At 33.1% G+C, this 144,179-nt stretch overlaps 1 protein-coding gene across 2 annotated transcripts; it reads left to right on the forward strand.

The window, feature by feature from the left end:
• The first annotated feature begins 12,586 nt into the window (after positions 1-12,586).
• On the forward strand, positions 12,587-93,873 carry LOC143238097 (neuronal acetylcholine receptor subunit alpha-7-like). Of its 2 annotated transcripts, XM_076478045.1 has the most exons (9): positions 12,587-13,048; positions 54,378-54,517; positions 56,523-56,567; positions 60,703-60,812; positions 60,900-61,153; positions 79,920-80,114; positions 81,410-81,496; positions 83,413-83,522; positions 91,825-93,873. In XM_076478045.1, exons 1-9 carry the CDS (start codon positions 12,967-12,969, stop codon positions 92,275-92,277), a joined length of 1,476 nt encoding a protein of 491 aa, XP_076334160.1. In that variant the 5' UTR covers positions 12,587-12,966; the 3' UTR covers positions 92,278-93,873. The 2 variants fall into 2 exon arrangements, with proteins under 2 accessions (XP_076334160.1, XP_076334170.1); XM_076478055.1 differs by lacking the exons at positions 12,587-13,048; positions 54,378-54,517 and adding an exon at positions 55,412-56,238.
• The last annotated feature ends 50,306 nt before the right edge of the window (positions 93,874-144,179 follow it).

Raw genomic sequence — 144,179 nt, forward strand, 5'->3', positions numbered from 1 at the left:
TAAGTTCGTGGACTTATGACACGGTTCGAATCACCGTGGTAGATAACTCGAACAAACCAAAGAAAATCTAACATATTTACGGATGTGCGATACAAGTTCTGGACCTTAATGAAGCAAAACAAAATATATTTTAGAAAATTTCTCGATTTCACTTTTCTTTTTAAAGTTCAATATTTAGAAGCTATGACAATAGTTTTCTTACTCCATCAAGAATAGTAATTCTTGCTAAGCCTAAAGTAAACAATATTTTTCAGTCACGTTAACTTTAAACAACAGTGAGTGTTTGTTTAAATACGTTAACTTCATTGCTGTGGACACAACATTTACGTTATATCAGTGGGGAGTTCAAATTCTTGTCATGAAAGTTCATAGATTTGATATCATTTAATGAGAAAATATGTTATTTAACTTACTAAAGCGTGAATTCATACACAGTTCTTGGGTTATAAACCACAATTTAACTATTATACGTTTTGTTGTTAACAACTTATCTTGCCATTGCTAAATTATTTAAGAGTTCATATATCCTGTTTAAGTTGTGATGTTTCCTCGCATATATATTTATATTTGTTTTTTTTATAATTATCTAACGAGAAATTCTTAATTGTAGCTACGTTCATTAAAATATTTCACAAATAAAAACTGTTGAACAAATTATTGTAAAAATATGCAAGTGGTTTAGCTAGTCTAATCGTGTTTCGATATTGGTTATCTTTGATTGGATATCGGATAATCTACATTTCTTCATCTGTTGGATAATCGGTTTTTGTTCAGATGTTGTATAGACTATCTTTTTGGTATATCATAATTTATGCTCTTTAGATATTGAATAGACAATGTTTGTTTGGATGTTGAAAACGTAATACTTTTAAATCTATGATTGTTGAGATATTAGATATTTTTCGTTTGGTTAAAATAGACTTTTTGGATGTTAGCTAAACTACAATTCTTTAAAAATTAGGTAATATATGATTGTTTGGACATTATACCATGTTTTTAATTGGTTTTGTTTATATGAGATAAGCTATTTTTGTTGAGACATTAAATTACAATTGTCATTACGTAATAACACACAGTAGGTTTTTTATGGTACTTACGTCAGAGGTACACCTTCATTCAGTTTAATCTCGCATTCGCTGACCTTGTAGACGAAGATGGCAAAATGATCCAATAACAAAGTTAAACTAAACTCTACCAGTTTAACAATATTATGAAAAGCTTAAAACATAACAAGTTTTGTATATAAATTTAACATGCAGGAATCTTCTTACAAACATACGTACACTAACGTATATATCTGTGTGATGAATCAGAGTTGTGGCAAAACAGTGAATTTAAATGAGTATAAGACAAAGTTTGGTAATTATATGAGCTTTGAATTTTATTGTTTTTAATAGTTTAATTTGGTGACTAACCAATAGTCCCTTTGCTGTCCCTCAACGTTATGTCATGTTATAAATGTGTGTTTGTAGGCTAATATATATATATATATATATGAGAAATCAAATAATTTCTTTCAAATGAAGCTAAATGAATAAACAAAATCAGGAGAAAGGACTGCGTTAAAAGCAGCAAATCCCAACCTCTCATTAAATCATATTCTAACCATAAAATATTCATGCTATAAAACAAAAACATATTAACTTGAAATAAAATACGCGAGATATTTTTAAAAAGGATTCTATGGTATAGGCTACAACGTGGGATTATAAGATGTATTCTCGGTTTTAGAGGTGACTGCGGAAGTAGGACCCACATTGCGGTGGGGATACACCGTCAACTAATCTTAACCACCAATTCGCTAGTCTCCTATAAGAAAATTAACAATTAGGGGAGCAAGATGTAGGTGTTCAAGCCCACAACGTCCCACATCTATATCACCCTCCACTACCTGCAGACAGTTGAGGGAAGGTGGCTGTTCTTCCAAGTTAAAATAAAAATATAATAAATATAAAAAGAAGAAAAATTAATAAATAATGGGGTATGTGAGATAAAAGTTACCTCTTGAAGTTAGCATTGCTGTCCCCAGTATTGTAGAGGCACTAATTAACCCGACAAAGTAAAGCGACTCCACAGGGGCACGTCTACGGACTTACAACACTAGAAACTACGTTTCGATACACGTGGTGGGCAGAGCACAGACAGCCCATTGTGTACCTTTATGTTTAATCAAAAACAGCAACAAATAAAAGCAGCAAAGTGATAATTTCTTGTGCCTGTCGTACTTTTATAAGCAGTTTAAGGTGTCCATCCGCATAAAGTAGTGCAAAGATCTAAAATAACCTTATTTTTAACTAAAAATAATTTTAATAGAATTTATCTAATTTTACTTTCCTTCTATTTATTTAATATATCTTTCGTATTTATTCCAGAATTATTTATAATTTTATCTGACATTTTTTATGAGATCCATTAACTATTAATTTCTGTGTCAGTAATCAATATTATTAATAAAATATTGTAATTTATTACAAATTTACAATATCTTAATAACTATATAGTTATACTGTTTATAATAGATGGATATGGAGCATTACTGTGAAAGAAAGGTAAACAATATCTGAATAAATGTGAAGTTATAATGTTTAGAGTAAATGGGTATAGAACGTTACGATGTAAAGAGGGTAAATAAAACCTGAATAGCTGTGAAGTCATAATGTTTATTGTAGATGGCTATGGTAAATTACTGTGTAAGGAGGGTAAATAAAACCTGAATAACTGTGAAGTCATAATGTTTATTGTAGATGGCTATGGTAAATTACTGTGTAAGGAGGGTAAATAAAACCTGAATAACTGTGAAGTCATAATGTTTATTGTAGATGGCTATGGTAAATTACTGTGTAAGGAGGGTAAATAAAACCTGAATAACTGTGAAGTCATAATGTTTATTGTAGATGGCTATGGTAAATTACTGTATAAGGAGGGTAAATAAAACTTGAATAACTGTGAAGTCATAATGTTTATTGTAGATGGCTATGGTAAATTACTGTGTAAGGAGGGTAAATAAAACTTGAATAACTGTGAAGTCATAATGTTTATTGTAGATGGCTATGGTAAATTACTGTGTAAGGAGGGTAAGTAAAACTTGAATAACTGTGAAGATATAATGTTTTTAATAAATGGGCTGGAGTATTACTGTGTAAGGAGGGTAAACAATATCTGAATATATTCTGTTGATAAATGGTGTCAATAATATTATATGTTTCAGAATTATTTATTCTAATTAAATCATCAATATACATGTAAAAACGGCTCGTTTGGGTTGAGAAAATGTTTATGTAGAAGAGCGAACAACGTTTCGACCTTCTTCGGTCATTGTTAGATTCACAAAGAAAGAAAGTGTTAACTGACCGGTAGCTGACCACATGTTTGAAGGGGGCTGGGTAATTGAGTGTAGGAATGTAGAGGGCGTGCTTAGATGTTCGATTACATATTAATATCGGTATAAAGGTGTTCCTTTGTATTGGTTTATTTTGGGCTTGAGTTGTTGTATAAGTAAGGCTTCTTTAATTTTGCGTTTGTTTATGTTTGTTTCTTTATTTAGTATTTGGGTGTTTTCTATGGTTATGTTGTGTTTATTTGACTTGCAGTGTTCGAAAACGTACAAAGGTGACTTTTTGTGTTCTTTGAATCTGGTTTCCATTTTCCTACTTGTTTCTTCAATATAGAAGTCGTAGCAGTTATCACATTGTATTTTATAAATAATGTTGGTGTGGTGTTTGTCAGTGTAGTTTTTACATAGTATAGACCTCAGTTTTGTGTTTGGTATTTGAATAAATTTGATATTAACTGTAATGTCATATTTTATTACTAGTTTTTCCAAATGTTGGTTATTTTTCTGCTGATGTCGGGAATATATGGTACGCAGCAGTATATGGTTTCATAATTTTTTAAATCGTGGGGTATATTTACTTTTGTTGTTTGATTTTGCTTTCTGTCTAGGTGTGTGCGTATGTTTTCTCCGCTCCTCTACATAAAAGTTTTCTCAACCCAAATCAATCGTTTTTACATTTTTCTCTACAAGTGGGTTTTCTCGTCATCACTGTTTATTAAATCATTAATATATCTGCAAGTTAAAGTAAAACTATCAGGAGTTGTAATGTCATCAATTAATATATTTTCATAGTAATATAAATACAAATTTGCTACACAAGTTTGAACTGTTAGCTCCTTTTGGAACTCCGATCACTTGTTTAACAACCTGGTTGTTTAAAAATACAAAATGAATATGAATACAGAAACTTAATCTTTTATGTTTTTATGTTTTCTTTTTTCCAGTTCTCTAAAAGGATAACAATATTGTTCTATTAATGAATTTGAAACAAAGATAAAATATTTTAATGGTATTATGGTATATAATGTTGTAAAATCAAATGTCTGAATACTGTTTACCTTCTCACACTTTCTTGCACATTCTACAATAGGTTGGTTATTTGTTATTGTCCAATGCGTATCTTTTATTGTTAATACTTATATGTTCTATTTTATCAAGTAAAATATTAAGTAATTTATTTAATAATATAGCCGTTTGTTTAATAATTGTTTTTATCGAATTGGAAATAAATCTAAATTTAATTGGAGATTTATAATTTAGAAACTGTAAATTTACATAAGAATTATGTTTAGAATAAGGTTTATGAAAAACTTCAACGAAATTATAAGTTACTGTATCTTTGGATTAATTGACAAATTTAATTTCTTTTATTATAATTAATGCACAGTTTTGTGGTAATGTTACAGTTAGCTTTATCAGTAGGAGCTATAAACATATTTGTTACTGTTATTTAATCATATTTTTAGCTGATTAAATGATAAACATGGTAATTTTTTTAATTTATGTGGAATAATTTTATTTTTATTTTTAAGTGTATATAATTTTCATCCTAAAAACCACCTAGGTGGATAAACTGTAATATAATTAAGTTTTAAAATATATTCATCAGTATTTTATTCAAGATATTTTAGAATATTATTTTTATAACATTTTGTTGCTATTATGTATTTAGTTCATTTTTTGTTTATTTCACGTGATATTTTGTCTTTTATAATATCTAAATAACCAGTAATAACATGTTCATGAAAGGTATCAACAAATAAACTATATTCACATTCACAAAGTAAATTGTTAACATCATCTACATTTAGATGTATAATTATATATTAATGCACCAATCTCAGAACTTGGCACTACTTTATACAGATGTACACTTTTAAGCTACATATAAAAGCACGACAGTCACAGTAAATTATCACTCTATAATATTAAGAACAGCAATGCTAACTTCAAGAGGTAACTTTTATCTTACTTACCCCCAAATGGTATTAGCTTATTTTCATTTTTATTTATTTTTCTTTTTATGCTTATCTTTTTATTATTTTAACTTGGGAAAGCAGTCACCTTCCCACAACTGTCTTCAGGCAGTGAAAGGTGATATAGATGTGGGACGTTGTGGGCTTGAGTTCCCACATTTTGCTTTCCTAATTTTCTTATGTGAGACAAGGGAATTGAAGGTAGAGACTGATAGACTGTGTATCCTCGCCGCAATTTAGGTCCTACCTTCTCATTCACCTCCAAAACCGAGGATACATTTTATAATCCCACGTTGTAGCTTGTACCATAGAATCCTTTTAAAAAATATGCAGCGTATTTTATTTCACGTTAATGTCTTTTTGTTTTATGGCTTGAATATTTATGGTTGTATATATGTTTGTATATACTGTTATATATGAATGTATACATATATACGTGTACGTACTCATTCATACGTGTTTATACTGATATACGTGTTCCTGTGTGTGTTTATAATTGTGTATACTGATATTGTGTGTGTTTATAATTGTGTATACTGATATTGTGTGTGTTTACTGATATTGTGTGTGTTTATAATTGTGTGTACTGATATTGTGTGTGTTTATAATTGTGTATACTGATATTGTGTGTGTTTATAATTGTGTATACTGATATTGTGTGTTTGTGTACATATATTTCTACTTTCTTTTCTTTTCATCTTCTTCTGGCCACGAATTGATATCAAAATTTCTAACACAGACATCAAGTTTTAGTTTAAAACATGTCTCTAAACATCGACTGTTATGTCCGCCTGTCACGAGATATCATTTACTGTAAATATGACCGAGAGCTTCTAACTCGAAACAAATGTGACTTTAATAGAATATTTATTTGAAACGTTTTTGGTGACCAAAGTTGTCTGAGGTATTAAATAACTTTACAAGCTACACAGAACAACAATAACATAGCATCTTACGAAGTGTAACAAGCATGTTTCTTGTAAGAGTATTAATAAACTTACCCAGCTTGCTTACCCTAGATTCTAAGCCTACTAGACTATACAACTATAATACTAGGTCAGCGTGTCATATTGATTATTATTAGCGAAGTATAAAAACAAAACATTGGAGAAAACAGTGCCCTAATCTTAGCAACAGCTGACAGCGTATTGTTTAAGCTAAACGTAAAAGTTATTTTTAAACATTCTTATCGGAATTCGATAAGATGTGTACGTTCTGCCTTTTAATATTCTGTTGTTTTGTGTTTTATAAATAACACACACTAATATTTCAGTTTGAGACTAGTCCTACCAAATTTTCAAGTGATAAATTTGAAAATAGGTAATTAGCAAACACTACTTACCGCCAACTCTTGGGCTACTCTTTAACTAACGAATAATGGGATTGAATCATTATATCATCATCTCAGCTCAAAGAGCAAAAATGTTCAACGAAGGTTTTCGGTCTCGAGGCGTACAAAATGCGAATCGACCATATCTTATTTATGTGGTAGAAATACGCATCCATATATATGGCGAGTTTGACATCTACTTTCATCCAGGACAATTCTTTCGATAACAAACTAGTAGACGTGTCCTTCCAACGCAGGAAGAAACCATGGTGGGATCAGATTCTAAGATCGATCCCCAAGGTCATTCACTATCAGACAAAATAACTCACCTTGTTTAACGACAGTCGTTCCACATAGTTCACCAGTCAAAAACGTAGAACACACACATACACAGTATTTTAATTTAGGAAGTCTAAGCAATGTCCACATACTTATGACTTAGCCATTTGGAAGTTATTGTAGTTTACACAGAGTAAATTACAAGTTTGCTTTTGAAACTTACTAAAGTTTACACGAAGTAAATGACAGGTTTGCGTGTGAAACTCAAGTAAAGTGAACAGTAGATTAGGTTTATATTCATATACCTCTACAGAAGATCAGATTTTATATTCATACACCTCTACAGAAGATCAGATTTTATATTCGTACTCCTCTATAGAAGATCAGATTTTATATTCGTACTCCTCTATAGAAGATCAGATTTTATATTCATACACCTCTATAGAAGATCAGATTTTATATTCGTACTCCTCTATAGAAGATCAGATTTTATATTCGTACTCCTCTATAGAAGATCAGATTTTATATTCATACACCTCTATAGAAGATCAGATTTTATATTCATACACCTCTACAGACGTATAAGACCCAATGATTACTTTCATAAGATCTTTAGGCTTAGTGTTAAATGTACTGATGTTGCCAGACGATATAAGATTGATATAAGTAGGTTTGTTGACATTCACTAACTGCTGCCCTAATCGCTGTAATTTGTATTTTCCTTCTTCAAATAGTGCTCGGTATTTCGTTTAATGTTCCGCAGTTTGCAGTTTTAACAGGTTTTCAAAACAAGGAATCAAATTATATTCACCATTACTGAAAAATAAGAATGTCCATTACAGACGACTTGAAATCTAATATAAAGATGTGAAGATAAAATTAGCTTGTTGCTAGAAGGAGGATTACATTTTTCTGTTTCGTCTCTCTTTCTCTCTCATTTTTTTTTCTTTGTTGGTAGCTGCCGAGACGAATAAGACAATAACTAAACATATTGTCATTCGTTCACAAACCAATCTAAATACTTAAAAAAAAACATTTATATCAAGGAAGTCTTCTGATTTGTATAGGGTGAAACGAGACAAATGACAAAAATGCTAAGCCTTATGAAAACCCACAAGAAACATTCTGGAATGCTACCTTACAGTTCTACTCATCGTCTTACCAACATTTGTTACTCATTGATTCTTGAAATTTAGTAAACGAACGACAGCTGGAATTGTCGACAATTTTAAAATGAGTTTTCTGCTATTAAGGCGTGTTTAATAATCGAGCTATGGAAAGAAACTAGATTATTGTAACATTTAAAATAACAAAAATGTTAGCCTAATATTAGATAGCTTTTTATTAACCACATAAAATAATAGTCATAATTCTTTTTGTGATAATATGAAACTAAACATAATTATTTTGAAGTCTTGCCGTATCTTTGATTAAATCAGTCATACAATGACAAAATCAAATAGATGCCAGTTCGCTTCTTTTTTTAACCTCTACAATCAAGGTAAATGAATTTGCATGTTCTGGTTTAAAATGAAATGTTTCTTCGCCTGTAAGCAGGTATGATTTTTAACTGTTAGGCAGCTGCATATGTACAAATCGTGTTATATCTGTGGTTATAAATATCTGTTTCTACATGGTTGAAAGCCGTTCTATTTACTAGCTGGCTATCCAAAGCCATTAATAACTATTTTTTAACTTTTTACGTCAACGTTTCTTTGCTTCCCAGCCTCTAAAAATTAAAATTCCTTTTTATCTCTCCCCGATTTGTATCTTTAATTTCTAGCCTATAAAACGTATTTTCTTTTTTATAACACCCCTCTCAATGTTTATCCCTGATTCGAAATATATTTCTGTAATTTATGTTCTTAATTTAGCCCATTGTTAGACCAAGAGACAAAATTAAACAAACATGTCGTCTATGTTTAATCAAAATAAACGATTTTTTGTAGTCCTCGCCTAAAGTGAACGATTTTATCGTATTTATTTTTACCTTAGATCAATATAACATTTAACACTCCTACGAAAAGACGTTTCTAGTCCTGATTTCTCCAAGCCCGTTCCCCTGGCTGTGGTTTCGCTAGATAGTAGATAGGGACAGTGGGAATCTCGTTAATCCATTCATTAATGGATTTAAATGGCAATTTCATTTAAATACAAAATTATTAGCCTAATATTAATAACCTTTCAAGTTGCTCTGGGGCCTATTAGGCCCCACGTTTCGTAGGAGTGTTAACTAAAGTTGGTTTTAAGCCCCAAATTAACTGTTTCTGTGTTCTGCAATTTTACCAATACAAAATTATAATTCAGAATATTATTGAAACAATACTAAAATGTAGTCAGATATATTATTGAACCGAAACAAAAACACAGATCGGATATATTATTGAAACAATACTAAAATGTAGTCAGATATATTATTGAACCGAAACAAAAACATGGATCGGATATATTATTGAAACAAACCTAGAATATAGTTCAGATATATTATTCAAGCAATTCTAAAATATAGTTCAAATGTATTACTGAAAGAATACAAAAATGCACTACGGAGTATTATCGAAACAATTGAACAATTGTATCTTTTGTGTAGTTCATTATTAGATTTCGGTTCTTTGGTAAGGATATCATATAATTTAAACTTTGAAATACCTGTTTTGTCGTCTTTATTTTGACAAACATCATTCTTAATCTAGAAATACCCGTTTCAAACATGTGACAAACCCAGTCCTTAATCTGATAAACACCCTTTTTAATCATCTGATAAACGACCTTTTCGGTCTGACTACGTCAAAACATTACTTTATCATTGTACATTGTAATATTTTCGTTGAAGACTACTTAGTTTAAAGTGAATGGATGTGTATGTCGATTATCCCAAACTGCCTTTTCTTATATAAGTATAAACAATGTTTTTAGGCCTTCCAAGCAACCTGCGGAAGGCTTAGCGATATTTACTTAAGTCTGCCTTTTAATTATTTCAAACAAACTTCAAACTGAGAATAATAGTTGAATTAGCATTCAATAACTCACCATTTGTGGTAAAGCTAAATAATCTTAGAAAATACAATGAATGGAATTATTTAAAATCCCATTTTTAAACAATCCCTAGTAAATAAAATGAGGAATTAATTAAAATCTCTTTTTAAAAAAATCCCTATTAAATATATAGAATAGAATTAAAAAACTCCCTTTTCTAAACAATCTCCAGTAAATACAATGAATGGAATTAATTAAAATCCCTTTGTTAAACAATCTCTAGTAAACACAGTGAATGAAAGAAATTGAAGTCCCTTTGTTAAACAATCCCTACTAAATATAATGAATAGAAGTTATTAACGTCTCTTTGTTAAACAATCCCTACTAAATATAATGAATAGAAGTTATTAACGTCTCTTTGTTAAACAATCCCTACTAAATATAATGAATAGAAGTTATTAACGTCTCTTTGTTAAACAATCCCTACTAAGTACAATGAATGAAAGTATTTAAAGTCCCATTGTTAAACAAACCCTGGTAAATACAATCAATGAAAGTAATTAAAATCCCTCTGTTAAACAATCCCTAGTAAATACAATTAATGGAATTAATTATATCCCTTTGTAAAACATTCCCTAATATGTACAATGAAGAGAAGTTATTAAAACCCCTTTTTTAAACCATCCCTACTAAATAGAATGAATGGAATTAATTAAAATCCCCTTGTTAAACAATCCCTCGTAAATACAAAGAATAGAAGTTATTAACGTTCCTTTGTTGAACAATATCTAGTAAATATAATAAATTGAAGTCATTAAAATCCCTTTCCAAAACAATCCCTAGTAAATATAATATATGGAAGTAATTAAAGTCCCTTTGTTAAACAATCCGAACTAAATACAATGAATGGAAATGATTAAAATCCATTTGCTAAACAATCCCTAGTAAACACAATGAATAGAAGTAATTAAAGACCCATTCTTAAACAATCCCTAGTATGTAAAATGAATGGAAGTAATTTAAGTCCCTTTGTTAAACAATCCCTGGTAAATACAATCAATGAAAGTAATTAAAATCCCTCTGTTAAACAATCCCTAGTAAATACAATGAATGGAATTAATTATATCCCTTTGTAAAACATTCCCTAATATGTACAATGAATGGAAGTAATTTAAGTCCATTTGTTAAACAATCCCTGGTAAATACAATCAATGAAAGTAATTAAAATCCCTCTGTTAAACAATCCCTAGTAAATACAATGAATGGAATTAATTATATCCCTTTGTAAAACATTCCCTAATATGTACAATGAATGGAAGTAATTTAAGTCCATTTGTTAAACAATCCCTGGTAAATACAATCAATGAAAGTAATTAAAATCCCTCTGTTAAACAATCCCTAGTAAATACAATGAATGGAATTAATTATATCCCTTTGTAAAACATTCCCTAATATGTACAATGAATGGAAGTAATTTAAGTCCATTTGTTAAACAATCCCTGGTAAATACAATCAATGAAAGTAATTAAAATCCTCTGTTAAACAATCCCTAGTAAATACAATGAATGGAATTAATTATATCCCTTTGTAAAACATTCCCTAATATGTACAATGAATGGAAGTAATTTAAGTCCATTTGTTAAACAATCCCTGGTAAATACAATCAATGAAAGTAATTAAAATCCCTCTGTTAAACAATCCCTAGTAAATATGATTTTCACATGTTCTTTTTGTCTTTACAAGACCACATGTTATTTAGTGTCCCTGATGTAATCATAATACTGATTTTACATCTTTATGTGTATATTCCTCACCTCCTGGTGAGGCAGCGGTAAATTTACAAACTTACATAGCTAATTTTTTGATATGTAATGCCTACGGTACACAGAGTACAGATAGTTCTCTGTGTTGTACGACATATCGACATTTTTATACCATATCGAGAAACAGATAGTATTTATTTTTACAGTGTGATAAGGGACAGCACATCGACATTTGTATACCTTATCGATGGACAGATAGTGTTTATTTTTAAGGCCTGGCATGGCCAAGCGCGTAAGGCGTGCGACTCGTAATCGGAGGGTCGCGGGTTCGCTCCCGCGCCGCGCTAAACATTCTCGCCCTCCCAGTCGTGGGGGCGTATAATGTGACGGTCAATCCCACTATTCATTGGTATAAGAGTAGCCCCAGAGTTGGCGGTGGGTGGTGATGACTAGCTGCCTTCCCTCTAGTCTTACACTGCTAAATTAGGGACGGCTAGCACAGATAGCCCTCGAGTAGCTTTGTGCGAAATTCCAAACAACAAGTTTATTTTTATAGTATTATAAAGGAAAAAACACATTTTTTTCAACAGTCAAATATTTTACTGTTCCACTGTACCAGTCTACTTTTAAATATTTTCTCTTTTTTTTATAATACTGTATTCGTAGTCCAGTCATGTCTCTTGTTTGTCATGTTTACGAAAGTAAAAATGTTTAATTTTAATGTTGCCAGTCACACAAGAGTCACTTTTCGATTTTTATCTTCTGTTTATGTAATTATATGGAAACCAGAATCTCTAAGTCAGAAAGCCCTAATCAAATATGGGTCTTCACCTTCTCTCACCACTACGACTCAGATTTACCTAGCGGGCCTTTTATGCTCGAACATCACTGAGCATGCGCTGTTACAGCATTCGAAGTAGAATTATAACAGCGCTGGAGCTCGTGAAGTGACGTCTGTGAAGACGGAATCAATTTTAGAACAAATTAGTATAATGCAAGAGTGAAAAGGAACCCACAACAAAGAGGTGGGCTAAAAAATGGCTCCCTAGATCTAACCATTGATCACTGAGACAGCTGCTCCGTACATTAGATTATCGTGCGATGTTCCATTCTGTCTGCAGATTTAATGGTGCATCAGGTCGAATGGTCGTTTCCACAGTACTTCGTGTCTGGAGATGTAAGGACTCTTTTGAAGATCCAGTATTTGGACTTGCCATGATTCTAGGTGAAGATGTCGTCCACTAGCGAACAATTCGGACTTAAAACTCGCCTATTGTTCGAGCGGTTTCTAACTTTTATAATATAGCGATGAATGAAGTGAGGCTTCCTTCGACACGAAGAATTCCTTGTCACTGGCTTCTGATATTTGTGTTTTCGTTGTACCCAAATGGTGAGTACCAAAACATTTACAGTTCAACGGATGAAACAATAGACGGTTAACCTGCTTTAAGAAGTCACTAACTTTAAATTATATAAAAATTACATCAAAAAATAATCGTCTTACATAAAATGTTCAATAAAATGAACCATTTTCTCACAAAAGTTAGAGGAACATATATCATCTCTGGAAAGATTACCATTAATCATCAAACCTAGTAATGGAGAAATTTGGCCAGAAAAACTCTGAACAGACAAATCAATGTGTTAAGTAGTCAAGTGATAATTCTCGAAAACCACCTTTAACATAAATTTAGAAATAAAACTAAATAAACAGATAATTACAAATTTTTATTCTACATAGATTTACACTGGAAACAAAGGTACAGTATTTCTTACTAATTTGTTCTCGCGTGTATAAAACAAAAGGATTACAAATTTATTTTCATAAATCTGATAGGCCAGCTGTTTGAATATAATGTTCTGTTACCAATAATTCTGGACTCAGCCGTTTACTGAACTCAAGAGAAAATGATTCTTTATTTATAGTCCTTACATACTTTTAAAGAATATTTGTTAATTTCGTGGTTAAAGTAATTAATTACACACTTCATAATCTGACAAAACAAAACAGTTAATAAACACTGGTAGACACACGTTTTTATAGCAAAAAGCATTTTTTTTCCAGTGTCTTTATATATTTTTGAACAAAATTAACTTGTATAATGTACCGTGAGGCTTCTGATTTACCATAATTAATTCCAATGATCGTTTAATGCATCTATCACGTGACACATTTCCACAAATTAGAGACTTAATATGGTGACAGTTACAGGCTGAATGTAGAACGTGACTCCATGTTGTCTTACTAAAATTTTCTGAACAATTAAAGAGTCAAAATTGAAAATTTCATTTTGCTTTTATAAAAAAAATAAAATATAGAAATGGTTTCGTGTATCTAGATTTGTTTATTTCGTGTATCTAGATTAGTTTATTCTGGCCAAAAGACCTGTTTTTCTAGTAATACATTCGAGCGAGATAAAAAAATAATATCAAGTAATTAGTACCCATGTTATGTTAATGATATATAAAAACGATTTACTTCCAATAGACTGTATTACCAGCGAGTGTCAGTGTATTACGGTATTACTTTATGTTGTGATTAATATCTTCAATAGACTGTATTACCAGCGAGTGTCAGTGTATTACGGTATTACTTTATGTTGTGATTAATATCTTCAACAGACTGTATTACCAGCGAGTGTCAGTGTATTACGGTATTACTTTATGTTGTGATTAATATCTTCAATAGACTGTATTACCAGCGAGTGTCAGTGTATTACGGTATTACTTTATGTTGTGATTAATATCTTCAACAGACTGTATTACCAGCGAGTGTCAGTGTATTACGGTATTACTTTATGTTGTGATTAATATCTTCAATAGACTGTATTACCAGCGAGTGTCAGTGTATTACGGTATTACTTTATGTTGTGATTAATATCTGTTGAAAATGGAATAGAAACATAGCAAGATGCTAGATAATTCTAAGATTATCTCATGTATTAGGTTAATCTGAATCACATGTTACTTTAAGAGATAATCCTAAGATTATATATTTATTATGTTAATCTAAACCACGTGGTAATCCTAAGATTATCTCGGGTAATAGGTTAATCTGAATCACGTGTTACTTTAAGAGATAATCCTAAGATTATATATTTATTATGTTAATCTAAACCACGTGGTAATCCTAAGATTATCTCGTAATAGTTAATCTGAATCACGTGTTACTTTAAGAGATAATCCTAAGATTATGTATTTATTATGTTTATCTAAACCACGTGGTCATCCTAATATTATCTCGGGTAATAGGTTAATCTGAATCACGTGTTACTTTAAGAGATAATCCTAAGATTATATATTTATTATGTTAATCTAAACCACGTGGTAATCCTAAGATTATCTCGGGTAATAGGTTAATCTGAATCACGTGTTACTTTAAGAGATAATCCTAAGATTATGTATTTATTATGTTTATCTAAACCACGTGGTAATCCTAAGAGCACCCACTGTTTTTTCTTATTTTAAACATGTGAGGCCTACAAAGTTAAAGTTGAACAAGATGAATGTAGTATCCCACGCAAATTTGGTTTTACTTCAGCTAATAACACAAATTTCATCACATACTTTGTGGTTCGTGTTGGATGATTGTTTTGAGCGTACTTTTTACGTGTCCATTTTTCTCTTCTCCAGAAAATTAAATTTAACCACATTTCATTTACAGTTTAGATATATTGTGTAACAAATCGTTTTTATGATGTAATTTGTTACCCAGAATTTGTAGTTTACACACTGATATGTGAAAACATTATTTCAACAGTTAAATAATTATTAACATCAAAAGGAAAGATAAAAAGAGCTGGACAAAAGTTGTGATGAAGAAACACTCACACCTTGCAAGTTTTGTATCATCAGTGAAACGTAACACTCGCGTCTTGCATCATCAGTTCCTAAGACGACGATTAATTAACACCACAGTATTAAACTATGGATTACAGCCATGTTGTTGTTGGATTCATCAACAAACTAATAACTTAATGGTGTTAAAATGAGTCTGTATATTATAATCTTAGTAATATAATACCAGCAGTAGATAATAAATGGCTGACAGTTTACTAACAGTTTAATAAAATTAGATAATAAACAACAACCTGGTATATCACACTTAAATAACAAATTAGTATTAGGGTTAAAGAATGAAACAGGCCCGGCATGACCAGGTGGGATAAAGCGTTCTACACCCCCTTGCACCAAACATACTCGCCCTTTAAGCCGTGGGGACGTTATAATGTGATGGTCAATCCAACTATTCGTTGCTAAAAGAGTAGCCCAAGAGTTAGTGGTGGGTGGTGATGACTAGCTGCCTTCCCTCTAGTCTTACAATAAAAGAATAGCGAGACAGTGTGAGGACTGTTACATTTGTTGTTATTTCAGATTTATTTCCTTCTGTAGCTACAATTCTTTACGAACGTAAATATGTTTTATTTTAATTCTTACTTAGAAATTTGTTGTATCTTTTCCAGTTCCTTTAATGTTGACCAAAGAGAGACCACGCTACTTGTGTCACAAGTTTGTTTGTTTTGAAACAAAAACATTCAATGTAATAAAAATCGTTCAACGAACCAGAGTAAAGTCGGTGACGTAAGATATAAACGAACCAGATTAAAGCTGCTACAAGGTAAATATTAGGAGAGGCTTAGCTACTGGAAAAAAAATCAAATGGTTTATCCGTGATAGGAGGACAAAAGAAAATATTGTGTTGCTATTTATAAATTCAACTCACATCGAACTTAAACTTGTATACAATAAACCTCTGTAAACATTTTTTATGATTTTATATTAGTAACTGAGTGTTCGATACCACCAACGAGGCACCACGAGTTAGTACAGTACAGTGTATAAACAATGTTCCTAAAATACACTTTCTTTTTCTTCATTGTTCTGTATCAAATGTTCTCTATACTGTATAAACAATGTTTCGTGGCGTGAGTTACATCACCATAATGTATAAACAATGTTTTGTGGCGTGAGTCACATCACCATAGTGTATAAACGACGCTCTAAGAAGAAACACGAATCGCACCTCTACTCCGTGAGGAATACGAACGTAACCGGTGTTAAACTACACCAGTCATGTTAGGAACATGAACCTTACCGGTATTAAACTATACTACTAATGTCAGAAACACGAACCTAACCGGTATTAAACTAGTCCTCTAGCGGTAGAAACACGAACCTATCCCGTATTAAACTATTCCCTAGCGGTAGAAACACGAACCTATCCGGTATTAAACCATACCACTAATATTATATGCATTATTAAACTCGACAGTGATAAATAAGTGTCAGAAAAAAAACAATAACCAATGTTCTGAGTTACATATATAGCTGGCGATTTGAACAATTATATAAGAAAAGAAATTAGCTTGGACAATTTCTCACCACCTGTTGTTCTTACACAGTTACTCGCTGGAGGTATGGAAGATGTTTTTATTATGTGTTGCCACCTAACTTGCTGAAATGAAACGTAAGTCCTCACCAGGACGTGATAAATCAATGGTTTAAATCAACGTAGATAAACAAAATAATTATACATGCAATTCACCCGTTAATACATCATAATGCAGCAAAATTTTCTTTCACCTGTTACTTCATTATAAAACAGCGATAAATTTCATTGGATTGTTATTTTCTGTAGCGTTATAAAAGTGGAAATTAAACGTTTTGGTTATTTCTAGTTTTGTTCATAAATATAGAACATTATCAGGTTTTTTATCGCTGTTTTATAAATAAAATATGTGTTTCTTGGCCAGGCGGAAGAGCTCAGTTGTAATGTAACATCTATCGTCCTATTTCCCGTAGTGTACAGATAAGACGTAATGGTTGAACATCAGATATCCAGTAGGTGTTGAAGATGTAATATTAGCCACTTAAAGCTGAGACAAATGTCTTGATTAAAATTTAATTACAATTAATCTGTCTATCCATCTGACCGTAATTCGGATAGCTTTAAGGTATCTAATCCCTGGTATAACCAACAAGTTTCGTGTCGGACGATTGCAGGAAGGGCTGACATTAATTTGTTTCGTCGCGCCCTTTCCCCCCGTCCAGTGGTTCAAGTTTCGATACCTGTGATGGACACAGCACAGATAACCCCTGTGCAGCGTTGTTTATTCGTTATTTTATAGAGTCATTCGGGCATTGTTTATTCGTTATTTTATAGAATCATTCTGGCATTGTTTATTCGTTGTTTTATAGCGTCATCCAGATATTGTTTATTTGTTATCCTACAGAGTCATCCGGGCATTGGTTATTTGTTGTTTTATAGCGTCATCGGGGCTTTGCTTATTTGCTGTTTTATAGCGTCATCCGGGCATTGTTTATTCGTTATTTTATAGCGTCATCAAGCAATGTTTATTCGTTGTTTTATAGCGTCATTCGGGCAATGTTTATTCGTTGTTTTATAGCGTTATCCTAGCATTGTTTATTCGTTGTTTTATAGCGTCGTCCGGGCAATGTTTATTCGTTGTTTTATAGCGTCGTCCGGGCAATGTTTATTCGTTGTTTTATAGCGTCATTCGGGCAATGTTTATTCGTTGTTTTATAGCGTTATCCTAGCATTGTTTATTCGTTGTTTTATAGCGTTATCCTAGCATTGTTTATTCGTTGTTTTATAGCGTCGTCCGGGCATTGTTTATTCGTTGTTTTATAGCGTCGTCCGGGCATTGCTTTTTTACATATATCATGTAACACTTGGTATGTGCAGTTCGAACATATGTCACGTTCTAATAACCCATCATTTTAAACATTCTAGTCACGTTACTTCTATGTATTCCTTCTACAACAGTAATAAACATCCCACACAAAGCAGGCAACTAAACACTTAAATATCTGTTGTAAACAGAAGCGTACAAGTAAAATATAAATATTAAAGTTCGAGACAATTTTCTTCGTATGTATTAACATCTTCATTTTTGATCATTCGCCTAAATCACGTAGAAACTAATCTTCCACACAACAAAGATTGTTTAACGTTTTGGAAATTTTTATGTGTTGGAACCGGCACGTATCAAACGGTGTGTAGTCATTTTGATATCCCTAACGTGTACTAAATACTGATAACCAGTTATTACAATAGAAACACAAATTTCGCCACGGTTTCTAAACCTTTTCAATTCTGCTGTTATTACTAACCCTAAACTAACTCGTGTTATAGCGTCATGTGCACTCTCTATCGAAGTAATTTCTTCCAGAGAAATACGTTTTTCTTTGTTTTTTCTGGGGAATACGTGAAGGTAGATTGTAGTAATTGCTGTTATTGTTAATGTCCAGTGTCTGTTACTGTAAATAAGTGTTGTGTAACTTTTTAATTTAACTTATTCACGTCACATGAGTCACCGCTCTTTCGTTCGAAACCCAGAGCCATCACTTGAACTTGACTGTGAAACAGTGTTATAAAAGTTGGTTTGAAATGCTGTTTACACCTAAAATAGCGTTTTTGCACACTTCTGATTTCAACTCCGAATTGGAAAATTTAAATAAATGCGAAGATAAATCTATAGCCTTAACGGGTTTTTTATCATAAGTATTAAGCCTACTAATTTTGCTAACGTTTAGTGTTAAAAATTGTGATTTTATATGTATTAACTATATATGCGTATGTACTACCTCGAGTTTTATTTCCTGGCGGTAATTTGTGAACCTGTTTAACGCAATATGTAAATTCGAATTTTCCTACGTCACGCAGCGACTGGGAATTATGTAAGTGTGGTCGAGTGATAAGTCTAGCACAAAGAATTTGTTAAAATCAGAGATTTACAGACCAATGAATCAGGAATGTTATAGAAATCGTACAGACTTTCTGAAACAGTTACTTAGCTCCGATCTGTAGATGTTGTCTGTCAAATTGCGACAGATAAGAACACTCATCTTTTCTCTGTGTCTGAAACAGGTGTAACTGTTTTATTCTCACAACAAAGTGTTAGAGATAAGGTAGAATGTTTTAATCTCTACAAGCAGATATGTTTTAAATCACTCATTACTCAGCCACCTGATTTTAATGCTATTTTAAACCGTGCGCTTGACTCACAATCTGCACGTCGAAGGTTTGAATCTCGTCTTACCAGACATCTTCACCCTTTCAGCCGTGAAGGAGTTGTATTGTAACTGTTAATTCCACTATTCATTGGTAAAAGAGTAGCCCAAGAGTTGGCGGTGGGTAATGGTGATTAACCACCTTCCTTTTAGTCTTTCACTGCTATCATAGATAGCTCTCGTGCAGATTTGCGCGAAATTCCAAAACATACTAATATTTTAAACGACCTTTCTCTTTATAAATATAGATAAACATTTCTCAAACTATGACATTGCGAAATTGAACCAGTATTAGAATGTTAGAATTTATTATATTATTTCCAAGTTTCTGAACCTCGTTTCTCAATATTTGTTTGTTTTTAGATAACTTGCTCAGTATCTAGCTGTTAGACCTTACTTAGAATTAACATTATAGTTGGAAACCATACTAGAAGAAATACATTTACAATTCAAAAGTTTAAACTAACTAGGTAAAAATGTGTTGATTTTGGAAAGGCTTTTAGAAAATGAATTTATAATAACCTTATTTTTTTTATCAAACTCACATTAATTGGAGATGGATATATATTTAGAAACGCCTGGTATAGGTTGAGAACATTTTTATGCAGAGGAGCGAACAACGTTTCGACATTCTTCTGTCATCTTTAGGTTCACAAAGAAAGAAAGAGGTAACTGATCGATAGCTGACCACATGTTTGAAGTGGATTGTGTAATTGAGTGTAGGAATGTAGAGGGCGTCCTTAGATGTTTGATAATATTTATTAACATAGATATAAAGTTGTTCCTTTGTATTGGTTTATTTTGGGTTTGAGTTGTTGTATAAGTAAGGCTTCTTTAATTTTGCGTTTGTTTATGTTTGTTTCTTTATTTAGTATTTGAGTGTTTTCTATAGTTATGTTGTGTTTATTTAATTTGCTGTGTTTGAAAACGTGAGGTAACTATTTGTGTTCTTTGAATCTGATCTCCATTTTTCTACTTGTTTCTCGGCCCGGCATGGCCTAGCGCGTAAGGCGTGCGACTCGTAATCCGAGGGTCGCGGGTTCGCGCCCGCGTCGCGCTAAACATGCTCGCCCTCCCAGCCGTGGGGGTGTATAATGTGACGGTCAATCCCACTATTCGTTGGTAAAGAGTAGCCCAAGAGTTGGCGGTGGGTGGTGATGACTAGCTGCCTCCCTCTAGTCTTACACTGCTAAATTAGGGACGGCTAGCACAGATAGCCCTCGAGTAGCTTTGTGCGAAATTTCCAAACAAACAAACTACTTGTTTCTCCAATACAGAAGTCGTGGCAGTTATCACATTGTATTTTATAAATAATGTTGGTGTGGTGTTTGTCAGCGTAGTTTTTACATAGTGTAAACATCAGTTTTGTGCCTGGTTTTTGAATAAATTTGGTATTAACTGGAATGTCATATTTTGTTACTAGTGTTTGCCAAATGTTGGTTATTTTTCTGCTGATGTCGGGAATATATGGTATGCAGCAGTACATGGTTTCGTGATTATTTAATTCGTGAGATATATTTACTTTTGTTGTTTGATTTTGCTTTCTGTCTAGGTGTGTGCGTATAATGTTTTCTAAGCTTGTGGAGGAAACTTATTGATGCTGATGAAGTATTGTTTTATTTTGTCTAATTCGTCATTAATTTTATCTAGTGAGCATAGTTCTATGGATGTGCTGAGTCCCAAGAAATGTATAGTCCAGCATGGGTTATTTTTCGGTGGATTTATGTTTTAAATTGTGTATCTGTTCTTGTAATTTTGAGATTAAGAAATGATATTTGATTGCTTTCTTCTTGTCCACATGTGAAGTTAATGTTGGGATGTATAGAGTTAATGTGATTGAAAAAATTAAGTGTGTGTTCTGTAGATCTGAATCCCGCAATCGTGTCATCTACATATCTGTGCCAGTACACTGCTGGCCAAAATTTTAACGCCAATGAACATAAAGAAAAAATATGCATTTTGCGTTGTTAGACTAAACCACTTATTTGAGTAGAACTTCGAAAGATGACAATAAGAAAATGAAAAATAAAAAAACTTTTTACCATTTAAAGTGAACACTATGAAATTAGCCTTGATTATATTGATTAACATTAGACTTGAAATTAAAAGAGTATTTGATGAATGAATGAGATGAATATAATCAAACATCTAAGCACGCCCTCTACATTCTTACACTCAATTACAGAACCGCCTTCAAACATATGGTCAGCTATCGGTCAGGTACTTTTTCTTTCTTTGTGAACCTGACGATGACCGAAGAAGGTCGAAACTTTGTTCGTTCCTCTACATAAAACTTTTCTCAACCAAAATACCAGCCGTTTTTAAACAAGTGGGTTTTGTCGTTATCACGGATTATTAACCGGAGATGGTTTTACGTCTTAGTCTGTGTCTCGTGTATTTAAAATCAGGGTCGTGTAAATATAACATTTCAGGTTTACACACCTCTGATCATGAATTAGCAATGACCAAAGAAACAGGAATGTGGGGAAAATACGTATAGTTAACGTGATTTTGATAATAAGTCTTAAGTCTATTGAATTGTAATTATTCATTGGTTTTCAGCTTTAACTATCAATTTTAAGTAGGTTTATATTTTCTTTGATATGTTGTTTAGGCAGAATATTTATTAGGTTTATGTTTTGTTTTATCGCCTGTAAAGCATTTTTTGTTTGTTTTCGGGTATTCACACAATGTTACACAAGCGCCACCTGTCAACAGAAAACCACCATTAAACCGTCAACCTTATTACATTTCCATAAGAGTTGCGAGCTCTGACCGCACGTCTAAAGCACTCGCTATTATTTAAAAGACCAAACGTCCTTTTATAACTTCTATTAGTCACTCACTTAGTATTCCGTGAGATGGCGACACACAGTTTCTTATGTCACCCGATTAAGTCAACTTAATTGGAGGACAGGATAGATCACCGGCAAATGTCTGGACGTTATTTCAACCAAAGAGAACGTTAGTTAAGTTTTCAATAGTTAACCCAATCTAAACGAATCGTTTTTTAATAAAGTTTTCCATCTCTCTCTTGAGTGGTAAAAGTTCTAACCATAAATAAAACTTGAAGTAAGGTTTCACTTGGCAAACTTAGCTGAGCTATCGACCACCAGTGGCTCAGCGGTAAATCTGTAAGTTTACAAACTTAAATTTGGGTTTTGACATCTTTGAGCAGAGCACATGTATTTTGTTGTGCAGATAAAAAGTTGCTTCTCTTCATAAGTTTAAGAACAACCAGGACAATGATAAATAAACATGATGGGCTCGGCATGGACGGGTGGTAAGGGCGCTCGGACTGCATCTGAGAGTCGCGGGCTCGAATCTCCGTCACATACTCGCCCTTTCAGCCGTGAGAACGTTGTAATGTGATGGTCAATCCCACTTTCGTTGGTAAAAGAGTAGCCCATGAATTGGCGGCGGGTGGTGACGACTATCCGCCTTCCCTCTGGTCCTACACTAGAAGGCTAGCACAGATAACCCTCGTGTAGCTTTGGCCGAAGTTCAAAGAAAGAAAACAAACACAATGAGTGGTACTTCCAAAAGAACGTGTGATCTTCAGGAGGAAGGTCTGGTATGAGCGACTACTCAAAACAAACAAGGTCGTATGAATAAAAACAGCAAACAAAAGATATTAGTTGTGTAGCTAAATAACGAAAAAAATGTTTACTGAGAAAATGGAGTAAATACGTTGACGCCCCCTGGTCGAAATTCTCTTGGAAAAGTTTAACTCCTGCACAGCTGTTACCTTAAAAAAGTAATTAAAAGAACTTCGCTCCCCATCCTTCTACTGATCAAATTATATTGGAATTTGGCAAAGGAGTCTAAATGAAAATTACCATCATCTCATAGATGTAAATGAGAGAATCGCTTCGCCCCCACAGTAATCGGTTACTGTTGTCAACAGTACAAGAAGACTTGGTTAACAAAGACGAAATAACGAGCTGTACACGTGCCAGTCTCGCAGATACATACATTCATGTGCTGTGAAGAAGGCGGGAGTCGTTTCGTATCACAGCGTGTAAAATATAACACGTTGTTTCACTCGTGTGGCTAAAGGGGTCAACGGTGAGTATGCTGATTTAGAAGGCTAAATTGTGGGCTCCTATTCCCCACGGTAGATAAAACGTAGATGGTCTATTGTGTCGTTTTGTGATAAGAGATTTAAATGTGTCGTCTATTCTTTAATACCTCTTTTTATAATTTTATGGTATGCCATTGGTAATAAAGTTTTAATAATGTGTAATAAATAATTAAACTTAAATATTACTTATGCATTCACACTGTCTTTCAACGTCTATTATCTGGAACCTCTTCCTTGACTTCCTCAAGTCACGTGACGTCTATTTCCGTTTGTTCTTTACGGTTTTAACGTCTATTATCTGAAACCCTTCCTTGACTTCCTCAAGTCACGTGACGTCTATTTCCGGTTGTTCTTTACGGCACGGAAGACTTAATTTCCTTTCTTCCTGTTAGTTTTCTTAGTGTAACAAAACTTCTCCATTCAGATAAAGTTAAAAAGCGACAGTGCATTTAATAATAAGAAAAGAAATTAAACTGTTAGTCAAACCGCAAAACACGCTTTAACGGTTCTTAACGCTTTAATAGAGCTTAATAATGTGACGTTACTTGAGAGGAACTAATCTCTACAGTTTAGAACTAAATAGTCCTATGCATATATATCCTCACACTCTTACCTAATATTCGAATACCCACGTGTAACCAACCTAAGTTCTTGTATAATGTAGACAGTCATTTCAGAAGTATCCAACACGTGCCTAATCGTTAATACTGAAAATCGTGATTTGTTTAAGAACAAAGCCACAGTGGGCTATCTGCTGTGTCCATTACAGAGAATCGAACCACAAATTTTAGCTTTGTAATTCTGTAAGTTTTCCGCTGATACCAGAACAAGAATCAGGTTTTAAAATTTCAAATAAAACATGAGATGGAATTGTTGCTTCACCGCATAAACTTAAAATCTTCGGCAACTTCTAATAAAATATCTTAGTTTTAATAAGTATACAAAATTATATTTTTCTGTTCTTGTTTTCTAATGCACCATTCTTTCGATATCTTAATCAAACAAAAAATCAGAACTCGATATTAAGAAACACCTTCAATTTAATTATGTCTGTTTCCAGGAATTTAACGTGTAGCACGCCCATCACGGGATCAAACCCCAAATTTTGGCGTCGTAATCCGGCAGAATTACTGTTGAGTCAATGGGATACTATGGTAAAAGAAACCTGAGAGTGAAGAAATATTGTTTATAAAACACAATAACGAGCATAAATCAGAATAATGTTAGGATTATGTTTGTACTTATGAACGTACCATAACTCACCAAATCATAAACATTCCTTGAACTGCTCTAAGTATTTCTTCTCGCTATTTAGTGTTAAGTAGTTATTGAAAAAGGTGTTCATTACCTCTTTGACACCATAACGACGTTCCGTTTGTCCGCATCCTCTAATACACTCCATTAGATTCTTTAATATACTCCATTAGATTCAATTCGTCCCTACCTTTTATATTTAGCATTATAGCTTTATGTACTCTAATCAATTCTATTCTTTATGTTTTAGCACTATAGTGTAATGTACTCCTTTCGATTCATTCTTTGACTTATGTTTTAGCACTATAGCTTTATGTACTCTATTCGATTCTGGGATCTATGTTCTATCTTACCAACGGTTCGAATTAATGTTTTTTGTTAGATTCAGCAGCGAGTGGAATTTCCAATATCAAAAATTGATAAATACGCATGCGTGAGAAAGAAATGAATATACGGCCCAATTCATTTACAATGAGTATTAGGAATTGTTCTGTTACAAGTACATGGATATGAAACATACGTGCTGGCTTTTTCGTAGACGAAGTTGTGTGAAATTCAACATGTAAATTATACACAACGAAATTATTCACTATTAGCAGTAAACACGTCTCTCTATCTAGATGCTGTGTGGAGCTGAAATTATGCACTATTAGCAGTAAACACGTTTCTCTATCTAGATGCTATGTGGAGCTAAAATTATGCACTATTAGCAGTAAATACGTTTTTCTATCTAGATGCTGTGTGGAGCTGAAACTATTCACTATTAGCAGTAAACACGTTTTTCTATTTAGATGCTTTGTGGAGCTGGAGCCATGCATTATTAGCAGTAAACACGTTTCTCTATCTAGCTTTAGCAGTAAACACGTTTCTGGTGGAGCTGGAACTATGCACTATTAGCAGTAAACACGTTTTTCTATTTAGATGCTTTGTGGAGCTGGAACCATGCATTATTAGCAGTAAACACGTTTCTCTATTTAGACGCTGTGAGAAGCTGGAACCATGCACTATTAGCAATAAACACGTTTCTCTATCTAGATGCTGTGTGGAACTAGAACCATGCACTATTAGCAGTAAACACGTTTCTCTATCTAGATGCCGTGTGGAGCTGGAACGATGCACTATTAGCAGTAAACACGTTTCTCTATCTAGATGCTGTGTAGAGCTAGAACCATGCACTATTTGCAGTAAACACGTTTCTCTATCTAGACGCCGTGTGGGGCTGGAACCTTGCACTATTAGCAGTAAACACGTTTCTCTATCTAGATGCTGTGTGAAGAAGGAACCATGCACTATTAGCAGTAAACACATTTTTCTATCTAGACGCCGTGTGGAGCTGGAACCTTGCACTATTAGCAGTAAACACATTTTTCTATCTAGAACCGTGTGGAGCTGGATCCATGCTCTATTAGCAGTAAACACGTTTCTCTATCTAGATGCTGTGTAGAGCTAGAACCATGCACTATTTGCAGTAAACACGTTTCTCTATCTAGATGCTGTGTGGAACTAGAACCATGCACTATTAGCAGTAAACACGTTTCTCTATCTAGATGCTGTGTGGAACTAGAACCATGCACTATTAGCAATAAACACGTTTCTCTATCTAGATGCTGTGTGGAACTAGAACCATGCACTATTAGCAGTAAACACGTTTCTCTATCTAGACGCCGCATGGAACTAAAACTTATAATTCTTAGTCGACAATAAAACATTATTCTTAAAATTTCATGTTTTCCTTTGTTTTCATTCTATAAAATATTAAACATAATTCCGTTGTAGTCATTTTATTGTGCAGATGGTGGATTAAAAACAGAAGAAGTTATATACGTAATTTATCTATCCAACAACAAAAAAACAATTCAATTGTAACTTAATTGTAAAAAAACAAATGTAATCCCTCACCTCATTGATGTAGAGAACATTTTAAATTTATTGAAAGGTGTCATCGACGAACTAAAGTTTGGGCTGTTGATGAAGGACGTCATTTACAAACTAAGGTTTAGGATGTAGGTAGAAGATGTCATCTATAAACCAAGGTTTAGAATGTAGGTAGAAGATGTCATCTACAAACCAAAGCTGTTGATGTAGGATGTCATCCATAAACTAAGGTTTAGGATGTAGGTAGAAGATGTCATCTACAAACTAAGGGATGGGCTGTTGATGGAGGATGTCATTTGTAAACTAATGTTTAGAATGTAGGTAGAAGATGTCATCTACAAACTAAGGTTTAGGATGTAGGTAGAAGATGTCATCAATAAACTAAGGTTTAGAATGTAGGTAGAAGATGTCATCTACAAACCAAAGCTGTTGATGTAGGATGTCATCCATAAACTAATGTTTAGGATGTAGGTAGAAGATGTAATCTACAAACTAAGGGATGGGCTGTTGATGGAGGATGTCATCTGTAAACTAATGTTTAGAATGTAGGTAGAAGATGTCATCTACAAACTAAGATTTAGGATGTAGGTAGAAGATATCATCTACAAACCAAAGCTGTTGATGGAGGATGTCATCCATAAACTAAGGTTTAGGATGTAGGTAGAAGATGTCATCTACAAACTAAGGAGTGGGCTGTTGATGGAAGATGTCATCTATAAACTAAGGTTTAGAATGTAGGTAGAAGATGTCATCTACAAACTAAGGTTTAGGATGTAGGTAGAAGATGTCATCTACAAACCAAAGCTGTTGATGGAGGATGTCATCCATAAACTAAGGTTTAGGATGTAGGTAGAAGATGTCATCTACAAACTAAGGAGTGGGCTGTTGATGGAAGATGTCATCTATAAACTAAGGTTTAGAATGTAGGTAGAAGATGTCATATACAAACTAAGGTTTGAGCTGTTGATGGAAGATTTCATCCACAAACAAAAGAGTGAGTTGTAGATAGAAGATATGATCTATAAACTAAGGTTAAGGATATCTGTGAAAGAGATCATCTACAACTAAGGTTTAGGATGTAGGTAGAAGATGTCTTCTAGAAACTAAGGTTTAGGATGTAGGTAGAAGATGTCTTCTAGAAACTAAGGTTTAGGATGTAGGTGAAAGATGTCTTCTAGAAACTAAGGTTTAGGATGTAGGTGAAAGATGTCTTCTATAAACTAAGGTTTAGGATGTAGGTGAAAGATGTCTTCTATAAACTAAGGTTTAGAATGTAGGTGAAAGATGTCATCTATAAACTAAGGTTTAGAATGTAGGTGAAAGATGTCATCTATAAACTAAGGTTTAGAATGTAGGTGAAAGATGTCTTCTATAAACTAAGGTTTAGGATGTAGGTGAAAGATGTCATCTATAAGCTAAGGTTTAGAATGTAGTTGAAAGATGTCTTCTATAAACTAAGGTTTAGGATGATTACACCCTTGAATAATTTCTTTCTTCTGTTCTGATGGTTTCATTTTTTAGTCTTAGTTATTCCTTCGTGAATATAATTAACAGAACTAATGAGTTATGTACACTTGACGCTTTTACAAGACAGAGATGACAGGAAAACCATTTAATGAATTATGCCCTTCTTGGAGTTTAAACTGTGATCAATATATAATTTTCTCTAGTGACTGTAATGAAGCCTTCAGCTAAACCAAGTACCAAGATTTTAGTGGTTTTCATAAACGATAAGGAAAGTTATTTTGAAGTAAATATTACTTAATTAATAACATGGGAAGTCGATATATACAAATTATTTGGGGTTATTTATGTTAAATATTTGAGTTTCTCTCAGTGTTGTGATAACTGTAAGCAACAAACTTACACGTCTCTACTACACCCTCTTCCATAGTGACTCAGCAGCAATTCTGCAGGCTTAGAGCGCTAAAGATCAGGATTCGATACCCATAATGGGCAGAGCACAGATAGCCTATTCTGTGGCTTTGCGCTTAGCAACAAACAAACCAGTCCTATTACGGAAATAAAGTGGATGCCTTAACATCAACTCAACTACGCGAAAAATATTATCACACCGTATTACTACTCCATATTACTACACCGTATTACAACTCCATATTACCACACCGTATTGCTACTCCATATTACCACACCTTATTACTACTCCATATTACCACACCGTTTTATTACTCCATATTACTACACCGTATTAAGTTTTTTTAAATTAAAATTACATCATGACAGTTCTTGTACATCTTTGAATTCAATATGACGAACAGGATAACTTTGTTTGTCTTAAACTGCGAACAGGATAACTTTGTCTTAAACACAAAACTGCACAATGGGCTGTTTGCACTGTTTTCTCTACTGGGTTAGAGCCCCAAATTTTAGTAATAGAAGTCCCCAAGCTTTCCTCTGAGCCACTCATTGTGTCAATAGTTAATGTTTTCCATCACTTTGAAGCCAGCAATATCTGTTTGTGTCATATCATGTTGATTTTACAAATTCAAAATAATATTTTAAAGACGAATAAATTAGAATTGTATATTCTAAGATAAGTCTGTACTATCTCTAATTCACGAGCAAGTATTGGAATAGGTCAAATAGATAAACATTTGCCAGTTGTCTTTCCTCTAGTCTATTAGGTCGTTCAGAATCAAATGGTGGATGTTGTTGACCATTTGTCCTCTCTTTGTATTGGGTCGTTCAGGACTTAACATAACCAGCCCTCTGACATTGTGTAGTTTTATAAATAAGTATAATATGGAGGTCGTTCAGGACTTAACATAACCAACCCTCTGACTTTGTGTAGTTTTATGAATAAGTATAATATGGAGGTCGTTCAGGACTTAACATAACCAACCCTCTGACATTGTGTAGTTTTATGAATAAGTATAATATGGAGGTCGTTCAGGACTTAACATAACCAGCCCTCTGACTTTGTGTAGTTTTATAAATAAGTATAATATGGAGGTCGTTCAGGACTTAACATAACCAACCCTCTGACTTTGTGTAGTTTTATGAATAAGTATAATATGGAGATCGTTCAGGACTTAACATAACCAACCCTCTGACATTGTGTAGTTTTATGAATAAGTATAATATGGAGGTCGTTCAGGACTTAACATAACCAACCCTCTGACATTGTGTAGTTTTATGAATAAGTATAATATGGAGGTCGTTCAGGAATTAATATAACCAACCCTCTGACATTGTGTAGTTTTATAAATAAGTATAATATGGAGGTCGTTCAGGAATTAACATAACCAACCCTCTGACATTGTGTAGTTTTATAAATAAGTATAATATGGAGGTCGTTCAGGAATTAATATAACCAGCCCTCTGACTTTGTGTAGTTTTATAAATAAGTATAATATGGAGGTCGTTCAGGAATTGGCATAACCAGCCCTCTGACTTTGTGTAGTTTTATAAATAAGTATAATATGGAGGTCGTTCAGGAATTAATATAACCAGCCCTCTGACTTTGTGTAGTTTTATAAATAAGTATAATATGGAGGTCGTTCAGGAATTAATATAACCAGCCCTCTGACTTTGTGTAGTTTTATAAATAAGTATAATATGGAAATCGTTCAGGAATTAACATAACCAACCCTCTGACTTTGTGTAGTTTTATAAATAATTATAATATGGAGGTCGTTCAGGACTTAACATAACCAACCCTCTGACTTTGTGTAGTTTTATGAATAAGTATAATATGGAGATCGTTCAGGACTTAACATAACCAACCCTCTGACCTTGTGTAGTTTTATAAATAAGTATAATATGGAAATCGTTCAGGAATTAACATAACAAGCCCTCTGACCTTGTGTAGTTTTATAAATAATTATAATATGGAGGTCGTTCAGGAATTAACATAACCAGCCCTCTGACCTTGTGTAGTTTTATAAATAAGTATAATATGGAGGTCGTTCAGGAATTAACATAACCAGCCCTCTGACCTTGTGTAGTTTTATAAATAATTATAATATGGAAATCGTTCAGGAATTAACATAACCAGCCCTCTGACCTTGTGTAGTTTTATAAATAATTATAATATGGAAATCGTTCAGGACTTAACATAACCAACCCTCTGACCTTGTGTAGTTTTATAAATAATTATAATATGGAGGTCGTTCAGGAATTAACATAACCAGCCCTCTGACCTTGTGTAGTTTTATAAATAATTATAATATGGAGGTCGTTCAGGAATTAACATAACCAACCCTCTGACTTTGTGTAGTTTTATAAATAATTATAATATGGAGGTCGTTCAGGACTTAACATAACCAACCCTCTGACTTTGTGTAGTTTTATAAATAATTATAATATGCTCAGCTTTACTGCAAACAAAATCAATACATAATGCAAAGAAAGAGAAACACAACTTTTTTGTCTGGTTTATAAGATCAACTAAAAGAATAGAGAAAGAACGAAAATTTTGTACTATAGTTTGTAAGATCACATAAAATGACAGAGAGAGAAACAAAACTTTGTGGTCTGGTTTGTCAGATCAAATAACAGTGCAGAGAGAGAAACAAAACTTTGTGGTCTAGTTTGTCAGATCAAATAACAGTGCAGAGAGAGAAACAAAACTTTGTGATCTGGTTTGTCAGATCAAATAACAGTGCAGAGAGAGAAACAAAACTTTGTGATCTGGTTTGTCAGATCAAATAACAGTGCAGAGAGAAAACAAAACTTTGTGATCTGGTTTGTCAGATCAAATAACAGTGCAGAGAGAGAAACAAAACTTTGTGATCTGGTTTGTCAGATCAAATAACAGTGCAGAGAGAGAAACAAAACTTTGTGATCTGGTTTGTCAGATCAAATAACAGTGCAGAGAGAGAAACAAAACTTTGTGATCTGGTTTGTCAGATCAAATAACAGTGCAGAGAGAGAAACAAAACTTTGTGATCTGGTTTGTCAGATCAAATAACAGAGCAGAAAGAGAAACAAAACTTTGTGATCTGGTTTGTCAGATCAAATAACAGTGCAGAGAGAGAAACAAAACTTTGTGGTCTGGTTTGTCAGATCAAATAACAGAGCAGAAAGAAACAAAACTTTGTGGTCACAGTCTTAAGTGAGAGAAATTTATTTCATTAATTAATATCACCTAGTTTTTCTTAAAGATGAATATCTTCAAAATACTGTTTAAAATGTTAAACATTTTCAACAAGTAGCTTCAGACAAAGAAAAATACTACAAGAATCTTGATAAAAAATGTTGAACATTTTCAACAAGTGGCTTCAGGCAAAAAAAATACTACAAGAATCTCGATAAAAAATGTTGAACATTTTCAACAAGTAGCTTCAGGCAAAGAAAAATATAACAAAAATCTCGATAAAAAATGTTGAACATTTTCAACAAGTAGCTTCAGGCAAACAAAAATACTACAAGAATCTTGATAAAAATGTTGGACATTTTCAACAAGTAGCTTCAGGCAAACAAAAATACTACAAGAATCTCGATAAAAAATGTTGAACATTTTCAACAAGTGGCTTCAGGCAAAAAACAATACTACAAGAATCTCGATAAAAAATGTTGAACATTTTCAACAAGTAGCTTCAGGCAAAGAAAAATATAACAAAAATATCGATAAAAAATGTTGAACATTTTCAACAAGTAGCTTCAGGCAAAGAAAAATACTACAAGAATCTTGATAAAAAAATGTTGAACATTTTCAACAAGTAGCTTCAGACAGAGAAAAATACTACAAGAATCTTGATAAAAAAATGTTGAACATTTTCAACAAGTAGCTTCAGACAGAGAAAAATACTACAAGAATCTTGATAAAAAATGTTGAACATTTTCAACAAGTAGCTTCAGACAGAGAAAAATACTACAAGAATCTTGATAAAAAAATGTTGAACATTTTCAACAAGTAGCTTCAGACAGAGAAAAATACTACAAGAATCTTGATAAAAAATGTTGAACATTTTCAACAAGTAGCTTCAGACAGAGAAAAATACTACAAGAATCTTGATAAAAAAATGTTGAACATTTTCAACAAGTAGCTTCAGACAGAGAAAAATACTACAAGAATCTTGATAAAAAAATGTTGAACATTTTCAACAAGTAGCTTCAGACAGAGAAAAATACAACAAGAATCTTGATAAAAAAATAGAAGTTTTCGATAAGAAACTCTATAGTCTGTTGTTTTTGTAAACAGGTTCTACTTTACTGTATAAGAAACTCTATAGTCTGTTGTTTTTGTAAACAGGTTCTACTTTACTGTATAAGAAACTCTATAGTCTGTTGTTTTTGTAAACAGGTTCTACTTTACTGTATAAGAAACTCTATAGTCTGTTGTTTTTGTAAATAGGTTCTACTTTACTGTCTCATCACACGTAAAACTCAAAGGAGTTTATTACTTGTGATGTTTTAACATAAAAATAGTGATTTAGAAAGCTTTATTTAGATAGTTATTGATCAAACGTTGTCTACATTCAACTGTGAAGTCAGGTGTATCGTATGACTGCTGAGATCACAAGCACCATATTCATAGCTCGTCACGTCAACGTTTGTATATAGTGCATATCTCAGTGTCAAATACTATTAGTTCTCATCAATCTGCTGACAAAGCTCTTCATTGTGATAAGTGACCAAAGCTATCTAGACGGGTAATGAATGCTTACGGTTATGTCGACTTCAATGGAGAATTGGCCAACATGAAACAATCACAACTAAAACCATACATGAAAGTGACACAAATAAAAGTACACATGAAATACACACATTTAAAAATGTTGAAATTCATCTAATTTCGGGTCTCTGTTTGGCTGTTAATAGAGTCGTTGTTTGAGTAAAGTTATTCACGTTCGTTACGTGAGTATTGTTGTAGTTGGTTGAAATAACAATCTAAATAAATTTTAATCAAAAATTTTAGAAAGAATTATACACAGAAAACTAAACCGACAACACAATGGTCAGCCAACCAGTGATCTGAAATTAAGTGAAACAAACAAACAACACAACTGTATACTCCCTAGACATCAGCAACAATCTAAATATAATATGTCTAAGTTTATAGCGTGGAAGATTGTTGTGAAATTGGAAAACAAATCTTTAAATTTATAATGTGGGTCACGTTTCTGCTATCAAACCGTGGATTCAAAATTCGTATAATCACCACAAAAAACTTAATTTTTGTACAAATCTAATGAAGCCGACAAATGATTCGTAAGTAGACAAATGTCCAAAGAAAATAACTGTCTTGGTATGTAACAAATCTGGAAAATACTTGAACTAAAAGAACTGGTTGTTATCACAATATTGGTCAAAATATTATAAACACACTTCTATTGTAACATCGCTAATTGTTGTCCATTGTTCACTATAATATATATATTTATTCTTGTCCATTGTTAGATGTAACATAATACTGATTCTTGTCCATTGTTAGCGGTAATATGCACACTGATTCTTGTCCATTGTTAGCTGTACTATACATGCTGATTCTTGTCTATTATTAGCGGTAATATACATATTGGTTATTGTCCATTGTTAGCGGTAATATACATACTGATTCTTGTCCGTTTTTAGCGGTAATATACATGCTGATTCTTGTCTATTGTTAGCGGTAATATACATATTGATTTTTGTCCGTTGTTAGTTGTAATATATCTACTAATTCTTGTCCATTGTCAGCTGTAATATACATATTGATTATTGTCCATTGTTAGCAGTAATATACATATTGATTCTTGTCCATTATCAGCTGTAATATACATATTGATTCTTGTCTATTGTTAACACTATATATATATATATATATAGCGGTATGTCTACGAACGTTCAACACCAGACACCTAGTTTCGATACCCGTGAGGGGGAGAACTTATTTCGTATCTTTGTGTTTAATTTCAAAGAAACTAGTATACACCATTGTTATTTCATTTAGCTATTATTATATTATATTATATTATATTATATTATATTATATTATATTATATTATATTATATTATATTATATTATATTATATTATATTATATTATATTATATTATATTATATTATATTATATTATATTATATTATATTATATTATATTATATTATATTATATTATATTATATTATATTATATTATATTATGTATTGTATTACTATATGCCTTCCTACAGTGAACTCGCTCCATTATTACTTATAATGTTTATGTTGGATTCTCGGAATGTTATCTTTCTGTTTAAATAATTCAATGACCTTCAGTGTTTATATCATTAGCTGTGTTTTCTCTTGTCCTCTTACTAGAGCTCTTCACCTTAACCGATTCAAGATGTGGTACGTAAGAGACAAAATCATTTATAAAATGTATTGTTCTCTCTTCAGGAAAAACTCCTGCTAGTCATAGAGCTGGAATGTATTTATTGTTTAAAGTGACAAGAAAGTAGAAAATATTTATACGAGAACTTTTAAACATCTCTCCCAACAAGATTTTGTGATCGTCGCTTACATGAACCAGGTGTAACACCTTGTGAAACAAACCAGGTGTACCACCTTGTGAAACAAACCAGGTGTACCACTTTGTGAAACAAACCAGGTGTACTACCTTGTGAAACAAACCAGGTGTACTACCTCGTGAAACAAACCAGGTGTACCACCTTGTGAAACAAACCAAGTGTACTACCTTGTGTACTACCTTGTGAAACAAACCAGGTGTACTACCTTGTGAAACAAACCAGGTGTACCACTTTGTGAAACAAACCAGGTGTACTACCTTGTGAAACAAACCAGGTGTACTACCTTGTGAAACAAACCAGGTGTACCACCATGTGAAACAAACCAGGTGTACTACCTTTTGAAACAAACCAGGTGTACCACCTTGTGAAACAAACCAGGTGTACTACCTTGTGAAACAAACCAGGCGTACTACCTTTTGAAACAAACCAGGTGTACCACCTTGTGAAACAAACCGTGTATGAAGGTGCACACCCTTACTGTGTATGAAGGTACACTCTGACCCTGGCTGGTAACGTTCTCGTCATTAGATTCCCGACCCCCTGATCTCTGCTTTCTTGTGCCTGCAGTGGCATCTTTCTTTGTGGTGAAATTAAACTTTTAAAACTCTTCATTTTATTGGCTGAAGGAACAGAGTGTACTGCGTACAAAATGTTTTACATAATCTCACATTATGTACAACAGCATGGATCGGTAAGTTATGACTGGTTTAAATACTGACATGTGATCACGATGATTAGAATAATCTGAACTATTGAATTGTTTTCAGAGAATTCTCAGGATTAAAACCCAGACATGTTTGCACCGTTATTGCTGAACTTGTATGAAACAAATCATTTTATTACCAGTGTGAGTTTTCAATGTGCTCGGTATTAAAAGTATTTATTACCGGAATTATGCATTTGAAGTTTTTACATAAAATATAAATCAAGTGTAAATTTAAAAACTAGTACATTAATCTTTTTAATTAGTTATTACATTTCCTCTAAACTATAATTAACTCTGGTATTCATATTTTACTCAGTTTCTAGTTGTTTTTTTTATTTTAAACCTTTTGAAAATTAAACAAAATTATCAATGAATATAAGGTCCTTCACTCGGGTCTTTTTTTAATTAACCAGAAGTAAATGTATAATGTAATGGACAAGTTTATTAATTTACTGAAATACCCAGTAGTAAATCTATAATCTAATAGACGGGTTTATAAACTTACTTCTGGTTATTTCAGTAAATTGACAATGTAATGGATAAGATTATTAATTTATTAAGTATTTATTTGTTTGTTTGTTTTTGAATTTCGCACAAAGCTACTCGAGGGCTATCTGTGCTAGCCGTCCCTAATTTAGCAGTGTAAGACTTTTAAGGCAGCTAGTCATCACCACCCAACTCTTGGGCTACTGGAAAAGTTTTTTTTAACGAATAAGTGGGATTGACCGTAACATTATAACGCCCCCACGGCTGTGAGGGCGAGCATGTTTGGTGCGACCATGATTCGAACCTGCGACCCTCAGATTACGAGTCTAACGCCTTAACACACTAAGCCATGCTTTTCAGGCCAATTTACTAAGTAACCAGTAGTAAATCTATAATGTAATGGATAAGTTTTTTAATTTACTAAGTAACCAGTAGTAAATCTATAATCTAATGGATAAGTTTTTTTTAATTTACTAAGTAACCAGTAGTAAATCTATAATCTAATGGATAAGTTTTTTTTTAATTTACTAAGTAACCAGTAGTAAATCTATAATGTAATGGATAAGTTTTTTACTTTACTAAGTAACCAGTAGTAAATCTATAATGTAATGGAAAAGTTTTTTTAATTTACTAAGTAACCAGTAGTAAATCTATAATGTAATGGATAAGTTTTTTAATTTACTAAGTAACCAGTAGTAAATCTATAACGTAATGGATAAGTTGTTAATTTACTAAGTAACCAGTAGTAAATCTATAATGTAATGGAAAAGTTTTTTTTATTTACTAATTAACCAGTAATAAATCTATAATGTAATGGAAAAGTTTTTTTAATTTACTAAGTAACCAGTAGAAAATCTATAATGTAATGGAAAAGTTTTTTAATTTACTAAGTAACCAGTAGTAAATCTATAATGTAATGGATAAGTTTTTAATTTACTAAGTAACCAGTAGTAAATCTATAATCTAATGGATAAGTTTTTTTTAATTTACTAAGTAACCAGTAGTAAATCTATAATCTAATGGATAAGTTTTTTTTTTTAATTTACTAAGTAACCAGTAGTAAATCTATAATGTAATGGATAAGTTTTTAATTTACTAAGTAACCAGTAGAAAATCTATAATGTAATGGATAAGTTTTTTAATTTACTAAGTAACCAGTAGTAAATCTATAATGTAATGGATAAGTTTTTTAATTTACTAAGTAACCAGTAGTAAATCTATAATGTAATGGAAAAGTTTTTTTGATTTACTAAGTAACCAGTAGTAAATCTATAATGTAATGGATAAGTTTTTTGATTTACTAAGTAACCAGTAGTAAATCTATAATGTAATGGATAAGTTTTTTTGATTTACTAAGTAACCAGTAGTAAATCTATAATGTAATGGAAAAGTTTTTTTGATTTACTAAGTAACCAGTAGTAAATCTATAATGCAATGGAAAAGTTTTTTTTAATTTACTAAGTAACCAGTAGTAAATCTATAATGTAATGGAAAAGTTTTTTTGACTTACTAAGTAACCAGTAGTAAATCTATAATGTAATGGAAAAGTTTTTTAATTTACTAAGCAACCAGTAGAAAATCTATAATGTAATGGATAAGTTTTTTAATTTACTAAGTAACCAGTGGTAAATCTATAATGTAATGGAAAAGTTTTTTTGATTTACTAAGTAACCAGTAGTAAATCTATAATGTAATGGAAAAGTTTTTTTAATTTACTAAGCAACCAGTAGAAAATCTATAATGTAATGGATAAGTTTTTTAATTTACTAAGTAACCAGTGGTAAATCTATAATGTAATGGATAAGTTTTTTAATTTACTAAGTAACCAGTAGTAAATCTATAATGTAATGGATAAGTTTTTAATTTACTAAGTAACCAGTAGTAAATCTATAATGTAATGGATAAGTTTTTAATTTACTAAGTAACCAGTAGTAAATCTATAATGTAATGGATAAGTTTTTAATTTACTAAGTAACCAGTAGTAAATGTATAATGTAATGGATAAATTTTTTAATTTACTAAGTAACCAGTAGTAAATTTATAATGTAATGGAAAAGTTTTTTTTAATTTACTAAGTAACCAGTAGTAAATCTATAATGTAATGGATAAATTTTTTTAATTTACTAAGTAACCAGTAGTAAATCTATAATGTAATGGATAAGTTTTTTTTAATTTACTAAGTAACCAGTAGTAAATCTATAATGTAATGGATAAGTTCACTAATTTATTGTATTGTTACAAATGCCTTATCTATTTATTAAAGTATTAATTAGTCGCAGGTTGGATTCCTCCTTTCTCCTTGTCATAATAAATAAATATTTCACATTTATGTTGCACATGACTCCAGTCATCATAACGTCCAAGTAATCGATAACTAAAGTCGATTTTCAAAGACACAGGCACTTCAGTGTGATAATTCTTACGCTGTTGGTTCGCCGTCCAAGTAGTAGTTAAACTGTCGTTGTTGAGATAAGTTATAGACACGGTGATGTATAGCTTCATATGTATCGTTGTGACTCAGGGGTAAGTGCCATTTGAAAGTTCTGAGTGCACGTTACTAACCCACAATTAACATTAATGTTTCTGCTGTGTTGACTTTCTTCGTAAATTACTGGTGCTATACACAGCAGCATACGATATACATACATGCCAATGTATAGTGAAAAGTGATTTATTAAAAAATAATTCAGTGTAAACCATAGAAAGATTGAACGGAAAAAAACCAATAATATCTTTATCTCCTGCTTTTGTGCTATAATTTATTTCACTGTTGGAACATGTCCGAATAAAAGAGTTATAGTTTAAATAGATCTTAACTTTTCGGTTCCAAAAACTAACAATTACTTAACCTCTTAACCTCATCAAACACTAGCAATGACTTAACCGCTTAACTTTCGTCAAAAACTAACAATTACTTAACTTCTTAACTTTCGTCAAACTAACAATTACTTAACCGCTTAACTTTCGTCAAAAACTAACAATTACTTAATCTCATAACTTTCGTCGAAAACTAACAATTACTTAACCTCTTAACCTCATCAAAACTGGCAATTACTTGAACTCTTAACCTCATCAAAAACAGTGACTTAACCGCTTAACTTTTGTCAAAAAACTCAAAATTACTTAACCTCATCAAAAACTATCAATGACTTAACCACTTAACTTTCGTCAAAATCTAACAATTACTTAACTTCTTAACTTTCGTCAAAAACTAACAATTATTTAACCTCTTAACTTTCATGAAGACTAACAATTACTAAACCTCATCAAAAACTTACAATTACTTAACTTCTTAAATTTTCCATTAGTCCTCCGGTTAGTATGACAAATAACAACGGTGGTCTTAGACAAAGTGTTTTCATTTTTAAAAAAACTTGATGAAATTTGGCTTGTCTCTAAGGCTCCATATGGTGAACTTGCAGAATTTAACTGCATTACGAAAATTATAAACTCTGTCACTCTCCTAGTTAGCTGAATCATACCATTCTAACTTAAATAAGAAATGTTTATGATACAAATATACCATTACACATGGATCCCGAAAGTGTTCTGTTTCTACAGTAAATAAAACCAAAATTAAGTTCATTTGTTACACGTTTTGTAGGTTAAAGAGTGTATAACTCTGCTTGTGATTCATGACATGCGCACGTTTTACTGACGTCCCGAAATTACAAATTGCAATGTTAAGCGTTTCTTATGTTATGTCACTGTAGTGTCTTCTAACTGAGTGACAGACATCACACTACTGTTTGGAGATGTGAGTGATTAAAACAAGTGATCCCTTCCAAACATACTTCGCCCCCTTTAAGTAAACTGTTGTTGAAATATAACAAAAAATAAAGAAAACCAATTGTGTTTTAGGGAACATTCACTTTTTTTCCAACTGTATTTGTGGTTATTCAAAAATCGTATAACTTTGTGTGCACGTGAGCCTATTTCAAATATTTATATCAATTCTCGTTTGCATGCTAATCTGTTTTCAATATACAGAATGAAATTGGTGGAACAGTTTTTATCCAATAGTTAATGGACAGACTGATTCTACGGGTTATACAGTTCTTATTTAATGTAGGTAATGAACATGCTGCGTCTATTGAACCTCATGATGTTGGGTTCTTTATCGTCACCTGACCTCTAAACGTAACCAGTGACAGAATTTAGAATACGATAAATTTAATAGTATTATACGAATAATTATTCCACGTTTGGTTGAACGAAGGGGAGGTAGTGAACTTAATGTTTTGAAGAAATCCGTTTCTAATGTAATATGCGCACAACGAAATTCAAATAAGTTTATACAGAAGCTCTCAGTACATGTGTAGATTGATTGCAGTAATATGTCAGGCACTTGGTCACGTCCATTTTGTGTATCTGTGAAGTCAAACATAACTCAGACCTTACTTTTTAAAAACTTTAGCCACTGTTCTTTGTTTGTAAAAACTGTGTAATACCTGATAATTAGTATATGATGACGTACTAACACTTATTATATGATAACTGATAATTAGTATATGGTGAGGTGCTAACACTTATTATATGATAGGTGATAATTAGTATATGATGACGTGCTAACACTTATTATATGATAGCTGATAATTAGTATATGATGACGTGCTAACACTTATTATATGATAGCTGATAATTAGTATATGATGACGTGCTAACACTTATTATATGATAGTTGATAATTAGTATATGATGACGTGCTAACACTTATTATATGATAACTGATAATTAGTATATGGTGATGTGCTAACACTTATTACATGATAACTGATAATTAGTATATGATGGCGTGCTAACACTTATTATATGATAACTGATAATTAGTATATGGTGATGTGCTAACACTTATTATATGATAACTGATACTTAGTATATGATGACGTGCTAACACTTATTATGTGATAACTCATAATTAGTATATGATGACGTGCTAACACTTATTATATGATAACTGATAATTAACACTTATTATATGATAACTGATAATTAGTATATGATGACGTGCTAACACTTATTATGTGATAACTCATAATTAGTATATGATGACGTGCTAACACTTATTATATCATAACTCATAATTAGTATATGATGACGTGCTAACATTTATTATATGATAGCTGATAATTAGTATATGGTGATGTGCTAACACTTATTACATGATAACTGATAATTAGTATATGATGGCGTGCTAACACTTATTATATGATAGCTGATAACTAAGAAATGGTGACGTCTAACACTTATTATATGATAGCTGATAACAAAGAAATGGTGACGTGCTAACACTTATTATATGATAGCTGATAACAAAGAAATGATGACGTGCTAACGCTTATTATATGTTGGCTGATAACAAAGAAATGGTGACGTGCTAACACTTGTTATATGATAACTGATAACTAAGAAATGGTGACGTGCTAAAACGTATTATGTGATAGTTGATAACTAAGAAAGGGTGTCGTGCTAATACTTATTATATGATAGCTGATAACTAAGAAGGGGTGTCGTGCTAATACTTATTATATGATAGCTGATAACTAAGAAATGGTGACGTAATAAACCTTATTATATGAGAACTGGTAACTAAGCAATGGTGACGTGCTAACACTTATTATATGATAACTGATAATTAGTATATGATGACGTGCTAACACTTATTATATGATAACTGATAATTAGTATATGATGACGTGCTAACACTTATTATATGATAAATGATAATTAGTATATGATGACGTGCTAACACTTATTATATGATAACTGATAATTTGTATATGATGGCGTGCTAACACTTATTATATGATAACTGATAATTAGTATATGATGACGTGCTAACACTTATTATATGCTAGCTGATAATTAGTATATGATGACGTGCTAACACTTATTATATGATAACTGATAATTAGTATATGATGACGTGCTAAGACTCTTTATATGATAGCTGATAATTAGTATATGATGACGTGCTAACACTCTTTATATGATAGCTGATAATTAGTATATGATGACGTGCTAACACTTATTATATGATAGCTGATAACAAAGAAATTGTGACGTGCTAACACTTGTTATATGATAACTGATAATTAGTATATGGTGATGTGCTAACACTTATTACATGATAACTGATAATTAGTATATGATGACGTGCTAACACTTATTATATGATAGCTGATAACAAAGAAATGGTGACGTGCTAACACTTATTATATGATAACTGATAAATAAGAAATTGTGGCCTGCTAAAACGTATTATGTGATAACTGATAACTAAGTACGGTGACGTGCTAACACTTATTATATGACAACTGATAACTAAGAAATGGTGACGTGCTAAAACATGTTATATGATAAATGATAACTAAAAATGGTGACGTGCTAAAACTTGGTATATAATAACTGATAACTAAGAAATGGTGACGTGTTAACACTTATTATATGATAACTGATAACAAAGAAATGGTGACGTGCGAAAACTTATTATATGATAACTGATAACTAAGAAATGGTGACGTGCGAAAACTTATTACAGGAAAACTGATAACTAAGAAATGGTGAAGTGTTAACACTTATTATATGATAACTGATAACTAAGAAATGGTGACGTGGGAAAACATATTATAGGAAAACTGATAACTAAGAAATGGTGACGTGCGAAAACATATTAGTGGAAAACTGATAACTAAGAAATGGTGACGTGCGAAAACATATTACTGGAAAACTGATAACTAAGAAATGGTGACGTGCGAAAACATATTACTGGAAAACTGATAACTAAGAAATGGTGACGTGCGAAAACATATTACTGGAAAACTGATAACTAAGAAATGGTGACGTGCGAAAACATATTACTGGAAAACTGATAACTAAGAAATGGTGACGTGCGAAAACATATTACTGGAAAACTGATAACTAAGAAATGGTGACGTGCGAAAACTTATTATAGGAAAACTGATAACTAAGAAATGGTGACGTGCGAAAACTTATTACAGGAAAACTGATAACTAAGAAATGGTGACGTGCAAAAACATATTACTGGAAAACTGATAACTAAGAAATGGTGACGTGCGAAAACATATTACTGGAAAACTGATAACTAAGAAATGGTGACGTGCAAAAACTTATTATATGATAGTTGATAACTAAGAAGTGGTTGACAAACAATAAAATATAGTGACAAACAGGTGTGTCAGCTACAGATCTAGTCTACAGATAAAATATAGTGACAAGCAGGTCTGTCAGCTACAGATCTAGTCTACAGATAAAATATAGTGACAAGCAGATCTGTCAGCTACAGATCTAGTCTACAAATAAAATATAGTGACAAACAGGTCTGTCAGCTACAGATCTAGTCTACAGATAAAATATAGTGACAAGCAGGTCTGTCAGCTACAGATCTAGTCTACAGATAAAATATAGTGACAAGCAGATCTGTCAGCTACAGATCTAGTCTACAAATAAAATATAGTGACAAACAGGTCTGTCAGCTACAGATCTAGTCTACAAATAAAATATAGTGACAAACAAGTCTGTCAGCTACAGATCTAGTCTACAGATAAAATATAGTGACAAGCAGGTCTGTCAGCTACAGATCTAGTCTACAAATAAAATATAGTGACAAGCAGGTCTGTCAGCTACAGCTCTAGTCTACAAATAAAATATAGTGACAAGCAGGTCTGTCAGCTACAGATCTAGTCTACAAATAAAATATAGTGACAAACAGGTCTGTCAGCTACAGATCTAGTCTACAGATAAAATACAGTGACAAGCAGGTCTGTAAGCTACAGATCTAGTCTACAGATAAAATATAGTGACAAGCAGGTCTGTCAGCTACAGACCTAGTCTACAGATAAAATATAGTGACAAGCAGGTCTGTCAGCTACAGATCTAGTCTACAAATAAAATATAGTGACAAGCAGGTCTGTCAGCTACAGCTCTAGTCTACAAATAAAATATAGTGACAAGCAGGTCTGTCAGCTACAGATCTAGTCTACAAATAAAATATAGTGACAAGCAGGTCTGTCAGCTACAGATCTAGTCTACAGATAAAATACAGTGACAAGCAGGTCTGTCAGCTACAGATCTAGTCTACAGATAAAATATAGTGACAAGCAGGTCTGTCAGCTACAGACCTAGTCTACAAATAAAATATAGTGACAAGCAGGTCTGTCAGCTACAGATCTAGTCTACAAATAAAATATAGTGACAAGCAGGTCTGTCAGCTTCTCTCATGGTAAAAATAACACGAGTAGAACATATCAAACCGATCATTATTTTTGTTCTATAATCAACAGAAAGTAGCTCTTTGTTGTCTCAAATATAACTTACTTTTATGATTATTCTGACCTCTGACCATTTACTCCATAAAAAGAGTCCACTCCGAGTTTCCTGCTTCCGATACAAACACTTTTTACTTTGACAAAAGTCCAGTAACTGTTACTTCGCAGTTTCTTTAGAATATAGAAATATCAGAAACTACATGGAAAATAAAAGAGAGAGACATTCGTACTTCTGTCATTAGGTTTTATCGTAAAATAAAACACACTTTCGAGCACAGTAATCGACGGGAAGAGCAGACGTCAATATGAGGAACACTTACTTTGAAGATCTTGTGAAACGGAAAATTCGATATTCCGTGAAAACAAATAATACATTGTTTAATTTAATTCAAACCGGATGAGATCAGAAAAGTATGATACAACATGAATTATTTGTTGTTGGAAAGATAAATTAAAACTTTAAAACAATTCGAGTATTTTTAAACCGTTCTACGTCAGCGTGCTACATCAAGCTGATTTTCAGTTCTCTTCTTGCTTTACGACTGTTTTGTTTATGTCTCCAGTATTGATAACATTATTTATTGTCCAAGCCTTCATTCTTAATGAAATCATAAAGTATCAAACTTAACCACTAAACCAAAATGAAATAGTCAACAATGTTTCTTTCCACATTTAACTTCAAATTGCAAAGATTAAAATCAGTCCTGAAAGAAATCAATTCACGGACTGTTTTCACAAATGATCCTAATTCCTGTCAAATATGTTCGTACACGTCATGGGCAAAGTTATACTTACATAGCTAATAGTTTCATCTGGTATACCAACACAATCGAGGTTATACTTACATAGCTAATGGTTTCATCTTATATCTGGTATACCAACACAGTCGAGGTTATACTTACATAGCTAATGGTTTCATCTTATATCTGGTATACCAACACAGTCGAGGTTATACTTACATAGCTAATGGTTTCATCTTATATCTGGTATACCAACACTGTTGAGGTTATACTTATATAGCTAATGGTTTCATCTTATATCTGGTATAACAACACTGTTGAGGTTATACTTACATAACTAATAGTTTCATCTGGTATACCAACACTGTTGAGGTTATACTTACATAGCTAATGGTTTCATCTTATATCTGGTATACCAACACAGTCGAGGTTATACTTACATAGCTAATGGTTTCATCTTATATCTGGTATACCAACACTGTTGAGATTATACTTATATAGCTAATGGTTTCATATTATATCTGGTATACCAATACTGTCGAGGTCATACTTACATAGCGAATAGTTTCATCTTATATCTGGTATACCAACACAGTCGAGGTTATACTTATATAGCTAATGGTTTCATCTTATATCTGGTATACCAACACTGTTGAGGTTATACTTACATAACTAATAGTTTCATCTGGTATACCAACACTGTTGAGGTTATACTTACATAACTAATAGTTTCATCTGGTATACCAACACTGTTGAGGTTATACTTATATAGCTAATGGTTTCATCTTATATCTGGTATACCAACACAATCGAGGTTATACTTATATAGCTAATGGTTTCATCTTATATCTGGTATACCAACACTGTTGAGGTTATACTTATATAGCTAATGGTTTCATCTTATATCTGGTATAACAACACTGTTGAGGTTATACTTACATAACTAATAGTTTCATCTGGTATACCAACACTGTTGAGGTTATACTTATATAGCTAATGGTTTCATCTTATATCTGGTATACCAACACAGTCGAGGTTATACTTATATAGCTAATGGTTTCATCTTATATCTGGTATACCAACACTATCGAGATCATACTTACATAGCGAATAGTTTCATCTTATATCTGGTATACCAACACTATCGAGATTATACTTACATTGCTAATGGTTTCATCTTATATCTGGTATACCAACACAGTCGAGGTTATACTTATATAGCTAATGGTTTCATCTTATATCTGGTATACCAACACTGTTGAGGTTATACTTACATAGCGAATAGTTTCATCTTATATCTGGTATACCAACACAGTCGAGGTCATACTTACATAGCTAATAGTTTCATCCTATATCTGGTATACCAACACTGTCCAGGTTATACTTACATAGCTAATAGTTTCATCCTATATCTGGTATACCAACACTGTCCAGGTTGTACTTGCACAGGTATCATTTCCAATGAGTATTGGCTATGACTTAGATGAAGTGTTTTAGAATCTCCAATAATTATTGTCTTCAGTGATGACGAGAAAACCACTCGTATCACAAATTGTGTTTGACTTTAAAAATGTAAACCTAGTTTATTATAGAAATTATAATTAAATCCATAGCTTATTAATAATTTTATATTTTTAGGACAGTGGATAAATATGAAGGGGTGATTAACATAACAGATCGAATATGTGTGTTAGGAGGTGGGGCTGAACCCTTACTGTAAACCAGTTTATTTTAATATGTATAGTACTGCTGGGCCACTAAAGTACATGGTTGTATTTTAATATATATAGTACTGTGGAGCCACCAAATAGATGGTTTTATTTTAGTATTTATAGAACTATGGGGCCATTATATACATGGTTGTATATCTGTATTTATAGTACCGTTGGTCCACGAAATACATGGTTGTATATAAGTTAATATAATATGATAATTTTATATAAAATAAGCGTTGATTCACAAATACCTGTATCGGGTTTTATGATGCTTAAACTTGTATATTTGTCCATACTGTGTGATAAAATACACTACAGACGTTTAGTGTATATCTCACCCTTTATTACGTAATACGGTGCGAATGTTTTGTGTATAATACACTGTGTAATACATTACTGAATAGTTGAAACGTCTTTCGTCATGCCAATACATCCATGTCTCTCCACCTATCAAACATTCATTTTCTTATCTAGACACAGCAGCCTAGAGCAGCCATTTTTCATATTCCGAGTACAATATCGTATTTTGTAAGTGAAACCAAAGCTTGAAGCATGCGCATGAGATACATGTCTTGTGAATAGTATTCACAATAAATTTATATTCACTATCAGAATTGGTTCGAACCTTTAGTTTCATTATAAAAGAGATCATAGACAGTTCTTAACTTCCTCCATTTGATACTCACAACGATCGACCAGTGAACAGTAATAACGTTAAGTGTGTTGGAACAGCCGTGTACTAAGAAAATATTCAGCCACTATTTGTACCTATCTGTCTCAAAACTCCATTGTAGCTTTCTTATGGCCTTATAACTACGGATACAACAGACAGATATAAAAACCTGATGCATTTATTTGAAATTAAGCGGAAATGAAAACAAAGTACCTGGTGTTAAATAAACACAGAGAATGTTAATATAAACCTGTTCAAAGTATAATAAGTAATACACATAGAGATTGTTAATATAAAACCTGTTTAAAATATAATAAGTAAGAAACACATAGAATGTTAATATAAACCTTTTTAAAATATAATAAGTAAGAAACACAGAGAATGTTAATATAAACCTGTTTAAAATATAATAAGTAATACACATAGAGAATGTTAATATAAAACCTGTTTAAAATATAATAAGTAAAGAAAATAGAATGTTAATATAAACCTTTTTAAAATATAATAAGTAAGAAACATATAGAATATTAATATAAACCTGTTTAAAGTATAATAAGTAAGAAACATATAGAATGTTAGTATAAACCTGTTTAAAGTATAATAAGTAAGAAACACAGAGAATGTTAATATAAACCTGTTTAAAGTATAATAAGTAAGAAACATAGAGAATGTTAGTATAAACCTGTTTAAAGTAAATAAGTAAGAAACATAGAGAATGTTAGTATAAACCTGTTTAAAGTATAATAAGTAAGAAACATAGAGAATGTTAGTATAAACCTGTTTAAAATATAATAAGTAATAAACATAGAGAATGTTAATATAAACCTGTTTAAAATATAATAAGTAAGAAACATAGAGAATGTTAATATAAAACCTGTTTAAAATATAATAAGTAAGAGAAACTAGAATGTTAATATAAACCTTTTTAAAATATAATAAGTAAGAAACACAGAGAATGTTAGTATAAACCTGTTTAAAGTATAATAAGTAAGAAACATAGAGAATGTTAGTATAAACCTGTTTAAAGTGTAATAAGTAATAAACATAGAGAATGTTAGTATAAACCTGTTTAAAGTAAATAAGTAAGAAACATAGAGAATGTTAATATAAACCTGTTTAGAGTATAATAAGTAAGAAACTTAGAGAATGTTAATATAAACTTGTTTAAAGTATAATAAGTAAGAAACACAGAGAATGTTAGTATAAACCTGTTTAAAGTATAATAAGTAAGAAACATAGAGAATGTTAGTATAAACCTGTTTAAAGTATAATAAGTAAGAAACATAGAGAATGTTAGTATAAACCTGTTTAAAGTAAATAAGTAAGAAACATAGAGAATGTTAGTATAAACCTGTTTAAAGTATAATAAGTAAGAAACATAGAGAATGTTAGTATAAACCTGTTTAAAGTGTAATAAGTAAGAAACACAGAGAATGTTAATATAAACCTGTTTAAAGTATAATAAGTAAGAAACATAGAGAATGTTAGTATAAACCTGTTTAAAGTAAATAAATAAGAAACATAGAGAATGTTAGTATAAACCTGTTTAAAGTATAATAAGTAAGAAACATAGAGAATGTTAGTATAAACCTGTTTAAAGTATAATAAGTAAGAAACATAGAGAATGTTAGTATAAACCTGTTTAAAGTAAATAAGTAAGAAACATAGAGAATGTTAGTATAAACCTGTTTAAAGTATAATAAGTAAGAAACATAGAGAATGTTAGTATAAACCTGTTTAAAGTATAATAAGTAAGAAACATAGAGAATGTTAATATAAACCTGTTTAAAGTATAATAAGTAAGAAACATAGAGAATGTTAGTATAAACCTGTTTAAAGTATAATAAGTAAGAAACATAGAGAATGTTAGTATAAACCTGTTTAAAGTATAATAAGTAAGAAACATAGAGAATGTTAGTATAAACCTGTTTAAAGTATAATAAGTAAGAAACATAGAGAATGTTAATATAAACCTGTTTAAAGTATAATAAGTAAGAAACTTAGAGAATGTTAATATAAACTTGTTTAAAGTATAATAAGTAAGAAACACAGAGAATGTTAGTATAAACCTGTTTAAAGTATAATAAGTAAGAAACATAGAGAATGTTAGTATAAACCTGTTTAAAGTATAATAAGTAAGAAACATAGAGAATGTTAGTATAAACCTGTTTAAAGTATAAGTAAGAAACATAGAGAATGTTAGTATAAACCTGTTTAAAGTATAATAAGTAAGAAACTTAGAGAATGTTAATATAAACTTGTTTAAAGTATAATAAGTAAGAAACACAGAGAATGTTATTTTGAACTTGTTTAAAGTATAATAAGTAAGAAACATAGAGAATGTTAGTATAAACCTGTTTAAAGTATAATAAGTAAGAAACATAGAGAATGTTAATATAAACCTGTTTAAAGTATAATAAGTAAGAAACATAGAGAATGTTAATATAAACCTGTTTAAAGTATAATAAGTAAGAAACATAGAGAATGTTAATATAAACCTGTTTAGAGTATAATAAGTAAGAAACTTAGAGAATGTTAATATAAACTTGTTTAAAGTATAATAAGTAAGAAACACAGAGAATGTTATTTTGAACTTGTTTAAAGTATAATAAGTAAGAAACATAGAGAATGTTAGTATAAACCTGTTTAAAGTATAATAAGTAAGAAACATAGAGAATGTTAATATAAACCTGTTTAAAGTATAATAAGTAAGAAACATAGAGAATGTTAATATAAACCTGTTTAAAGTATAATAAGTAAGAAACTTAGAGAATGTTAATATAAACTTGTTTAAAGTATAATAAGTAAGAAACACAGAGAATGTTATTTTGAACTTGTTTAAAGTATAATAAGTAAGAAACATAGAGAATGTTAGTATAAACCTGTTTAAAGTATAATAAGTAAGAAACATAGAGAATGTTAATATAAACCTGTTTAAAGTATAATAAGTAAGAAACATAGAGAATGTTAATATAAACCTGTTTAAAGTATAATAAGTAAGAAACTTAGAGAATGTTAATATAAACTTGTTTAAAGTATAATAAGTAAGAAACACAGAGAATGTTATTTTGAACTTGTTTAAAGAATTATAGCTAAGATACACACTGAATAATTGTACAGAAGAATTAATAAAATGTAAATAGATAGATCTCAGGTCTATCACTCATTAGGGACCATACTTTGTTTTACAAAGGTATTATTAACAGAATACAAGCAGCAGTTTCTTCTCCACGAATGGTTTCCGGGATATCTTTAAAGCTCGTTTGTATTCAAGATGTTTTGTCGGTTCCCAGATAAACATTTGTAAGTGATTCTCAGGGGGGGGGGTAGAAGGGTTTGAAACACAGTGCATGTTTTAACTATCAGTCGTTGGAGCTAGAGAGTTCATCTCTCTACTGAGAATGCTTTTCTAGGTCCCAGTCTGTGTTCTGAGTTGATGGAAAACGGAAACTTTCGAAGAGAGGAAAGTAATACATTCTGGTTTTGCACACTGTGTTCTTTCATCTCGAGGGTTTTATAATCAAACATTGAATTGGGTTAGGACTATTTGGTTCAGAAAAACTTCACTCTAAGTAGTCCATGAAAATCAATAGAATGTTTTCTACAATTTTCTCTTGAAAACGACTCATTTTCTAACAAAATTCAAATGAGTTCACTACGACTAATAAGTAAAGATGTTTAAAGTGAAATGTAAATAAATGTTTCGGTAATAAAGTAAAAACAAGTTGTGTATGAACCCTAACTTTATATCCTTTAACCCTCATTCAGTGTGCATGTGTAATGAACATGTCCACATGAATAGTTTGATGTGATCCTGTACACGTGTGATGAACATGTTCTCATGAATTGTTTAATGTGATCCTGTACACGTGTGATAAACATGTCCACATGAATCATGTGATGTGATCCTGTACACGTGTGATGAACATGTTCACATGAATCGTTTGATTTTCCTCTCTTGTTATGATTCTAGTTTTTAAAAATATTGTATTTATTTGTGTGTTTTATGCGCACGCTCACACGTGCTATCCTACACGTGAGGGAGGATAAGCAATAAATCTACTAAACCGTTTAAATCATTAATAAAGAAAGCCTAACATAAACAAACACATGTACACGAAACGTTACGTATTTCTCACTACACCAAAAGGTTCCTGACATCTCTAAGTTCCGATAGGTGGTACACGTAGATAAATCACTGCTACATAAAAACACTGAAGGGGTCGTTAGTAAATGTGAAAACAACCATAATCAATTAATAATACAATCTATTCAGTTATCGTAAACTGTACCTCATACAATATTCAGCGATTGAAAATAATCTCTATGGAGGAACCTCCTATCGACAAATCAAATGTAAATATTTTCTCAAACAAAGGTGAAGCATTTAGATACATATAAGTTTCAGATCTTATTAATGATATTGTTTGGTCCGTCTTCTCACTGCAGGTATTTAGAATAAGTATTTAGATACATATAAGTTTCAGATCTTATTTATAATATTGTTTGGTCCGTCTTCTCACTGCAGGTATTTAGAATAAGTATTTAGATACATATAAGTTTCAGATCTTATTTATAATATTGTTTGGTCCGTCTTCTCACTGTAGGTATTTAGAATAAGTATTTAGATACATATAAATTTTAGTTATTATTTATAATATTGCTTGGTCCATCTTCTCACTGCAGGTATTTAGAATAAGTATTTAGATACATATAAATTTCAGATCTTATTTATAATATTTTTTGTCCATCTATTTCAACACTTGCAGGTATTTCTCTTATTCTCTTACATTTACATTAACTTCTTTACCACTAAATTGCAACCCCTGACAACCATCTCTTTATAATGCAGAGCTCAGCCGACAACGATCAATATTCTCTCTATATGTTTCCATTTAGTTTCTGTATTACAGATCTAGACATTCTTGTATGAAAGGATTCGTGCACAATACAATCTTTTATTTTGTCGTTTACAAATAACGAATGAAAGAGGAGATGGTAGACTTTCATATTTATTACGTTTTTAATATAGATTGTTGTTATTCTTGTGTCTTGTAACCTCGCGACGTAAAATAAAATACGTTTTATTGTCTTATAATAATAGTTTCTTTCCTAATCTAACATTTAAGTAGTATAAAACTGAGGCATGTAAAAGTTATGTGGTTAAAGTGTGATTTTGTGCTGTAGGCTTTTCTCTGTAATACGTGGTTGTTCGTCTGAACTATGTGGTTAAACCGTTCTTATTTTGTGCTGTAGGCTTATCTCTGTAATACGTGGTTGTTCGTCTGAACTATGTGGTTAAACCGTTTTTATTTTGTGCTGTAGGCTTATCTCTGTAATACGTGGTTGTTCGTCTGAACTATGTGGTTAAACTGTTGTGATTTTGTGCTGTAGGCTTATCTATGTAATACGTGGTTGTTCGTCTGAACTATGTGGTTAAACTGTTGTGATTTTGTGCTGTAGGCTTTTCTCTGTAATACGTGGTTGTTCGTCTGAACTATGTGGTTAAACCGTTTTTATTTTGTGCTGTAGGCTTTTCTCTGTAATACGTGGTTGTTAGTCTGAACTATGTGGTTAAACTGTTTTTATTTTGTGCTGTAAGCTTATCTCTGTAATACGTTGTTGTTCGTCTGAACTATGTGGTTAAAGTGTGAGTTTGTGCTGTAGGCTTTTCTCTGTAATACGTGGTTGTTCGTCTGAACTATGTGGTTAAACCGTTGTTATTTTGTGCTGTAGGCTTATCTCTGTAATACGTGGTTGTTCGTCTGAACTATGTGGTTAAAGTGTGAGTTTGTGCTGTAGGCTTTTCTCTGTAATACGTGGTTGTTCGTCTGAACTATGTGGTTAAACCGTTGTTATTTTGTGCTGTAGGCTTATCTCTGTAATACGTGGTTGTTCGTCTGAGCTATGTGGTTAAACCGTTGTTATTTTGTGCTGTAGGCTTATCTCTGTAATACGTGGTTGTTCGTCTGAACTATGTGGTTAAACCGTTGTTATTTTGTGCTGTAGGCTTATATCTGTAATACGTGGTTGTTTGTCTGAACTATGTGGTTAAACTGTTGTGATTTTGTGCTGTAGGCTTTTCTCTGTAATACGTGGTTGTATTTTCTTTTTCAGTTTAACTGCAACCACAAACAACAGTCTATAAACTTAACTATATATCTATCTTTAAAAAAAAAATCCGTATGCTAAGTTCGAGAAATCATAACGTTCAAATTCAGGGCTCAATTGCTGCGGTGAAGTCAACACAGATAGGTGTTAATTGAATAGCTTTGTGTTTAACGACACAATATACTGATAAAACACACCAGCTATTACACTCTTGGTTTCAGGAGTAAAAAATGTTTGAGATGACAAAAGAACAATGTACTATCCTCCAGTTTTAGAGCCCGTGTTATTTAATCTTTTCTAGATTCGTTACAAGGATCCTATGAACGAAAACTGATAAACCACTTAATGCGAGATTATAACGTCATGGAAAGACCAGTGGCTAACGAGTCAGAACCATTGGTGCTCAGTTTTGGGCTAACGTTACAACAACTCATCGACATGGTAAGATTATAGATAAATATATTCAACCAGCTTAAATGTTAGGTTTGAAATATCCGTGAAAAACAAATATAAATTATTTTAATTCACAATAACAGTAACTTTCACAGCAGGTAAGTTCTGGTTTTAATTAGTATAATGTTTCAACCCAAATACACCCACCATCAGGTGAAAATAACAACACAGAAAATAAATGAATTTAAAAGACAGTTTACTATGAAGACGGATGATAATCAAAATGATAAGACAGCTAAAGATGAATATTAGTTAATGCAAGAGATGAAAGAAATACCAGTTATAAAAGTTATATAACAGGGCTTTAATACGTTGTCTTCTAATCGCTAGACACTTGTATAAAGGAGTTCCTGATGAGGGTAATATTACCTGAACCTCTTCCAAGTCGAAGGATCAAACAAAAAGAAAGAAACAAACCTTTGTCGTTTGTTTTCTTCTTCTTTCCAAAACAAATCTCTCCATATAGCTCAGTCGTATGTCCACGGACTTATAACACTTTGAAATCGCGTTTCAATATCCATGGTAGGCAGAGCATAGATAGCCTATTGTGTAGCTTTGTGCTTAATTACAAATAAACAGGGACTCAGCAATAAGCTTAGGGCTTATCACGCTAGAAATTGAGGTTTAATTCTGACTTGCGATAAATTATTATAGAAAAAAAAGTAATTGTAATCTAAGTTTTACTAAATATTCTATAGGAGATTCACTTACAAAGTAGCTTGAGTCATCATTGAAAAGATACAGAGCTAACCCTAAATGATGGTATTAAACAATGAAAAGTTGGGCTCACACACACACCTGCATGTCTCTGAAAGAATTATAGTTTATAACAAAATAACCAACTAAATATTTTTATATCGGGTAGTTTTCTTAACGAAGGCGCTGATTAACCTGATTTAAGGTCATATTTTTTGTGTGAATGGATTATTTCTTTAATTACGTGCGTTGAACTCGTCAGTTAGTGAATACAGACAAAACAGGAAAACTGCTTCGATCGTTTCTGGTTCAGTTGTATTTCAATCCCATATTTTGTTGAGAAGTTATTGTTAGGTGTCGCCACACGTTTAGCCTATATCAGCATACAGAAGCTACGACGTGTAATGGAAGGTACCGTTTTCTTCTAAATACTCTACTCAGTAATAATACGTCATCCTACAAACAAGGAATTTGTCAATCTTCCTTTTAACGTTTTTCTGAACAAAATACAAAATAATTATCCACTTTGATTCTGTTTTCTCTTTCTAACAAACCGGTAAATTTCTTTAGGCTTAACTTGGAACTTAGCGTACTACAGGTTATCGATCAAAAGGTCGTTTAGGCTTAACTTGTAATTGAAGGCTACTACACGTTATCAATCAAAAGATGAGGGTTAACAAACCCTATGTATTTTATTTCTTTCTTATTTACCTGTCCGAATTATAAAACTGATTTTTAAAACTTTATTTTGTCAGCTTTGCGATGAATTTCAGTTCCCATGACTTGTCTCATCATCACTGAATCTGAAAAACTGGCCACAAACAATAGTCAATGTAGAGCCTTCTGGATCATCAATAAACACTTTACAGTCTTTATTCTGGTATTATTAATCGATTTTTTTTACTTGTTTTTCTAACTGGAGGTTTTTGATTGGCGGTTTTCATGCTTTACTTTTTTCCTTTTCTTAGGACGAAAAAAATCAAATACTAGTGGCAAACATATGGTTAAACATGGTAAGTAATGGAGAATTCTCTACTGAATTCAAACATAAAGTTAAGCCTGGTAAGTAAGAGACGAATTTCCCGCTGACTTCAAATGTTTGGTTTACTGTCATAAGAAATGGAGAATTCTGTATTGACTTCAAACCTAAGGTTAAACCTGGTAAGTAAAAGTGATTTACCTCTGGCCTGAAATGTAAGGTTAAACATGGTAAGTAGTGAAGTATTTCACCAGTAATACGTTGAAACTTTCAAATTCTGTTTCTGTTAACCCTCTCGTCTCTTCTTTTTTTTTGTAGGATGAAAAGAATCAACTCTTAATTGCAAATATCTGGTTAACCTTGGTAAGTTAACCTTAAACTTGTGCTTAAATCCACTTCTAACCCCATCAGACACGATAACCTTCACTAGTCTAAACCGAAACTAAATTTTTCCTTAACACTTCTAAACCCTTTGCATCTTTCCCACAATAGTGACAATTTCGTGCACGAAAATGTTATATTTTATGACTTGTTTCCCGTGAAATCTGATTTATATATTTATATCTGCACGTTTGTCTACAGGAATGTACTGCATGTGTATATAAACCTGACTCGTTTTTACTTTATTCTATTAATCGAATATTTAAAAAATGAAGCCCGGTATGACTAGGTAATTAGAATTGCGGGTTCGAATTCGCGTTACACCAAACATGCTCGCCCTTTCTGCGGTGGGCGTTATAATGTGACGGTCAATCCTACTATTCGTTGGCAAAAGAGAAGTTCTAAGAGTTGGCGGTGGGTGGTGATGAGTAACTGCCCTTCCCTCTAGTCTTACACTGCTGAATTTTGGACGGCTATCGCAGATAGCCCCATGTAGCTTTGCGCGAAATTCAAATCAAACCAAATGTAGACTGCTAAATTAAAAAAAAACACACCTAAAACATCAATATATACTCTCTCACATAACTCTGTCACTTCAGTTTGACTAGCTTGAGAAAATAATGTTTTTTTTTTAAGTTCCGAAATCTGACGAGTAATTTTAAAACACGTTACCTTAGTTGAAAAAGTAATCTCAGATAAAGGTAGTAATTCTGAAACATTACCGAAACACATTATTTGAGCTGTATCTGAGACAATCAGTGAATCCTTCAGTAACAAGTGAGTAAGTCCTGATAAAACCGCCGCTACGTCACGTTCCACAACAATAATTATAACAATATCTGGTCCCCAGCGGTAAGTCTTCGGATTTACAACGCTAAAATCAGGGGTTCGTTTCTCCTCGTTGGACGAAGCAGATAGTTCATAGGGTCTTTGCTATAAAAAAACAACGTCTGAATGGCATTTGGTTGTGTATCAAACCTGGATACTCGACAACACAAATTGTAGTAACGTCCCTGCTGTTTAACATATACGTAATTATCTTCATTTCAGAAACTAATTTCCCTCATAGAATGAAATAAAAATTAACAACATAGCGCGAACGCTCTTGTCGTAAACAACTCATTGTGTTTTCAATCACATCTGATACCATTCAAATAATGTAGCTTTCCCCCAATATAGTCTCTTACCTACGATTTATTTGTTTACTTAAATACGTTAAGATATTGTGAATGAATACAATATGTCTGTGACGAAACTGGTATGAACTTCCGATAAACAATACCTTTATTTCCATCACTTCTGGTCTTGGGGTTTTCTTGATCGTGTCATCATAAATGATAACACTTGATGTAAAAAAAAACATCTTCGGGTATTTTCAAAGGCATACCGTTTTTGAAGGAAAAGAAATATGAATAAACTGCTTGGAATATACCAACGATTAACTAACTCCATCTTCTTGAATAACCTGCCAACAATAAACTGACTCCATCTCCTTGAATAACCTGTACAATAAACTAATTTCACCTCCCTGAATAATTTGCTAACAATAAACTAATTCCATTTCCTTGAATAACCTGCCAACAATAAAATAATTTTATCATCCTGAATAACCTGCCAACAATAAACTAATTCCATCTCCTTGAATAACCTGCCACCAATAAACTAATTTCACCTCCTTGAATAACTTGCTAACAAAAAACTAATTCCATTTCCTTGAATAACCTGCCAACAATAAAATAATTTCATCATCCTGAATAACCTGCCAACAATAAACTAATTCCATCTCCTTGAATAACCCGCCAAAAATAAACTAACTTCATCTCCTTGAATAACATGCCACCAATAAACTAATTTCACCTCCCTGAATAATTTGCTAACAATAAACTAATTCCATTTCCTTGAATAACCTGCTAACAATAAACTAATCCCATTTCCTTGAATAACCTGCCAACAATAAAATAATTTTATCATCCTGAATAACCTGCCAACAATAAACTAATTCCATCTCCTTAAATAACATGCCAACAATAAACTAATTCCATCTCCTTGAAAAACCTGCCACCAATAAACTAATTTCACCTCCTTGAATAACTTGCTAACAATAAACTAATTCCATCTCCTTGAATAACCCGCCAAAAATAAACTAACTTCACCTCCTTGAATAACATGCCACCAATAAACTAATTTCACATTCTTGAGTACTCTGAATAAACACAAAAATAAAAGTAGGTTATGTATGGAATTGAATGACTATTTTAATACATAGCCCTAACCTTCCTTACCAGCATGTTCCGTGTTGTTTTGTTATTATTCCTGGTTGTTAAATGTTTCTATGTAGTTGTTTTAATGCTATATAGAACCATTATAACGTTCTAAATATTTTGCTATTTTAACGTAAAGTAATTAACGTTTTGTATTGCACATAAAATAGGATTCTATATTGTTTTATTATTAGTCCTACTGTTAACTACATCATTTTCTAAAGCTGTTCTAGCACCGAATGAAACTGTTATAAAATTATTGATGTTACTCAAATTCTAAACATTGTTACACTAATGACTAACCGAAAGTAATCTAATGGCATAAAAATGTATAATATATTTATATTCAGACAACCAAATAATTTCGTGTAGAAACAACAATGCTGTTTCACGAAATAATAAATGAGAAACATAGCCAATAAGCTTTGCCCAACTTTAAGGGGCTCTTATATCATTTATCCTGATGTCTGTTGAACGTTTAGTTTCTGTTTCTAGCCTGGATCTAGATGTTCTTTATTAACGATAGCCACATGACTCTTATGGATTAGTGATAAGTCTAGCAGGATTTAGACCCTAAAATTTAGGTTTTGATACCTGTCATGAGCATTGTGCTTAACACCAACCAAAGCAATGGTCATGTCATTAAATCGATGTTCAACACTTTCTTTGAGTAATCCAGAACTAGCTAGACTGTAGTTGCGTTGCGTGTCATAACCACTGCCAATCTGTTTGTTCACAATGACCTGGCATGGCCTACGCGTAAGGCGTGCGACTCGTAATCAGAGGGTCGCGGGTTCGCGCCCGTGTCGCGCCAAACATGCTCGCCCTCCCAGCCGTGGGGGCGTTATAATGTGACGGTCAATCCCACTATTCGTTGGTAGAAGAGTAGCCCAAGAGTTGGCGGTGGGTGGTGATGACTAGCTGCCTTCCCTCTAGTCTTACACTGCTAAATTAGGGACGGCTAGCACAGGTAGCCCTCGAGTAGCTTTGTGCGAAATTCCAAAAACAAACAAACTGTTTGTTCACTAATTTACAATGTAATTCTGCCCAGTCAGAGTTGATTGAATCAATGCAGTAAACAAGTGAAACTGGTCAGTGTTTCTGGGGTTTGAGTATTTCACGTGCTCTGATAGCTCGATAATTATTTTAACTAAAAGGTCGCAATATCTGAGGCAAACATTAAATGTAGTTTGAATAATCCATTCAGATGTTAGGACAGAATAGCATTTAATGTGAAATCAAATCGATCATATTGATTCAATTATCTATATCATCGCGTAAGAAATGTAGAGGAAGTAAATCAGTGAACTTCACCTCACACAATAATCATATAAAAGTACTTAACCTCAAACTATAAACAGATCAATCTACTTTACCTCACACAATAAACACATCAATTTACTTCACTTCACACAATAAACAAGTCAGAGTACATAACCTCAAACAATATACAGGTCAGTTTACTTCACCTCACACAATAAACAGATCAGCAAAACGCTCTTGAGAAAGCTGTGAAGAGAAACATCATCTGTCGAATTAAAGAAAAATAATAAAATCTGTGTCATAAGGTTGTTTATTAATGGTATTAAAACATTTATTTTATAAATTCTGTTTTAATTTTTATATAGAGTAAACAGAGTTTCTGTGGACAGACCATCTGATTTGTTTTGTGTTTATAATTTCAAACAACTGTCACGCTCTGAATGTTAGTTTAATTGTAATAAAGATTTGGTAAAATTGATTTTTTTTCCTTCTATGTCACTGAGTAATGGAGAAACGTTTTATTTGTGTAGTAGATCGAAATTAATAAAACAAATTCTAATTCAACTGGGTACTAAAACTGATCTGAAATCCAGGAATGGACAGATTCAAATCTCCAGTGGAATCCAGCGGATTACAACAACATCAAAGACATCCGTTTATCTCCAAACAATGTCTGGAGGCCTGATATTCTAATGTATAACAGGTAGGTGACGTATATCCTAATGATCCTTTGTTGCTCAGTGTGTTCCCAAATCACAAAACCTTTCGACATCTTTCCTTTTTCCTGCAGCGCAGATGAACAAATTGACACAACCTACAAGACCAACGTGGTAGTCCGTCACGATGGTAGTTCTACCTACATTCCTCCAGGCATCTTCAAAAGCACGTGCAAGATCGACATAACATGGTTTCCTTTTGACGACCAAAAATGTGAGATGAAATTTGGCTCTTGGACCTACGACGGTGGGGCTCTCGATCTCCGGTTGTCAAGCAACGAGGGTGATCTGTCCAACTACATCAGTAATGGAGAATGGGATATGATTGGTTAGTAAGACCATTGTTATACAAGTCTTAGCTGTTACACACAGACACAGCATTTAGGTATGTTCAGTGATGTCAGTGTTTTAGCAATGTTAAATGTTACACACACAGTATTCTAATATCTTCAGTGTTATACCAGTGTTAAAAGTTACATACACACAGTGCTTTCTAACTATTCAGAAAGAAACTGTCTTCTGTATTGTTATTATTATGTTTGTTAACTATTTAGAAATAAACTGTCTTCTGTATTGTCATTACTATATTTGTTAACTACCCAGAAAAGAACTGTCTTCTATATTGTTATTACTATGTTTTTAACTATTCAGAAAGGAACTGTCCTCATTACTGTTGTTACTATATTTGTCAACTAGTCAGAAAGGAACTATTTTCCATATTGTTCTTACTATATTCAACTCTTCAGAAAGGAACTCTATTGAATATTGTTATTATATTTGTTAACTATTCAGTAAAAAACTGTCTTCTAAATCGTTGTTACTATGTTTCTTAAATATTCAGAAAGGAACTGTCTTACTATTGTTGTTACTATATTTGTTAACTATACAGAAAGGAACTGTCTTAATATTGTTGTTACTATATTTGTTAATTAGTCAGAAAGGAACTGTCTTACTATTGTTGTTACTATATTTGTTAATTAGTCAGAAAGGAACTGTCTTACTATTGTTTTTACTATATTTGTTAACTATACAGAAAAGAACTGTCTTAATATTGTTGTTACTATATTTGCTAACTATTCGGAAAGGAACTGTCTTCATTATTGTTGTTACTATATTTGTTAATTAGTCAGAAAAGAACTGTCTTCCATATTATTATTACTATGCTCGTTGACTATTCAGAAAGGAACTGTTTTCATTATTGTTGCTATTATATTTGTTAACTATTCAGAAAGGAAATGTATTCTATATTGTTGTTACAATGTTTGTTAACTATTGAGAAAAGAACCATCTTCTATATTGTTGTTATTATGTTTTTTAACTTTTCAGAAAATAACTATCTTCTATGTACTTGTTACTATATTTCTTAACTATTCAGAAAGGAACTGTCTTACTATTGTTGTTACTATATTTCTTAACTATACGGAAAGGAACTGTCTTTATTATTGTTGTTACAATGTTTGTTAACTTTGCAGAAAAGAACTGTATTCTGTATTGTTATTACTATGTTTTTAACTGTTCAGAAAGCAGCTTTCTTCATTATTGTTGTTATTATATTTGTTAACTATTCAGAAAGTAACTGTCTTCTGCATTGTTGTTACTATGTTTGTTAACTACTCAGAAACTCGTTAATCGAACCCTCGATAAGAAACAAAAGACAGAAAAGAGAATTATTTTGAGATCGAATGTTTATTCTGGTTCTTCGTGAGTTTCGTTTTTGATAAGTTTTATTGTGATTTGATATTACACGAGTCAGTTGTTATTAATGTGATCTGTAGTGTTTGACTTTCGTTAGGTACATCGAGAACAAAAGCTATTGTTCTCCACGGAACTTAAAAGCTCATAAATTTTCGTTACTCAATGTGTTCAGTATGTGGATTGTGTGTCATGTTGTTTGTTCTGTCACACTCCATCCAAATTAAACAGATCAACAGGAAGCATCTATCTTGATTTCGTCGAATAAATGCGTGGTTTGAGTTCAATTGTCAAAGACGCTTTCGCAGCAAAAATGTTTGGACCATTTCACATCAAGGCCACCTTTAAATTATTCGTTATGCGACATAAATTTATGTCATTACAAATTGTTTGATATATTTTTCTTTGATAAACTTTCAACTTACTTCGAATTAATATCCAGAATAATTTGTTACGTTAGGTATTCCAGACTCTCTTCAGTATATCTTTATTCATACAGTAAAACACTCCACTATCTACCTTCATAATGTCACAAGAAATTATTTTCATATTTTTTATTGTTGTTTAGAATTAAGCACAAAGCTACGCAATGATCTACCTGTGCTCTACTCACCATGGGTGTCGAAATGTTTTTAACGTAAAAAGCCCGCTGAAATACCGCTGTGCCACTAGAGGGCAATTTGTTAATACACCTCTCAAATATCTTTATCTGTTTTCTGGTTTTATTTATTTAATAGCGATAGATACAAGCTTTAAAGAAAATAATGGAAACACCTCTTTATGTCCGCATTACTGATAGGGTGTTCATTAACCACGAGCAGACAATAATCCATTATCACTATGTCGGATTGAAGAAACGTTGTGTTAACCAACATACAATGGTATCCTGATCATTGGATCAAACCTTTTAGTTCTTCAAGTGGCTTTATGGGAAGACTGTTTAAATATTGTAGCAGTAATAATCAACTGTGTGCCTGCATTTCACTTCACATTGTTTGAATATTAGATGTAAAATAGTGAATGTCTTTATGAAACTAAGCAGTTTCACTCATAATCGTTGTCTTATTGTTGTTCTCATTTAAATAATCTGTATACTATCTAACATAACTTTATCTTTCAGTAGTATATTAATTAATTGGGTATTGTTATGAAATATAGGGCTCGGCATGGCCAGGCTGTTAAGGCTATTGGCTCGTAATCCGAGGGTCGCGGTTTCGAATCATCGTCACACCAAACATACTCGCCTTTAAGCCTTGGGAGCGTTATAATGCCTCACTCAACCTTGGTAAAAGAGTACCGCAAGAGTTGGCGGTGGGTGGTGATAACTAGCTGCTTCCCATCTAGTCTTACGCTGTTAAATTAGGGACGGCTAGCGCAGATAGGTCTCGTGTAGGTTTTAGCGAAATTCAAATCAAAGAAGAAATTAAAGCTCTCTTTGATCCAGTAAGAAAATGAAAATAAAAAATATATGATCATTATTTGAAAACTAATACTTTGGTATGTATAGCAGCCAGTCATAATTAATACTTTTGTATGTATAACAGCCAGTCATAATTAATACTTTGGTATGTATAACAGCCAGTCATAATTAATAATTTGGTATATATAGCAGCCAGTCATTATTAATACTTTGGTATGTATAGCAGCCAGTCATAATTAATACTTTGGTATGTATAACAGCCAGTCATTATTAATACTTTGGTATGTATAGCAGCCAGTCATTATTAATACTTTGGTATGTATAGCAGCCAGTCATAATTAATACTTTGGTATGTATAACAGCCAGTCATTATTAATACTTTGGTATGTATAACAGCCAGTCATTATTAATACTTTGGTATGTATAACAGCCAGTCATAATTAATACTTTGGTATGTATAACAGCCAGTCATAATTAATACTTTGGTATGTATAACAGCCAGTCATAATTAATACTTTGGTATGTATAACAGCCAGTCATAATTAATACTTTGGTATGTATAACAGCCAGTCATTATTAATACTTTGGTATGTATAACAGCCAGTCATTATTAATACTTTGGTATGTATAACAGCCAGTCATAATTAATACTTTGGTATGTATAACAGCCAGTCATAATTAATACTTTGGTATGTATAACAGCCAGTCATTATTAATACTTTGGTATGTATAACAGCCAGTCATTATTAATACTTTGGTATGTATAACAGCCAGTCATTATTAATACTTTGGTATGTATAACAGCCAGTCATTATTAATACTTTGGTATGTATAACAGCCAGTCATAATTAATACTTTGGTATGTATAACAGCCAGTCATAATTAATACTTTGGTATGTATAACAGCCAGTCATAATTAATACTTTGGTATGTATAGCAGCCAGTCATAATTAATACTTTGGTATGTATAACAGCCAGTCATTATTAATACTTTGGTATGTATAACAGCCAGTCATTATTAATACTTTGGTATGTGTAACAGCCAGTCATTATTAATACTTTGGTATGTATAACAGCCAGTCATAATTAATACTTTGGTATGTATAACAGCCAGTCATAATTAATACTTTGGTATGTATAACAGCCAGTCATTATTAATACTTTGGTATGTATAACAGCCAGTCATTATTAATACTTTGGTATGTATAACAGCCAGTCATTATTAATAATTTGGTATGTATAACAGCCAGTCATTATTAATACTTTGGTATGTGTAACAGCCAGTCATTATTAATACTTTGGTATGTATAGCAGCCAGTCATTATTAATACTTTGGTATGTATAGCAGTCAGTCATAATTAATACTTTGGTATGTGTAACAGCCAGTCATTATTAATACTTTGGTATGAAAAACAGCCAGTCATAATTAATACTTTGGTATGTATAGCAGCCAGTCATAATTAATACTTTGGTATGTATAACAGCCAGTCATAATTAATACTTTGGTATGTATAACAGCCAGTCATTATTAATACTTTGGTATGTATAGCAGCCAGTCATTATTAATACTTTGGTATGTGTAACAGCCAGTCATTATTAATACTTTGGTATGTATAACAGCCAGTCATAATTAATACTTTGGTATGTATAACAGCTAGTCATAATTAATACTTTGGTATGTATAGCAGCCAGTCATTATTAATACTTTGGTATGTGTAACAGCCAGTCATTATTAATACTTTGGTATGTATAACAGCCAGTCATTATTAATACTTTGGTATGTATAGCAGCCGGTCATAATTAATACTTTGGTATGTATAACAGCCAGTCATTATTAATACTTTGGTATGTATAACAGCCAGTCATTATTAATACTTTGGTATGTATAACAGCCAGTCATAATTAATACTTTGGTATGTATAACAGCTAGTCATTATTAATACTTTGGTATGTGTAACAGCCAGTCATTATTAATACTTTGGTATGTATAACAGCCAGTCATAATTAATACTTTGGTATGTATAACAGCCAGTCATTATTAATACTTTGGTATGTATAACAGCCAGTCATTATTAATACTTTGGTATGTATAACAGCCAGTCATAATTAATACTTTGGTATGTATAACAGCCAGTCATAATTAATACTTTGGTATGTATAACAGCCAGTCATTATTAATACTTTGGTATGTATAACAGCCAGTCATTATTAATACTTTGGTATGTATAAGAGCCAGTCATAATTAATACTTTGGTATGTATAACAGCTAGTCATTATTAATACTTTGGTATGTGTAACAGCCAGTCATTATTAATACTTTGGTATGTGTAACAGCCAGTCATTATTAATACTTTGGTATGTATAACAGCCAGTCATTATTAATACTTTGGTATGTATAGCAGCCGGTCATAATTAATACTTTGGTATGTATAACAGCCAGTCATTATTAATACTTTGGTATGTATAACAGCCAGTCATTATTAATACTTTGGTATGTATAACAGCCAGTCATTATTAATACTTTGGTATGTATAACAGCCAGTCATTATTAATACTTTGGTATGTATAACAGCCAGTCATTATTAATACTTTGGTATGTATAACAGCCAGTCATTATTAATACTTTGGTATGTATAACAGCCAGTCATTATTAATACTTTGGTATGTATAACAGCCAGTCAGCCAGTCATTATTAATACTTTGGTATGTATAACAGTCCAGTCATAATTAATACTTTGGTATGTATAACAGCCAGTCATTATTAATACTTTGGTATGTATAGCAGCCAGTCATTATTAATACTTTGGTATGTGTAACAGCCAGTCATTATTAATACTTTGGTATGTATAACAGCCAGTCATTATTAATACTTTGGTATGTATAGCAGTCAGTCATAATTAATACTTTGGTATGTGTAACAGCCAGTCATTATTAATACTTTGGTATGAAAAACAGCCAGTCATAATTAATACTTTGGTATGTATAGCAGCCAGTCATAATTAATACTTTGGTATGTATAACAGCCAGTCATAATTAATACTTTGGTATGTATAACAGCCAGTCATTATTAATACTTTGGTATGTATAGCAGCCAGTCATTATTAATACTTTGGTATGTGTAACAGCCAGTCATTATTAATACTTTGGTATGTATAACAGCCAGTCATAATTAATACTTTGGTATGTATAGCAGCCAGTCATTATTAATACTTTGGTATGTGTAACAGCCAGTCATTATTAATACTTTGGTATGTATAACAGCCAGTCATTATTAATACTTTGGTATGTATAGCAGCCAGTCATAATTAATACTTTGGTATGTATAACAGCCAGTCATTATTAATACTTTGGTATGTATAACAGCCAGTCATTATTAATACTTTGGTATGTATAACAGCCAGTCATAATTAATACTTTGGTATGTATAACAGCCAGTCATTATTAATACTTTGGTATGTATAACAGCCAGTCATTATTAATACTTTGGTATGTATAACAGCCAGTCATAATTAATACTTTGGTATGTATAACAGCCAGTCATTATTAATACTTTGGTATGTATAACAGCCAGTCATTATTAATACTTTGGTATGTATAACAGCCAGTCATAATTAATACTTTGGTATGTATAACAGCCAGTCATAATTAATACTTTGGTATGTATAACAGCCAGTCATTATTAATACTTTGGTATGTATAACAGCCAGTCATTATTAATACTTTGGTATGTATAACAGCCAGTCATAATTAATACTTTGGTATGTATAACAGCCAGTCATTATTAATACTTTGGTATGTATAACAGCCAGTCATTATTAATACTTTGGTATGTATAACAGCCAGTCATTATTAATACTTTGGTATGTATAACAGCCAGTCATAATTAATACTTTGGTATGTATAACAGCCAGTCATTATTAATACTTTGGTATGTATAACAGCCAGTCATTATTAATACTTTGGTATGTATAACAGCCAGTCATTATTAATACTTTGGTATGTATAACAGCCAGTCATTATTAATACTTTGGTATGTATAACAGCCAGTCATTATTAATACTTTGGTATGTATAACAGCCAGTCATTATTAATACTTTGGTATGTATAACAGCCAGTCATTATTAATACTTTGGTATGTATAACAGCCAGTCATTATTAATACTTTGGTATGTATAACAGCCAGTCATTATTAATACTTTGGTATATATAACACCAGTCATTATTAATACTTTGGTATGTATAAGCCAGTCATTATTAATACTTTGGTATGTATAAGCCAGTCATTATTAATACTTTGGTATGTATAACAGCAGTCATCATTCATTATTAATACTTTGGTATGTATAACAGCCAGTCATTATTAATACTTTGGTATGTATAACAGCCAGTCATTATTAATACTTTGGTATGTATAACAGCCAGTCATTATTAATACTTTGGTATGTATAACAGCCAGTCATTATTAATACTTTGGTATGTATAACAGCCAGTCATTATTAATACTTTGGTATGTATAACAGCCAGTCATTATTAATACTTTGGTATGTATAACAGCCAGTCATTATTAATACTTTGGTATGTATAACAGCCAGTCATTATTAATACTTTGGTATGTATAACAGCCAGTCATTATTAATACTTTGGTATGTATAACAGCCAGTCATTATTAATACTTTGGTATGTATAACAGCCAGTCATTATTAATACTTTGGTATGTATAACAGCCAGTCATTATTAATACTTTGGTATGTATAACAGCCAGTCATTATTAATACTTTGGTATGTATAACAGCCAGTCATTATTAATACTTTGGTATGTATAACAGCCAGTCATTATTAATACTTTGGTATGTATAAGCAGCATTATTAATACTTTGGTATGTCATCATATTAATACTTTGGTATGTATAACAGCCAGTCATTATTAATACTTTGGTATGTATAACAGCCAGTCATTATTAATACTTTGGTATGTATAACAGCCAGTCATTATTAATACTTTGGTATGTATAACAGCCAGTCATTATTAATACTTTGGTATGTATAACAGCCAGTCATTATTAATACTTTGGTATGTATAACAGCCAGTCATTATTAATACTTTGGTATGTATAACAGCCAGTCATTATTAATACTTTGGTATATAACAGCCAGTCATTTAATACTTTGGTATGTATAACAGCCAGTCATTATTAATACTTTGGTATGTATAACAGCCAGTCATTATTAATACTTTGGTATGTATTAATAATACTTTGGTATGTATAACAGCCAGTCATTATTAATACTTTGGTATGTATAACAGCCAGTCATTATTAATACTTTGGTATGTATAACAGCCAGTCATTATTAATACTTTGGTATGTATAACAGCCAGTCATAATTAATACTTTGGTATGTATAACAGCCAGTCATTATTAATACTTTGGTATGTATAACAGCCAGTCATTATTAATACTTTGGTATGTATAACAGCCAGTCATTATTAATACTTTGGTATGTATAACAGCCAGTCATTATTAATACTTTGGTATGTATAACAGCCAGTCATTATTAATACTTTGGTATGTATAACAGCCAGTCATTATTAATACTTTGGTATGTATAACAGCCAGTCATTATTAATACTTTGGTATGTATAACAGCCAGTCATTATTAATACTTTGGTATGTATAACAGCCAGTCATTATTAATACTTTGGTATGTATAACAGCCAGTCATTATTAATACTTTGGTATGTATAACAGCCAGTCATTATTAATACTTTGGTATGTATAACAGCCAGTCATTATTAATACTTTGGTATGTATAACAGCCAGTCATTATTAATACTTTGGTATGTATAACAGCCAGTCATTATTAATACTTTGGTATGTATAACAGCCAGTCATAATTAATACTTTGGTATGTATAACAGCCAGTCATTATTAATACTTTGGTATGTATAACAGCCAGTCATTATTAATACTTTGGTATGTATAACAGCCAGTCATTATTAATAATTTGGTATGTATAACAGCCAGTCATTATTAATACTTTGGTATGTATAACAGCCAGTCATTATTAATACTTTGGTATGTATAGCAGCCAGTCATTATTAATACTTTGGTATGTATAACAGCCAGTCATTATTAATACTTTGGTATGTAAAACAGCCAGTCATTATTAATACTTTGGTATGTATAACAGCCAGTCATAATTAATACTTTGGTATGTATAACAGCCAGTCATAATTAATACTTTGGTATGTATAACAGCCAGTCATTATTAATACTTTGGTATGTATAACAGCCAGTCATTATTAATACTTTGGTATGTATAACAGCCAGTCATTATTAATACTTTGGTATGTATAACAGCCAGTCATTATTAATACTTTGGTATGTATAACAGCCAGTCATAATTAATACTTTGGTATGTATAACAGCATTATTAATACTTTGGTAGTCATAATTAATACTTTGGTATGTATAGCAGCCAGTCATTATTAATACTTTGGTATGTATAACAGCCAGTCATTATTAATACTTTGGTATGTATAACAGCCAGTCATTATTAATACTTTGGTATGTATAGCAGCCAGTCATAATTAATACTTTGGTATGTATAACAGCCAGTCATTATTAATACTTTGGTATGTATAACAGCCAGTCATTATTAATACTTTGGTATGTATAACAGCCAGTCATAATTAATACTTTGGTATGTATAACAGCCAGTCATTATTAATACTTTGGTATGTGTAACAGCCAGTCATTATTAATACTTTGGTATGTATAACAGCCAGTCATAATTAATACTTTGGTATGTATAACAGCCAGTCATTATTAATACTTTGGTATGTATAACAGCCAGTCATTATTAATACTTTGGTATGTATAGCAGCCGGTCATAATTAATACTTTGGTATGTATAGCAGCCAGGTCATAATTAATTAATACTTTGGTATGTATAACAGCCAGTCATTATTAATACTTTGGTATGTATAACAGCCAGTCATTATTAATACTTTGGTATGTATAAGAGCCAGTCATAATTAATACTTTGGTATGTATAACAGCTAGTCATTATTAATACTTTGGTATGTATAACAGCCAGTCATTATTAATACTTTGGTATGTATAACAGCCAGTCATTATTAATACTTTGGTATGTATAACAGCCAGTCATTATTAATACTTTGGTATGTATAGCAGCCGGTCATAATTAATACTTTGGTATGTATAACAGCCAGTCATTATTAATACTTTGGTATGTATAACAGCCAGTCATTATTAATACTTTGGTATGTATAACAGCCAGTCATAATTAATACTTTGGTATGTATAACAGCTAGTCATTATTAATACTTTGGTATGTGTAACAGCCAGTCATTATTAATACTTTGGTATGTATAACAGCCAGTCATTATTAATACTTTGGTATGTATAACAGCCAGTCATTATTAATACTTTGGTATGTATAATAGCCAGTCATTATTAATACTTTGGTATATATAACACCAGTCATAATTAATACTTTGGTATGTATAACAGCCAGTCATTATTAATACTTTGGTATGTATAGCAGCCAGTCATTATTAATACTTTGGTATGTGTAACAGCCAGTCATTATTAATACTTTGGTATGTATAACAGCCAGTCATTATTAATACTTTGGTATGTATAGCAGTCAGTCATAATTAATACTTTGGTATGTGTAACAGCCAGTCATTATTAATACTTTGGTATGAAAAACAGCCAGTCATAATTAATACTTTGGTATGTATAGCAGCCAGTCATAATTAATACTTTGGTATGTATAACAGCCAGTCATAATTAATACTTTGGTATGTATAACAGCCAGTCATTATTAATACTTTGGTATGTATAGCAGCCAGTCATTATTAATACTTTGGTATGTGTAACAGCCAGTCATTATTAATACTTTGGTATGTATAACAGCCAGTCATAATTAATACTTTGGTATGTATAGCAGCCAGTCATTATTAATACTTTGGTATGTGTAACAGCCAGTCATTATTAATACTTTGGTATGTATAACAGCCAGTCATTATTAATACTTTGGTATGTATAGCAGCCGGTCATAATTAATACTTTGGTATGTATAACAGCCAGTCATTATTAATACTTTGGTATGTATAACAGCCAGTCATTATTAATACTTTGGTATGTATAACAGCCAGTCATAATTAATACTTTGGTATGTATAACAGCTAGTCATTATTAATACTTTGGTATGTGTAACAGCCAGTCATTATTAATACTTTGGTATGTATAACAGCCAGTCATAATTAATACTTTGGTATGTATAACAGCCAGTCATTATTAATACTTTGGTATGTATAACAGCCAGTCATTATTAATACTTTGGTATGTATAGCAGCCGGTCATAATTAATACTTTGGTATGTATAGCAGCCGGTCATAATTAATACTTTGGTATGTATAACAGCCAGTCATTATTAATACTTTGGTATGTATAACAGCCAGTCATTATTAATACTTTGGTATGTATAACAGCCAGTCATTATTAATACTTTGGTATGTATAACAGCCAGTCATTATTAATACTTTGGTATGTATAACAGCCAGTCATTATTAATACTTTGGTATGTATAACAGCCAGTCATTATTAATACTTTGGTATGTATAATAGCCAGTCATAATTAATACTTTGGTATGTATAACAGCTAGTCATTATTAATACTTTGGTATGTATAACAGCCAGTCATTATTAATACTTTGGTATGTATAACAGCCAGTCATTATTAATACTTTGGTATGTATAACAGCCAGTCATTATTAATACTTTGGTATGTATAATAGCCAGTCATTATTAATACTTTGGTATATATAACACCCAGTCATAATTAATACTTTGGTATGTATAACAGCCAGTCATTATTAATACTTTGGTATGTATAGCAGCCAGTCATTATTAATACTTTGGTATGTGTAACAGCCAGTCATTATTAATACTTTGGTATGTATAACAGCTAGTCATAATTAATACTTTGGTATGTATAGCAGCCAGTCATTATTAATACTTTGGTATGTGTAACAGCCAGTCATTATTAATACTTTGGTATGTATAACAGCCAGTCATTATTAATACTTTGGTATGTATAGCAGCCGGTCATAATTAATACTTTGGTATGTATAACAGCCAGTCATTATTAATACTTTGGTATGTATAACAGCCAGTCATTATTAATACTTTGGTATGTATAACAGCCAGTCATAATTAATACTTTGGTATGTATAACAGCTAGTCATTATTAATACTTTGGTATGTATAATAGCCAGTCATTATTAATACTTTGGTATATATAACACCCAGTCATTATTAATACTTTGGTATGTATAGCAGCCAGTCATTATTAATACTTTGGTATGTATAGCAGCTAGTCATAATTAATACTTTGGTATGTATAGCAGCCAGTCATAATTAATACTTTGATATGTATAACAGCCAGTCATTATTAATACTTTGGTATGTATAACAGCCAGTCATTATTAATACTTTGGTATGTATAACAGCCAGTCATTATTAATACTTTGGTATGTATAACAGCCAGTCATTGTTAATAATTTGGTATGTATAACAGCCAGTCATTATTAATACTTTGGTATGTATAACAGCCAGTCATTGTTAATAATTTGGTATGTATAACAGCCAGTCATTATTAATAATTTGGTATGTATAACAGCCAGTCATTATTAATACTTTGGTATGTGTAACAGCCAGTCAGTCAAAATGTCAATGATCAACTCCTATATTGTACACACCTTTTTCTAAGTGTCTTTCATTTTACGACGTTATGGAATGTAGTTTTCTGTAATTTTACAATCTATTAACGTTTCAAATGATTGCACGTGAGTAGCTATATTGTTTTTGTTGGAAAACGTTTGTCACACATTTGAAAGCTCGTACTGTAAATCTCTTGTGAAAAACATCAGGTCGAATGACTTTAGTTTTCATAATTGTCATTCCAAATTACGGGTGTCAAGTGGCACGTGCAGGAAATTGTCCATTTAAACTATCGGATAAAGCAAATACTCCAATGGTATATATATATATATAATCTATGAGATCGAAGCACGGTTTGCGCGAGCTCATAAAGTGTGATAAAAGACATGTTTAGAACTAACTTAGAAACTTAATGTTTTAATAAAACAGGATAAGAGAGAGTTTTCATCTCATGGAAGTTGCTTTAAAACATTTGCTCGCTAATAAGGGCATTGGTTTTGTAAGTAATGCGTTTTTAGGTTACCGAGTAAACGAAACCGACGCCTAATTTTTCAACGTACTAAAAAAAAACTTAAATTCCCTGCGCTAAATAAAATATATTCCACAGCAGCCTGTGGGCTCTGAAAAAACAGTTTAACTAACTGTTTAGCTAATGAATACAACTTTTTCATTTTTTAGGCCTCATTTGAACAGTAAATATAAATAATTAATTTACTAACTACTTTCCCTCACAATAGAACAGTGGAATAAATACACGTTGCTTCCCTTCTAATGTTCCACCCACTCTTGCTGAGTGGTAATTCTGGGGTTTTACAACACTAAAAACTATCAGAAGCACGTTCTGAAACCTTGGGGTTAACAATAGCCAAACCATGTAAATTAACTATTCGTGATGACGAGAAACCCACTTGAAATAAAGATGTATCTCAGAATGGGTGGCATGGGTATTAATACTTTTATTGATTCTCAGGTACATAAATTAACTGTTTGTTGGTGGGTGCTCAGCTGCAGACTGGATTATTCGTCCTCAATCCACATAAATCCCGTTTTAACGTTGAGTCACTGGCAGTTTAGAAACAGATAAATTAGTTACATATAATAATAACGGGAATACCTAAATTAACAACAACATTGTTTATACAAAAATAACTTACAATCAGTTCATGTTCGTATCTTTAGGTCCTGTCCGATGAGGTATGTTTGAATGTCAATACTGATACCTTAACTCACATATGGTAGTTTAATTAAAGTGTTGGCCCGGCATGGCCAAGCGTGTTGAGGCGGCGACTCGTAATCCGAGGGTTGCGGGTTCGCATCCCCGTTGCGCCAAACATGCTCGCCCTTTCAGCCGTGGGGGCGTTATAACGTGACGGTCAATCCCACTATTCGTTGGTAAAAGAGTAGCCCAAGAGTTGGCGGTGGGTGGTGATGACTAGCTGCCTTCCCTCTAGTCTTGCACTGCTAAATTAAGGATGGCTAGCACAGATAGCCCTCGAGTAGCTTTGTGTGAACTTCAAAAACACACAAACACATTAAAATGTTTGGGTTCAGGTTATTTTACGTTAACTAAGAAATGTGGATTTAGTTAAAATGTTTATGTTCTGTTATTTTACGTTAAATAAGGAATGATGTTGTAGTTAAAATGTTTAGGTTTTGATTATTTAAGTTAGATGACATATGATGGTTTAGTTAAAATGTTTATGTTTTCATTACAGTGTTCTTGCTTATTTTAAGTTGGTCTCTTTCCCTATGAGTCACAGTGGTCTTGTGTTTTGAGCTTGGTCTGTATTTAAACAGTATTCTTGCTTGTTTCTAGCTTCGTCTCTTTCCCTATGTGTCACAGTGGTCTCATGTTTTGAGCTTGGTCTTTTTCTCTATGTTTCACAGTGTTCTTGCTTGTTTCTAGCTTCGTCTCTTTCCCTATGTGTCACAGTGGTCTCATGTTTTGAGCTTGGTCTTTTTCTCTATGTTTCACAGTGTTCTTGCTTGTTTCTAGCTTCGTCTCTTTCCCTATGTGTCACAGTGGTCTCATGTTTTGAGCTTGGTCTTTTTCTCTATGTTTCACAGTGTTCTTGCTTGTTTCTAGCTTCGTCTCTTTCCCTATGTGTCACAGTGATCTCATGTTTTGAGCTTGGTCTCTTTCTCTATGTTTCACAGTGTTCTTGCTTGTTTCTAGCTTCGTCTCTTTCCCTATGTGTCACAGTGGTCTCATGTTTTGAGCTTGGTCTTTTTCTCTATGTTTAACAGTATTCTTGCTTGTTTTCAACTTCGTCTCTTTCCCTTTGTTCTCGTTATTTTACGTTAACTAACAAAATGGTGATTGATGTAGTTAAAATGTTTATATTCTGATTATTTTACATTAACTAAGACATGATGGTGTAGTTAAAATGTTTAGTTTCTGGTTGTTTAGGTTAAATGAAAAATGATGGTGTAGTTAAAATGTTTAGTTTCTGGTTGTTTAAGTTAAATGAAAAATGATGGTTTAGTTAAAATGTTTAGTTTCTGGTTGTTTAAGTTAAATGAAAAATGATGGTTTAGTTAAAATATTTAGGTTCTGGTTATTTAAGTTAAATATGAAGAATCAACCTTTCGTTAAAAGTTGTTTAGAAAGTGGTTTTGTTGGAGCAAAGTATCCCAACTGAACTGTCTATATTCCATTAGTCTTAAGAAAACAAAAGTAACTTTATCTTAAAATTACTTACTCTATGTACATTTATAATGGATTGTTTATTTTGTAAAGAAATTTTTGGTTTAATCTCTAGCTGGATAAAAGTTCTGCACAAAGTGGAAAAAAAATACTTGCCTAGTTTCTGAATCACGAAAATATCAATGTATTTTGAGTACAATAGGTAATATTTTCCACTAAAGGATTCAGTCAGGTTTTATATAAGTCATATTATTTACAGTAGGTGTCTGTGACTTGTTGGCAATAAATTTAAACAATAAACAAACAACACACAGTTTACTTATTTTAAAATAATAGATTAAAAGAAGCCAAAGGTATACATAAATATTCGTTGTACAGTTAATTACCACAACTCTATCCAGAACTTTAAATAATTGTCGCTTTCTCGTTAAAAGCAACACAAAAATGGTTCAGTTGCTTTAAAACAATTGACAAAACGAATTATTCTTCTCTACTCTGTTTTACAACACAACTTGTGATCATTTCATTTTAAAAATCGCCACTACATGCTATATAATTAAACTCACAAACTAGCATTCGAATTCGAACAACATTTTAAGCGTATTTATACCTCGACAGAAGTGTAAAACATTCCATGCATTAGTAGATATTATGATACAATAATATAACAATCGCCAGTTGATAACTACAGAACTACACAATGTATGATTCGTAAACAGTTACGTAAACAAACATGTGATAAACTATCGTTTATATAACTAATTAAATTTAACACTGGCACTTTATACATTACCTAAATCGTAATAATCACGTTAATCTTAAATCGAAACAGTTGTACAGGTTAATAAAATCAGCTAATTTTTAAAGATTACTATATTTAACAACATTAGATAACTTTTAAAGATTACTATATTTAACAACATTAGATAACTTTTAAAGATTACTATATTTAACAACATTAGATAACTTTTAAAGATTACTATATTTAACAACATTAGATAACTTTTAAAGATTACTTTATTTAACAACATTAGATAACTTTTAAAGATTACTATATTTAACAACATTAGATAACTTTTAAAGATTACTATATTTAACAACATTAGATAACTTTTAAAGATTACTATATTCAAGATTTTAGGGTGAACAATATTTATTAATGGATTTTTTGACTTTTCAAATAGAGAATCAAACTTCATCAGTTGAAGTGTCGTATAACCCTGTGTTCGCCTTCAGAACTACATTACTAAATGTAGTAATTAAACAGAAAAAAAATGAAATAAATCGGTGAAAAGAAAAACGTTAAGTTGTTAATGGTTTTGTTAGATAACTTCGCCGGAAGCATTTCTAAATGCTAGGCGACAGTTTGTGATAATTAAAACATAGAATTACTCCACGTCTGAATACAAATACATCTTACGTTTTTTAATTGTGGTTGATATAATATTTCTATCTTTCTTCATGCCTCCAGAAAGAATTACTTCTAACATTTCTATAAGCTGATAAGGACATATTACCGAATTGTATAAGATTCGACAGTACCTGTTCTATAATGCTAATACATTCATAATTCATTACTTTTCCATAAGGTGAAAAGACTGTTATTTGCTTGTTTCCAGCTTCGTATCTTTCACTTTGTTTCACAGTATTCTCGCTTGTTTCTAGCCTGGTCTTTTTCCCTTTGTTTCACTGTTCTTGCTTATTTGTAGGTTGGTCTCTTTCCCTCTGTGTCACAGTTGTCTCATGTTTTGAGCTTTCTCTCTTTCTCTATGTTTAACAGTGTTCTTGCTTGTTTCTAGCTTCGTCTCTTTCCCTATGTGTCACAGTGGTCTCATGTTTTGAGCTTGGTCTCTTTCTCTATGTTTAACAGCATTCTTGCTTGTTTCTAGCTTCGTCTCTTTCCCTATGTGTCACAGTGGTCTCGTGTTTTGAGCTTTCTCTCTTTCTCTATGTTTCACAGTGTTCTTGCTTGTTTCTAGCTTCGTCTCTTTCCCTATGTGTCACAGTGGTCTCGTGTTTTGAGCTTTCTCTCTTTCTCTATGTTTAACAGTATTCTTGCTTGTTTCTAGCTTCGTCTCTTTCCCTATATGTCACAGTGGTCTCGTGTTTTGAGCTTGGTCTCTTTCTCTATGTTTAACAGTGTTCTTGCTTGTTTCTAGCTTGGTCTTTACGTATGTTTCACAGTGTTCTTGCTTGTTTCTAGCTTGGTCTCTTTCCTCATGTTTCACAGTGTTCTCGCTTGTTTCTAGCTTGGTCTCTTTCCTCATGTTTCACAGTGTTCTCACTTGTTTCTACGTTGGTCTTTACGTATGTTTCACAGTGTTCTTGCTTGTTTCTAGCTTGGTCTCTTTCTCTTTGTTTCATAGCATTCTCACTTGTTTCTACGTTGGTCTTTACGTATGTTTCACAGTGTTCTTGCTTGTTTCTAGCTTGGTCTCTTTCCTCATGTTTCACAGTGTTCTCGCTTGTTTCTACGTTGGTCTTTACGTATGTTTCACAGTGTTCTTGCTTGTTTCTAGCTTGGTCTCTTTCCTCATGTTTCACAGTGTTCTCACTTGTTTCTACGTTGGTCTTTACGTATGTTTCACAGTGTTCTTGCTTGTTTCTAGCTTGGTCTCTTTCCTCATGTTTCACAGTGTTCTCACTTGTTTCTACGTTGGTCTTTACGTATGTTTCACAGTGTTCTTGCTTGTTTCTAGCTTGGTCTCTTTCTCTTTGTTTCATAGCATTCTCACTTGTTTCTACGTTGGTCTTTACGTATGTTTCACAGTGTTCTTGCTTGTTCTTAGCTTGGTCTCTTTATCTTTGTTTCACAGCATTCTCGCTTGTTTCTAGCTTGGTCTCTTTCCTCATGTTTCACAGTGTTCTCGCTTGTTTCTACGTTGGTCTTTACGTATGTTTCACAGTGTTATTGCTTGTTTCTAGCTTGGTCTCTTTCCTCATGTTTCACAGTGTTCTTGCTTGTTTCTAGCTTGGTCTCTTTCCTCATGTTTCACAGTGTTCTCGCTTGTTTCTACGTTGGTCTTTACATATGTTTCACAGTGTTCTTGCTTGTTTCTAGCTTGGATTTTACGTATGTTTCACAGTGTTCTTGCTTGTTTCTAACTTGGTCTCTTTCCTCATGTTTCACAGTGTTCTCGCTTGTTTCTACGTTGGTCTTTACATATGTTTCACAGTGTTCTCGCTTGTTTCTACGTTGGTCTTTACATATGTTTCACAGTGTTCTTGCTTGTTTCTAGCTTGGATTTTACGTATGTTTCACAGTGTTCTTGCTTGTTTCTAGCTTGGATTTTACGTATGTTTCACAGTGTTCTTGCTTGTTTCTAGCTTGGTCTCTTTCCTCATGTTTCACAGTATTCTCGTTTGTTTTTACGTTGGTCTTTACATATGTTTCACAGTGTTCTCGTTTGTTTTTACGTTGGTCTTTACATATGTTTCACAGTGTTCTTGCTTGTTTCAAGGCTGGTCTTTTCGTATGTTTCACAGTGTTCTTGCTTGTTTCTGAGTTTCCCTGAGGTGTTTCTTCATTAAGCTGAAATGTAATTTTAGAAATAAATTTATTCTTTATTTTATTTAACGGTAGGCGTGACTGGAAAAAGGAATGTTATATATTACGCTTGCTGCCCAGAGCCATACGTTGACATTACATTTTTCATCCACATTCGTCGCCGAACTCTTTACTACGGGTTCAACCTAATTATTCCATGTGTGCTCATTTCGTCAATGGCTCTTCTAGGGTTCACTCTTCCTCCCGACTCTGGAGAAAAGCTCACATTAGGTAGGTCTCTCGCAAGAAACCTGTTCTCTAAACATCACCTATTATAACGTCGGTTTCAGGATAGTACGTTTGATGGTATGTATTGATGTTTTTTGCACTGACAACTAAAGAATTTGATTTTTAAGTATAAAATGCACTGAAATTATAATAAGTCTAAATATTGTCTCTCTGTCTCTATGAATTTCTGGTATTTAATATTTTAAGTCATGTGTAAGAAACACAAAATATGTCATCTTTCACGTGCGATATTCATGTAAAAACCATTGGCAAAGCTCTAAGTCTGAAAAATTATAACGATAAAATCCTGGTTTAGATACCTGTGGTAATCCTAGAAGAGATATTCATTGTGCAGTAAATAAAATAAGTAAATAAACTAACTATGTTTTATACGTTTGTGTTGTAACATTAAATAATACATTACCCTAAAATAAGAATTACTTTTAATAATTGACGTATAAAGAAATATTTAAATAATAATAAAATGAACGTTAAACAAATTTCTTAACTCTGCTAGCTCATATTTTCCCATTACTTAGTTTTTTATTAGACACATTTCCAACATAAACAACATCGGTCCTGTGTGAGAACGTCAGTTAACGACCGGTTTTACCTAACGGTTTCTCCTTTTTGCAACATTCCAAAGCACTTGTTATTGTAAACTTAGAATTAATGGCAGAAAACTATTACGTCTTATTCTGATTCTCAGACTTTTTGTAAAATATTGTGAACATTGTAGTCGTTTATCGTGTTTTATCGATCACGTAACGTTTCATAAGTTTCAGACTGTTTACCACCTTATTTTACCGCGTGACAAGCGAAACCTTTCTTGTAATATTTGGCATTATTATTTTTGTTATCTCTGCTTTCAACTAAAAGTATCATTTACTGTCACAACTCAATATTGAACAACTTGCAGGAGTTAAATTAATATTAACAAAAACTGTTGAAATATTCCACGATAATAAGGACAATTTGATGGACTGAAGTTGAAATAAAAATAATGTTTCCAGATTTAAACTATGGTAAGTTGGGTTAGTTTTAAAATCACGTTTTATAAAAGAACACCTAATTAGCTATTTAAATATCAGATTATTGGAAGCTCAGAAACCATCTTTGGTACTTCAGGTTTTTTATCCCCTTTAACTAAGCCTAATGTCACATTGTGCTTATATTATTACCTATACGTCATCATTGTTTGCCTCTCCTAAAGTTACTGATCTGTTACTTTCCATTGAGCTTTTGTTATTCCATCTAATGGATTACATAATTTCAAAGTTTGATTTTTGTCATTGCAGGGGTAACAATACTATTGTCTCTTATGGTCTTTCTCCTACAATTGGCTGAAACAATGCCACCTACATCTGACGCTGTTTCTATTGTAGGTACGTGTTTTGTATTGCATATTGTGTTTTATTAATCAGAAAACCTACAATATTATGTCGAAAGCGAGAAAAAGTGTTCGTGTACTCGCAAACTTGTATGACAATTTATAATGATATACTTAAGATAAGAGAGTGATCCATCAACTAATAATTGTCATAATTAAAAGGTTTTCCTGATTCATTTAACAGAACCGAAAAATATCTTAACTGTAATACAAATGTGCTAATAATCAAAGGTTGCCTTAATATATGTAAAAGGAAAAAGTAGAAAAAAAAACTGGGTTTCATGTACTCATGGACTAATGTAATTCAAGTTTATCCTAATACATGTAAGAGAAAAGAAAGAAGAAACTAGGTTTCATGTACTCATGGACTAACGTAATTCAAGTTTATCCTGATACATGTAAGAGAAAAGAAAGAAGAAACTGGGTTTCATGTACTCATGGACTAACGTAATTCAAGTTTATCCTGATACATGTAAGAGAAAAGAAAGAAGAAACTAGGTTTCATGTACTCATGGACTAACGTAATTCAAGTTTATCCTGATACATGTAAGAGAAAAGAAACAAGAAACTGGGTTTCATGTACTCATGGACTAACGTAATTCAAGTTTATCCTGATACATGTAAGAGAAAAGAAACAAGAAACTGGGTTTCATGTACTCATGGACTAACGTAATTCAAGTTTATCCTGATACATGTAAGAGAAAAGAAAGAAGAAACTAGGTTTCATGTACTCATGGACTAACGTAATTCAAGTTTATCCTGATACATGTAAGAGAAAAGATCGTATAAAAACTAACAGATATTTACCGCCTACTTGTAGACTAATGTAAAAGTGATATAAAAACTAACAGATATTTACCGCCTACTTGTAGACTAATGTAAAAGTGATATAAAAACTAACAGATATTTACCGCCTACTTGTAGACCAATGTAAAAGTGATATAAAAACTAACAGATATTTACCGCCTACTTGTAGACTAATGTAAAAGTGATATAAAAACTAACAGATATTTACCGCCTACTTGTAGACTAATGTAAAAGTGATATAAAAACTAACAGATATTTACCGCCTACTTGTAGACTAATGTAAAAGTGATATAAAAACTAACAGATATTTACCGCCTACTTGTAGACTAATGTAAAAGTGATATAAAAACTAACAGATATTTACCGCCTACTTGTAGACTAATGTAAAAGTAATATAAAAACTAACAGATATTTACCATATACTTGTAGACTAATGTAAAAGTGATATAAAAACTAACAGATATTTACCATATACTTGTAGACTAATGTAAAATGATATAAAACTAACAGATATTTACCATATACTTGTAGACTAATGTAAAAGTGATATAAAAACTAACAGATATTTACCATATACTTGTAGACTAATGTAAAAGTGATATAAAAACTAACAGATATTTACCGCCTACTTGTAGACTAATGTAAAAGTGATATAAAAACTAACAGATATTTACCGCCTACTTGTAGACTAATGTAAAAATGATATAAAAACTAACAGATATTTACCGCCTACTTGTAGACTAATGTAAAAGTGATATAAAAACTAACAGATATTTACCGCCTACTTGTAGACTAATGTAAAAGTGATATAAAAACTAACAGATATTTACCATATACTTGTAGACTAATGTAAAAGTGATATAAAAACTAACAGATATTTACCATATACTTGTAGACTAATGTAAAAGTGATATAAAAACTAACAGATATTTACCATATACTTGTAGACTAATGTAAAAGTGATATAAAAACTAACAGATATTTACCATATACTTGTAGACTAATGTAAAAGTGATATAAAAACTAACAGATATTTACCATATACTTGTAGACTAATGTAAAAGTAATATAAAAACTAACAGATATTTACCATATACTTAACAGGTACTTACTTCGCTTGCATCATGATCATGGTAGCGTTTTCTGTCGTCATGACAGTGGTTGTTCTAAACTACCACCATAGAAGCCAAGACACGCACGAGATGCCTAATTACGTAAGTTCTACACTTCGTTTTCACAAACATCTGATCAGAACAAGTCCAGAGGTTGAGTTCGTTATATTACAACGTTTTGATGCCCACCATTACGTTCTTATAGTCCATTACGTCACGTTCAGTCATGCTCTGTATCTGACGGACAGTGCACTTTGACAATAGTCCCGCAGCATAGACTTCGCTTCTAAAACATCCATTGTAAGGTTGCTATGTCAAAAACGCACCACTCCTACCTGCAAGCTTTCCATAATTCATTGAATATACAGGACGACAATTTGCCAGCTCTTGTTTTAAAAGTCCTATTTTTTTGCACAGAATCCATCGATTTGAGCAGTTTGTGTACGTATAAAATTACATAAATTCCCGTTTTATTTTTGAGCTGCTTAAGTTATGCAATTATTTAACGAAGTGTACAACGTGAAGTCTTATCTTGGTAAACCCACCATGTGGGCCTAATTTCCAAACAGTGGCCTATATTAATTATATTTCATGTGGATGGCTATTGTCACTGATATGATGTACAAAATTCGAAGATTCTCACCAGTTAACCTCTCCACACTTTACTTACCACATCTGTAATACAACTTGTTTCTTTCCTCTCTTTGTTTTTGTAGGGAAGGCGTCCAGGTAGATCCATATTCCTTTGTTTTTCAATCTTATTAAGTACAAACGATGTTTTGTGAATTTTTTGAAGTTCACACAAAGCTTCTCGAGGGCTATCTGCACTAGCCATCCCTAATTTAGCAGTGTAAGACTAGAGGGAAGGCAGCTAGTCATCACCACCCACCGCCAACTCTTGGGCTACTCTTTTACCAACGAATAGTGGGATTGACCGTCAAATTATAACGCCCCCACGGCTGAAAGGGCGAGCATGTTTGGCGCGAAGGGGATGCGAACCCGCGACCCTCAGATTACGAGTCGCACGCCTTAACACGCTTGGCCATGCCGGGCCAAGTACAAACGATGTCTTGGTCTCAAATCTGAACACATCTTTATCATCCAAGTTTATGGTTTTCTTTCGTCGAAAGAACCTTTTTAAAATACTTCCCAAAAGCGACCAGTTTTCGGCGGCAACACATTACCTATGAAACGGTAAACACTAACAAAATATGATTCCTACATATATATTTATATATTATATTAGTATATTAAAAAAATACTCCTCTTCTGACGTATAACACCATTTGTAGCGACTGACTCCTGACTACATTACGTACAACACCATTTGTAGCGACTGACTCCTGACTACATTACGTACAACATAATTTGTAGCGACTGACTCCTGACTTCATTACGTACAACACCATTTGTAGCGACTGACTCCTGACTACATTACGTACAACATAATTTGTAGCGACTGACTCCTGACTTCATTGATTTTCGATATTAATATGTCATTTGCTGCCAACTAATATATTGCATTTCCATCTTATTCAAGAGGGTTTGTTTGTTTGTGTGAAGCTAAGCACAAAGCTACACAGTGGGCTCTTCCCACCACGGGTATCGAAATCCTTTGTAAGTCTACAGATATACCGCTGTGCCATACCGCCTACCGTATTTAGGTAGGACCCAGAAGAGGAGGCTCAGCCCCAGAGCCCATGATCTTAATAGGGGTCCATTGATAATTTTATTCTGTATAAAATTACATGGGATTTTGGGCCCACAAAACTTATTAACTCCTGTCCCCACACAACCTGATATCCACCACTGGGGGCTGTTCAAGGAAGAATGATTTGTTATTAAATAACCTCGTTATATTTTCTCCTCCAAGCTCTCCCTTCCCCTTAGCTTGCTCAGCGGTAAGGCTGGGAGCTAGAAAAGCTAAAAATCAGGTTTCGATACTCAAAATGGAATAGCACAGATAGTCCTCTTATTATTAGATAATTATGTAGATTTCTATTTAGTAATCAAACTAGCCATCTTAGCGAATAATTATGTAGCTTTCTATTTAGTAATCAAACTAGCCATCTTAGCGAATAATTATTTGTTATAATCCCTATTCCTTGCTGTAAAATAGCATGAATTATTGGTTGACAGATAATATAATATTCTCTCTTTCAAACGACCACAGCAGGTCATTGACTTCTGGATGGTAATATTTGTTATTTCGTTTTTTCGGCCTACTAATGTGTCCTGTAACGTTTTCACACTCTCTTGTCCGAGATATGGGTCCTGTAACGTTTTCACACTCTCTTGTCAGAGATATGTGTCCTGTAAAGTTTTCACACTCTCTTGTCAGAGATATGTGTCCTGTAACGTTTTCACACTCTCTTGTCCGAGATATGTGTCCTGTAACGTTTTCACACTCTCTTGTCCGAGATATGTGTCCTGTAACGTTTTCACACTTTCTTGTCAGAGATATGTGTCCTGTAACGTTTTCACACTCTTGTCAGAGATATGTGTCCTGTAACGTTTTCACACTTTCTTGTCCGAGATATGTGTCCTGTAACGTTTTCACACTCTCTTGTCCGAGATATGTGTCATGTAACGTTTTCACACTCTCTTGTCCGAGATATGTGTCCTGTAACGTTTTCACACTCTCTTGTCCGAGATATGTGTCCTGTAACGTTTTCACACTCTCTTGTCCGAGATATGTGTCCTGTAACGTTTTCACACTCTCTTGTTAGAGATATGTGTCCTGTAACGTTTTCACACTCTCTTGTCAGAGATATGTGTCCTGTAACGTTTTCACACTCTCTTGTCAGATATATGTGTCCTGTAACGTTTTCACATCTTGTCAGAGATATATGTCCTGTAACGTTTTCACACTCTCTTGTCAGAGATATGTGTCCTGTAACGTTTTCACACTCTCTTGTCAGAGATATGTGTCCTGTAACGTTTTCACACTTTCTTGTCAGAGATATGTGTCCTGTAACGTTTTCACACTCTCTTGTCAGAGATATGTGTCCTGTAACGTTTTCACACTCTCTTGTCAGAGATATGTGTCCTGTAACGTTTTCACGCTCTCTTGTCAGAGATATGTGTCCTGTAACGTTTTCACGCTCTCTTGTCAGAGATATGTGTCCTGTAACGTTTTCACACTCTCTTGTCAGAGATATGTGTCCTGTAACGTTTTCACGCTCTCTTGTCCGAGATATGTGTCCTGTAACGTTTTCACACTCTCTTGTCAGAGATATGTGTCCTGTAACGTTTTCACACTCTCTTGTCAGAGATATGTGTCCTGTAACGTTTTCACACTCTCTTGTCAGATATATGTGTCCTGTAACGTTTTCACATCTTGTCAGAGATATATGTCCTGTAACGTTTTCACACTCTCTTGTCAGAGATATGTGTCCTGTAACGTTTTCACACTCTCTTGTCAGAGATATGTGTCCTGTAACGTTTTCACACTTTCTTGTCAGAGATATGTGTCCTGTAACGTTTTCACACTTTCTTGTCAGAGATATGTGTCCTGTAACGTTTTCACACTCTCTTGTCAGAGATATGTGTCCTGTAACGTTTTCACACTCTCTTGTCAGAGATATGTGTCCTGTAACGTTTTCACACTCTCTTGTCAGAGATATGTGTCCTGTAACGTTTTCACGCTCTCTTGTCAGAGATATGTGTCCTGTAACGTTTTCACACTCTCTTGTCAGAGATATGTGTCCTGTAACGTTTTCACGCTCTCTTGTCAGAGAAATGTGCCCTGTAACGTTTTCACACTTTCTTGTCAGAGATATGTGTCCTGTAACGTTTTCACACTCTCTTGTCTAAAGATGCTTTCATTGACTAATCATAACACAAGGTTTCAGATCCTTTCCAATACCATTTCTATTTTTGATCTGACTAGTCTTCTAGTGGTGCTGGTGTGTTTTTAAGCATGCAATGTTCGCGTTTATTTGTTAAGTATTAATAGGCCGTCCTAAGTAGGCACGGTATTGCCTTAGATGATCAACTTAAGAAGTAAGGCCGTTTCTATTAATAGTGATTTAGCGGTAACTGGCTCGCGAACTGTGCTTGTGCAAATGACGTCATATAACTACAGACAAGAAGTCTACAACTGTCAGTCGCCATGTTCACCGGTATTGTTAAATGACAAACTTGGTTACCTCTTTTCTCGTTGCTAGTGGGGAAAATGTATTTTAGATTTGTTACTTTAATAAAAATATCATAATATTTAAAAAGAGAAACACAGAAGGAATAATTTTGGAGAAAACTAGATGTAATATTTTAATGTAATAATTACTGCACAGCTTAGCCTGTGTTGTTCGTCTAGCCTTTACTCTGGAGTTTATATCTAAAAATGAATTATTAACAAACATCCAGTGTGTTAGCATGTTTTACAAATGTATTATTAACAAACATCCAGTGTGTTAGCATGTTTTACAAATGTATTATTAACAAACTTCCAGTGTGTTAGCATGTTTTACAAATGTATTATTAACAAACATCCAGTGTGTTAGCATGTTTTACAAATGTATTATTAACAAACATCCAGTGTGTTAGCATGTTTTACAAATGTATTATTAACAAACATCCAGTGTGTTAGCATGTTTTACAAATGAATTATTAACAAACTTCCAGTGTGTTAGCATGTTTTACAAATGTATTATTAACAAACTTCCAGTGTGTTAGCATGTTTAACAAATGTATTATTAACAAACTTCCAGTGTGTTAGCGTGTTTTACAAATGTATTATTAACAAACTTCCAATGTGTTAGCATGTTTTACAAATGTATTAACAAACTTTCAGTGTGTTAGCATGTTTTACAAATGTATTATTAACAAACTTCCAGTGTGTTAGCATGTTTTACAAATGTATTATTAACAAACTTCCAGTGTGTTAGCATGTTTAACAAATGTATTATTAACAAACTTCCAGTGTGTTAGCATGTTTAACAAATGTATTATTAACAAACTTCCAGTGTGTTAGCATGTTTAACAAATGTATTATTAACAAACTTCCAGTGTGTTAGCATGTTTAACAAATGTATTATTAACAAACTTCCAGTGTGTTAGCATGTTTTACAAATGTATTATTAACAAACTTCCAGTGTGTTAGCATGTTTTACAAATGTATTATTAACAAACTTCCAGTGTGTTAGCATGTTTAACAAATGTATTATTAACAAACTTCCAGTGTGTTAGCATGTTTTACAAATGTATTATTAACAAACTTCCAGTGTGTTAGCATGTTTTACAAATGTATTATTAACAAACTTCCAGTGTGTTAGCATGTTTAACAAATCTATTATTAACAAACATCCAGTGTGTTAGCATGTTTAACAAATGTATTATTAACAAACATCCAGTGTGTTAGCATGTTTAACAAATGTATTATTAACAAACTTCCAGTGTGTTAGCATGTTTTACAAATGTATTATTAACAAACTTCCAGTGTGTTAGCATGTTTTACAAATGTATTATTAACAAACTTCCAGTGTGTTAGCATGTTTTACAAATGTATTATTAACAAACATCCAGTGTGTTAGCATGTTTTACAAATGTATTATTAACAAACTTCCAGTGTGTTAGCATGTTTTACAAATGAATTATTAACAAACATCCAGTGTGTTAGCATGTTTTACAAATGTATTAAAAAACTTCCAGTGTGTTAGCATGTTTTACAAATGAATTATTAACAAACTTCCAGTGTGTTAGCATGTTTTACAAATGTATTATTAACAAACTTCCAGTGTGTTAGCATGTTTTACAAATGTATTATTAACAAACATCCAGTGTGTTAGCATGTTTTACAAATGCATTATTAAAAAACTTCCAGTGTGTTAGCATGTTTTACAAATGTATTATTAACAAACTTCCAGTGTGTTAGCATGTTTTACAAATGTATTATTAACAAACTTCCAGTGTGTTAGCATGTTTTACAAATGTATTATTAACAAACATCCAGTGTGTTAGCATGTTTTACAAATGTATTATTAACAAACTTCCAGTGTGTTAGCATGTTTAAGTGTGTTAGCATGTTTTACAAATGTATTATTAACAAACATCCAGTGTGTTAGCATGTTTTACAAATGTATTATTAACAAACTTCCAGTGTGTTAGCATGTTTTACAAATGTATTATTAACAAACATCCAGTGTGTTAGCATGTTTAACAAATGTATTATTAACAAACATCCAGTGTGTTAGCATGTTTTACAAATGTATTATTAACAAACATCCAGTGTGTTAGCATGTTTTACAAATGTATTATTAACAAACTTCCAGTGTGTTAGCATGTTTTACAAATGTATTATTAACAAACATCCAGTGTGTTAGCATGTTTTACAAATGTATTATTAACAAACATCCAGTGTGTTAGCATGTTTTACAAATGTATTATTAACAAACATCCAGTGTGTTAGCATGTTTTACAAATGTATTATTAACAAACATCCAGTGTGTTAGCATGTTTTACAAATGTATTATTAACAAACATGCAGTGTGTTAGCATGTTTTACAAATGTATTATTAACAAACATCCAGTGTGTTAGCATGTTTTACAAATGTATTATTAACAAACATCCAGTGTGTTAGCATGTTTTACAAATGTATTATTAACAAACATCCAGTGTGTTAGCATGTTTTACAAATGTATTATTAACAAACATCCAGTGTGTTAGCATGTTTTACAAATGTATTATTAACAAACATCCAGTGTGTTAGCATGTTTAACAAATGTATTATTAACAAACATCCAGTGTGTTAGCATGTTTAACAAATGTATTATTAACAAACTTCCAGTGTGTTAGCATGTTTTACAAATGTATTATTAACAAACTTCCAGTGTGTTAACATGTTTTACAAATGTATTATTAACAAACTTTCAGTGTGTTAGCATATTTTACAAATGTATTATTAACAAACTTCCAGTGTGTTAGCATGTTTTACAAATGTATTATTAACAAACTTCCAGTGTGTTAGCATGTTTTAACAAATGTATTATTAACAAACATCCAGTGTGTTAGCATGTTTTACAAATGTATTATTAACAAACATCCAGTGTGTTAGCATGTTTTACAAATGTATTATTAACAAACATCCAGTGTGTTAGCATGTTTAACAAATGTATTATTAACAAACTTCCAGTGTGTTAGCATGTTTAACAAATGTATTATTAACAAACTTCCAGTGTGTTAGCATGTTTAACAAATGTATTATTAACAAACTTCCAGTGTGTTAGCATGTTTTACAAATGTATTATTAACAAACTTCCAGTGTGTTAGCATGTTTAACAAATGTATTATTAACAAACATCCAGTGTGTTAGCATGTTTTACAAATGTATTATTAACAAACTTCCAGTGTGTTAGCATGTTTAACAAATGTATTATTAACAAACTTCCAGTGTGTTAGCATGTTTTACAAATGTATTATTAACAAACTTCCAGTGTGTTAGCATATGCACTGACATCGATTTTTCTGGAAATCTACAGAAAATGTATGGAACCATCAAGACCACAGCTCTGTAATATAAAATGTTCGATATTTGTTTCATTAATAATTGTAACTGAAAGTAGTAATAATAATAATAATTGTAACTGAAAGTAGTAATAATAATAATTGTTACTGAAAGTAGTAATAATAATAATAATTGTAACTGAAATTAGTAATAATTATAATAATAATTGTAACTGAAAGTAGTAATAATAATAATAATAATTGAAACTGAAAGTAGTAATAATAATAATAATTGTAACTGAAAGTAGTAATGATAATAATTGTAACTGTAAGTAGTAATAATAATTGTAACTGAAAGTAGTAATAATAATAATAATTGAAACTGAAAGTAGTAATAATAATAATTGTAACTGAAAGTAGTAATAATAATAATTGTAACTGAAAGTAGTAATAATAATAATAATTGTAACTGAAAGTAGTAATAATAATAATAATTGTAACTGAAAGTAGTAATGATAATAATTGTAACTGAAAGTAGGAATAATAATAATAATTGTAACTGAAAGTAGTAATAATAATAATAATTGTAACTGAAAGTAGTAATGATAATAATTGTAACTGTTTTACATGTATTTAAAGTTTTACCATCATCCCAACGACCGCCTGACAAAACTGTCACTTTATGTTTATAGAGTGAATCAGACTGGCAACATTTCCACACAAAGCATTTTTAAAGCTTAGGAACTGAGTGATAATCCACAATCTGGGTTGAGTTATTCCTTATTCTGTTTATTTTCTTATCCTCAAATAAGTTCTTATGAACTTGCACGAGGTATTGTTTGTTAGACATTTTTTTTCATTGGCACATCATCTGATTTTCAAAAATAAAATACATTGTCATATATATCCTTTGTGTTCTTAGTAATAAATTATTGAAATAATAATTATCTTCTTTTGCAGATAAAAGCTTTATTTCTTGTTTGGCTTCCAAAGATTCTCAGAATGAGACGGTACGGTAAATATGAAGGTAAAAAGAAAACTGAAAAACGTAACAAAACCATAGAACTCGAGCTGAACGAGAGATGTTCGCGAAGCCTACTCGCTAACGTTCTGGACATTGACGATACTTTGCGACTGCAAAATAGTACCAGCGGCTACTTACAGGTGTCGTCCGGTGAAGAAACTTCGACAGTTCACACTTGCATCAGTATACAACGAGAACTGAATTCCATCTTGAAGGAACTGCGGTTTATAACGAATCGAATGAAACAAGATGATCAAGCGAATGACATCATAGCTGAGTGGAAGTTTGCAGCGATGGTTATAGACCGGATATGTCTCATTACATTCTCTCTATTCGCAATCATATCATCTTCCGTTTGCCTTCTACAAGCGCCTCACCTTGTGGCTTAACACAAGTAAATTCATGTTGCAATGAAAGTTCCCCTCACGAACTTTGTTGTTTTTTATAGCGAGAGGAGAATTTGATACGTTCTGCTAGGGGGCCTTTTAGATTGAGGTATCGACATCTTATTAAAATCTATGATACTTCCCAGTGTTGTGGAAAGGTAAAAGTTTGAAGTGCAGGACACTTTACAAATATCTCAAAATATCTACGTTCAAAATGATAACTTACTAAGTTAAACGAGCACATATTCCAATATTTCAACACTGGTTTACCTTCTGACCGTTGGTATAAACTATCGTAACTTCATTGAAACAACGTCAATAAAACCACGCTATCAAGATAGGTAGTTTCCTAGAAAGTTTCAAAAATTTTTGTTTTAAAAACTGGTAAATGTTCGTTACCAGATCGTAGACAAAAATCTACCGTTTCGTAAAGTGAGCGTTGCGATGATCCTCTTAAACGAAATTATCCTTTTACTAAAACATGTAGTTAGGCATTTTTAGCTTTTCAAACGAGAGCAGTCAGTTCTTTTCTTTACCTCATAAAGCAGCCAACCTTTCGTGTTTTATAGAATATGGATACAGCAAATATAATTAGTTATATACCTATATCTCTTATACATATTATATGTATACGACTTTCACGTACATTGTTGGGTATATATTTGTCATCAACTTACCCACCCACCCTTTAAAAGTATGTGATCTATGTGGTATAGATAATGTAGATAATATGTAATCACGTCTTTCTTATGTACTCCTCTTCTGCAAGGATTGAAAAATAGAAGACTTTCTTTAGTCCTCGTCTATCAAATAAAACAGACTTTCAACAGTACGGTATCCCAATACAAAAACAATAAAACAGACTTTCCACAGTACGATATCCCAATACAAAAACAATAAAACAGACTTTCCACAGTACGATATCCCAAAACAAAACAATAAAACAGACTTTCCACAGTACGATATCCCAATACAAAACAATAAAACAGACTTTCCACAGTACGATATCCCAACACAAAAAAACAATAAAACAGACTTTCCACAGTACGATATCCCAATACAAAAAACAATAAAACAGACTTTCCACAGTACGATATCCCAATACAAAAACAATAAAACAGACTTTCCACAGTACGATATCCCAATACAAAACAATAAAACAGACTTTCCACAGTACGATATCCCAATACAAAACAATAAAACAGACTTTCCACAGTACGATATCCCAAAACAAAACAATAAAACAGACTTTCCACAGTACGATATCCCAATACAAAAACAATAAAACAGACTTTCCACAGTACGATATCCCAACACAAAACAATAAAACAGACTTTCCACAGTACGATATCCCAATACAAAAACAATAAAACAGACTTTCCACAGTACGATATCCCAATACAAAAACAATAAAACAGACTTTCCACAGTACGATATCCCAATACAAAAAACATTAAAACAGACTTTCCACAGTACGATATCCCAATACAAAAACAATAAAACAGACTTTCCACAGTACGATATCCCAATACAAAACAATAAAACAGACTTTCCACAGTAGGATATCCCAATACAAAACAATAAAACAGACTTTCCACAGTAGGATATCCCAATACAAAAAAACAATAAAACAGACTTTCCACAGTACGATATCCCAATACAAAACAATAAAACAGACTTTCCACAGTACGATATCCCAATACAAAACAATAAAACAGACTTTCCACAGTACGATATCCCAAAACAAAAACAATAAAACAGACTTTCCACAGTACGATATCCCAATACAAAACAATAAAACAGACTTTCCACAGTACGATATCCCAACACAAAACAATAAAACAGACTTTCCACAGTACGATATCCCAATACAAAACAATAAAACAGACTTTCCACAGTACGATATCCCAATACAAAACAATAAAACAGACTTTCCACAGTACGATATCCCAATACAAAAACATTAAAACAGACTTTCCACAGTACGATATCCCAATACAAAAACAATAAAACAGACTTTCCACAGTACGATATCCCAATACAAAAACAATAAAACAGACTTTCCACAGTAGGATATCCCAATACAAAAACAATAAAACAGACTTTCCACAGTAGGATATCCCAATACAAAAACAATAAAACAGACTTTCCACAGTACGATATCCCAATACAAACACAATAAAACACACTTTCCACAGTACGATATCCCAATACAAAAACAATCAAAACAGACTATCCACAGTACGATATCCCAATACAAAAACAATAAAACAGACTTTCCACAGTACGATATCCCAATACAAAAACAATAAAACAGGCACTCCACAGTACGGTATCCAAAAACAAAAACAATAAAACAGACTTTCCACAGTACGATATCCCAGAACAAAAACAATAAAACAGACTTTCCACAGTACGATATCCCGATACAGAAACAATAAAACAGACTTTCCACAGTACGATATCCCAATACAAAAACATTAAAACAGACTTTTCACAGTACGATATCCCAATACAAAAACAATAAAACAGACTTTCCACAGTACGATATCCCTATACAAAAACAATAAAACAGGCACTCCACAGTACGGTATCCCAATACATAAACAATAAAACAGACTTTCCACAGTACGATATCCCGATACAGAAACAATAAAACAGACTTTCCACAGTACGATATCCCAATACAAAAACAATAAAACAGACTTTCCACAGTACGATATCCCAATACAAAAACAATAAAACAGACTTTCCACAGTACGATATCCCAATACAAAAACAATAAAACAGACTTTCCACAGTACGATATCCCAATACATAAACATTTCTTGAAACAAGTTTATTTTTCATTCGAATTTCATGATTTCTTTCGATTTATTATAAAAGATACGATTTAAATCAAATATTCTATTGCTAAATATTCGTTTAGTTAATCATACAGCTATACCATGGACTATCTATCCTTTATCTCCCACTGGTATTGAGAGCATACTTTAATAAATAAAATCCAGATTAACGAAAAGCCGTTTTACCACAGTAGAAAACCTATGAATTATCAATGAATTTCAAATGTTTAATTAGTGAATCAATACCTGTCCCTATATAACTAGTGTATAATCACCAACGATTCAGTTTTACAATCAGTCCTAGTACAAGAACAATGTACGAGTTCTGAAGAATTCCCTTACTTATAAGTTGCTTACAATCAGTCCTAGTAGCTTACAATAAGTTATTTTTATATTAAAAAGAATGTTCTATAACATTTCAGTTGTACACAGCTCCTGGTGGATTCAGCTTTGTTGCTCATGTTACGAATGTTTAAATATCTTGTGTTAGCTCATGTCTCGCAGTAAAAGCTTGAAAAACTGGCGTCTTGTGGTTTTGTACTTTGAGGTAAAAGATTTTCTTGGCGTAGTTGTCTAGTTAGAATTTCGAACTGTCACAGTTTTTGTGTAGTTTTAAAAGGTAGAGATGATAGTCTATTCAGTTTAGGACATATTCAACTATTACATTCTACCCATGTAAGTGGACCTTATTTTTAAATCACAATCTATCCATCTTCTTATACTATTTTGAGTCAAAATAACGTCTTCCACAGTTGCATTAAGTTTAAGCTATTATTAGTACAACGAAAAGGACCCCATCAACGAGATGTACGTTTCCTAGCGACCCCTACCAAACACGAACGGAAGTCTGTGAAAGCTGGAAGTGACGTCATCCTAAAAAATTGTAGTATCTTGTATATGAGATGAGAAATCAGTATTTGAATGAAAATTACAATATTAACCATAAGGAAGAAGTTCGTTCCCACAAATGTAAACCTATTTAATATATATTGTTAGTGAATAACAGGTTCATTTGAAAACCTAATGTATTTGATATAAGAAGTAGCTTTTATAAAAGCTATAAGTCAGAATTTCTATCTGCTCTTGTGATTACTATAGTTCTGTCAACTCTTTCACATCTGCGACATTATATAACATTTTAAATTTTGTTTATCTATTAAAATATTAAACACGCGTCAACCTGAAACGTGGAGCACAATAAACAAAAAAAATATCTAATATTGTTTTTTCAAATCCATCAGTAACCAATAACTAACACAATAACAATCTTCCAATAACTAATACATATTGTTTTTCTTCAATGCTACAATAGCACTGAGAGATTGTTACGTTGCACTGATAAATGAGTAATTTTTGTATGTGTTGGATAACAAACAAGTGGGCTGTCCGTAAGAAAATAGAACACCAACTCTCGAGGTACATCTGTGACGTAACCATCGTCTCTGGCTGGTAGATCTTCAACTCTGTAAAACCTTCATGTTAATCAGTAGATTCCTTAATCACAAGTCATAACCTATTGTCTTGTTCGGGTTTTGATTTCCTACCTACTTAATTATTTGACACATTTACTTACTTGGACATTAAAACATATTAACTTTGTCATTTACCCCATAATGTACCACTATTTCACACTAAAAAATAATTTTATCTCACTAAGTGTAACTTTACCACGCATCCCGTGACAAACCATCACTTGGCCAGGTGGTTAAAGGCGCTCGACTCTCAAAAACACTTATAAAGAACCTTAATATTAAAATCGTGTAGATTCATCCACACCTTGCATAGTCGTTACATGGACATGGAACGTACAATACTATTATGTTCATACAGATATGACATTAAGAAGAGGTTATTTAGGACCCGTTTAGAACCTTGATAGATACTGTTCGACCAGCTGAGTACAGTATTATCCCTGTAACTGATTTTAAAGTGTTCCTGATGACTGACACTTCGATCTTCCGTACCAAATCACAGGTGAAATCGATCGTATCTCAGTTGAAAGCTAAACATATTAAGATGGTAACAGGGACATAAAATGTTGGCAGTTGCTTAAATAATGATTCTGAGAACGTGGCTTTACTGCTATAACTGAATTTACTCCCAGCAGGTAGACCTTAGTACTAGCTAGTATGGAGACTTGGAGATGTTGTATTTCACTTAGTTTATCGATTACCAAACGAAAACTTGTCTCGAATAGATACGTTCAAACCCACCATCTCTGGATGAAACTGAATATTCAACAAACTCTAGTATAAAGACACCCCTTGGCTCCTGAGAGACGTGTTAATGTTCAGTCACACACATTGTTGTAAAGCAACCTAGAAATAGTGTTAATGTTCAGTCACACAGATTGTTGTAAAGCAACCTAGACACCCCTTGGCTCTTGAGAGACGTGTCAATGTTCAGTCACACAGATTGTTGTAGAAATGAAATCAGTTGAAGTGCAGGAAACGTTTCACACTTTGATATAATAGTAATACATCTGTCTTCAAGACTAGCTGTATTTACAATATCATCACATCTGTTTAACATTACTGGCAAGTCAAGTCCGATATCAATAGACGAGTTACACAGATAACAATCACTAATACAGCAGTGTTGTTCTGTAATAAGGTGCGTATGGAGAAAGAAGAAACCCCATAATTTATTGTCACGTGAGATACGGTAACAATGCGTTTAAATGTGAAACTACTCTGTTTTCAAATCAACTTATAATCACAAAAGTTTCGGCTTAAGAACTTCGCTGTAAGGTCCTAGAAAAAAGGATATTACTGACGAAATGTCTATTTCTGTACTCACCTGTTTCTATATGGTATTGGTTTCAGTTTCGTACATTAAACTAGAGCACATATTAGTGTGTATTAAGGAGCTATACATGTGTCATTATGTAAACAGCTTCTATTTGCTGCCTCTACACACATATTGCACTGGTTCCCGGGAAATCCTCACGAGACATTTGCATTCCTTACGTGGAACTAGCTCGTGAAATTTCCTTCATATATTGCATGTGCAAACAAAACATCTTGTTTATAAGTTTTGTCAATCACTGAGAAACAAGTAATACATAACACCAATGTACCATCACAATACTGCAGTATATTTAAACACATAATACCAATGTACTATAACAATTAAACAGTTACCAAATCCCTTAGAAATAACACAAACATAAAAAGTTAATCCTAAGTTTGTTAATAATTTTCCGATAAAATTTTCGTTATTGCTTTTGAAATGGATTTATCTAACAAACCATCATACAAACACTTTTCGGTTTTTTATATCGGTAAACGTATATTTTGACATGCATTATTTTTAATATAATACGGTCACAGTTGCTCTTTAAAAACCAGAAATGGAGTTTTGCCCACTAACTTACAATCAAAGAACAATAAGCAGACATTATGTCTTGTTGGTTTTTTTTTTTTTGTCGCCAAGTTGATTAAATCTTCACTGGAAAAATAAAAAAGTTGTAAATGAATCTCCATCAAACCATCACAATTTGGGCACTTTTTTATATAAATACAAGAACATGCTGCTATCAAATGTTTATTTGTAATATGTTATTCACAAAATAAAACACATTCATATTTTAAACAGATCAAATTACAATTATTTATTATTCCAACAAACTCACAACAAGATTGTGTACTTCCATTCCACCGACTTTACACAAAATGAAGATAAAACATGTATTTAATGTTCTGTATAAGATGCATTTTCCAATCAGTCCTGAAGTTCAAAGTAAGCATTATCTACAACTTATTAACATGTTACATCAGTTCAATGACAGATATTAAAGTTATGTAATAGCTTTTAAGGTTAATTAGAATTAAGCACAAGGCTGCACAATGGGTTATCTGTCCTTTGCCCACCACGAGTATCGAAACCACGCTGCGGGTTCACAGACATGCCGTTGTACAGCTTTTAAGTATTAAAAGAACTGTACTTTTCTATGAGATTAAAGGGTAAAAATAAGCTACACCTCGTCTGTGAGGTTAAGAGATGTACGATAATAATTTAAAATTATGATAAACTTACGTTTCCGTTATAAACTCGAGCTCTAAGAGAAAGTAGATAAGTAAAGATAGTAATGTTTTGTTGTTGTGTTTTAGGCTTAGAAACGTATCGTTTTAAATTTAGTTTTAAAAATCGCATCATGAAAATATTTCTGGAAAGCTGAAATAATTCTAATGATTCGATTTTCTGTTGCTGCTGCCATCTAGCGACAAGGTTTGTTCGCATGCAAAGAAGACCTTTACATATGTTTGGAAAGTGTATGAATGCTGAAACTTTGATAAAATATGTTAATATTTTTAATCAACTATTTCAAATAATATTCAAATAAATCTTTAAGTGCTTATTCCATCTACACGTTACCTTCTTCCACATCGATAAATTTCATTATTACTAACATTAACCTACAAAATAACGGCTCAAACTGTAACCTTCTCAACAAATAGGTATGAAACGTCACTATGGTTAGTCACAAGTTCCATTTCTTACTTATAATATCTATACCTAAAAGAACGTGGCATTATTATTTTCTAGAATGACGTTGACTTGTGCAACACAAACATACAATAAATACAGATTTTTACCCTCAATACAGCTGATCATAGAATGGTTCCGAGCTTTTCTTCTTTTAACTCATGACTCCATCTCTTGACCGATTACTGAGGATTTCCTCTTATTGTTGTTGTTTTTTCTTCTAAAGTCTATCACTACCAAACTCTTCATTTATTCAAAAGGTACCGAGAACGAGACAGCTAGCTACACATTACACGTTACGACTATTTAGCAGTTTTGTTTGGTTCAGATCAAAGCTACATTTGGCTACCTGCTGTGTACACCACGGGAATCGAGCCAAGGATTTGAGCGTTTTAAGACTGTAAACCCACCTTTGTCCACCGAGAGTAGTCTTTATCGATTTCTTATCATACAATAAAGACACGTTTTATATTAACAACAATAAAACGTCAGTATACTACTATGTTTCTCAGATTTCTTAACGACACCACACCTCAGTGTTGTGACACTAAAATACGGAGACAGATGGCGCTAGGAAAAAATAAAACTAAACTTCATCAACTAAGGAAGTTTTATTTCTCAAAACCTGCCTCTGCTGTTTAAATAATTATAAGACATATTTCTTGCGTCAAGTAATATCTTAAAGTACTAAATGTATTTTCAAGAGCCGAGAGAACAGCTGTATTAAATACGTAACAAACATCTAACTGAACTATAGCTAAATATATTTGACGAGTAAAGTATGGGGGAAAGAGACAGGGTGCAGGAGATAGGTGCTATCCCAAAGAGACAAAATATGAACTAAACATGCATTGAAAACATTTTGTAAAAATATATATTTCTTGTTCTATTACACCTTTCTTCAAAGTTCTATTATATATTTTGTGTAACCTGATTACTGTGACGTTACATCTGTGCATACAAAAGCAAGAACAGCAAATATCAAATCAAACCTAACGAAAGTGTAGCCTTGAACTTTAGAGTAACCAAACACTGTTTGCTTGTTGGACTTCATGTAAAGTTACACGAAGACTACCTGTCCACAGTTTTGAAGTGAGACACTAGTAGGAAAGCAAACAGGCAACACCAAACCGATCTTTGGTTTCTCTAGTCAGACCGAATAATGGAGTTTGACCGCCACTCTTATAACAAATCCATATTCTTTAGTGCTGAGTGCAATTTTTTCTTTTGCATTAATGAGATGCGAACTACAAACACCTCTCTACAGTCCGGTATAGTAGCAGGGAGATGCTCCTTCGGCTAACAGCTAAACACAGCATACAGACAGATAGGTCAACTAATACGTACAGCTACAGGCAGACTTTACGTTAAAATAGTTTCCTTTATTTGAGATTTTTTGGCCCTCTCACGGCGGCCGTCATCTGAGCTATTACACTGTTGCCTAATATATAACTAACTAGGCCTAACTAAGGTCCAAGACACTTTACAAACTCTGGTTTTTTTAAATCGTAATATTTACAAAAATATACATCGTACCGTTTCCCCTGGGAGATTGACTTCCATGTTCTAACAACAGAATGCTGAGAAAAGTAAATATAACGATTTTGGTAACAACTCAGAATATATCGCCTATGTACATGTAACAAAGGTTGTCAAGCTCGTAGGAAATGGTAACCATAGCAACGAACTTTCAGCCTACTAAACAATGAAAACTTTAATATAATGAAAGCATTATTCTTCAAAAATACGCATGTATTGTTGCGGATTAAAAGCGCCTGAACTTTTACTGTGCAATAATTGTTGAATGTTACTGATTGTTGTCAACTTCGCGCAATATTTCAGAACTGCAATATTCACTTTTAGAGGGGAGATGCATAACGTGCAGTTTTAAGTACATGTACGATAAAAGTTTTTCATGGTTTTCTTTTAAGAATTCAGGGAAAAATACGTTTGGTATTTTATGTTAAATATTTCAGATGTGTGGTCTCAAACGTCTATAACAAATACAAACATAGGCCTACATTTGTCTAAAATGAAAGAAATTACAGCAGTTTTCTTTCAATAAACAGAAAATAAAATATCATTTTGCTTTTTTACAAAATATATAATTACAGTGAACATAAAAGTTAAAATAATATTTGCTCATTACACGGGTGATAATATAATACATATCTGACAAGGATAACATTTAATTATGAGACGAGACGTGCCAATTCAACAAAAGCCATATCTTTCCAGCTCAGTTTCGTGAACACTTGAGAAAAACGTGAAAAAAAAACACTTCTTTTTTGAAAAGGTAAATCTTTCTGGTGGGTGTACAAAACAATGTAACAAAAATAGTGTTAAACAATAGCTTGTGGAATAAACCATCAAAAAAATTACCGCTCCATAAATTACCAAAACAGAAAAATTGTTTAATAATTTACTACAAACAATAGTTTGTGGAATAAACTACCAAAAGTTTGCAACTGTTTAATAAATACCAAAAGCAGAGATTATTTAAATTAACTATTAAAAGAGGGGATAATAATATACCACACAGGCAAGACTGTATTGTGAAACTCTTTAATAAACTATTAGAAATGAGAGTGTTTGTGTGTTTTACTTATACCAAAACCACATCCGGCTATCTGCTGAGCCCACCGAAGGGAATTGAACCTCTGATTTTAGCTTTGTAAATCCGTAGATATACCACTGAATTAGCGGGAGGCAAGGGCTAATGATGTAGGGAAAGGCAGGTCATTGGAGTGAATTAATAAATTACAGAGGATTGATAAAGACATTAAAAAAAAAGAATACATAATTTACCTTTTTTCAGGGATACTGCTCAGAATTAGTTGTGTCGTTGAAGTTAAGTGTGTCACTGGAACAAGCGTGATCAAATCAGTGGAAGAACATTTTTAGAATGAATGGTTTGCATTTTATAAAGGTGTGGTTTGGCTTGTTTGCTAAGGCTATTAACTCAGCTGTAAGAGACGTTTAAAACTAGGACTAGACCGTGATGAAGTCAGGAAAAACTAAATGTAAAAATAATAAGAAGCAGAGAAAAGTTTGTCATAAGATGCAAGTATAGAAGTCAACACAAATGTAGGTTTAATTTTTACTGTTCTAATGTTACCAGTATAAAAAATAAAATAGATAACTTTAGAGCACTGGTAGGAATGGAAGATTTTGATGTAATGGGTGTAACTGAAACATGGTTAAACACAGATGATTTTGATGTAATAGGTGTAACTGAAACATGGTTAAACACAGATGATTTTGATGTAATAGGTGTAACTGAAACATGATTAACACACAGATGATTTTGATGTAATAGGTGTAACTGAAACATGGTTAAACACAGATGATTTTGATGTAATAGGTGTAACTGAAACATGGTTAACACAGATGATTTTGATGTAATGGGTGTAACTGAAACATGGTTAAACACAGATGATTTTGATGTAATAGGTGTAACTGAAACATGGTTAACACAGATGATTTTGATGTAATAGGTGTAACTGAAACATGGTTAAACACAGATGATTTTGATGTAATAGGTGTAACTGAAACATGGTTAACACAGATGATTTTGATGTAATGGGTGTAACTGAAACATGGTTAAACACAGATGATTTTGATGTAATGGGTGTAACTGAAACATGGTTAAACACAGATGATTTTACTGTAGTGGGTGTAATTGAAACATGGTTAAACACAGATGATTTTGATGTAATGGGTGTAACTGAAACATGGTTAAACACAGATGATTTTGATGTAATAGGTGTAACTGAAACATGGTTAAACACAGATGATTTTGATGTAATGGGTGTAATTGAAACATGGTTAAACACAGATGATTTTGATGTAATAGGTGTAACTGAAACATGGTTAAACACAGATGATTTTGATGATTTTGATGTAATGGATATAACTGAAACATGATTAAACACAGATGATTTTGATGTAATGGGCGTAACTGAAACATTGTTAAACACAGATGATTTTGATGTAATAGGTGTAACTGAAACATGGTTAAACACACATGATTTTGATGTAATTGTGTAACTGAAGCATTGTTAAACACAGATGATTTTGGTGTAATGGGTGTAATTGAAACATGTTTAAACACAAATGATTTTGGTATAATAGGTGTAACTGAAACATGGTTAAACACAGATGATTTTGATGTAATGGGTGTAATTGAAACATGTTTAAACACAGATGATTTTGGTGTAATAGGTGTAACTGAAACATGGTTAAACAGAGATGATTTTGATGACAAAAGTTTCTTTGCGGTACAGGTTTACAAGGCTATGTAATAGAAATAGAGTATTAAAGAAAGATGGAGGAGTGACCTTATGTGAGTTACATCCTGTTAAAGTTGAGGATATCAGAGGTAATAAAAAGGATATTGAATCTGTTTGAGATTCTATTAGTGGACATAAAGGGAAAAGACTTTTAGTAAGATTTGTCAGAGACCACCAAATGATATTGATGAAATGAGTGAGAAACTTTATAATGAGATGAAGATTTCAGCTGTGAATGAAGCCATAATTAAGAATTATTTTAATTTCAGATGTATAGATTAGGAAATGCTAGAGTCAAACCATGTGGGAGAAGGTTTATAGTTTTTTGTTTTGGAAACTGATCAAAATGGCTTTCCTCACCAACTACTCAAGGAACTTACTTGAAACAATGTTATTGTCGATTTATTGTTAACTTCAAATATAGAAATAATTGAGAAGGTGCAAACTGGAGAACATATGGGTGTCAGTAATCATTGTTCTATTAGGTTTGATGTTTTACTACATATGGAGATAACACATAAGGATATTTTGGTTTATTTCAAAAAAGAGCAAATAACAGTGTATGGTAACAGGGGTAAGACAGCCATTATAAGATAACAATAAATCAAATAATCTGTATAACGTCATCGTAAAGCACAGTCTGTATAAGATCATGGTAAAATGCAGTCTGTTTGTATAAGATTACAGCAGGGCAGACAGTTAGTAATAATATCAGCTGCTCACTATTAGCTTTTTTAAATATCTTAGAAGTTAGATTTCTTAAGCAAACAAAGAAGGTTAGGAAAGCAGGAGGCTCAACAGAAACAACGTGGGGCAAACTCAGGAATATTTATTTATAGATAGAGATAACAAAACATATTATACACTATATACTACATATTATATACTATAAGCACTAAATTAAAACCATGAACAGTTTTCAAAATGTAAATCTGATAAAAATATGTTTACTTTAAAACAAAATCTCAAAGAAGTTTTCAGTATCTTTCAATTTCTACAAGAGTACTCTCTCTTTAAGACTAAAAATTAGTTAAAGTACAGGAACACATAATTTATGTAAACACTAAAATATGCATAACAACATGTAACATTGAAAAATTCACATTTACATAAATACATGAACAACTAGTACAGGAATTATAATAAAAATCAAAACAACCCAAATAAGAGATCACAAAACAAATGAGGCTCATGATAATGAGAAAACTATAAATAAATGTATATAACAAAAATTTAAAATATCTATTCAGTACGACAATACAAATCTTTAGCAGATTATAAACCAAAAAAAAACATTCTACCTGAATTCTCTATTACTCCCATTCACCCGATCTGAAACATGTCCACGTGCTTGTTAGTTTATCTTACAAAGCCTTTTTTTATCTCTCTTATCTTCTACAAAACAAACCAGTTTAATATGAGTACAATAATACTTTCTATGAGTTTTTTATTTTTGACAAAAATTTATAACGTTTAATTAAACAAGGAAAATTATAATTTCATTAGACCATAACTCAGTCTTTGTAAATCTTTCTTTACTGAAAATCAGTTTTTACTTGTTTGAAAGTTAAGAAAGTTATTCAAATATGAGAGTTAAATCCTGATCAGAATAAACTGATTTTGATGTTCATCTGTGGTCAGTACCACACTTCTCTATTGTTTAACGTTTCAATGTAAATGTTACAGATTTGTTACAGATTTGTAAAACTTCCTACGTGATTATATTAATAACAGTCATATTGTATATTTAAGACTTAAGAAATATTAAACCACAATAATATTGTTATAATAACATCATATTGAAATATTAAACCACACACAAGAAATATTAAACCACACACATAAGAATTAAATACACATAAGAAATAAAACCACACATAAGAAATATCACACATAAGAAATATTAAAATAATATTGTTATAATAACAATCACACACACATAAGAAATATTAACAATAATATTGTTATAATAACAATCATATTGTATATTTAAGACTTAAGAAATATTAAACCACACACAAGAAATATTAAACCACACATAAGAAATATTAAATCACACATAAGAAATATTAAACCACACATAAGAAATATTAAATCACACATAAGAAATATTAAACCACACATAAGAAATATTAACAATAATATTGTTATAATAACAATCATATTGTATATTTAAGACTTAAGAAATATTAAACCACATATAAGAAATATTAAATCACACAAAACTGGTTAAATCGAAAGGTTATCATACCTTTTTTTAAACCACACCATCACTTGTTTAAATCCATAGTTGTTACATGCATTCTATAATAATGTTGTAGTACAGCTCATACAATCTAACGCACGTGCCCCTCTACTTTTAATTTTCAAATTATTCTCTCTACACAGTATTAACATTAAATTCCACGTTCAACAGTCTATACATTGACTAAAACTGTATTTTTGTAAGTTATAGTGCAATGAGATACTAGGTCACTACAGTATCAAGTTATAACCAGTAGTATCACTGTTTTTAGAAATCCCAATAGTAACACGAACTGTTGATGAAAATAAACAGCTACTAATCGTAATATTTTATTCACCTAAATCTGCTAAAATAATGATTTATGTCCATTAACCTCAAAAGATTTAATTGGGAAATGAAACCTATAATCAAGTGACTATTAACTTGTTCCTTAACCGACAGCACTAACAGTAGTAGGTATACTAAGATATGTATATATTATAACCATAATTTTTTAAATCATAAACAAAACACATTAACATGAAATAAAATACAGTGCATATTAAAAAAAAAAAAAGATTCGAGAGTACAAGTTACAACATGGGATTATAGAATGTATCCGAGGTTTTGAAGGTGACTGAGAAGGTAGAACCCACATTGCGGTGGGGATACACCTTCTATCAGTCTTAACCTTCAGTTTACTAGTCTCACATAAAAAGATTATAAATTAGCAGAGCGAGATGTTGGTGCTCAAGCCCACAACGTCCCACATCTATATCACCTTTCACTGCCTGCAGACATATGTGGAAGGTGACAGTTCTCCCAAGTTAAAATATAATAAAAAGATAAACATAGAAACATGAAAAAAAATGTATAGATAAATAATGAAAATAAGTTACTACCATTTGGGAGTAAGTTAGATAAAAAATATTAATCTTGAAGCTAGCATTTCTAACCCAATTTTGAATTTATTATACACGATAGCAGTACAACGAACAAAACACTAAATACTACAAAAATGATGGAATGAAATACTACCATATGAATGAACACACACACACACACATACAACAAATATAAAATTTTGAAAAAATGAATCGCTACGTAAAATAACAACAAGGAATTAAATCCAAAAAGCAAACAGACAAACTTCGAAAATGAAAGTAGAAAATTACAAATTATTAAAAATAATTACAAAAAGAAATTAAATACAAAGGTTAAAGAAAAATTTAAAATTGCAAAAAAAACAACAACAGTACAAATGAACATCGTTACACGTAATATACAATATGTACAAAAAATTAAAAAATATAATTTATAGCAAACAAAATAGATTAACAAAAAATGAAAATACAAATAAATAATAACTGCATAGAAAACACAGACTAAAAAATCAGCTCCCAAGCGTGCACACCGGCGAGACGTCCAGGCGCCAACGATGATAAAAGTCCTTTGGACTTAGTAACCGATAGTCCGTCTTAAGGTGGAGTAGCAGTTTGTACCTGACCTTAACTAGTATCTTAAAGTACGACGCTGGAGCCCGCTCAAAAACGAATTGATTACTGAAGCCGTATTTAAACACCGACAGGGTGTAGTGAAACGTAAAGGCCAGGTAACTGGGAACTGGGACCGGCGCGTGACACAAAATGGTCTCAGCTGAGATCGATGGGGCACGCAAAAGACGAGTCACCTTTTCCCAAGACCAACATGTGAAAAACAGACTCCACAAACACAATGGGCATGACTCGGGAGCTAGCAAGTGGCAGAGGGAACAGGAGTCTATCGGAACATCATCGGACGAGAAACGACAACGTCGAATCGCCGCAGCAACATTCACGTACCAGGAGGGAGGGTCAAAACACATCGGTGTTAGCAGGCTCGGCGAAACGCCAAAAAGCCTGAGCCCCGTGCCAACCAAGAATGTGGCGAGGTCTCAACATGGATGACCTTCCAAAAACAAACAGTGAAAGGTGATATAAAGGAAAGAGAAAGACACTAGGTACAAACACGTAGGATGCCCAGACCTCCTCTGCCAGGTGGCAAGGTCAAAGAAAGCCAAGACACAGTCTCAGACTTACTACCCCACAGGAAGGCAAAGACATGCTGCTCGACAGTCCATGCAGTGCAGTCATCCAGAGGAAGACTAGCCCCAAGATACCATACCAAGGGAAGTATTCTCGTCCGAGCCACTTCTGCCCTGCCAAATAAATTAGCAGATCAGTGACGATAATCGTGAACTGCCGAACCGACACGCTGCACCATCTCCCCCAGACAGTCTCAGGACTCGCAAGAAAACAAACCCCAAAGCAAGTGACTGGGGAAGAGGTCCAATCCAGTCCAAACAGGGTGTCAGCAGACGAGACCCATTTACTCAAACACCGAGCCCGAGATTTGGCGTAGATGAGCCGAGCTGCACTGCCCTGAAAGTAATGGTGGACAATGGCCAACGTCGAACCTAGGGATGTTGGGTTCACGAGGATCAGGTTCACATCGTCTGCATGGGAAATATACTTGATACCCACAGGAACTAGAGGCCACGCCCCGAAACCGAGTAATACATATTATAGAGCAGGCTCTTCATCACCAACACAAAGGGGACAACAGACATCTTTGACAAACCTCCTGTAGGATAGTTAAGGAAGCTGTCAGATATCTAGTAATCAAAAGCCTGCTCAAAGTGGTTGCATACAAGGTTTGCACATACTGGACAAAAACAGGAGGAAGGCCACACCTCTCCAGAACGAACAACAAAATTTTGTGTTGAACTCGATCAAAAGCTTTGCTCTGGTCGAGTGACACAAAGATTGCAGGGATATCCCTGTCCGTGATGTAATGTAACAGGTCCCTGAGAAGTACCAGATTTTGTTGGATGCTTCTACCCTGCACCCACTCATCTTAGTGCAGTGAACAAAATGAGGCATGACTGCACCCAAACAAGCACACAGGACTTTTGAAATAATATTTGCATCCACATTCAAGAGAGATATGTAACACCAGGAGGAAAGATCTTCAGACTAGCTGGGATCCTCACATATAAGTGTAATGAGCCCATCCAGCGTACCTAGGGGCATAGTCCCACTAGTCAGGCATTTGTTAACAAGTATGACAAAGAAGGGTCCAACAACACGCCATACATGGCAATAGAATTCCACTGGTAGTCCATCCAGCCCAGGACACTTACCAAGTGGCATGAACCGAATGGCCAACCAACATTCACCCAAGCTGATTGTAAAAAGAAGGAGTGAGTGAAGGCAAAAACCAAGAGATGCCATCATTCCACAGCCCCTTGTCCATGGGCGAAGTTGAATACAAATGGCTATAAAAGCTGAGGCACACATCTAGGATGTCAGAGATGGCTGACTATCTTCCATCAACAGACTAGAGATGTGCCTCGTCTTGGCCATCTCCTGTGCCTTGCACAGTGTAACACAAGTAACATTTCTGGAATCAAGTGATTCCATCAGACTAGAAATGCTCGTTTCATGTAATAGTTTGGAGTATTTCATATCTATATCCTTTAAGATTCTCAGTGTCCGAGAAGACACAGTGATCCATCGGCCTGCCTCGAACCAATGCAGTTAAGATGTCGTACTTGCCTTGCAAGGCCAGGCAGCGAGCTCGCGAATACCACATGCCAGCTTGTGTCAACAAGAACCTACAGGCTTCCTTGAACTCGCTCATCAGGACCCGTTGACAGACTCGACAGAACAAAGTTCCTGGACCAAGCCAATCAATTCATCTCCGAACTCATTCTCTGTAAGGAAGGAGACGTTGAGCCTCCACACCCCAGGGCCCTAAGAAACAGGAAAAAAGTCCAAAATTGTGGTGAGAGATGCCCGATGGTCAGACACATAAAACTAAACATCACCAACCCAGTGAACTGCAGCCCTGTTAAACACCCTGGCCAATCCAAGTGGCCACAAAAGCAGATCCATAAAGTGCACGCCAAACATCGAAAAATTCAAAGTCCGACAGCACTGCGCACAGAGTCTGCATATACTGATCACCAGAAAGAGGGATCCAGTACCCAGTTGGGGTCGCCATCAAGGACGATACCAGCATGCTTTATCAAGAACCTGTCCAAGCTCAAGAAGAAGGAATCCACTTCTCAGAACTGAACAGGTACATAGACATTAACAAGCCGAATCTTATGATCCCAGCAACAATATCAACACATACAATGCACCCCTCAGCATTACTATGTGACGCGAGGATGGAGCCATTGAAATGAGGGTGAAAAAGGATCCCCACATCATAAGCATGCATCGAGCCAAACAACCAGAAAACAAAGACAGGAAAATGGGAGGAAACAAAATATTATTCCTTCTAGCGGCAAAATGGGTTTTCTGCAAATAAAATGGCATTAACTACAAAGTGGTTAAAGAAAAAAACTGCATAGAATTGCTTCACAATGCTACGCATCTCCTGGATGTTTAAAGTTAGGCAGGGAAACCCGTCAACCAGCTAGGAGAGGAAGTCAGTGATACTGCTGTTTTGGCTGAACATACTGTACAGGGAGGCCAAGTGGCTGCTGCAATCCAACAACCACTACTGTACTGAAGAATCACCCAGACCTAACTCTGGGAGATTCACGGGGCTACAGGGCCCCCGTTCTCCGTCACTCTCCCTCTGTGATCCCGAAATGCTCAGGAGACTAGGAAAGCCGACGAAGTAATCGAGTGAGCCTGGTGAGGGCAACAACATCGATGGAAAGGGGGCCAGATCTCCCACAACACTAGTAGCCAGGGGAGTGGGCTCCTCAGAACCCTGAACCCCAACCTCACTGGCCAGGAGAGCCTGGGCCACTTCAGAGGCACCAGCTCCCACAGCCCGACCACCCAGGACAGAGAAGGCGTTATCCTTCACATACGATCCCACCCCAACATCTACACAGGTGATGAGAATGCAGGCGCCAATGCAGCCCCAACCCGACCAGATATAGAGACCTGAAACTCCAAAGAACCAGCATCTACACCCCCATCTGCCAGGCTGGCCAGGGTCCCCTCAGAGGTCCCGACCTCACAAGGACCAGAAGAGTGGGCCCAAGCCTCCTCAGAGGCCCTGCCCATCAAAATGTCTTCAGGAGGGGCTATGCTCCCTCCTAAGTCAGCGCACCCGGAACCTAGACACGAAAGCAGTTGCTAATTGGGCAGGCATCTCCACAGAGACCCACCTCCATCAGCAAACACGACTGGGGGGGACGAAGGAAACCTCACCCCTTTCCCTCCATTCTTCTTTCGCGACTGCAGTTGCCCTGCAGCCGCCGCAGCCCAGGATGCCACACGCCTCGGACAACGCGAGGGCATGTGATCACCAGCACATGCAGCACAAACAACTGGACAGTCACTATGTGTGTGACCAAATGCTAGACATTTCCCCGCACCGCGAGGTCTGGCAAGCACTCAATAACTGACCCTTCAGGCCACAACGGCGGCACAGTTTGTTTGTTTTTGAAATTTCGCACAAAGCTACTTGAGGGCTATCTGCGCTAGCCGTCCCTAATTTAGCAGTGTAAGACTAGAGTGAAGGCAGCTAGTCATCACCACCCACCGCCAATTCTTGGGCTACTCTTTTACGGACGAATAGTGGGATTGACCGTCACATTATAACGTCCCCACGGTTGAAAGGGCGAGCATGTTTTGTGTGACGGGGATTCGAACCCGCGACCCTCAGATTACGAGTCGAAAGTTTTAACCCACCTGGCCATGTTGGGCCGCCCTGTAGAGAAAAGAACGGGAAAGTGTTAAACCCACACGACTTGGAATCTCCCGCCCATAAAATATATTTTAATAAAAATGGGCAAATCGCCACGTAACCCATATAAATGGAAGTTTCGCAAAATGCCATACCTCCATGTTGTATCATAAGCCTTCTAAATGTCAAAGAATATTGATACAAGATGTTGTCGTTTGAGAAAAGCATCTGTGATTGACGTTTCAAGTCGAATCAGGTGGTCCATGATGGAGCGCTGACGTCAGAATCCACAATGGGTGGGTGAGAGATGGTTGTTTGATTCGAGTAACCAAACAAGATGAGCATTAACCATCATCTCTAAGGTCTTACAGAGACAACTCGTCAAAGCAATTGGACGGTAGGAATCTTGGGATCCTTCCAGGCTTAGAGAAAGGTTGGACAATAGCCTGGCACCAAGCATCAGGAAAAACATTCCCCTGCCAGATCCAGTTAAGAAGAATCATTAATTAATACTTTTATTTTGGAAAGATTAAGTTCATAAATGTTTTTAAACAATAGCTTACGTACATTAATGTTAGTAGAAAAACTATTGTCTAAATAACTACAATGGAAAAACGATATCAGGGCAACTGGAATCCGTCAATGCTTGCTGACTACTGTTGGACACTGCAACGTGATGCACCGGACTTTGAATACAAACGAAGATTAGGAGCAAAACACTTTTAATTATGTTGAACTTAATAGCGTATTAGAAACATAAACGCAATTAAATACGTTATTACCGGTAAACAGTTAACTGTCTATTTCTCAGAGTTCCCACGTGATGAAGCAAAACCAAAACTATATTTGTGCATACCAACCAGGTACCTGTCACAATCAGCAAAATCTTTTCAGGAAGCAAAACTTTTCAAGAAAGTTGTTGTGCAGTGTTATCGTTGCTCGAACTCAAAGCAGTAGAACTATTGAAATCTTGGTTTAATCCATAAGGATATAATGTACTTAGTTTTAAAATGTGAAAGTTTTCTATTTGAAGTCTATTGGTATCTTCATTAACTATTTCTAATATTGTTATCTTAACCAATGTAAAAGGATGAATCCTGAAATGTCTCAATTATATAGAATTCATTAAACTATTTTTAACTTGAGATCTATATAAATTTATACGTATATGTAATGGGTTTGAAGTTTGACTCACATATTCCATATTACATTTAGTACGCGGTAATAAATAATTTATATTTCTTTATTTTACAAAATGAATTAGTATAAGTAATAAGATAAAAATTATTTAGAACAGGACATGTGAGACATCTTTTGTTATTACATTTTATTACATTAGCAGCAACATAATTACTATGGCCAACTTACTAGGCTAAGTTATAGTTTCAATTGAATGTGTCTTCTAGTTACAAATATTATACTTAACTTCATAATGTTTAAACAATGCAGTGGAAGGTGAGATATAGTCAACACCCATTCACATACATTTTAGTGAAATTTAATAATTATATGAAGCTGTGTGTGTGTTTTTCTTATAGCAAAGCCACATTGGGCTATCTGCTGAGCCCACCGAGGGAAATCAAGCCCCTGACTTTAGCGTTGTAAATCCGTAGACTTACAGCTGTATTAGCGGGGGAGTAGAAGAGAGTTTCCTCATGATTTTCTTTATTAATTTAGCTTTATTTGAATGTAATTATTTAATTTCACTGTGTATATACAGAACTAGTAGTGTCAGTAGTTTTACCATTAACTTTATAGAGTTCTATTATCGGTGAATCGTTGGATTATGTAACTTATAAATCAATTGTAAAATATATTTAATATCTTAACTTACGTGAAACGAAATATAAACAACAATAAACATCATTCACAAGTTTACAAACTTACTGGTTTGTGTTGGGATTATTTAGTTAAAACCTAGTTGATGTAACCATCATCTGTCATGTTCAACACGCAGGGGTATATGATTTTATTATCCATCAGTGATTACACGTATCAACAGCAGATGCAATCACAGATTTTCTGTGCCTTCAATAATTCAAGATACAAATTCGAGCTCTTATATGACAGATTATTCACGACGTAACTAAGTTAAATAGACGGAAGACTTCCGAAATGTAACTAAGTTAAATAGACGGAAAACTTCCGAAATGCCGTCTTCCACACTTGTTACACAACACAAAGTTGCTGTCTATTCTACTTAGTTACGACATTCTTTACGTAATGAAACAACTCTGTTTTGTTGGGCCCGGCATGGCCAAGCGTGTTAAGGCGTGCGACTCGTAATCTGAGGGTCGCGGGTTCGCATCCCGGTCGCGCCAAATATGCTCGCCCTTTCAGCCGTGGGGCGTTATAATGTTACGGTCAATCCCACTATTCGTTGGTAAAAGAGTAGCCCAAGAGTTGGCGGTGGGTGGTGATGACTAGCTGCCTTCCCTCTAGTCTTACACTGCTAAATTAGGGACGGCTAGCACAAATAGCCCTCGAGTAGCTTTGTGCGAAATTCAAAAACAAACAAACTGTTTTGTTGTTGTTTTCTTCTTGCATTTTGATCTCAATTTTGTTATTTTCTGAATAAAAGAAGAAACCAAAACTGTCATATCATTAATAAATTTTAATACAAAATGAAGAATAACTTGACAGAAAGAAAGACTTGACTAGTTTGGTGTTTACGAGCATTAAAGTCAAGCTGAAGAACGAATAAACAAAAGGTGGATCCTGCAAAGATGTATTTTTATTTATTAAATATTTCGATTTTAAAAATGATCTTGTTTCGCTAATTATTTCGTTTAAATATTTTTGTCCACAGCAATCAATATCTTTGTCACATTTAATGGCTTCAATGGAACAGAAGTGAGTTTCAAAATAACTATGATGATGGATATTATGAATTTATGTACAATCAACCAGAAGTGAGTTTCAAAATAACTATGATGATGGATATTATGAATTTATGTACAATCAACCAGAAGTGAGTTTCAAAATAACTATGATGATGGATATTATGAATTTAAGTACAATCAACCAGAAGTGAGTTTCAAAATAACTATGATGATGGATATTATGAATTTATGTACAGTCAACCAGAAGTGAGTTTCAAAATAACTATGATGATGGATATTATGAATTTATGTACAATCAACCAGAAGTGAGTTTCAAAATAACTATGATGATGGATATTATGAATTTATGTACAGTCAACCAGAAGTGAGTTTCAAAATAACTATGATGATGGATATTATGAATTTAAGTACAATCAACCAGAAGTGAGTTTCAAAATAACTATGATGATGGATATTATGAATTTATGTACAATCAACCAGAAGTGAGTTTCAAAATAACTATGATGATGGATATTATGAATTTAAGCACAATCAACCAGAAGTGAGTTTCAAAATAACTATGATGATGGATATTATGAATTTATGTACAGTCAACCAGAAGTGAGTTTCAAAATAACTATGATGATGGATATTATGAATTTATGTACAATCAACCAGAAGTGAGTTTCAAAATAACTATGATGATGGATATTATGAATTTAAGCACAATCAACCAGAAGTGAGTTTCAAAATAACTATGATGATGGATATTATGAATTTATGTACAATCAACAGAAGTGAGTTTCAAAATAACTATGATGATGGATATTATGAATTTATGTACAGTCAACCAGAAGTGAGTTTCAAAATAACTATGATGATGGACATTATGAATTTATGTACAATCAACCAGAAGTGAGTTACAAAATAACTATGATGATGGATATTATGAATTTATGTACAGTCAACCAGAAGTGAGTTTCAAAATAACTATGATGATGGATATTATGAATTTAAGTACAATCAACCAGAAGTGAGTTTCAAAATAACTATGATGATGGACATTATGAATTTATGTACAATCAACCAGAAGTGAGTTTCAAAATAACTATGATGATGGATATTATGAATTTATGTACAGTCAACCAGAAGTGAGTTTCAAAATAACTATGATGATGGATATTATGAATTTAAGTACAATCAACCAGAAGTGAGTTTCAAAATAACTATGATGATGGATATTATGAATTTATGTACAATCAACCAGAAGTGAGTTTCAAAATAACTATGATGATGGATATTATGAATTTAAGCACAATCAACCAGAAGTGAGTTTCAAAATAACTATGATGATGGATATTATGAATTTATGTACAGTCAACCAGAAGTGAGTTTCAAAATAACTATGATGATGGATATTATGAATTTATGTACAATCAACCAGAAGTGAGTTTCAAAATAACTATGATGATGGATATTATGAATTTATGTACAGTCAACCAGAAGTGAGTTTCAAAATAACTATGATGATGGATATTATGAATTTATGTACAATCAACATATTTCATCTCCTGGTTTCGTCAAGAAAGATTCGTTGGAGTTAAAAAAATACACGAAAACAGTAACATAAAAAACAACCAGTTGTTAATATGAGGGCTTTTTTGACACTGACTTTCTTTTTACAAGCGAATTTCAAGAAATAATTAAAAATCAAATGAAAACTACATATAATTTATATTTTATGTACTGATTATCAGAAAATAAACTATATTAGCCATTCAAATGTTTTATATAGAAAATAATATATTATATCATAATAAAGCTAAACATAAGTTTATTTCTTTAATTATGAGCACCAATATCGAACATTTGACACGTGTGTGTACAATAACAAACTTTTAGTCATTGCAAGTTCCAGAATACGTATATTCTGAAACATTCGAGATTTAAATGTTTATTAAATCTCGAATGTTCGTTGTTAGTGTTGTCGTTTTGTTAATCATCTCTAAATTTCTATTTCAATCGAATAAATCTATTGAAAGTCTCTATGCGTCACCATGTGGTGTGTTGAAAAGATAACGAATGTACACTTCTATCCTTAACGTTACCCTTCATACCTTGTAAACAATACATCTGTAAATATATATTACACTTCTATCCTTAACGTTACCCTTCATACCTTGTAAACAATACATCTATAAATATATATATTACACTTCCATCCTTAACATTACCTTCATGCCTTGTAAACAATACATCTGTGAATATATATATTACACTTCCATCCTTAACATTACCTTCATGCCTTGTAAACAATACATCTGTAAATATATATTACACTTCCATCCTTAACATTACCCTTCACACCTTGTAAACAATACATCTGTAAATATATATTACACTTCCATCCTTAACATTACCATTCATACCTTGTAAACAATACATCTGTAAATATATATTACACTTCCATCCTTAACATTACCATTCATACCTTGTAAACAATACATCTGTAAATATATATTACACTTCCATCCTTAACATTACCCTTCACACGTTGTAAACAATACATCTGTAAATATATATTACACTTCCGTCCTTAACATTACCATTCACACCTTGTAAACAATACATCTGTAAATATATATTACACTTCCATCCTTCACAATACCATTCATACCTTGTAAACAATACATCTGTAAATATATATTACACTTCCATCCTTAACATTACCCTTCACACCTTGTAAACAATACATCTGTAAATATATATTACACTTCCATCCTTAACATTACCATTCATACCTTGTAAACAATACATCTGTAAATATATATTACACTTCCATCCTTAACATTACCATTCATACCTTGTAAACAATACATCTGTAAATATATATTACACTTCCATCCTTAACGTTACCATTCATGCCTTATAAACAATACATCTGTAAATATATATTACACTTCCATCCTTAGCATTACCATTCATACCTTGTAAACAATACATCTGTAAATATATATTACACTTCCATCCATAACATTACCCTTCACACCTTGCAAACAATACATCTTTAAATATATATTACACTTCCATCCTTAACATTACCATTCATACCTTGTAAACAATACATCTGTAAATATATATTACACTTCCATCCTTAACATTACCATTCATACCTTGTAAACAATACATCTGTAAATATATATTCCACTTCCATCATTAACATTACCATCATGCCTTGTAAAAAATACATCTGTAAATATATATTACACTTCCATCCTTAACATTACCATTCATACCTTGTAAACAATACATCTGTAAATATATATTACACTTCCATCCTTAACATTACCATTCATGCCTTATAAACAATACATCTGTAAATATATATTACACTTCCATCCTTAACATTACATTTCATACCTTGTAAACAATACATCTGTAAATATATATTGCACTTCCATCCTTAACATTACAATTCATACCTTGTAAACAATACATCTGTAAATATATATTACACTTCCATCCTTAACATTACCTTTCATACCTTGTAAACAACACATCTGTAAATATATATTACACTTCCATTCTTAACATTACCCTTCATGCCTTGTAAACAATACATCTGTAAATATATATTGCACTTCCATCCTTAACATTACCCTTCATGCCTTGTAAACAATACATCTGTAAATATATATTGCACTTCCATCCTTAACATTACCATTCATGCCTTGTAAAAAATACATCTGTAAATATATATTACACTTCCATCCTTAACATTACCCTTCATACCTTGTAAACAATACATCTGTAAATATATATTACACTTCCATCCTTAACATTACCCTTCATACCTTCCAAATAATACATCTGTAAATATATATTACATTTCCATCCTTAACATTACCATTCATGCCTTGTAAAAAATACATCTGTAAATATATATTACACTTCCATCCTTAACATTACCCTTCATACCTTGTACACAATACATCTGTAAATATTTATTACACTTCCATCCTTAACATTACCCTTCATACCTTCCAAATAATACATCTGTAAATATATATTACATTTCCATCCTTAACATTACCATTCATGCCTTGTAAAAAAATACATCTGTAAATATATATTACACTTCCATCCTTAACATTACCCTTCATACCTTGTAAACAATACATCTGTAAGTATATATTACACTTCCATCCTTAACATTACCATTCATACCTTGTAAACAATACATCTGTAAATATATATTACACTTCCATCCTTAACATTACCATTCATGCCTTATAGACAATACATCTGTAAATATATATTACACTTCCATCCTTAACATTACCATTCATACCTTGTAAACAATACATCTGTAAATATATATTACACTTCCATCCTTAGCATTACCATTCATACCTTGTAAACAATACATCTGTAAATATATATTACACTTCCATCCATAACATTACCCTTCACACCTTGCAAACAATACATCTGTAAATATATATTACACTTCCATCCTTAACATTACCATTCATACCTTGTAAACAATACATCTGTAAATATATATTTCACTTCCATCCTTAACATTACCATTCATACCTTGTAAACAATACATCTGTAAATATATGTTACACTTCCATCCTTAACATTACCATTCATGCCTTCTTAACAATACATCTGTAAATATATATTACACTTCCATCCTTAACATTACCATTCATGCCTTGTAAATAATATATCTGTAAATATATATTACACTTCCATCCTTAACATTACCTTTCACACCTTGTAAACAATACATCTGTAAATATATATTACACTTCCATCCTTAACATTACCATTCATACCTTGTAAACAATACATCTGTAAATATATATTACACTTCCATCCTTAACATTACCATTCATACCTTGTAAACAATACATCTGTAAATATATATTACATTTCCATCCTTAACATTACCTTTCATGCTTTGTAAACAATACATCTGTAAATATATATTACACTTCCATCCTTAACATTACCCTTCACACCTTGTAAACAATACATCTGTAAATATATATTACACTTCCATCCTTAACATTACCATTCATACCTTGTAAATAATACATATGTAAATATATATTACACTTCCATCCTTAACATTACCTTTCATGCCTTGTAAACAATACATCTGTAAATATATATTACACTTCCATCCTTAACATTACCATTCACACCTTGTAAACAATACATCTGTAAATATGTATTACACTTCCATCCTTAACAATACCATTCATACCTTGTAAACAATACATCTTCATACCTTGTAAACAATACATCTGTAAATATATATTACACTTCCATCCTTCACAATACCATTCATACCTTGTAAACAATACATCTGTAAATATATATTACACTTCCATCCTTAACATTACCCTTCACACCTTGTAAACAATACATCTGTAAATATATATTACACTTCCATCCTTAACATTACCATTCATACCTTGTAAACAATACATCTGTAAATATACATCAAAATCCTATTGGAGTTACTACTAGCTGAATAGCACTTTTTCTGTTATTTGAGTGATTTATCCACCACAATTTTAATATCTTTTACTTTAAATTCCCTACTAAGTGGTCATTGTAAATAAGAAAAAACAAAGATGCGAGCACTAAGACCTATGGTACGCCACTAGTAACAAGGACCCTGTTTAACTGTAATCCATTAATAACTTCCATACAGTCTAATCTACTAACTTTTCCCCAGCTCCTACTAATGTGATTTCTTCACTAGTTTTCGTGTGACAGATTATTAAGATAATCTTGGAAACATAAGTACACAAATTCTTCTCAATTTCAATCCTTTAGATAAGAAGTGACACGATAAAGATTTCCTGTTAATGAATCAGTTGTGTTAATGATATGTTTGAAGAAAGTTTATTTTATCAGATTCTTTGATGTTATTTTGTTTTTTCCCACAACTCAACTAAGACTAACTTGATTATAATTTTCGGGATGACTCATACCAGTCACTTTAAACATATAGGTAGTAATCTTATCAGCCGCTCTGCAGTGCTAAGCCTTTTGCTCAATTATGACTACAATTTCATCAGATAGGTGGCGCGTCTCTGAGTTGAGCAAATCTACTTCTGTAAACATCGCTGTGTAAGTTTTACAGTGTACTTTGTACCATAGGTTTGCAGTCATCCTGTCGATTTTAGTTACGTGTTTCTTAGTTTATCTTTTTATGTACATATGGTAAAAATATATCTCAGCCGTAAACGTATTTCTCGGACGAACTGTTAACATAGTTTAGCAATGTTTTGTTACGTGGTCGCATATGTATGATGAACTTTCTGGACAGGAGCTAGAAACCTTTCATCATTTTTGGAATAAAAATGTTACCAATAAAGATCTCAATTTATATACATTTTATCTAATAAGCTTCTGTAAACATTTACAGTCACATGGTTATGTAAATAACCTTTTAAGTAAATAGCCTTTCAATAGTATAAAATAGAAAATATTGTGTATGTTAACTAAATTAATGTAACAAATAAACCACACTTTAGAAACAAAATATTAACACAAAACTAGTAAACTGTCTAGGACTTAAAGGGCTAATGAAACTGACAAAACCGGTTTATTTGCAATTTTACTAATATTTTACTTAGAGAGTGTAGTTTAATTTTTGAATAACTGTTAGTTCTACTACTAGATGGCAAAAGTGACTCGTCATTTGAAATGTGATTGGCTGGGCTGCAAGCGCTTAACCGGGCGTTTAAATATCATGTCAGTAGATAACCACTATACCAAACCTCGTGGGCTACAAGTGTTAAGAGGACTTGTCCTCGAGTATAGAGAAGTTCAGGGGGCAAGACGGGAGTGCTAGTTGTTGTCGAGGGCTCAAGGACGCTGGTCATTCCACTGTGAACGACAAAATTTGACGTTTATTATAAACGCCTCAAACTGGAAAAACACCTGTAGCCCAGAAAAAGAATCGATTGGGTTTTGGTTTTTATAATATCTTTAAGGTGATGATATATAATAGAAGGAAGTTTACAAACTAACAGTTTCTTTTATTAGTGACTTTCTAAACGTTTCGTTAGCATCGTTTGGGAGTGAAAACAGAAACTATGAAGTGCTTTGGAGAAAGACCGAAAACTCGACATTGCAAGATTATTTTACTGGATGAAACGGAGCTGATCCAGGAAATACAGGTACGATGCTTTCCTAACTTTCTCTCCGTGATAGTTTTTTTACATAACGCTCGTTTCTAAAGTGTTAAAGAACATTTTACTCCCAAAGAAACTGTAGACAACCGTAAAGCACCGTTACGTCCATCTGTTAATATTTATACAGTTCCGGTTCCATAAAACGGAAATACAGGGGTACTTATATCCAACAAATTGTGGACAACCATAAGGTACCGTTACGTTCACTTGATAATATATACAGTTCCGGCAACGGGTGTACTTTTATCCAACAAGTTGTAAACAATAGTAAAGCACCCTTACATCCACCTGTTCATATATACAGTTCCACACATGTTTGCAATGATAAAGACATAACATAAGATCACGTATAACTGATTAACATTTGTTACTACAGGTCAAAGTTCAAAGTCGCAGCGAAGATGGCTTTAACCTAGAAAATAAAAACTCAATGTATAAGATTACCACTTTTTAAATGAAGTTAAGCTGTCGGACCTTTAGTCATCAAATAAATTAATATTTCAGGAGGAAGAAATGAGGTCAGAGGGCAAGTTGGTTGGCAAGTTTCCACTTTACCCAAACAGAATCGTTGGAATTTTCTCATTAAAAACAATAAAAAGTGTATTTATTTATAAATGACAATTTCTTTTCAATATATTACTTCCTCATAATTTAATTAGGTACGTTCATTATATATTGTGCAAAACAATATGTATAGGAAGACATGTATTGTTTCTAAAGTCATTGATATTAAGTATCTCTTATAGTAGTTGACGTTACATGAAATATTCTGCTTTATTTTCAGTTGAGTATTTTTTACAGCTGTTTACTAATCTGCACGCTATTTTCAAAGTTTAACAAAAAACTTACGTCGTCATTATTTATTCTTAGATTCTTTGTTTTTAACTTCTCGTTAAGTTACTCGAGGATTATCTGCACTGTCCGTCCCTAATTTTGGGTCCCTCGGTTGAATAGCGGTAAGTCTTCAATTTACAACGTTAAAATTATGGGTTTGATTCTCTTCGGTGGACACAGAAGATAGTCCAATGTGGTTTTGCATAACAAAGCACACAAACTCCTGGTGGTTAGCGCGCTTGACTTCCAGTCTACGATCCACCATAGCAAGGTGGTTAAGGAATTCGACTCGTAATCTGAGGGTCACGGGCTGGTATCCCGTCACACAAAACATGCTTATCTATTCAGCCGTGGGGCATTATAACGGGACGGTCAGTCCCACTATTCGTTGGTAAAAGAGTAGCCCAAGAGTTGGCGGTGGGTGGTGATGACTAGCTGCCTTCCCTCTGGTCTTACACTGCTAAATTAGGGACGGCTAGCGCAGATAGTCCTAGAGTACTTTTGTGCGAAATTCAAAAACAAACAAACTCAATCTGCAGATCGTGGGTTCGAATCTCTGTTTTACTAAATATGCTCGCCCTTTCAGTCGTGGGGGCGTTATCATATAATGGTCACCCCAACTATTCGTCGGTAAAAGAGAGCCCAAGAGTTAGGTGGTGATGACTAACTGCTTTCCCTGTAGTCTTAAAAAAACAAAAAAAAAACTTAGTTTTGAAATGGTAGACTAGAGAGAAGGCAACTAGTTAAAATCACCCTCCGCTAGGCTCTTGGGATACTTATTTACAAACGAATAACGGGATGGAATACCACGTTATAGCGCTTCTACGGCTTAAAGGATAAGTTACATGATATGATTCGAACTTGCGACCCTTATATTGGCAGTCAAATTCCCTAACCACTAAGCCACGCACTCTTTGTAAGAACGTTTCTTGTTTTTTGTTCCGGTTAGTAGTCTTATGACATAACTTTACGTATTCTCATTCTACCATAAAACTTAGGCCTACGTTCAGGATTTGTGTTCCACGTTCTAACGGCCACGTTCAGGATTTGTGTTCCACGTTCTAACGGCCACGTTCAGGGTTTATGTTCCACATTCTATTGCCTACGTTAAAGATATATACAAATAATGACAGTCTTGTGTTTGTGTAATTACTCACTACAACTCAGTTGCTGGAAGAACGGTCTTCACGTAATTGGAATTACACCTTACAAACGAATTACACCATGACTTTATTGATAAAAATTTCATTTATTGGTTTGTCTTCATAGTTATTAGATGGTGGGTACAGCAAGCCTCTCTTCTGGACAGAATAGTTTAACCTAAATGTTTGTTACAGTTCTCACACATGGATGTTGACCAGACTCGAGACACGTTAGCTTCGCCTTGTCCATTTCAGTCTCTATCAACCTCACTTACCAAGACATTCGTTAACACTAGTTTAAACTTCATCATAGGCTTTCCCCTGGTAGGCACTTAGGTAACCCTAGAGGTTTAATAGCTAGCTAGCGATTCGAAACTTGGTGCCCCAGTAATAAGGAAATAACGTTGAAGGGCACTGGATGCCATGGGCTAAACCAAACCCCAACATTATTGCCTGAATCGCTCTAATGGTCAGTTTTCTTTCTTGATAAAGTTCAAACACCCCATTATTTGTCCATAAGTTTCTGGTGTTCTTTTGGACACATTACGCAGAAATCACGAGTTCAGTTTTAGTCTCTTGTGCTATTTTTAAAGTAATAATTAGTGTATTCATCCTCTCCCACACACACACACACACACTCGTGTCATTACGTACTTTAGATAAAAACGCGTCACACCTAGTAAAAGATCAGAACTGTCTGGTTACAGGATATTTGATAAATAGCCAAATTAGTGAATTTGTAGAGAACAGCTTCATTATGGCTAGCCACTAAATTTATTTTGAGTAATATAATACAGAGGTGGTTTCGTGAAGGGTGTTATTTTTGTTATATACCACAAAATATATTTTATAAAAGTGATGATTACGTAAGCTGTCATTATTTAAATACCAACAAACTAACCTCTAGCTACTTTTTACAAGGGCCCGGCATGGCCAAGCGTGTTAAGGCGTGCGACTCGTAATCCGAGGATCGCGGGTTCGCATCCCCGTCACGCCAAACATGCTCGCCCTTTCAGCCGTGGGGGCGTTATAATGTGACGGTCAATCCCACTATTCGTCCGTAAAAGAGTAGCCCAAGAATTGGCGGTGGGTGGTGATGACTAGCTGCCTTCCCTATAGCCTTACACTGCTAAATTAGGGACGGCTAGCGCAGATAGCCCTAGAGTAACTTTGTGCGAAATTTCAAAAAACAAACAATACTTTTTACGAATGAAAAGAGAGATTGACTGTAACATCATAACGCCCTAACTGGTAAAAGGCCAACCATGCCAGGAATTAACTTAATGAAACATTTCTTTATAGCATAGTTTATTTATTTTTATTTTCGTAAGAGACGAGCGATTTTAAGAATTTCTGGAAAAAATAAAAGAACCTGCCAATACAAATGCTTTAATTTTAATTTTGTTCTTCGCTGTTTATAAATAACCTTATAAACCGATACTATTATGATGTTTCCCGCGATCCTATGTTGGCACATTTGTTGCTGAGCACGTGTACGTACCGTTTCTGGAAACTTAAATCACAAACACACATCTGTGTGTTAAACCATCTCTAGCCAATAGCTATATAATGTAGTCGTGTTTGCTCTTAAGCACAAAGCTACTCAATGGGCTATTTGTGCACTGCCCACCACGAGTGTCGAAACCCAGTTGCTAGCGTTGACAAACCGCTGTGCCACTAGGGGCGTAACTGTCTAATGGACAAACTTTTTGTTTTTGGATGAACTAATGATAAAATGTATTTGTTCGTTTGTTGTTAAGTACAAACTATCACAATGTACTATCTGTGTTGTGCCCATCACGGGTCTCGAAACTAGGTTTTTTTAGGGTTAGTAGTCTTCAGACTGATCACTAGGGTGCAACGATAATGAGAAATAGACAATCGTTCGAATTTCTCGAATTGTTTTCTTGTATAAACGCTATGAAGCGTTATGTACTTTGTGTTCATGGTTCTTGACAACCAGCGTTGTGTTCTTTGTGTTGGGGTTCTTTACAACTTACATCTTAGCAAGGTGTTTCTACTCACAACTTATACTTGATAGAACTGAACAAGGAAATCGAGATATTTAACTTTAATCAACAAAACTGCCGCAATAACTCCATACATTGCTAACTGAAGTGGTCATTGTTTGACTCTGAAACCGGACACGTGCCTCTGCCAACAAGTAACCAGCTGTGTTTGAATTTTGTACGAAAGCAATCAAAGTTTATGATGAATAGTCAACCAAAGTTTATCATGAATAGCCACCAGGGTTTATCATGAATAGCCACCAGAGTTTATCAAGCATAGCCACCAGAGTTTATCAAGCATACTCATCACAGTTTATCAAGCATAGCCACCAGAGTTTATCAAGCATACTCATCACAGTTTATCAAGCATAGCCACCAGAGTTTATCAAGCATACTCATCACAGTTTATCAAGCATAGCCACCAGAGTTTATCAAACATACTCATCACAGTTTATCAAGCATAGCCACCAGAGTTTATCAAGCATACTCATCACAGTTTATCAAGCATAGCCACCAGAGTTTATCAAGCATAGCCACCAGAGTTTATCAAGCATACTCATCACAGTTTATCAAGCATAGCCACCAGAGTTTATCAAGCATACTCATCACAGTTTATCAAGCATAGCCACCAGAGTTTATCAAACATACTCATCACAGTTTATCAAGCATAGCCACCAGAGTTTATCAAACATACTCATCACAGTTTATCAAGCATAGCCACCAGAGTTTATCAAGCATAGCCACCTGAGTTTATCAAGCATACTCATCACAGTTTATCAAGCATAGCCACCAGAGTTTATCAAACATACTCATCACAGTTTATCAAGCATAGCCACCAGAGTTTATCAAGCATACTCATCACAGTTTATCAAGCATAGCCACCAGAATTTATCATACATACTCATCACAGTTTATCAAGCATAGCCACCAGAGTTTATCAAACATACTCATCACAGTTTATCAAGCATAGCCACCAGAGTTTATCAAACATACTCATCACAGTTTATCAAGCATAGCCACCAGAGTTTATCAAGCACACTCATCACAGTTTATCAAGCATAGCCACCAGAGTTTATCAAGCATACTCATCACAGTTTATCAAGCATAGCCACCAGAGTTTATCAAACATACTCATCACAGTTTATCAAGCATAGCCACCAGAGTTTATCAAGCATACTCATCACAGTTTATCAAGCATAGCCACCAGAATTTATCAAGCATACTCATCACAGTTTATCAAGCATAGCCACCAGAATTTATCATACATACTCATCACAGTTTATCAAGCATAGCCACCAGAGTTTATCAAACATACTCATCACAGTTTATCAAGCATAGCCACCAGAGTTTATCAAGCATACTCATCACAGTTTATCAAGCATAGCCACCAGAGTTTATCAAACATACTCATCACAGTTTATCAAGCATAGCCACCAGAGTTTATCAAACATACTCATCACAGTTTATCAAGCATAGCCACCAGAGTTTATCAAGCATAGCCACCTGAGTTTATCAAGCATACTCATCACAGTTTATCAAGCATAGCCACCAGAGTTTATCAAACATACTCATCACAGTTTATCAAGCATAGCCACCAGAGTTTATCAAGCATACTCATCACAGTTTATCAAGCATAGCCACCAGAATTTATCATACATACTCATCACAGTTTATCAAGAATAGCCACCAGAGTTTATCAAACATACTCATCACAGTTTATCAAGCATAGCCACCAGAGTTTATCAAGCATAGCCACCAGAGTTTATCAAGCATACTCATCACAGTTTATCAAGCATAGCCACCAGAGTTTATCAAACATACTCATCACAGTTTATCAAGCATAGCCACCAGAGTTTATCAAGCATACTCATCACAGTTTATCAAGCATAGCCACCAGAGTTTATCAAACATACTCATCACAGTTTATCAAGCATAGCCACCAGAGTTTATCAAGCATACTCATCACAGTTTATCAAGCATAGGCACCAGAATTTATCATACATACTCATAACAGTTTATCAAGCATAGCCACCAGAGTTTATCAAACAAACTCATCACAGTTTATCAAGCATAGCCACCAGAGTTTATCAAGCATAGCCACCAGAGTTTGTCAAGCATACTCATCACAGTTTATCAAGCATAGCCACTAGAGTTTATCAAACATACTCATCACAGTTTATCAAGCATAGCCACCAGAGTTTATCAAGCATACTCATCACAGTTTATCAAGCATAGCCACCAGAGTTTATCAAACATACTCATCACAGTTTATCAAGCATAGCCACCAGAGTTTATCAAGCATAGCCACCAGAGTTTATCAGGAATAGTCGCATCAGACACTAAAACTGTGACTGTCTCCTTTGGTTTTATTTTTGTCCCTATTGGAAGCAGTAAAATATTAAATTATCTCTATATCTCAATAAGAAATTTACATATATGCGTGACCCTATACCTCAATACGTGTTTTATATGTACAGTTTGTTTGTTTTTTGAATTTCGCCCAAAACTCTACGATGGCTATCTGCGCTAGCCGTCCGTAATTTAACAGTGTAAAAGTAGAGGAAAGGTAGCTAGTCATCACCACTCACCGCCAACTCTTGGGCTACTATTTCCCAACGAATAGTCACATTATAACGCCCTCACGGCTGAAAGGGCGAGCATGTTTTCTGTGACAGGGATTCGAACCCGCGACCCTCAGACTACCTGGCTCATATATATGTACAGTTTGTTTACACATGACGTCTCCAACTTTACTTGGAGAATCGTTAGACAAAAGCACGTGAGACGTTTGCTTCGACTGACCTGTCACGGAGCAGCCGCAAATATTCAGTTATGAAGATCTGTCCAATCACGAAAAAGAATAAACTTTTTTTGTTTGCGTGTTGTTGATTTTTTTGGGGGGAGGTAGATTCAAGATAGCTTTCCTGCTTTATATAACCAGCTTTTATTTGTCTGTGGTTTAAAAACGAGAAGCAACAAAATGTTTGATAATTTAGAAAATGGTAAAAAGTGTTACCATAATTCAAACAGTTTTGGGGTTGTTACAGTATCTCTACATGGATATAAAGTCTTAGCATTTCACTGTTAAAAATATGGTAACCCTAACAATAAGATGAAACCTTTAACTGCTGAAACTTAAACTAATATCTTGAGACACATCAAGGGAATTTAGAGACAGAGAGAAAAGAATTGGTTAGGAAATGGTTGGTGATGATTTATTAAAACATGAACGTTTGATTAACCACAAGTTCATCTGTCCAAAAGTTTCCTTATCAAATAGTTCCCAAGTGGGGAATCGGCGTACTTTCAACTCTAAAATCTGAGATTCGATTTCCCGCAGTGAACAGAACGAAAACAGTCTATTATGAAATTTGTCTGATAACAAATCTAATAAACATGTGAATACTACACTACGAATCTAATTAGATTACACACGTGAATACTACACTACGAATCTCGTTAGATTACACACGTGAATACTACACTACGAATCTTGTTAGATTACACACGTGAATACTACACTACTAATCTTGTTAGATTACACACGTGAATACTACACGACGAATCTAATTATATTACACACGTGAATACTACACTACGAATCTTGTTAGATTACACACGTGAATACCTCACTACGAATCTCGTTAGATTACACACGTGAATACTACACTACGAATATTGTTAGATTACACACGTGAATACTACACTACGAATATTGTTAGATTACACACGTGAATACTACACTACGAATATTGTTAGATTACACGTGAATACTACACTACGAATATTGTTAGATTACACACGTGAATACTACACTACGAATCTCGTTAGATTACACGTGAATACTACACTACGAATATTGTTAGATTACACACGTGAATACTACACTACGAATATTGTTAGATTACACACGTGAATACTACACTACGAATCTTGTTAGATTACACACGTGAATACTACACTACGAATCTCGTTAGATTACACACGTGAATACTACACTACGAATATTGTTAGATTACACACGTGAATACTACACTACGAATCTCGTTAGATTACACACGTGAATACTACACTACGAATATTGTTAGATTACACACGTGAATACTACACTACGAATATTGTTAGATTACACACGTGAATACTACACTACGAATATTGTTAGATTACACACGTGAATACTACGCTACGAATATTGTTAGATTACACACGTGAATACTACACTACGAATATTGTTAGATTACACACGTGAATACTACACTACGAATATTGTTAGATTACACACGTGAATACTACACTACGAATATTGTTAGATTACACACGTAAATACTACACGACGAATCTTGTTAGATTACACATGTGAATACTACACTACGAATCTCGTTAGATTATAACAATGCATCCTCATGGTAACAGCATGTGATTTGTTACTAGATAAATAAGATAACAACCAGCAAGATATTCTGAACTGGTTACACAACGTAACAACCTGAAGGTAGCAAGATATTTTAAACTGGTTACACAACGTAACAACCTGAAGTTGCATTCTTGGTTAAGATTATTTTCACTGTTAACACAAAGATACACAGTGAGCTCTTTTGTTGTGCTCACCACGGGCATCGAAACCGTTTTTTTTTTGTGTGTGTGTTATAAGTTTTCAGACGCACCGCGGACTCACTGGAAGGAGCTTTGTATTTAGAGAATTTAAAACATAGCTTTCATATTTATGTTACAACTAACTATATTACGTGGCAGTGGGAGACTAAAAATTATACGTTTAAAAACGGCTGGTATGGATAGAGAAAGCGCTAATAGAGGAGTGAACAACGCTGTTCGCTCCTCTACATACTGCTTTCTCTATCCATACCAGCCGTTTTTAAACGTATAATTTTCTCCACAAGTGGGTTTTCTCGTCATCTGTGGGGAACTGAATCATTATTCGGTACAATGGGATTATTTTGCTTTTTTATTATGTCGCAGTATAACATGCATATGAGGAACCTAATACGAACTTTATAATAAGTACAACACAGATGTTGGTTTGTTCTTTTGTGTTTATCGGCTGCGTAATGGACGGGAAGAATTCTAACGCTAATGGTAATACGTAGCAAAGGAAAAAGAACCAGCCTAGTATCTAGCTAGGTTCAGTAAAACAACTCTACAGCGATCGGCGGCAGTGTTTTATGATCTGGGAGTGGCAGATCTAGGGACAAACAAGGGTTGGGCCATAAATGGAATTTACAAATAGGGACCGTCTCCCCATTAACGATTATACCCTGTAGAAGCTCCTGTTGAGGGAGAAATGATGAAAAATATTAGTTTTAAATTAATATAGTTTTGTTTTATTATTTATGAAACAGTTAATTTAATAATCGTTTAACAAAGAAGTTAATTAAAGTGTGTATAATGAAAATGGGGGATCACAGAAAAGTTTTCTCTCTTTTGTGTGTGGGTGGGTGAGGTAGCACATACAGCAAAATACCTAATATTGTTATAGAACCGTATATCTATAGATTCATTGGGTGAAGGGGGTCAGTCAGGATGTGGAAAGTTCAAACAGACCTTGTATGGATAAGTTTGAGGATATGTAGATTAAGGATCACATTATGGTTAACTGAAATATAACCACTTATAAACAGATGAACACCTTGTTTGATCAGCATGTATGAAAACCAAGGATCAAGGGATATTGCACAAACAGACAGGCAAACCGTTTGTACTGATTACATAACAAATTGCCCCGTATGGTTTCGATACCCTCAGCAGGCACAACAGATAGCCTATTGTGTAGCCTTGCACTTAACTACAAACAAGGACAACAAACTATAGATTAAGGGATAAAAAGACGAACAAACGGTTTGTGTCAGTTGGTTTTTGAATTTTTCAAGTTGATCTTGAATACATTAATGATAACTATAAACAATCAACTGAACTCACGTGATAGAAGTTAAAAGCAAATGACATCAATATCTGCCACTCCATCTGGTAGTGAACGTTGACAGTAAAAATAAATCTTAGGATAATCAAAATATATTCAATTACTGCGAGGCTTAACAAGTCCTTTCTATTGGTATAAGTTAGTGAAATATATGTATTTGTTTATTGTTGTCTTAATTTGTAACATATACAATCACTTAAGTCTAATTGTTTATTAATAGCTTCTTTACGTTGCTAAGTACTAATTATTTGTTAATTTGAAGAACTATTATCTAGTTTAAAGAAACGCTTTATAGTTGTTAATTAGGCTTTGTTTTTGAATTTCGCGCAACGCTACGCTAGAGTTATCTGCGTTAGCCGTCCCTAATTTAGCAGTGTAAGACTAGAGGAAAGGCAGCTAGTCATCACTACCCACCGCCAACTCTTGGGCTACTCTTTTACAAACAAATAGTGGGACTGACCGTCCCGTTATAACGTCCCCACGGCTGAAAAGGTGAGCATGATTTGTGTGACGGGGATTCGAACCCTCGACCCTCAAATTACGAGTCGAATGCCTTAACCACCTGGCCATAACGGACCTAATTATTAATTAATTAGACAAAAATGGTTGTTTAGGCTACTTACCGTCCCAGCGATTGATATCTGACAGCCACAACCTTACCGTAGGTATTTTGTGTTTGTTTACATGTCGATGTAAAGTGAGTAAAAAATTGTCCCATTATTTATCCAAATCGTCTCCACGTTTCAACCTTTTTTCGTACCCACTTTAAAAGTTAAGACTAAAAACAGCACCTGAAACAAGCTATTTCGAACAACCTTCCTCAACCCGCTGCTCTGTTATGGCGACCAGACATTCAAGGTCATCGACACCTTCTTCCTAGGAACTTAGAAACTGAGAGTATTTTCTACCGAAACAACATTCTATGGATACGTGTACTAAACAGTCAGGTCAGAGACCCGCAATCCCTGATTTACAACTACTGACCATAGAAAGGACAATCAGTAGTATCAGACATCTATACAGTTATCCCTGACTGTACTAGCGGAATTGCTCTTCGCGGCTATAACTCCCTTCATGGCTGAAAGTGCAAAGTGTGTTCGGTATATCCAGGCTCGAACCATGGTCCTTCTGATCCAGAATCCGGCAATCAAACGACTAGGATGCGTCTAGTCCTGTACATTTATTTTGTCTATTTAAGCTTTTAAAACGAACATGTATGGTTAATATTGTAACTAACAGGTATAATTAACTCTATAGTTATTAATTATACTTGGTCTTTACTTCTTTCGTTGTCATGAATTGTGTGAGAAAAAATTCTTGGGCGATAAGTTTTTGAATATCTATCAAGAGGTCAATAGTGACTTTAACATACCAAGAGCTACATAGTGTCTTTATTTCAAGTAATAATTAATATACAACAAAGAACAAGACTCAGTTGGCTCTATAAGTATACTTACTGTACATCCAAAGTTTCCTTTGATCCAATAATTTAATAATAAAACCAATTACATAAACTTACTTACTGTAATCCAAAGTTTCCTTTGATCCAATAATTTAATAGAACCAAATGAACGTATTGTATGTCTGTTTTTTGTTGTTTTCGTGTTTGTGTGTCTTTAATATTTGTTCAAATTGCTGGTTACAGAAATGTTCAAGTTTAAGTATTACATCATGAAATATAAATCACAATATCTGTCTTTCTTTGAATGTGTAACAAGAGACATTAATATAAAGATAATTACATTCTTGACTAAGCTGTATGATTTAGTTATCCGTCTCTGTCAGAATTTGTGTTAAATATCAATAAACGTTTCACCCTTGATTTATGAGATGCATTTTTTTATTGGAATGGAAAAAAAATTCCATTTCTTTTTCTGCATTTAAATTTAAGTAAAAGTGTGGAACCCTAGAGGTTGAAGTCAGAAGTTTTGTTTTATTTTTGTAAAATAAACGTCATCTTCTTCGTGACCAGGAAAGTATAATAAATTGACGTCATTGAAACTTAGCCAAATTTAATAAAGTAAAAAAAAATAACTTTTACAACACTATGTAACAATTTTTTTACTTTTTCTTGTTCCTGGACAGAAAGTGTTATTTCCCAACTGCTTACACCTAAAGTAATCGGAAAAGACCTATTTTTCTCTTCAAACTTTGCTTTTGTGACCTGGGAGCGTATAACGAAAACATGATGGGAGACTTTATTTCGGGGTTGATACGTGAAAGTGATTTACATTACAGTCACAAATCTCGAGAAACTACTCACTTCTAAACATTTTTGTATAACTTTAGTATAAATACATGTAAAACTTGATTCATATGTTGTTTTATCCAGGTCACAAAAGCAAAGTTTGAAGGGAATAATGGCCATTTTTTGTACTTTTACAACATAAACAATTAAGAAATAACACGCACTATCCAGGAACAAAATTTGTGTTACATAGTATAATTTGTGCACATATATTTACTGCTATTTTTTATTATTTTACTGAGATATTAATATTTAAATCAGTGCTTTGAGAGATAAGTTGTTAGATCATAATTATAGACTTACAAAAATTACTTATGTCGACTTTCCCCTATTAAGTCTTTGGATTTACAACGCTAAAATTAGGGGTTCGATTCCCCTCGGTAGACAGGGCAGGTAGCCTGATGTCGTTTTGCTATAAGAAAAGACACGCTTATGTCAAAGCCATGAATGGGTTGAGACCCCTATTTTAATCCCCTGCTGGTACAGCGGTAAGACTACGGCTTTACAACGCTAAAATTAGGGGTTCGATTCACCTCGGTAGACAGGGCAGATAGCCCAGTGTGGCTTTACTATATTTGTTTTGATATTTCGCACAAAGCAACTCGAGGGCTATCTGTGCTAGCCGTCCCTAATTTAGCAATGCAAGACTAGAGGGAAGGCAGCTAGTCATCACCACCCACCGCCAACTCTTGGGCTACTCTTTTACCAACGAATAGTGGGATTGACCGTCACATTATAACGCCCCCACGGCTGGGAGGGCGAGCATATTTGACGCGACTCGGGCGCGAACCCGCGACCCTCAGATTACGAAGCACACGCCTTAACGCGCTAGGCCATGCCAGGCCAGGCTTTACTATAAGAAAAGCACACACAGAGCCCTCTATTACACGTCAGTATTTAACATCCTGTCACCACGAACCTTACAATATGTGATTTTATAATAATGGAAATATGCATAGTCATGTCAGACTCGGCTAACGGATTACTAGCTAGCTTCTGTTCCGTATGTAAAGGTTCAGCGCTTTTGTCTCCATAAAGCACAAGATAAGCTTATGACTGTCAGTTTCTTGAATCTTATATTTTCGTCCTCCAGTGACGCGTCTGGGTGGTAGACAGAGCACAGATAGCCCTTTGTTTAGCTCTGTGTTTAATAACAAATTCCTTCTTATATTATCTTGACGTAAGAAAGTTTTACCACAATACTCAAAGCCGAACTTTCCATCTAAACGTCGGAGTTGAAAACGCAGAATAAAAATATTGACCTGAAGAGACTAAGGGTTAGATACTCGCTATTGACTGTCGGAAAACATTAAAAGCAGAAGCGCGGAAACATTATAGTTACTTGAAAAGTCACGTGACAAGAATCGCTATTTGGTCGAGCGAATCTGTGTTCGTGACAGACGAACCTAACCGTACGAAATGTGACTTCAACTTTCCGATTGCTACAAAATATAGACATTAACGTTTGTTTGCGTACAGGTTAAACAGAGGCTGTTGTCACTGAACACATGGTAATTTGATCAATAAAAACAGATGTGTTATGTATATGATTTAACTATAGTGATTTTATTGAGACTACATACATTTGTATATATTTCTATACGTGTATGACCTCACAGGTCACACAATGTTGAGTGTCTTCTTGAATCTTAATGTCTCATACTTACATCGAGCGGGTTAATGGTAGGCTCTGTGAAGCATGGAACACTTTTGCCTTTTGTTCGTAAATATGGCCATGTTTGTTGGCGTATCAAGTCCAAAGTTCACCTATAGGTTGTATTTAGAATAAATAAAGTGCTTTGTTTTTGTCGTGAGGCGGTGTATCACAAAGCTGACCTCGGTCAATAACTGTTGTGTCCAATACTTATTATTACGTTAAAAACCGGGTTTCGATAGCCTTGGTGGGCACATCACAAACAGCCCACTGTGTAGCTTTCTGTTTCTCGTGTATGCTTGCGGACAGTCGTTTTGATAAAGAAGTACTCCCAAAACACGTGTAGCTAGTACTCCAGATAGAGAAGCCGACCAAAAACAGGTCTGAATATGTGTACACATCTAAACAGCAAATAACACTTAAATATATCTTAAATATTTAATACCTACAAGTTATTCGAGGTCATAGTGTTAATGACCTTCAGTCACTTAACTAACGTATTGTGCGACCTCAACCAGAAAGTCATTTGGGTTGTAAACTAGTATTCTACCGTTTGTAATTTTTATATAAAAACCAGCATTTCAACAGCTGAAAGGTGTTGACAGAAACCTGTTCATTCGAGTTGAAAACTAGCTTGTTAACAAAACTTCTCATAGTGACATTAAGTAATTAATATTACCTGGTTCCGGAATGACAAGTTTCAAACCCGGAACTGAAGTTTGGACAATCAATGTTAATGGTTGTCCCACGTTTTTATAATCTGAATGGTAGTTTCTTGCTCTGTTTCTTTATAAACTTAGACTTTGAATCTTGGAAGATATCACTACACGACCTTTACAATTTCACGAAAGTTCTACAAGTTAGAAGACTTAATAAGACATAGCTACAGCTAAGCCTTAGTTTTTCATAGGATGTATAGTTAAAAAATTATTTTTTTTTATATATTTGAAAACACTAATGTGTTTAACACACATTGCAAGATTGTCGAAATACACAAACATTTAATATAGAACTTAGAGCATTATATGTGTATTTGATATAATGTAGCTAACTATTGGACGTTTTTAAAATTAGAAACTGTCTTTGGAGTTTCTAATAGAAGGTCGTTAGCTCGTGATAACGAGAAACCCACTTGAAGTAAAAATGTATCACAGGACGGCTGGTATGGGTATTAACACTTTTACTGATGAACAGAGAACAATGTCTCCATCTTCTCAGGTCATCATCAGGTTAACCTGAAGAAGATCGTCAGCTGTCTTAAGGGTTTCCAATATCAGGCCGTGAGTTGTCTTTGGAGATTCTAATATAAGGTCCTCAGCTGTCTTTGAAGTTTGTAATGCATAGTCCTCAGCTATGTCCTGGTGAACTGGGTAATTCAGTAACTGAAGAAAATACTAATTAATTAATAATATAGTATTAAAACAGCATTACGTTACTTAGATTTATAGTTATTTAAATTAAATTCATAAAACTTACATTTGATTAATTTAATCCAGCTCACAACGAAACGGTCGCTCAATGAACAATAGCGAGTAGCGTCATTGTCAGTACTATTATACAATAACATTTTAACCAGTACTATCATATAATAACATCTTAACTAGTACTATCATATAATAACATCTTAACCAGTACTATCATATAATAACATCTTAACCAGTACTATCATACAATAACATCTTAACCAGTACTATCATATAATAACATCTTAACCAGTACTATCATATAATAACATCTTAACCAGTACTATCATACAATAACATCTTAACCAGTACTATCATATAATAACATCTTAACCAGTACTATCATACAATAACATCTTAACCAGTACTATCATACAATAACATCTTAACCAGTACTATCATATAATAACATCTTAACCAGTACTATCATACAATAACATCTTAACCAGTACTATCATATAATAACATCTTAACCAGTACTATCATACAATAACATCTTAACCAGTACTATCATATAATAACATCTTAACCAGTACTATCATACAATAACATCTTAACCAGTACTATCATATAATAACATCTTAACCAGTACTATCATACAATAACATCTTAACCAGTACTATCATACAATAACATCTTAACCAGTACTATCATACAATAACATCTTAACCAGTACTATCATACAATAACATCTTAACCAATACTATCATACAATAACGCTTTAACCAGTACTATCATATAATAACATCTTAACCAGTACTATCATATAATAACATCTTAACCAGTACTATCATATAATAACATCTTAACCAGTACTATCATACAATAACATCTTAACCAGTACTATCATATAATAACATCTTAACCAGTACTATCATACAATAACATCTTAACCAGTACTATCATATAATAACATCTTAACCAGTACTATCATACAATAACATCTTAACCAGTACTATCATACAATAACATCTTAACCAGTACTATCATACAATAACATCTTAACCAGTACTATCATACAATAACATCTTAACCAGTACTATCATATAATAACGCCTTAATCAGTATTATCATACAATAACATCTTAACCAGTACTATCATATAATAACATCTTAACTAGTACTATCATATAATAACATCTTAACCAGTACTATCATATAATAACATCTTAACCAGTACTATCATACAATAACATCTTAACCAGTACTATCATACAATAACATCTTAACCAGTACTATCATACAATAACATCTTAACCAGTACTATCATATAATAACATCTTAACCAGTACTATCATACAATAACATCTTAACCAGTACTATCATACAATAACATCTTAACCAGTACTATCATACAATAACATCTTAACCAGTACTATCATACAATAACATCTTAACCAGTACTATCATACAATAACATCTTAACCAGTACTATCATACAATAACATCTTAACCAGTACTATCATATAATAACGCCTTAATCAGTATTATCATACAATAACATCTTAACCAGTACTATCATATAATAACATCTTAACTAGTACTATCATATAATAACATCTTAACCAGTACTATCATATAATAACATCTTAACCAGTACTATCATATAATAACGCCTTAATCAGTATTATCATACAATAACATCTTAACCAGTACTATCATATAATAACGGCTTAATCAGTATTATCATACAATAACATCTTAACCAGTACTATCATATAATAACATCTTAACCAGTGCTATCATATAATAACATCTTAACCAGTACTATCATATAATAACGCCTTAACCAGTACTATCATATAATAACGCCTTAATCAGTATTATCATACAATAACATCTTAACCAGTACTATCATACAATAACGTCCTAACCAGTACTATCATACAATAACGTCTTAACCAGTACTATCATATAATAACATCTTAACCAGTACTATCATACAATAACGTCTTAACCAGTACTATCATACAATAACGTCTTAACCAGTACTATCATATAATAACATCTTAACCAGTACTATCATACAATAACGTCTTAACCAGTGCTATCATACAATAACGCCTTAACCAGTATTGTCATATAATAACGCCTTAACCAGTATTGTCATATAATAACGCCTTAACCAGTACTATCATACAATAACATCTTAACCAATACTATCATACAATAACGCCTTAACCAGTACTATCATATAATAACATCTTAACCAGTACTATCATATAATAACATCTTAACCAGTACTATCATATAATAACATCTTAACCAATACTATCATACAATAACGCTTTAACCAGTACTATCATATAATAACATCTTAACCAGTACTATCATATAATAACATCTTAACCAGTACTATCATATAATAACATCTTAACCAATAATATCATACAATAACGCCTTAACCAGTACTATCATACAATAACGCCTTAACCAGTATTGTCATATAATAACGCCTTAACCAGTATTGTCTTATAATAACGCCTTAACCAGTACTATCATACAATAACGCCTTAACCAGTATTGTCATATAATAACGCCTTAACCAGTATTATCATACAATAAAGCCTCAACCAGTATTATCAGTCTTTCGTGTTCCAGCCGGTCTGAAGAATCGTGGTGTTGGACAAAGACTTCGTTGATACTAAATACACCAGATACAGAGTATATGACATGTTATTTTACAACTGTTTGTTAACCTGACTCATAAGTTATTATTAATAAAGTAAAGTTAGGAAGTCTGATTGTATGAAATAATTACAGCAGAAGTTTTCTGTCCCTGAATCACCGTAATATGAAACGATCTAAATCGTTTCGGTGTTTCTGTTCTCAGACTGAACTTCCTTTATTACGAGACACAATGTTCACATTCAAAAGTAAAATTATTATACGCTGGCGTGTTTGGACATTTCCTTCAATGAACTCACGAAACCGTAACTTTATTTGACCTTTAACCTTCAGAATTTCCTGACTGTAGTCCTGTTACTGCTCCCATTGTTTAGATCCGTAGTTTAAAATAACAATAATTTTTTGTTTTTTTTTCCAAGCGATTAAGTTTGGTCGGTTCTGTAGGGTACTAGAATATCAGGCTTTGTGTTTACCCCTGTTTCGCCCAATTACGTTTCGCTTCATTCTTTTTTTCTTCTTCTCTGTAGATTGTACTTAATAACGCATGGAAAGGGACAACACCTTGACCTTTACGTGGTTTTATTTGACCCATTACAAAAACCTCTCCCATCTGATCTTCTTGTCGCTACTTCCCTTAATTATGTGTGATCTTTAGAATTGTCTTCATGGTCATGATCTCTTGTGCATTGTGTGCATCTCTTGTCGTTCCGTTCATTAGCCGATGGGCACTCTTATAACACCATTTATTCACTGTTAGTATTGGCTTCACCACCACCGGAGTAAAGTTCTAGTTATGGTTGTATTGTTAAGTCTTCATGATATATTTACTCACATATTTTCTGTTCTTATCTGCCCGGGGGAGATTTACGAGTATCTTTTTATTCACGACAGAAGATTAGTAGTTGTTTTGTGTGTGTGTGTGTGTGTGTGTGTCGACAGTCGTCTAATAGGTTTCTCGTCCAATCCACACATGAGAGAACACGTGCAATTTTAAACTAGTAATGCCTGCATTTCCCGACTATTATCTTTGTCTTCATGAAATTCCACGTTTCATCGAAATGATCGTTTGTCACAATAAGACATTTAATAGATGAATTGTTATCTCAATACGTTGTTTAATATTTGTTGGATAGCAAGTGATTGTTCCATGAACTAAGTTTTGTTCCTCTCCTGCCCTCCAGTGGCACAGCGGCATGTCTGATACCCGCGATGGGCAGAGTACGGATAGCCCATTGTGTAGTTTTGGGCTTAATAACAAGCAAGGAAGGTCGTCATCCTCCCATTATTTCGTCTTCCAAAAGTTATGACTTCCGGTGAGACATCAATTTATGTACGTTTTGATAATTAAAAAATAATTGCTGAAATGAATTAATTATTCCAACGTTGTTCTGGAATATATCAGTGGTATATTTTAAGGATATAATGCTATCACTTACCCTTCATAGCCCTGAGCTGTATTGTAACTACTTATAGTTGTTGTTATTTCTTCATTTTAAGAACGTATTAAAGGTGTAAAATCAAGGACTGCTCTAAAGGAACCATCACCTAATAACTCAGGGTAATCCGTTTAAATACGAATAAAATATTTTGTTCATATATTCACGCAAAGTTAAAAAGAAGCGATACATACTGGCCCCCCATACTTTTTAACTTACAGATAGACTAGATGAGATATATCTATTACTGACAGCCCTTGGGCTACTCTGATGAAATAGTAGGATTTTACAGTCACTTCTATAACACATCCCAAAGTATGGAACGACAGGACGTAAATCACAGAGCATCTGATTCACAATCCAGCAAGTTAGTCACTTGGCCACACCCGGTCCGAAGGAAATGATGTATTTTATGGGATGTATGTAATGAAACGGACACACCTGCAAGTCTTGCGGTCAGCGTTCCATCAAACAAAACAGAACAACATAACAGTACTATAGATAGTGTGATACAAATCACTGACACACGTTGTTGACCGCGCTTTAAACAGTTAACTTTCATTAGCTATTGTTTAGGAACTCTGCAGTGAAATGTAGCCACCTTGACCTCTGTTTCACCTATCTGGATGATATTTTGTTTCGCATAACAATGTTTTCCAAAGCGGAACCGTAAAGCTTTTTCTGGGAGGGAGCCACCAAAATGGGACGAAAACACAGATCTTAAATTAACTTTAATTCTAAATAAACAAAAAAATTATGTTGAATTATGTAAATGATAGAGAATGTCGAAAGTTACTGGTTGGAAGACCTCAAACGTTTTTATTCACATAAAGGTAGCCCCATACATATAAAGTCTGTAAACCACTGTTGTGTAAGACATGCGATACAAGATAGTTCATGAAACTTGTTTGTTTGTAAATCAAACACGTGTTTTCAACATTAGGCTTTGCGTTCCACATTAACTTCAATAACATTTAATCTAAAATAGAAAATGTTCATACTAGTCTCGCAAAAAAAAACAACAAATATCTGGTGCACTAGGCTTAGCTTTCTACATTAATATTAACACGTTGGCTCCAAAACCACCCACTCGTGCCACGTGATAAGCTTCAACTACGACCCACACGACCCTCCGGTGAATCGTGCTCTATTTTCTTTTTAAATGACCACTTAAGGGGATATCAGGACATTTTCTTTTCTAAATCAACCTATTTTTTTATATTTTAATAAACTGATAGTTGTATGTAATATATAAAAACAGACTAAGGAAATAATGTACGATCTAATCCACAGAGCAGGGCTACCTTCACATTCATCACTGTATGTACTATGTAATACATAGAGCATGGCTACCTTCACATTCATCACAGTACGTACGATCTAACACAGAGCAGAGCTATCTTCACATTCATCACAGTATATACTATCTAATACATAGAGCAGAGCTACCTTCACATTCATCACAGTATATACTATCTAATACATAGAGCAGAGCTACCTTCACATTCATCACAGTATATACTATCTAATACACAGAGCATGGCTACCTTCACATTCATCACAGTATATACTATCTAATACATAGAGCAGGGCAACCTTCACATTCATCACACTATGTACTATCTAATACATAGAGCATGGCTACCTTCACATTCATCACAGTATGTACTATGCAATACATAGAGCAGAGCTACCTTCACATTCATCACAGTATATACTATGCAATACATAGAGCAGGACTACCTTCACATTCATCACAGTATATACTATCTAATACATAGAGCAGGACTACCTTCACATTCATCACACTATGTACGATCTAATACGTAGAAGAGGGCTACCTTCACATTCATCACAGTATGTACTGTTTGAGTTACATGGATGGATCCATCAAAGAGAAGCCCTCACTCTAAATGTGTATAATCTTTTCCAGCAAAAACAGTGTTGGTATAGATGTAACCATGGAGATCACATAGTCTAACACACTTTCAAACCGTATTTATGTGTCTTCCCAGGATTATGTTGATGAAACACTAGGTGACCTCACCATGGCACCATTGTTTCATCTACTGCAATGTATTGAGCTTGGTTATTAGCTCTTGTAAACTGTTTTTCAAGAATCTCAAGTAACCTTCTAATTTTTCTTAAACGATCTCTCCCAGTAGTTTATCTGCAATGAACAAGAGGTGGGAGTGCTTGACACCTATTTCTTGACATTATTTGTGACATATAAGAATTCCTGTAGAAGATATTTTTCTGCCAGTGATCTTTGTATATCTCACATGCATAATAATTCCAAGAAACTTCTGCATTTCATCACATTTAGTGTCTTTCCACATGCTTACCTTTGTGTTACCAGCTGCCTTAGTTTGGTGATAGTTTAGATTTGTTTGTTGAATTATAAGATAATAGATATTATTATTGACCATAAGGTCAGACATGTTGAAAGGTGTTACCGTAGCATTTCTAGACGATCCAAGACTTGGAGCAATAAACGGAAAAGGTTTTTGTGGATGGAACTGTTCACCGGGCTCCATCCATAAGATGGAGTGTGTTGCTGGACATTACCATTAGTTTTAGCTTCAGTTTCAGCTTCTGTATTTTTCAAAATCCTCAGATGTGAGGACTTGTTCATCTTCTGAGTCAGAAGTTTCATTGCTAAAAGGTTCATAATCAGAATCTTCATAATATTTATTTTCAATATCTGAATTATCCTCAATTTTCGAAGACTCTGATCTTGGTTTTCATTTCTAGACACATGAAAAGTATTTACTAGCACATTAGGTTGGTTTTCATTTCTAGACACATGAAAAGTATTTACTAGCACATTAGGTTGGTTTTCGTTTCTAGACACATGAAAAGTATTTACTAGCACATTAGGTTGGTTTTCATTTCTAGACACATGAAAGGTATTTACTACCACGTTAGGTTGGTTTTCGTTTCTAGACACATGAAAAGTATTTA

The sequence above is a fragment of the Tachypleus tridentatus genome, chromosome 2 (genome assembly GCF_004210375.1).
Source record: "Tachypleus tridentatus isolate NWPU-2018 chromosome 2, ASM421037v1, whole genome shotgun sequence".
Classification (NCBI taxonomy): Eukaryota; Metazoa; Arthropoda; class Merostomata; order Xiphosura; family Limulidae; genus Tachypleus; species Tachypleus tridentatus.

Coding starts and splice junctions, on each gene's coding strand:
- LOC143238097 (XM_076478045.1), top strand. CDS start 12,967: ATGAATGAAGTGAGGCTTCCTTCGACACGAAGAATTCCTTGTCACTGG. Junction 54,518..56,522: donor TACAACAACTCATCGACATG/GTAAGATTATAG, acceptor TTTTTTTTGTAG/GATGAAAAGAATCAACTCTT. Junction 80,115..81,409: donor TGGAGAAAAGCTCACATTAG/GTAGGTCTCTCG, acceptor TTGTCATTGCAG/GGGTAACAATACTATTGTCT.